Source organism: Sinohyriopsis cumingii, chromosome 15 (assembly GCF_028554795.1).
Source record: "Sinohyriopsis cumingii isolate HCF-2022 chromosome 15, ASM2855479v2, whole genome shotgun sequence".
Classification (NCBI taxonomy): domain Eukaryota; kingdom Metazoa; phylum Mollusca; class Bivalvia; order Unionida; family Unionidae; genus Sinohyriopsis; species Sinohyriopsis cumingii.
This window is the reverse complement of record NC_142975.1, coordinates 40998767-41142945: the sequence shown is the minus strand read 5'-3', so window position 1 is coordinate 41142945 and position 144179 is coordinate 40998767. Positions and strand designations below refer to the sequence as shown.

Below are 144179 nucleotides of genomic sequence, written 5' to 3'. Positions count from 1 at the left end.
TTCAAAATGTGTGTGAGACAGACGAAAAGGGTCTGAGGTTTTTATAGATATCTTTTGTGGAGTGAAATTAAGTCGAGGACGGAGACGTGTACAGGACAGGCCCTCCGTCTTGGCACCAGTGGTGAAACAAGTGGGTACGAAATCGCAAATCCTCGGGGGTCGTAGGTTTCAAATCGACGAGTAAATAGGCGTGTGGAGTTTGAGTGGCATCGTCGTACGCCTGAGTCAGCCAAGGTGTCCCTAACTGTTTGGCTAAGACTTGCACTTGCGATTTATCTCGAGGGCTTTTAAACAAGACCACGTAATGCGCATTGAGACTGATGGTGCGATGGGCTTTACTTTGTTGAAACAAATTTTGGGTGATGTAAACGACACTGGCATTACGGTGATGCCCTTTGCGCGTGAACCACAGTTTAATTTCTTCTTCGTCTTCTCCTAACATGTCGTCAAAAATGACCAAATGGGTTTGATGGGAGTCAGAGACGATGCCATCGTCTTCGTTAGGAATGCCTTCCACAAACACGATGGAATCGCCTTGACTTTCTCGCAAGAGGCTGTACGCCAATTGCCACTCTTTGTAACACCACACGATCCGCTGAGGAAGTCGATCGATCAAATGATGTTTATGTTCGATCAAACGTTTGACGAATTCGGTTTTGCCTGAACCGCTAGGTCCTGCAATGATCATGTTAAAGGGATGGCGAAGATACAAAGCCTCCCAACTGGCACGATCTAAGTGTTCGTCGATGACTTTGACAGTAGAGGAAGAGGGAGCAGAGACAGCTGAGGTAGCCATAGTGTCTGGAATGTCACTTGTGACACGAAAACAAACAAGACGAGAGTTTATATACTTTTTTCAGAACACGTTTATTGAATGTTTTAAACATGAATACGAAAGACAAAAAAATACATAAAAGCCAAAGGCTTAAGTACAAGGATAAAAGGCACATGATAACCATCAACGTGGAATAAACACAAGTGTCTGTACAACATGTTTTGGGTAATAAAATACATAAAAGCCAAATGCTTAAGTACAAGGATAAAAGGCACATGATAACCATCAACGTGGAATAAACACAAGTGTCTGTACAACATGTTTTGGGTAATGTTCTGACCAGTTCTATAGGGAGTAAGGTCACACAAGTGTCCTCCCGAAAGGGTCTTTCAGGCCTGTCCACGACAGTCCCGTCCTGGGTGACGGGTTCTTCTGGCACCGTCACTAACACAGGTTGAAAAGTCGCAAGGCTCACAATCGCATTCCACTTCAGAAGCCTCACACTTGAATTGTGCCTGTCTAAACTTGTTTTGTGTTTCTCTGAAAGTATTCATCTTGTTCGCTCGGTCTTGGTAGTCACAATGAACTATCGATCTTGCCTAGGGTTCCTTTTTATATACAGACCAATACCGACGTGTCCATACGGTAAGGTGAAATGATTGGAAAGTCGCACTCCCTTCTCCTTGTGGGTCCCGGTATTCGTAGCCGTAATTTTTGGGACCACCACTGACGAAACTTAGAATCTTGTCGTCGGGATGTTCCTCTGTCCAGGCTCCTAAACGGTCTCCTTCGATGTCAGGGTGCTGTTGACTCGGGTGATGGATGTAAATGCAACTGTCCGTGTCAAAGTACAGGACACGTTCCCCTAACAGTTCTAAAGCTTCGTACAATTTTAAGCGAGCATGAGCTGTCACGTAAGCCGCAATGATGACATTTCCAAAGGGGTCGTCTTGTACAAAGTCCAGATCTTCTTCGTAATTGACCAAGATCAAATCCTCGCGAACGACGTCCACGTGTTTCATGTATTTGGTTTTGTCGTGAATCATCTGAAAGTAGCGGGAAGGTTCTGTCAAATATTCCGTCTTGGGTAAACACGGTCGTTGTGCCATTTTACCCCACAAGCAATCTAACATCACTTTGGCAAACGACCGCCTGCCTTCGTTTTTCTCGATGTAGTCTAAAGAGATGCCTTCTTGTTCATAGTATTTCTCTTTGAATGTCTTTTCGTCTTCGGAAGTGTGACACCAGGAAGGATAGCCGCTAGCTTCTTGCTTCAGTTTCAAAAAGGCATCCACGTAGTCGGCGAAAATGCCTTTCTGACTGGGGTCACCCTTGTGGTATTGTTGTGTCTTGGGAAAGTGGCAAATTTCGTACACTTCTGACAGTTGGTATCCCATGTCCAGAGCTTTGAACAATTCTACGCTGATCTAGGTTCCCGTCAAGTCACGTTCTTCCTGGGTGTGCTGACAAGGCTGGTCTTGGTTGCACGTTTCGGCACAAGTACGGCACAAGGGAAACATCAGTTTGCCTTGACAATGGTGAGGTAAGACGGGATGGTATAGGTTCGTGGGAGGCAAAACTTTACACTTGATCAAGCCTTCGTATTGTCGAATGTTTTTCAGGTCGATGTGTTCCATGAACAATTGCGGGTGCCCTGCAGGAAAACGACACTATTTGCACACGTAAGGATAGAGCGAACACACGTCCAAGTATTTGATTTCTTCTCCTTTCTCTTCGTCGGCTTGGTACAGCAAACAGGTGGCATTGGTCCTTCCTCCGTACAAACTATCCCTCGGGTTTAGGGGGTCCATCAGCTTGTAACTTTCCACGGCACGTTTAAACTCGGGATCGGTTTTCATACGGTGATCGTACTCGTGTTCCCACATTTCCACCACTTGGTATCCTTGCTGTTCTAACTTTAGGCGTCGCTGACAAGTGTCCTGGTACAAGTCTTCCATGGTTCGTTGTAAAAACTGACTTTTAGTGCTACGATCAGGGTAACAGACGGGACATCCGTGAAATAAGCAACCGTTAAACTCGTACACGATCTTGGGATTTTCTAAGTCTCAGCCATCGACCGAATGCGTTCCGATGGTCTTTTCGCCTCCTCCGTTGCGGGCATGCTGAATCCATTTGTCTTCCTTGTCGCACAAATAATGTAACCAAAGTAGGGCTTTGACCGAGTATTGACGTTTGACATAGTGGTTCGTTTGAGGACTGATGACAGCCACGGTGTTTTCAGGCATGAATCGTTGTCGATGCACTAAGGAACACGCTTTGGCAATGGTGCAAGCTTCTTTCAAAGGATCGACCCCTCCGTGTTCCATGAACAGTTCTCGAAATTTTCCACAGCAACGCCGTAAAATGTCCACGTCGGAACGACAATACTTTAGCATTTCTTCCTGAAAGTCGAAAGGGTCGGAGGCGTGAGTCTGGTACCAAGCGTAGGAAGCTTCTCGTTGTTCGGTACGCATGTTGTCGGGGTCGTAATAGTGAGCCTCAGGCAAATGGGGTAGAACGGCATGTTGATTGGCTTCTGTATTGAAAAAGTGTGGAAAGTACCCTTTAGCCATTTCTGTCATTCCAAACGTTTTAGGCATTCGACTCAAAGGCATGGCCAAATAGCTCATCGAATCTTTAAACTGCACTTGTCCCACTTGCATGAAAATGATTTTGGCTCCGTTCAAAGTGACTTTAGGACGTTCGGTGCCTTGTTCCGTATAGTATCTGAGAAGAAACTGTCCATCGTATCCGGAGAAATTGTGAGCCATCACTGTGGCATGACGATGACAATCTCCGTAACGTTCGATGTCCTCTTGGATCCACGTCTTGTCGATGGGGTCTAAGACCCATTGGGCAAAATCGGCTAACGTGTTCGGTCCTCGAAAGATTTTTTCACGCCCTCCGGGAATCTTGCTGCAGTGAGGGCAATGACTGAAGATAGGTTCTTGAATGCACTTCTCGCACGCTCGATGAGCCACGCAGAAATTAGGAATGTGAATGCCAGTCTCTTGCATGCATTCGAAATCGAAAAAGATGAAATTGCCTTTCTTCTTGTGACCGTCCTCTTTCTCTGGTGGGGGTTGGTATTTTTGCACGTAGCATTCGTGTTGCAAGTCCACGATGTGGTGACAAATGTGATATTTTTTTTTCCTGAACATACGTGTGTCTTGGTACTGTTGGTACGTAGGCCTTGTCCACACGTAGGGCACAATCTCAGCAGTTGACAAGCACATTTCTGCTGTCAACCTTGCGTCTTCAGATGTTGTTGGTAACAGGCAGGGCTGACAAACGTGCGCAGACAAGCAGGACAATGTACTCTTTCTTGTCCTTCGCTCAGACAGGGTGGAGAGGCCAAACATCCTGGGCATTTCCATCCGCAATGTTTGTGTTGCTCTCGATTGTTATAGCCATAGTCACATTTCTCACAGTAATAACTGTATCCCAGGAATCCAGTGATAGTGGTAATGGTATCGAAATGGTCATCATGATAATAGACATGAATGTATTTTCCGTCCTTAAAGTCTTTCCCTCGAAACAACAGATGTCCGCGCATTTCTTGAGGGTGTACTTTCAAGGTGTAGAGTGGAGCTAGGACATCTTGCAATTTCTGCACCTCAGGAATGCCACAGGGAGTGTCTTTGGACAGTCCGGCTTGTTGTAACAGGAGTTCTGCTTCGTTTCGTTGTTTGGCTCGGTCGGATCGTTGAATAGTTTTCCAGGCTCTTTTCCATTCTACCGTGTCGTTCTTGTTGGCATAGGTTCGTCCCACAACGATGGCTCGGGCTAAACACATCTAGTCTTGAGAATTGTGAATTTGGACGAGACTCTTTTTGGTGTTGCGAAGGTCGTTCACCAATAACACCTTACTGCGTTGTCCGGTCCCTTGAGGAGGATAGACGTGGACCATTTTCAGTGTGGCTTTGCCATCGGTGATGTCAAACTGGTTATTAGATTGTTGTACGTGTTGAATCTTGTCCATGACTTTGGAAGGGGTTAGTTCTGCGGGTCTGCTAAACTCGATCCAAACAGGGGATTTCAAGCTGTCGTGATCTATGGATAGTGTCAAGCGATCGTCTTCTTTGGGTTGACATTGTCGCTTGAGTGCGGTGAGCAAAGAATCCCACATCTCGGTGATAAACCCTTCTGCTTTCTCCAATGGTACGTCGGACTTGAAATCTTTAAACTTCACTGTGTAGGTGTAAGCCGTGGTTCTAAATTTTCTAGAGGAGCGCTTTTCCGTCTCTCGAATGGAATAGTACTTTTCAGGGTTGACTAAGGGTGGTGAACTTCGTTTAGAGGGTTCGGATTCTGGTTCACTCATGTCCTCTTCAAAATCACTGGCATGAATTTGTACCAAGACTTCAGCTCTGGTACGAGGCGATAGATCACGTTTCTGCCTCTTACTTTCTTCTTCTTTCTTCTCGAATGAATAGGATCGTTTCATCTTGAGTGCAAAACGTCAAATGACTCAAGTTTAAACACCATAGACTAATTTATAGTCATGGCAAACCAGCGTACATAAAAGGGTGTGAGTCTTGTCCTTTCACTATTCATTTCACTCTCAAACCGAGCACAACGATGGAAGAGACTACCCAGATGGAACGTTTCATCAGAGCTTTGCGAGGGGTCATTAGAAAATTCTCTTCAGACCAGCCGACGAACTACTCTCCTTCCTTGCGAGATAAAAGTCAAGATACTTGCTATATCTGTCAGAAGAAAGGGCATTGGTCTTCAGAGTGTCCAGACCGTCAAAAAAGAACAAAAACAGGGGCTAGAAAAGACAAAAGTCAAGATACCTGTTATTATTGTCAAGAAAAAGGACATTGGTCTCCAGATTGCCCAAAAAAGAAACAAGAGGAGGCAGAAGAAAAGAGGGATTCTTCAGAAGAAGAGAAAGATTCTTCAGAGGAAGAAAGCAGCCAGGTGAAGAAAAAGAAACAGGAGAAGAAAAGAAGAAGGGAAGAAAGTGAGGAGGAAGAGGAGGAAAAGACTGTGATGGTGAAGAAATTGAAAAAAAAAAGAGAGAGTAAAAAGAAGAAACAGAAGAAGTGTATGAACTTTATAAAGTGTTCTGCTGTGAATTGTGAATTGGATTGTAACTATGGAGAAAAGAATACATTAATTATATAAGGTAAGTGTCTTTGAGTTTTGATTTTAAATAAGAAGCTACACTCACGCACTCATACACAGACACGTACTATAAGGGTAAAATGTTTTTTTTTGTTGATTTTTGAGTTATTGGCAAATTGAAAGGCTATCTCTTTTCGAGAGAAGTGGGTGGCCCTGAAAAGGGCCTTTTTTTGGTGTAGGGGTGAGTTTAAGCAATCAACTTTAACTGCCTTAAGCCTTTGCCACGGCCGAGGCCTACTTCTGATGATGATGATTGGGTTGAAATCACTAAGGGTGGTACGATAGGCTTAGTCACAGGGTTGGCGTGTTTAGCTCGGAAAGGTCGTATTCTCTTCGGTCGTGATAAAGAAGTCTGATACATTTGTTTCAGACTTCTTAACTCCGCTAAAATGTCCAACAGTACCGTGGCCGTTTGATTTTCACCCTCTTGTTACTTTGCTGCTACTTCTTCTTCTTCTTGTTTTTTTCTTACCTCTTCTTGTTGCTGTTGCTATTACTGTAGGAGAAAAGCTTGTTCCGCTTCCTTTTGTCGTTGCATAAATTTCTCCAATTCTTCTTTCTGTCTCTGTCTAAAATTCTCCACTTGCGGTAATGAAGAATGAGAAAAAGGTTCCGGAACAAATTCTTGCGAGGTAAGAAAATCCACAAAATCCCAATGTACCTCTTCTGAAAGTAAGTCCGAGTTCCCTTGGACAGTCTCCACTGCTGGTGCACCCCAGTGAATCGTTTTCTGAGTTTCCGTCATGTTGAATCACTGTCTCGCATCGATTGACTGCACACAGGCGCTAGCGAATCTATATAGACCACGTGACGTCACAGACTGCTCTCTTCGGATTGGATGCGGGCTGACTGAATTTTGTCACGACTGTTTGGATTGGTCAATGAACTCAATCCGTTTCAATCCTTCCTCTCCCTATAAATAAGCGCAGTTCAGCGCAATCACTCACCTGTTCTCGGAGCCTCAAGATGTGGACCGACGTTCAATCTTCCACCCTTGTGTCAACAATGATGTTCAGGACGGACATACCCATGTATGTCCGATCCAAGTGGACTGTTGTCGATAGGACAGATACTAGTCTATGGATGAGAAGAGTTTACATAGAAAGACAAGGATGCCTCAAGAGGGTACTTGTGTATGGACCTGCAGTTAGAAGGAGTTTAAGAAGAAGAAGATGTGACAGATGCCGTCTATGTTAATATTAACATAAAACCAAAGGCCCTTTTCAGGGCCACCCACATTTCTCGAAAAGAGACTGACTATCCATTGCCTGCCCCTTTTTAAAAATTTTTAAAAAAAAAAATCCCATGTTCAATTCCCCTTGTCCCTAAAGTAGTTTTTTTTTCTTCTTTTTTTTCTAACATGTTCAATTCCCCTTGTCCCTAGACAAACCCAAACTCTATTCCCATGTTCAATTCCCCTTGTCCCTAGACAGACCCAAACTCTATTCCCCATGTTCAATTGCCTTTGTCCCTAGAATCGATATTTTTTTTCCATTGTTCGAATGCCTTTGTCCCTAGAATGGATATTTCCTTTTTTTTCCTTTCTCCAATGTTAAATTCCATTGTCGCTAATCTTACCCAGGGTTTTTTGCCCATGTTAAATTTCCATTGTCGCTAATCTTACCCAGGGTGGTTAATGTTAAATTTCCATTGTCGCTAATCTTACCCAGGGGGTGTTTTTAATGCTAATTCCCATTGTCGCTAATCTCACCCCATTCACTACTCACGTGTCTTCTCAAATATCTTACAAGTATTAACTCCTCCATAAATCACAATCAGGTTGCTGACAAAAATATTCCTGTCAGTCTGCTTTGACGAAACTTATAGACCAGTGGCTACTAGCGATCGACTCCGACGAACTTATTAGTGCAATCGTCACTGATTTAAGAAAAACTATTTGCACTAGTGCAAGGATATTTGTGATGAGAGGTGAATGGGTCGTGTTATGCAATTGAAACAAAGCAAGATTGACCATTGGGGGGCCAGCTGAACCCAGGAATGAGGTCACATGACTCGTTTAGCCAATGGAAGATAGTTAAGGAGTATGAATATATGGGTCAGCATCCTTAGCGTCACTTGCAAAGAATTCTTGGAGATACGGGTAGTATATTTAGAGATCATAAATTTTACATTTTTCTTTCTTTTCCTTTCGATCCTTTTAATTGTTCTTGTTTTATTGCACAATTATTTCTCATAATTCTGAGGATCATTTTCTTGCTCGCACTTTGGAAAGAAGAAGGTTAGTAGAATTTTCTTTATGTACATAGCCATCGTTTAAATTTTGGAAAGACAATGACAAAAGCAATCATTATGGGCCATTCACTTTGTAAATGGTTAGATCGGTATTTGAGGTCCGGGACGGATCTTAGACTAAGTCCGTCTTTTAATGTAATGGAAGCTGGTAATGTAAACATGAAGGGTATCGGGGGGCGCACAATTGATAAGTGTTTGCGCCTTGACATGAATGAAGTCCGCTTAAGAAACCCCGATATTGTAATTCTTCTGATTGGGGACAACGATGTAAACGCAGAGACATCGCCAGAGGTAATTGCACATAAGATGGTCGCATTGGCTACGCTTTTACATAAGAAATATAAGGTTAAACAGATCGTTCTGTGTCAGCTTATGCCTAGATTCCCGGCAACGTTACACCAAGTTGGGGTCGCGGGAATACTAAACCATAACAATGAAGCAGCCGATAAAAACTATAAGGAGATGTACTGTCACTTAGCAAAGGAGGTCAATGATATTGTGCGATCTGAAGTGTCTGCTTATCCTTATTTAACATTTTGGAACCATAATAGCAAATTTGCCTTCGATAGGCCTCATGTGAGGGAGAAGTTTCGCTCAGATGGCATTCATTTGTCCCCTAAAGGACAGTGGCACCTTTATAAGTCACTTCGGGGAGCTCTTCTCAATGCATGTTATAAAATAACGCACAATCATTCAACGATAACTAGGCTAGGTTAGCTCTTGTACTAATTTTGCTTTCAATTTTATTTGTATCTGCCCACAAAGGGAGATATCAGGCCAGGTCCCGTACCTGTTCCTTTGTTTTTCGTAAACAACCTTAGTGTCTGCCATTGTGGAGGCACTGGGTCAGGTCCCGTACCTGATCCTTTTGGGACTTGTTCCTGGCAAGCCACTCAGTTCTACATAATAGGGGTTCCCCTTAATATATTTGGTGCCCCCCCCCCCCCCGTTAAATGATTATATACCAAATCCTTGTTCGTAAGTATTAATTATTTCACAAGGGGTCCTTTTTGAGTGGCTTCCTGGAACATGTTTCAATATCTTTTGTTATCTGCTCACTTTGGGAGATAACAGGCCAGGTCCCGTACCTGTCCTCTTTTTCTTTTGCACTTTTGCATCAGCCGGTTGGCCTGATAACAGGTCTGGTTGCATACCAGACCGCCACCTTCTATACATAAGCCATTTTGCTAAGGACAAAGGGTTTATATATATATATATGTATATATATGTATGTATATTTGTGTCTATCAATGAAGAAATTATATCAGGTAACCTTACATGCATTGGTTTGCCAATGATAATATGTTTGTGCAATTTTCATTAAATAATAACATGCCTTGTGCATAGGACCATACGTGGTAGTCCATTTTACTTCTTTCTTACTATTTACTATTATGTTTAATACATTCATTTTTCTAACCTAACCAGATCATGCCACCCAAGCGCAAAGCTTCAGCAGGGGTTGAACAGGCTGTAAAGAGGGTTCAGTCATCTGGTTCACGGATTAGAGCAGTTGATCGCCAAAAACAGCAGCATGGAACGGGAGCAACACATGCAGATACAGTAGACCAAGCTACCATTGACCGGATAGCACAGCAGGTAGTACAGCAGATTACACCTGTGATCACTGTGCAAGTGGACAGAAAGCTGGACCACATCTTGGAGATACTGCATGGGACCACTAGTCCACAACAACCTGCCATGTTGTCGCAGGAAACAGAGCAAGGGCCATCTGCCTCCTCAAGAGCCCAAACAGAAAGAAATGTTGAAACATCCGTTGGGGGAAGCATTGCACAGGCTACCTCAGCCTTAACTGGAGTCTGTCATACAGGTATAGGTACTCTGAGTGATTTATTAGCACCTATTAACATATTAGATACACACAGTCAGTCCAACTTTGTAAGCACATCAATTGATATAACTGCCTCTATAACTGATAAAATTAAGCAGCAGATTTGGGCTGGGACATACATAGATTTTCAAAACCTCCTTTCGACATCCATGGACAATACATATAGATTACAGTGCAATATCACTTCAAACACATCTGAATTTAACCTAGTCCCCATGGCCAGGAAGTCCCCACTCTCGATCAATCAGTGGTTGACAGCATGGAACAGATTTGCTACAGTAATATGCATGAAATCCCCTAGGTTGAGCACAGTGTTATCTCACCACATGGAAATCGTCATGAAGTTGTCTGAGCGCAGGGCTCATTGGAGATACTATGATGAGCAGTTTCGTCGCATGATAGAGAGGGGAGAGGCAAAGTGGGGTTCCACCCACCTTGAACTTTACATGCGATCTGTTCTGGACAGCATTGATGACAGGACTGCCACCAGCACTGCCACATTACCGTCTGCAGTCTCAAAATCAAATCCCCCAAAAGGGGCCTGCTTTAACTACCATAAGGGGCTGCAGTGTTTGGCAGGGCTAGCTTGTAAATACCAGCATAATTGTTTCAATTGCTTGGAAGCCCATCCGTTCAGCAAATGCAAACTGCCCATTCAACACCCATTCAAATTGTTGCCAAAATATGCCCCAAAACAAGCTAGAACTGACAGCATGCAGCCCTTTCGTGGTAGCTACAAACCTACTCAGTCCCAAGGACCTACATCAAACTCCCTTCAACACAGCCAGCAAGGAAAAGGGGAACTGCGAAAACAGTAAGCTTCCTACTCCTGTTAAAGCTGAAAGGTTACAACATTGGTTGAAAGGGTACAACACTGCCATGATACAAATTTTGATACATGGGTTTACATTTGGATTTAAAGTGGGGCACGAGGGTTCTCTGTCCCCATTTCAATCACATAATCTGAAATCAGCCATACAAAATCCACAGATCGTGCAAGACAAAATAGACAAAGAGCTTGAGGCTGGCAGGTTTGCAGGGCCTTTCAAGAGCCACCCTTTCTCGCTATTTCAGATATCACCACTTGGCTTGGTTCCAAAGAAAACACCTGGTACTTTTCGCATGATTCACCATTTATCACATCCTCCAGGGTTTTCTATAAATGATGGTATATCCCCAGAAAAAAGTGTTGTTCAATATCAAACTGTGGAACATGCTATTGCAATCATTAAAAAACTTGGTAGAGGTTGTGTTATGGCAAAAACTGACATAGCTAGTGCCTTCAGAATTGTTCCACTTTGCCCGACTCAGTATCATATGTTTGGCTTCTCTTGGAATGACCTATATTATTATGACAAGTGCCTTCCCATGGGCTGTAGCTCCAGTTGTAAAATCTTTGAATATTTAAGCACTGCATTACAGTGGGTGGTGGGACACAAATTGGGCATTGGTCACATGGTACATGTTTTAGATGACTTTCTTCTGTTGGAATCAAACTATAACACCTGTAAGGAGAAATTAGACCAATTCTTAATTCTTTGTGCAGATATTGGGGTTCCCATGTCTGAGGAAAAAACATTTCTTCCCAGTACAACATTGACCTTTTTGGGCTATGAACTGGATACAATCAAGATGGAGGTAAGACTTCCCATAGATAAACTCCAGAACTGCTACAGTCTGATAACACTCTGCCTACAAAAAACAAAAATGACGCTCCTTAATCTCCAATCCATAATTGGTACACTCAATTTTGCATGTGCAGTTGTCCTGCCAGGCAGAGCTTTCTTGAGAAGGTTGATTGATCGGACAGTGGGTGTGTCAAAACCACATCACTTCATACGCATTACGAAGGACGTTCGGGCTGATCTGCAGCTGTGGTACACATTCCTAAGAGAATTCAATGGTAAATCTTTATTCCTCCCTGATCGCTGGCTGCACTCTGATGCCATTCATTTGCACACTGATGCATCAAGCACAGTTGGCTATGGCGGTGTACTAGGCAGCAAATGGTTCTATGGCACATGGAATAAAGAATGGCAAGCGCTAGATATCACAGTCCTTGAGCTATATCCAATTGTTCTAGCCATCAAAATTTGGGCTCCTCAACTTGCAAACAATTGTATTTACTTTCACACTGACAACAAGGCATTGGTTGATATTGTAAATAAGCAAACCTCAAAGAACCCTTCCATTATGTACCTTGTTAGAGACCTGGTCCTTGCATGCCTCAGATACAACATACTATTTCAAACCTGTCACATCCCGGGAAAGAAAAATGTTCTGGCTGATGCTCTTTCTCGATTGCAGGTGCACAGATTCCGGACCTTGGCTCCACATGCAGACCCAGAACCAGTGTCAATACCGGCACTTCCCAACTTGATTCACTAACAAACACACTTGATACGCTACTGGATAGTACATTGGCACGAATGTCAAAAGCAGCCTACCGATGCAGCTGGAACTTATATCGAGCTTTCACTGCAGAATATACATTGGAAACCTCAATCCCAGTCTCTCAGGCTAATATGGCACTTTTCATCTCTTATCTGGTGAACAAGCACTATGCCTCAACAACAATATCCTCATATGTATCTGCCATTGGGTTTGTACACAAAATCAATAATTATACAGACCCTACGAACTCTTTTCTAATACAGAAACTGCTGCAAGCATGCCACAGAAATAAAGTTTCTTGTGATGTGAGATTGCCAATTGATAAGTGTATGTTAGAAAAACTTATCCACGCTACAACTTGCACTATAACTTCTTGGTACAAACAGCTCCTATTTCGAGCTATGTTTTCCTTGGCATTCCATGCCTTCCTGAGAATTGGGGAGATCACAGTGCAGTCCCTGAGCCTCCATAACCCTAATCTGTTGCACATTGATCAGTTGGCTCTTGATCACCATTCCATCACTCTGATATTTAACACCTTCAAACACAGTCAGGGTCAGAAGTTCACTTTAAAAATAAAAAAAAAAAAACAATAATACTGCAGTGTGTCCGGTCTCAAATCTCCAGCGATACATCCAAAAGCGAGGTATGGGTCCAGGCCCAATATTCATGTATCTTTCAAACACACCTATAACTCGGGCAGAATTCAATGCACAGCTAAAACTCGCTCTGCAGTTCTGCAGATTTGATCCAAAATGCTTCAAGAGTCATAGCTTTAGAATCGGAGCAGCAACAACTGCTGCTGCGCAGGGCTTGTCCGATAGTCAGATTCGTGAATTTAGGGCGATGGAAATCGGATGCTTTCAAACGATATATTAGATGTTCTGAACGTCACTCCAACCTCTAATTTCTTTTGGGGTTTCAGTTAAGTTTGCACACAAAGAGGTATGAGGTGTTCTCAGTTACATTTTGTTTAAAATCCATCTTCAAGTAAATTTTCCATCATAATCATAACCTGGGTAAATATCAGGTTCGCCACTAATCCCAACATTATATATAGATATGTTATATCACATTATTTTCATGTCACATAAATACTTGCGCAAACATTTCTTTCCATTTCAGGTCTAGTGGGTTCACAGACCTGAACACTCTGTATAATCACATTAGAATAGCAAGTGGGTTCACTGCTGATAAATATGACAGGAAAAGTACACACGATGAAACCTCGGCTGAAGTCAAGAACAATATAACTTAAACATGAATATAACAGCATTGATATTTGTTCACTAGGTGCAATCTTCACAGTTGGCACTTCTATCATTCTCATGTGGGAGTCACAAATGTTGGGGAGCAGGCTGAGAAAGGCACGGTTGATGCGGGCCACTGTCCATTTTGGGGCTGCACAGGCCCCATGCAAAGTGGGTGACTTGCATGGTTCCTGTGTTATGGCGGTCTCAGCTCCCAAATGGATTGTTTTTTGGTTTGATGGTTACAAATTTACATTCAGGTCTGAATTTAAACTATGTAGTTTATCACATACTATGTTAAAGTAATTTTGTAAATAACCTTATGCATGTTAGATCATATGAATATATTATTATTTTCAATACAATTGTCACTTATGTGGCCTGCATCAACAAATCGTTTTCAGTGTTATTCATTATGTTCAAATTCTTACTTTCCTCCTTAATTTTGTTATCCTCTCACACACACTTCATCACAAAACTATTTGCACTAGTGCAAGGATATTTGTGATGAGAGGTGAATGGGTCGTGTTATGCAATTGAAACAAAGCAAGATTGACCATTGGGGGGCCAGCTGAACCCAGGAATGAGGTCACATGACTCGTTTAGCCAATGGAAGATAGTTAAGGAGTATGAATATATGGGTCAGCATCCTTAGCGTCACTTGCAAAGAATTCTTGGAGATACGGGTAGTATATTTAGAGATCATAAATTTTACATTTTCCACCACCACCCCACCAACCGCCTTGGGTTATAGCTCCCTAGGTGGTAGTTAAATTTGATAAAATAATTGTAGACAGGTTATATCATTTGACGTAACTTGTTTTAGCGTCATATGAATTTTTCAGCAGTAGGCGGTCTCAGCTCCCAAATGGATTGTTTCTTGGTTTGATGGTTACAAATTTACATTCAGGTCTGAATTTAAACTATGTAGTTTATCACATACTATGTTAAAGTAATTTTGTAAATAACCTTATGCATGTTAGATCATATGAATATATTATTATTTTCAATACAATTGTCACTTATGTGGCCTGCATCAACAAATCGTTTTCAGTGTTATTCATTATGTTCAAATTCTTACTTTCCTCCTTAATTTTGTTATCCTCTCACACACACTTCATCACAAAAAGTACATTCGATCTGGTTGAATATTGTGTGCTCATTAAAGGAATCCTGTCTACAAAATTTACTTCAAATCCAGTTATTTTTGGTTAGCCTCGTGAACAAGTATCGTGCAAAATGGACCGTTTGTTTTCTATTACTTAAATAACTTTCAAACCATTGTATCATATTACATGAAATACTGTATTCCTTCTATTTAAATAATACGCCTTTGTGCCAGACCGGAGCGAAAAATTTCGACAGATCACAAAATACAATAATTTTTTTTTAAAGATTGTTTGAATAAACTGCAAATACTATCATACGTTTCAATAGAATGAAGAACAACGGAGTGACGAGGAAGGAATGCTGATTGATCCTTATTACAAAAAAAAAAAACCAACAAAGTTACAAATAGTAATATTAATGCATTTTAAATCTGCGTGAATACGTGCGCGAGCATACTTGAATATGTTTAAGGGACTTTTTTAAAAGTGGAACATGTTACAAAAATTGAGGACCTACTGTCAGATGGGACTCTCATGACCATATGTGTTATCCTCGTTATATATATATATATATATATATATATATATATATATATATATATATATATATATATATATGAATGATCTTTCGCAAGCCTCGGTCTGAGTGTTGCAAGCGTTGCTTAGACCTTACTAGATTCGTGTACGCCGAAGATCTCATTCAAGCACACGAGCTTTGAGCTAGACTAGACTATTATATTCATATGTTCGCATGATGGCGTGTAGCGATCACTAAGCGTTTTACAGGTAAAGGCACTCATGTCTTGCCTTACTTGTCAGTTTGAGAACACGTGACTAAACTGAATCGGATAAATAATCTCAGTTACAGTATTTCCGGTTAGTAGGTGTTGCACAGTAGAGGACGTTTGAACAGAATATTTATGACGACAGTCAGATATTTAGCAGCCTTGTCAAGGTGGGTACTGAAAACATCGCATACATGGTCTACTTAACATTGATAACATTCCGTTATAATCACCAGACAAACGGTTGACCTATTATATGTATACATTAGTATTACAGCTTGCATTGTAACGAGAAGTATAGATGTACGTGTACACTTGTGAATAGACTGGTGGAATTCCATTTAATAAGCATGTATAGCAGGAGATGCGATGGGGGTGGGGTACGAGTAGGTTTTCCACCAAACACTATCAATCGCACCCCACTCACCCACCAGAAAATGAGAGCGATAAGAACCCAAACGTTTCTTAGTGTAAGTTTCTTTAGAGGGTCAAAATTATGCCATGTAAACTGTTAAAATCCAGGAGCTTCGGGAGGCTTCGTCCCCCTGGGTCCTCCTAGTCCTACAATGTAAGACATAACACGTTATTTTTGTTTTAGTGCTATGTCTTACTACCCAAATAACGGGCTTCTACAGCGTGTTCTGATGTCGGTTGACGTCGGAACGAGTAATCAAAATTTCAGGAATATCTCACACACTTGGCAGCCCATATCAACGCACTTCCACAAATTTATATGTAATTAATATATTTACTGTGCTATTTTTATCCTGGTGGAATAAAAATGTGACATAGCAAATGGATGCATTTTCATGTGGCGGTGACATACATTTGAATTTGTAGAAGTAGGTTCAAGTGGGGGATATGTTTCTTGAACGAAACGAAACGTTGCTTACAGTTCCAATAGGCATAATTTATTTTGATTCGTTTCGTTAAAGAATAATATTTCAATACCCGATTTCGGCATTCTTGGCTTTCATCGCTTTCAAACCATCTGAAATATAGGCCAACGCCTCTTGAGAAAACAGGTCCATTTCTTTGTGAGAATTTGAATTTATTAGAGAAAAGGCATCAGAGTAAGCAAATTCTGACTAAAACATTATGACTCTGCATTGTAGAAAAGCGTCGTTATTTTAGTTGCCAGTCGGGCGAGATATTCCTAAAAATTTGACTTTTGTTACGATGTTTGTCGACGTCAAAACACACTACACAGCCACCACTGAGTGTTCGGTCTTACAAATCTCTTGCATACATGTATACGCGATCCCTAAGCAATATTTATGGGAACAACCTCTTGGATGGATCTCAAATTGCTTCAAAGGATGGATACACATATCGTCCATAATTACCACATCATAAGGATAATATTTTAATTTTATTTAGATATACGCACAATTATTTTTCAACTTACCACTTTGCTGGTGAGTGAAGATGGGGGGAGGGAGGGATCAATCCCCACCCAGACCCATGACAATTTCGCACATGCATTGGTACTGTCTTCGGGCGGCCTCTCACGTCACAGCTTTTAGTCCCGTTTCGCACCATTTTTTTTATTTTTTTATTTTTTTTATTTGCCCGTGTACTTATTCTATTTAAAGATCCCGGGCTTTGTTGGAATTAAAGGGCAGACCACACACCATCCAGCAGATTGTCTGTCACTAGTTCAAGACATGACAGTGGTACATGGACCCGACATTGTAAGACAAATGAATCATTCTCATGTGGATCCATATATATGGTAGGGAATGGATTTATGAAGGACAGGTCTCGAACCAAGAAAATTATTTAAAAGGATTGTTTCAACTGCTAGGCTCTATAATATTATAATAATATCAGGAATTATAATTGATTCCATTTTTATATTTTAATTTAGATGCATAGACTATGCAGTCTGAAATATAGAATTATTATCTTATCTTATACCAAAAACAAAACCCCATAATAAAAAAACTCTTCGTGCCATAATGTGCTGTCCGCATAATGAATAAAACGCCCAAACAAAATCCATAGTAGTCGACACAGTGGCGTTAGTATAAGGACTAGTATTTCTTATATATATATATATATATATATATATATATATATATATATATATATATATATATATATATATGCATGTATGTCACAAAGGTTTATTGGTTTATTGATTTGTGTAGAATTTGAGAAATATTGACTTTGATTTGATAGACCCGAGATTTCTACAGACAGTAATCGATAATTTAAATTTGGAACGTACTTCAGAAATAAGTAGATTTACTCTATAAAGGAATTAAAATGTGTTCCGATTAAAAGTCTTCGTTATTTTTCAATAGAAAAAGGTGTGAGACAACTAGACCCAATCACGTTATCTTTATTTATTATTAATTATTTAACGATGAAACATCTCGTATGGTTAGATGGTTAATTCGGAAAAGGGTGAACAGTTAAAAAGTATAATTAGTTCAATTTGTAGATGTTATAAATTCATGTCTAGGAAGTATTGTACCGGTACGATAATTTTTCATAGTGGGATATTATTTGACATTTGTTCCCGTCAAAAACTAAATAATGATATGACAAAAGAATGGAAGCAGTGTGGATTGGCCTTTTGAGAAACTAAAGACTATTATCTTGTGGATTTCCCTGAAAAGGTGAATGAAGATTTTAGTTTTTACATTTGTTATAATCACAATGATATGCAAACTATTTAAATATTATAATCTTGTGATATATTAGTGTGGAAAACGATGAATTCACGTTGTACAGAGAAAACATTTATGGCGAATTTATTTTCTTGCCTAATTTTACATATGTTGCACTCGGTAAATGATTCGAATCCCGGCAAGTCATACCAAAGACTTATAAAAATAGTACTAGCAGCTATTTCGCTTGGCGCTCATCATTAGGAGGTTAGTGTTAGGAATGGTCGGCCTGGTGTCAGGATAATGTGACTGGGTGCGACATGATGCTACATGTCGGCGGCATGATGCTTCAGTGCTGGACATCACTATAAACTGTCACACTGCAGACATTGTAGCGATATGACCGAAAAATTGTTAAAGCTACGTTAAAAATCCAAATCACACACACACACACACGTTGCACTCCATATCACCGGACCAGAGTGAAGTTATAATGTGGTTGGTAATTTGATTTCAAAATTTGATTGGTATGAAAAAAAGAGAAAACTTGAAATTATATTTACATATGAATAAGTTTCGCAAATGGGAGCCATAGTCTTCTTGACGTTTCTACTATTACTCAGACTGAGAGAGAGAGAGAGAGATGTTCATATAACACCCATTAATCACGAAAGAAAGTCTTTATCTGTGTGTGTGTTGGACTGGGACACTCGTAGAGGCCTCTACTTCTTTTCTACTTTACTCAGTGTTTTGCTTTAAACCTTTTTTTTTTCTCTTTTCAATTTCATATTAATCGGCGAATTTCCATGCATAGATAAATCGTTTCGAAGTTTTTAATATACATCTTAGTAACTCTCTGTTATTTGCATTGTCTCCGAAAAATAAATCGCGAAGTTTTCATGTTGAATTCCAATTGTTTTTAACCGAAATAATCGTGATTTTGATTTTTAACGTAGCTTGCGTATTGTATCTGAATGCAATCACGAAATAAATGAAGCATACTTTCTTCATTAATTGAGCCATGTATTTTACATTTCAATAAAAATGTATTGGTTGCAATTAATAGGCATAAGAAATTTAAATAGAAAAAAAGTTCTATATTTAGCATCCATGGTGCATTTGTTTGGAATTACTCGCATTTGTTCCCAATTTAATTTGTGACTTTGGAAAATATTTACCATTTTTTTTTATTGGCTATTGTTAGTTTTATTTGGTCAACTTTATAGTCATGCATGAAATTACACTATTTGTAACTTTTCATAAGTTGACATATTGAATATTTTTTTCTAAATGATTTATTCCATATTCTTAGGCCGTTGACCAAATCCTTCAGAATCCGTTGATAGTTTTGATCAAATATTTCTTTGAAATTAAAAAACAAATGTCCCCAAAAAATTATAAATATCAGCTATAAATCTAGTATCCATTTCTATCTGTGTTCAGGGTCGGATCCGGTCAAGTGTGTGTGTGTGGTGGGGGTCCAAATTTTCAAAAGGGCCCTCACTTTCCTCGAAATGGCACCAATGCAGAAGTCTTTGTCTATTTACTCAAAGTGTGCATAATACCCCAAAACGTGCGCAAGAATACAACTAGTCAGATATGTGACAATTGGCTGTACGTTTGGGTGTGTATGTTTTTGTTGGGGGGGGGGGAGAGGGAGTCGTAGCGGGTGGGGGCGGGTCCGGAAACCCTGGTCCAGCCATGATGTTAGAAATATAATACCTTCGACTTTTTATTGTAACATTTTGATTCTGGATTAATGCAATATTATCTGCAATATTATATGAGGCGTATATGATAGGTACGAGTTTGAGATTTGTGTTACTTATCGGATTCGAGCCTTCTACCAACCCACCCCCTAGTTTTACTTTTCTTCACAAGTAAGTGCATAGAGCGATTGCCCACTCCTCTTGGTTATAGTGAGTGATTACTCGATATTTACTTCATGCAAATCGATCGTCTGTCTGTGTTATTCCTCGAACGCGTTTGCCCGCCGTTTCCATAACTGTGAGCGTAGTCGTAGGAAGTTTTCCACTTCCGCCAGTACGGTCTGGAACTCCGCCGTGGTTGATGGTTGTATATTTGATTACTACCATGCATAGTTTAGTGCTTTCGGCGGCCGCGAGAATTGTTAAATTAAAACATATTCGTTTAGGCATTCGTGATGAAATTATTTTGCTGGCTGCACTCGCAACACCAGTTACTATTGATATAGCCTTGACAGCCAACCCGATCGGCGTGCCTGTGAGAGTACACAAAGACCAACGGTTGTTGCCACAAGTCAACAATTTCCATCTGAAACAACAACACACACACGTTTACATTTCGCAAATATAGTGGTTTTCTCTGCTTTTTGATATAGTAGTTGTTCTGATTCAATTATTTTTTCGCGTTACTAGTCTTAAGGCCCATCACATCTCTTCAGTAAGCTTTATTGCTCGACATTGAGACCTCATCCGGACGCATTGCACTTGTACACGCACTTCCAACCAATTTTTAATTTACTGGAACAGTGGTCACGCAGTTGTCATGAGGAAAACCCATGGACAGTAATTTTCGTTTCGTATAAGCTAATTTTCGTTTCGTTAAAAAGCGGGCTTTGTAGCACCATCTAGCCTCTTAGTTTGGGTCACATGATTCCTACTGAGTATATATATATATATATACGTGCCAACTGTGGTTGCAGTGGTGGTGTTATGAAGCGGTATTGTGTGAAGACATCCCCTTGCAAGTGTAGCAGTATAACCACCCGCCCGAGCAAGCACATTCGGTCGTAGTTCGTCGAACAAGAGAGGGCAGGGTGGGGATATTTTAAAAAGTGTTAGAACAAGGTCTTTCGCTGACCAGGATAAAGGCACTACAAGGCTTGTCCAAAAACCGTGGAGATCTTGCGATAATACACATTTCTTCTGACGATATCTCTTCTCTCATCATTTCGCACTGTTATTCTCTCTCTCTCTCTCTCTCTCTCTCTCTCTCTCAATCTTGATCGAGTAATGACGCGCGACCATGAACCTGTCGCCGACACAAGTCAGCGACGCAGTCAACTACTCAGTGATCCACTCGCCGACTCTGCGATATAATCAGTGACTCGGCGACCAAGTGAGCGACACTGTCGACGAATCTTCGACCAAGTCGGTGACTGCGACCAAGTCAGCGACACAGTCGACAACTAGGTGACCCAGTCAGCGACACAGTGGGCGACCCAGACGACGAACCATCAGCTCTGTAGTTGACACAATGGGCAAACACAGAAGCCCAGTCGACGACTCAGCGATCAGTCGGCGACAAGAAACCAGGAGTAAGACGGTATCCCGCTGCGGTAGAAATCTGGAGCGCCAGCCCTCAGGCAGATTCAGCGGGTTATCACTCCAGATACAAAACCTTATCCGAGGAAGTTTCCGCTTCACAATCATAGAAAATATTTTCCAGCTGAATACATACGCCTTCGACAATTGGTTGAGCGTTCCAGGTTTAACTAGAACTACGCCGACTACACATCTGCTTTGCAGTCAACGATTGTGGTCTTGTTGATAACTTCTAGCGCGTTGATGCCCATGCAAATTGACCCATCAAGTGTTTCCTACCTGTTCAGGAGTTCATAAGCCTGCTACTGGCTGGTCTAAATGCATTTTGGACCTGCTTCCTTGAAATTTCCTTTTCTGATTACGGCTCCAATGCCTATCCTATACATGGGAGAACTTGGCCGGATATACTTTTCCCAGGGATATCGTTGGAGGTGTTTATCAGCAAAATCTTTGCACATGTTAGCAGTACAATCAGTCTTTCAGGTGTTAAAGTCTTTGACGGCAACTTTGAAAATTTCCACTTCTTGCCTAGGGCTTTTAACTCCTCCGTGAATTCTCTAGATATCAGTTTGGGCCATATAGTATGGACGTTCGTTTCGTTTGCAATCGCGTACATTTTCCACGACACGTATCTCCAGGTGGAAGGTATTATGTATGAGATCATTCAAAATGGCCTCTTGAAATTCGTCAGTTAAGAACTGAGGAGGTAGTCCCCTGTACTCTGAATCGGGATCAGGAAGGGGATCTTCCGGTCCTGTTTCAAGATTTATTCCGTTATGGTTCATATGCGGCCATGCTAGTTGATTGTATGCACTGTCTGGTTCAGGCGCATTGCTGGATGCTTGAAAGGTGTGTTAATTTATCTCAGATCTTTTTCTCTTGGGTCTGAGTTTCACTATCTGGATATGTTCGGATGATCTATTTCGCATTGTTTAAATTTCGGCAGAGAAGATGTCGGCCATAACAGTCATTCTGGCAACTGCCGCCTCCTTTGTGGTTGCGCTGTTGCGGCTGAAGTCTCTTCTGTTTGTTTGATCAGTGGCGCAAACATTTGTTCGAAGCCCGCTGTAAGGTCTTCCCATGCCGATTGTTGCGACTGAAGCAGATCTCTGACGCGTTAGCGAACATCCCTGAGTACATCATAGCGTGGCTGATAGACCATCTCTGAGTACATCATACCACGGCTGATAGTCCGCGGACGGTGCAATCACATACAGCCGATCCAACGTTAACACATGAACCCCTGGAGTTTTTTGTCATTTTCGCCTGAAAATCGAGTAGGAGACACATTTTGAAAGTTATTTCTGAATAGACTCGAAAACACCAAACCTCCGGTCATCTTTCAATAACATATTGCCTAGTTGTGTTAGAAACATCGTTTTTCATTGGCTATTTGACTCACGCATGAGCAGAAGGGTAAAAGTGGGATTTCCAAATACCCATCTTATCCTACTTTTTGTAAAGGCTCATCTGTCTGTTTGCAGTTCTTACCGGTTTGCCTTAGATCTGAGACCAAAAAGTCTAAAATCCGGACACAAAATCGGATTCCTACCACGGGCGAATTTTGGGTAGAAAAAAGTCGGGTCCAAAAATGAGTTTTTTAATCTGTATTTTGTAGTGCAGCTAGATATTCCAGCTTATCTGCTATCATTGTAGAGCTACATCTGTTTACCTTTCTATAATACCACCCACTTTAGTGTATCATGCATGACCATGACGCTACAGAGCTCGGCAGTAGGCTTTTACCTCCTGCCCCGTTAAGTGGTCGCTAGGGGTTAATGTGTTAACAATCAAATGATCATGTTCAACAACAGTTGATTTTACCCGAATCCGGCTAGGCCAATTAATAGTGCGCAAACTGAGTTCAGAAAACTGGCGCTGTGCATGTACGGTCGGGACTACGCCACCACAGCAAAACCAATGATGTTTAAACTTTTTGTTTTTCCACGCCGAATCGCCGATGATATAGTAAATGTCAGTCGTATACTTATCATCATGCCTACATAATATGTGTTGTTCTTGTTGTTATGGATTATTGCCATTTTTCAGCACATTGTCGACTATACATGGCACCCAGGAAAACTCAAGGAAAAAGATCAACGGGAAGCTACTGCACATATAACGCACAAAGCATGTAATGCAAAAACAAAAATACTGAAAATACAATTCGACTTTTAACACAGAATAACGTAACTGCAATTGTGGGAGCTTGCATCCAGTGTGGAGCAAAATGTTTGTATAAAAAGTCACAGCAAACCAATGTGATGCAGCTTACCCAGCTTGCATGTACTGTTAATATACTTTCTACATAGGCTTTCCAAAAGATACTGACGTAACTAGGTGACAGGATAAAGCGTACATAGTCAATGCAGCATGATTGAAAGTCAAAACTGTCACTTGTAAGATAAGGTTTCTGGTGGGATTCAGTATCATAACATCATTCTTTTCAGATCTAATTGAAGAATGGCCTATGTGATCAAAGAAAAGAAACCACTGATCCATCTACCGTACCTCCCGAAGGATGGAACCCTAAAAGATGGCACTACCGTGGTCCTGGACCGATACTGTAATGAATATGAGGCAGACCTCCATGCCATTCTTAAATTCATTGTCAATGAAGAAGGCGACAGCTATCCACAAGAAGATATGACTGATGTAGAAGATTTTCGTGCCTATTATCTATCCCATGATGTCTTCATATGTACTAACAAGGCAACTAGAGAACTTCTGGGCGCTTTCTACGTCAAACCAAACTTTCCTGGACGGTGTTCGCATATCTGTAATAGTGGTTTTATTGTTAAGAAATCCGCAAGGGGAATAGGTGTTGGAACATTTTTAGCAGAGAATTTTCTTTACATAGCCAGAGATCTGGGTTATAAGGCTTCATTCTTCAACCTCGTATTTGTATCCAATAAAGCCTCTGTGGGACTCTGGAGAAAGCTTGGATTTAAGGAAATAGGAAGGGTTCCAAAGGCGGGAAACTTGCAAGGGTTAGGCTACACAGATGCACTCCAGTTCTATTACGATTTTGAGACCCTACCAAAGACACCATCATAAAAAGCAAATCTTGCTATTAACGTATTATAATGCAAATGATTTAACGATTAATCATTTTTCTAATATGAATGTCTTGTTTGGTAGATTCACATTTCATATGCCCACATAAAAAATACGGTATCATAACATTTTGTAAGACCAAGGTTTCATGCTCCAGACCTCAGAATGTATTTGTCAATAAATTTCCTTATATTAATGTCAAGTTATATTTAATGTGCTTTTTGTCTTGTGACTAAATATAAAATATGTTTATAGTTCAAATGAAATTTACAACACATATTGAATAATGTTAATGTTGCAAGAGACCAAACTTATGAAGCCTATTTCACAGCCTTATTGTATTCATGAACATAAATGCAAAATCCTCTACATGTGTACGTTTTCTCTAATCTTGCATTATAAATAAACATATAGGGTAATTTAAAGTTGTTCCTATTGATACATTTGGTTGGGTATTGATAATTTGTGGTAAAATGAAAACCTTACCAATCTCAACTAATACCATGGATCAGTTTTAGTTCATAATTTGTTCTGCACCATTGCCCTCCTTTTGGACTTGTATCATTTTAAATCATAAGGAAAATTCTATTAGATTACCAATTAATCCATTTGTTTTTTATCTGATCATTGCTCAAGAAGCAGAAAATGGTGGTCATGAAATTACATTAAATTCCCAACATTGATTTATACACATATTAGAATCAAACTCGGGATGACCACGCTGGGGAAAGCAGTTTCCAAAAGCATACACTAACAACACTGAGGAGACCTTTTCAGTTTAACTTTGATCGCAAAAGAAATTCTTATACACATTAAGAGTATCTACAACAAATGAGGTATCAAATCTGATTATGCCAACAAAACAAGCAACATATCAAGAATGAACACAGCATTTTATTGTACCTAAAAGCAGCACAGTGCTTGGAAAATTTAATGTGCATATTGTTTGAGACATCTGTACAATCACCACTCCTGTCAAATGTTAGAGATTAAAAGCCATAGTCAAATTATGTATAATAATCTAGAAAAAGCCATATTCAAATTATGCAAATAAATCTATTGTTATCAGGAAAGCCCTTAAGGTGTAGGGGAAGCTAGTCACTAAGCTGTCCACCTGGTATTCCTCAAGTTGCCTAGTTTCAGTTGTGCAATGTCCTGCCATTGACAGGTATTTGAAATAAGTCTTCCACTAAATTAAGGGTGAGGGTGGAGTTGCAGGTGATGAGAACTCTGTAGATGGATCCCATCACCAACATTAATGATTCCGGGTGGAACAGGATGTGTAGAGAAAGCAAATAATCTATGATCGCTCCAGTGGCCTAAGTGGTTAGAGTATCTACCTCAAATGTGGGAGGTCATAGGTTTCGAACCCTGGCAGAGTCATACCAAAAAAATGGTACTAGCACCTGTCTCGCTTGGCGCTCAGCATTAAGAGATTAATGTTAGGACTGTCAAGATAATGTGACTGGGTGAATCATGATGCTACATGTCTGCGGCATGATGCCCCAGTGCTATACATCACTATAAACTGCCACAATGCAGACATTGTAGTGATATGACTAAAATTGTTAAAGCTAAATTAAAAATCCAAATAATCTAAATAATCTATATCATAACAAGTATCACATGACCTTTGTAGTACCGGTGTGGTCCTGATATAGATGAATATAAATGATCTAGTTGATACTTATAACAAGAACAGTGCTTCAAAACTAAACTGAAACTTTAAAGTTAACAAAAGTCTGTGAAGCTTAAAATATGGGCCACACTGAACTATTTTTGTGATGTGTAGAAATCGTCAAGATGCATCTACTTACAAAGTTTCTCTATTCTAGGTATAATCGTTATGTATACAGGTATAATCATTATGTATACAGGTATAATCGTTATGTATACAGGTATAATCATTATGTATACAGGTATAATCATTATGTATACAGATATAATCATTATGTATACAGGTATAATCATTATGTATACAGGTATAATCATTATGTGTACATGATATAAAAACACCTAGGTGGTCATGACTTAAATGTAAAGCTTAACCAAAACCCCAAAAATGTTATAAGTAGGCCACAGTGACATTATTTTAGTGTTAAGAGCAGTGCTAGTATAAAGTTCCTCCTACCTATGCAGTCAAAAATGTACAGATAACATATGTGTATACACAAAGCCATACCCCACTTAGTCCCCCTCCCCAGCAGACAGGCACTACGAATGTGCTTCACACTATTTCCTGGGTCAAAGGAACAAGGAAGGAAGGAATATATAGAGGGAGGGAGGATATGTAGTGCCAACAAAAGGTTATGTTCCAAAGATGCAAGGATGAATTCCATAAAAATTAGGAACGTAAAGCCTTCCAAATAAATGTACAACCAAAGCATAACAATATAAAAGTAAAGATGTAAATATTTTGTAAAATGTATATAAAATAAGAGGGAAAGGTAACACATTTAAAATACTTATAATGTGATTAAAATTTCTTGAATAAACTGCATTCCCCGACTATCAGCAATGATGGAGTATTGCAATAGTTGTCCTTTACAAGGCTGAATGAAAGAAAGCACCAAATGGGCTGGGATGTCCACTGATACCAATAGAGAACATTTCCCCCAACAACTCAAATGCAAGTGATACATATAATACCCCCTCCTCCTACCCCCCACCATTCCTTCACATCTTACTTGTATACAACAATTTCATACTGCTGACAGTGAGCCATCCATGCCTGAAAATTACTACATACCAACATCTCAAACTTTGGCATAAAATTTTAATTTAATATCGTTGACCATAAAGCATTAAGCAAGAGAGAGACAGAGACAAGACAGAATTAGCATATCAATGTATAGCTGTTAGAAGAACAGTAATATTATTCTCAATTTTTAGTTGAATCCAGCTAACATCTATAATGAAGCATCAATGAGTTGGACTTGAATACAATTAATGATGCAGATATGTGACTTTAGAAAAACTTAGATGCAGAAATAATGTTTCTATTGCCATGGTTACTGCCAGCAGAGAAGTGACTACTGTATCTCACAATACTTGCACAGGATTGGTAAGTCTGCAAACTTTTACTTTTTGTGCAGTTAATAAATATGGGACTTAATGCAAATAGTGCTATGTATATCTATTGTGTGCATAATTTTTGTCCATGATCGAGGGTTGTGGAATTAATTGCTCACTCGATTTTTGTCATGATTCTAAGAAGTAACATTTGAGTTCAAGGCCTTACCTTATTTACAAACTCAGAATTTTGTGGCTGTGAACTTGTTTACAATTTGATGGAATTTTCCATTATAAGTGACTCACATCTTGGGCATTCCAGAGCATTTTCATGTCTTAGGTCGATTAAATTAATATAGATAGGACATGATAAACAATTATTCATTCCTGTTTCATATCTGTCTTTGGGAATTTATGATCCAAGTTTTTTTATTGTTGTGTTCTGATATGATTCGATAAGAATTACTTTAATTAGTCATTGGAATTACAAAGTGCTCATCAACATTTGGAATAAAATACTACTGTAGAATTACTGATGACATGTCCAGACATTCTAGCTACAACATACATGACAACCTCAAGAGAGGAATAAGCATAATATCTGCTAATGCAAGTGGCAAAAATCTGACAATAAAAAGTGTAATCTATGTATTAAGAGTATTAATATTATTACCCCTATTTTTCTGAGGCTGCCGCATCATAGGTAATATATCACATGTCATAATTACAGTACACTGTATGAAAAATTAACATTTATTTTTACTAATAACCTGGATCTGCAGGTCAAAATACTTGGCAATAATGAGCAAAATCCATTTGGATACAAACATAAAACAGACTGAAAAATTATTTATGTTCAACACTCCCTTTAACTAGTCTACATATTGTTTTCACCCATGCGACAGAGAAATCTAGCTGTTTTGCTAACCTTACTTTTCTCATCTCAGTCTAGTCATCTCAGACCAGTTGTCTCAGTCAATGTGTCCACATGCTCAGAACTACTTTTAAAAAAAAGAAACCCTTGTTGTCTTCTGCTGTGCCTGACATAGTTCTTCTAACATCAAACAACAGCAACAAATATATAACAAAAACATAGTAACTTACGGTAATTCCATCTCTGAGAACACACCATACAAAAACATTTCGAGAGAGACAAAGACGGACATGCATAAGATGTCAAGCTTTTTGGTATTTTGCTAGTTCGTTCCACACAGCATGGTTAATTTTATCCTATATGCAGGCCTAGCTCAGTACATTGTCAAGTCAGCGTCATTAAATGTAACTAAAGCTACCTTACCAGTTTTAAATACTTTGTGTGAAACAAATTATATACTGTTAGCTATATTTAATGACACTGACCTGAAAAATGACTGGTACAGATAGGATAAAATTCTCAATGCTGTGTGAAATGAACTATGACAGAAAACACTGATCCATGCACACACACTATGCACCTATACACTTCATAGCCTCCCAACTCTCTTAACAACTACAGAAAACTTAGTAACAGCCAGAAATGTTCTATGTCAAACAAGCTTTATTCCAATTTTGCACTTTCCAGCCAGAAGGAACCGTTTATCCACCAACACATTAATCCATAACCAAATTTCACGGTAGCACTTGCCATATTACCAAGACAGAAAAATAAATTTTCAAGGAATCTGTGAACTTGAAAGTTTAGCACATGGTTATCCACTAGGGTCCGTATTTGGTGGGTCTTTTTCACACACGGGTAATTTTACAATCAATACTAAGGACAACACATGTCACAAACAGTTTCACCTCCTCCAAAGAAAAGGAGAATTATATATGATAGTAACACAGATCTCTAAAAATTACCCATGAATAATCTAAAGCAAGATGTTACTCTTCATTACAGCTTGGACTAAGTATAACTACAGTAGAGCTGAGTAGTCAGTCTCATTTCATTATTTACAATGTAACTTTTCAAAATTGGAACTGACGAATTTGAAAGTTTTTTGTAATAAATATTAATTATTTATTGTTAATTTCGTATAACATCCATATATTAAATGTGATAATACCTTATTACTATGCGATGTTTTATGTTATTTTTCTTTGCTCATGCATATAAACTGTGTACTTAGGATGCAATAGTCACAGAGCCCTCATTAACATATCTGTATTAATGAGCTACATGGAAACATTTGCACATGAACTATATTACACTAGTGACGAGTACTTTTTACTTCAAAGGAAAATATTGGGTGAGAAAAATAATCTACTTTGGGTTTGGACCAAGACAAGGAAATTCCAGTCGCAGGGTTACATTATATGTCTCCCCACGAGGCAAGCCTCGTGGGGAGACATATAATGTAACCCCACGACTGGGATTTCCTTGTCTCAGTCCAAACCTCAACATAGATTCTATATAACATTTGCTAAAGATCACAAAGTCCACAAATTCTTCATGACGTAAAGAGTTCAATCAGAGTGCTGTATTGCATCATTCTCATATTTCTTCACAAATTTATAAAGAAGTGTTGATTTGTCCTTTTTATAACCTGACATGTTTTGAAGTTTAGAAAGACCTATCTACTAAGAATTTTCATCTGCAATTCAAACTGCAAAATCCCATTTCACTTAATATCTGGTGCCATTTTCTATAAAAGTATAGACTGGTCTGCTAACTAAATTGATTATCAAATATAATGAATCTGCAAAACAAAGTTTCAAATTAAAGAAACTTATCTGTTATCTTGGAAATGTGTCATATACAGTTGCAATAAAACAGAAACTTGGGGAAGTACACATATATCTATGATGGACAAATTAGCTATTAAACTATTCTTATACTGCAGTCTTTTTGAGAATACTGTCACATTTTTATGATGAGTAGAATTTAAGAGATGATATATAAATGACAAACAACATTTTATTGCTTTATTTTATTTTTCATTGTGCTGGAAAAGTGTAATCCATATATAGGGAATCGTAAGATGCATATTTGGTGACAAAATGCATATTGATTACGGCAAAAGAGTAATGATTGTCATGTATGTTACAGGTATTCCCAAAAACTTTAAAAATAGTTATTCCAAATGGAGGACTATTTTAGTTTGCATTTTTTTTTTTAGTATGAGCTGGTATGTTATTATACTGCAGAGATAACATAAACTTTCTTCAAAGGGACCAATACAAGTTCTGAAAAATTTGGGGAACAATTCATATGATGTTAAGACCATCATCTAGGCCTGCTGTTATGCCAATATAGTCATTATGGCAATTCAAAATGTAATTAACTTTCACCAAGATAATGAAGTGGTACTATCTACTACAACCTTGACATTTGATCTCTGGCTCACTAATCGATGGGAATTGGCTTTGTGTGGATCATAATTACATAACTCAGAGGATGGCATGGTGCACTATTTAGGCTACATACATACATATACTTTATTCTGTACAAGCCCCATAAATGTAATTACTTTTACATTGAGTCCTTTTTTATGTACAAGCCGAAATATTACTAAATAATTTACACCAATATTGGGTCCACGTAGCCAGTCCTATTTGATGTCAGACTGGATATGAATACATAATTATTTAACAGAGTGGATACTTCAAAATGAAGGCTTACCAGACTATGCTCTTAAGTAATAGAAAATAGTGAAAAGCAACAAGCTTTGTTAAATTCAACAAATAATTTATTCTCTATAATACAAAGTAAAAATGAAAAGAAAATTTATGGTGTTGTGAATTAAATCCTAAAACAATCCTAGGATTACATACAAGTCCTAATAATTTAAAGTTCTGAATAAAGTCTAGTAGAAATCCAAATTAAGTTCAATGCTTAAGTGTTGATGTATCTGTGATGACCTGTATAATACTGATGTGCCAACAGTATTTTGTTGAAACACAGTATTATAGTTGCAGGTTTGAACTGACTATAAATCCTAGTGAATGTCTCTGTCCAATAATATTATTCTTATGAGCACTCTGTATTTCCAGAGAAAATAATCACTGATTTAAATAATTTGAAGAAATAAATTCCAGCCCAAGTGAACACTGAACACAACAATAATATAAATTGATTCTGCTAGATCTTAAACACAAATGACAAATCTTTTCAGTGACAAGATTATATAGTCCTCTACTTGACAGCAGGTAACAATTAACATTTTCAAAAAAAAACCATTACCTAATGGAAAATAACTTTATGAAAGTTCTTAAAATTTACAAAATAAAATGTTAGTTATTAGTACAAAGCCTGTTACTAAAATTATAATGTATAACCTGGATGTTGTCAGGTACACCAGGCTAATTGTAGGGGAATCCTAATAACCTAGACCAAGAACGAGACCCCAAAAAAACTATTTGCTTCTATTATACTCTTATTAATAATGATCCTGATAATAAACCAATATACATAGCAAATATTTTAGCTATCTATCACTGTATTTACTCGCATAATTGTTTACAGAATAAAAAATTTCAAGAAAATTAATACAGGTCAAGTAGAAAATAAACTTGATTTTGGACAAGGTTAAGTCCAACATGCAATGTTACATTACAATATCATATTATGAAATAAAAGGAAATTAAAAAAAAAAAACAATGTAAAAATATACATAATACCAACCTCAATTAGCTTTACACCAGAAAATAAAATACATCATACTGTCAGAGTAAGTTACTAAAATTGTTTATAAGTTAAATATGTCACTTACTTCAATGTTACAAATTCATGAATTTCCAAATTTTTTAAAATCTGCATTATCTGTGACTAAGTCAATGAAAATACACAAATGAAACCACACAAACAGAACACCGTTTATTGTTATGGTTTAGAAATGATATTAAAATTTTTTTAAGTATACAGAAATACTGATAATAATATTTATGAAAGTTCGCTTTTGTAGAGAGAAAACTCCTGAACAGTTAGTTACAAAAAGAAGTAAAAAAGTTTTTGTGCAATGTCTGAGGTCTGCATGGATAAAGATAATAAATAAAATGTTGCTCATTGTGTAATCAAGATAGTTTCTGGCATTAGGTTGAATGTAGCCATACATCCATCAACAATCAGCCATGGATGTGAATGGACATCACTGGCAGGTAACCCCATGCATTTACACCAGTGATGTCATTATGCAGCAGTACTATACAACTTTGCTTAATGTCACTCATGATTTATTTAGAAATAGTGTATTTTCTTGTCCTTCCTACAATTTTTTAAAGATTCCACTAAATTTTCATATTTAGTTATGGCACCTGTAATTTATTTTTTACAAGATTTCATTTTTATTTTTCTATTTGGTACAATAATTTGCAACTGTAATGATTATACCAGGCTTTCAAATGCTAATTAAAATGTTAATTACTTCTCTAAATATTCCTGCCACAGTAACATGCAAAACAATTAACTAAAATTAAATATTCTACAATGTATTTCTTGCCCAAACTTGCAGACAAAATAAAATGCATCTGAATGCATATTTTACCTTTCATATCAAAACTGGATTGCAGCTGGATGATAATATGATTGTATCTTGTTACTTTTTAGTTGTTTAAAAAAGAAAGATATAAATGCATGTTAACTAGTGAGTGTTAAGCAATAACTGCAAAAACATGAGAAATGTAAAAACAGCTCTCCCCCATTATAACATGTCTGATTATAATGCAATTCTGCATGTAATGTGGTAGTGCTGTAGAGCCCATGAGTAAAATTCAACCATTATACTTGAATTGGCCTATCAAATGTATGACCATACAAGTTGAAAACAACACAAAGTTAATATTAAGGCTTTTTTTGTCTCCTCTCTCCATATTCCAACTTCCATGCATTAAATTTTCAATCATACTTGCTATTCTGTGGTTCTCAATATACTAAAAATCAGTACATACCAGTTCTTATAAAAGTGAAGTTCTGTACAGACAACAGTTCTTGTTGCAATGATGTTCTATACATACCACATTTCTTTATAGTGAGGTTCTGTACATACATTTCTTTATATAGTGAGGTTCTGTATATACCACATTTCTTTATATAGTGAGGTTCTGTATATACCACATTTCTTTATATAGTGAGGTTCTGTACATACCACAGTTCATGCCACTGTGAGAATCTGTACATACCAGTTCTTGGTGAGATTCTGTACATACCACAGCTTTTTCAAGTACCTACCACAGTTCTTGTTATAGCAATGTTCCATACAATCACAGTTCTTGATATAGTGAGGTTCAGTGCATATCACGGTTCTTGATACAGTGAGGTTCAGTACATACCACAGTTCTTGATATAGTGAGGTTCAGTACATACCACAGTTCTTGATAAGCAAGGTTCAGTACATATCACAGTTCTTGATAGAGTGAGGTTCAGTACATACCACAGTTCTTCATACAGTGAGGTTCAGTACTTACTACAGTTATTGATACAGCGAGGTTCGGTACATACCAGTTTTTCTTAAAGCAAAGTTAAGTATATACCACAGTTCTTGTTAAAGCAAGGTTCTGTACATACCAGTTTTTTATTTACTGTGAATTTGTAAATACTAACTCTTGCTATATTAAGGTTCACTACATACCACAGTTCTTGATGTGGTGAGGTTCAGTACCTACCAAAGTTCTTGTCATTGCGAGGTTTAGTTTATACAAAAGTTCTTGTTATACTGAGGTTCCGTACATACCACAGTTCTTGCTATAAGTGATTTCACGGTTGCAATGGAGTCACTGATCATAGCGCTTAAAATTACCTCCCTTAGCTCCATTACGCATGCCCACAAACATTTTCCAGTTCTTGATAGTTCAGAATTTCGCACCATTTTACACTTGGTTAGTGAAACATAAAGTCAATGAAATAGTATCAACATGGGAAAAATATACTGTTTTGTGAAAAGCTGTTCCATCTGCTCCAGAAAGACTGTTGATGAGGACCGTTTCAATGTATAGGTTTCCTGCTGATGGTAAAATTTTGCGTATACGGGGCCAAAGAGTTGGATGTTTTAGAAAGGACTTTCACCTGAAGTCGACATTATGACTATGCAGTGATCATTTTGTGGGATTAGCAGGACCATCAAAGACAGCACCAGTTGCCAACATATTTCCTCAGAAAACTTTCAAGACTTAGACGGTAATTACATATGTTGCATTCAAACAAAATTTTTAACATTTGACACTGGCACTGACAATTTAATCTTGAGAGTGGTGTGGGGTACATGTAGGTTAAAAAAAGGTCAGGCCCTTATGTTCATTTGCTGGAGAAATTCAAAATAGTTTGCTCTGATCAGTTCTCCTGTTGTACACACCTGTCCTACATTAGTTAACAGAAGAAAAAATTGTCTGTCCTCTACCCAGAGCAAGACCCCCTCAAAAATATATCAGCCCACCTCCCCTTTGGAAAATTAAATGATCAGTGCCTCATTACTATAAAATGTGGTAAAACTTTTGTCAGGTGACATACCATTACAAAACAATTGCTATCTTTATTGCTTAAATTATATAGCAGTATTTATTTTTATTAAACACAATCAGTCAAATATGTGCACATCACTTCTTACAAATGATCTGTTTATATTCCAGGTTGACAATATGAACAGATGTTGCTGTAATTATAATTTTATGAATTTCGAATGTTAAATAATTTTAATCATTATCTACCTCTCAAGTGAAGAGCTCAAGTTCAAACTTTAAAGATGTATGAAACTTACCTTGCTGGACAGGTACAATCTGCAGAGTGAACTTGTCCAGTTACTTTTGATTGGTGTATCCACACTGGGTAATCAGGTATTTTTAACTAATATTGGGAGGGATAGAATAATTTGGCATCTCACATATGTATGTGAACACTGATTACTGACACTGTGATAGTGGACTGAGTGTACATGACTGACCTCATAATTGTTTAGCTGTCAGCTGCCTCACAGCACCACAGAGAGCTCAGTCAAATGTTCTGGTCATATTTAAAACAATACAATTATACAGTTCTCTTTTGGAAAATCTTGGTCATGTCACCACTCCATTCATCCAAAGTGTCTGGCTTTGTTAATGTTTTGCCAAGAGGTGTTGTATATTTTCTTATCTCATGCATCTCTTGTTCTTGTTGATCATCATTCTTTAAAGTAGTTTCTGATGGGATTTCAAGACGCAGCACTCCAATGGCATGTTCTCTCAACTCACGTGCATGGCCTGACACATTTTGTCCGTGTTCTTTAAGAAATCTCTTCAGCCTTTTCACAGTATACCTGTTTATATCCTCCACTGTCACATTTTCTTGATCTACATCTGCTATCTTTATTGACTGAACTATCTGGGAGCCATTTGCACCGAGATGCTCTCTGGTGTTTTGAAGGGGAATTATTAACCCTGACATGTTCTATAGCAAAGTTCAGTACATACCAAATTCTTGCTATAGCAAGGTTCAGTACATACCAAATTCTTGCTATAGCAAGGTTCAGTACTTACCAGGTTCTTGTTATAGCAAAGTTCAGTACATAGCACAGTTCTTGCTATAGTGAAGTTCTGTACATAGCACAGTTCTTGCCATAGTGAAGTTCTATACAAACCAAGGTCTTGCTATATCAAGGTTTAGTACATACCAGGTTCTTGTTATAGCAAAGTTCAGAAAATAGCTCAGTTCTTGCCATAGTGAGGTTCAGTACATACCAGGTTCTTGCTATAGTGAAGTTCTGTACAAACCAAGGTCTTGCTATAGCAAGGTTTAGTACATACCAGGTTCTTGTTATAGCAAAGTTCAGAACATAGCACAGTTCTTGCCATAGTGAGGTTCAGTACATACCAGGTTCTTGCTATAGTTAAGTTCTGTACAAACCAAGGTCTTGCTATAGCAAGGTTTAGAATATAATGTGGTAATCAGTTACAGATCAAAACTGCAATATTATAATGTCAGGGAGCTGTAATGATGTATGCTTATAAAAATAAAGGCCATTTCTGTAACAGTCTTCTTTATATGGAACCTAGAGCACATTTTTAAATTACATGCGAAAATTCTGTGTACTTTTTTATCTAAATTTTGATGCATTTACGTAAGTCTTACAAGACTTTTATAGATATTAAGACATCAAACAATATCAGTCAATTCAAACTATTATGTCTGAAACATTGAAAAATCACACATTTATTACAAAGAATATTCAAAAACAAATTGGACACTGCTCAAGAATCTCACAGAAATTTTCTGTCTTTGTTTTGTTATTCCTGTTTTCAGGTTGTAGTAAAAGCAACTACAAGCCCAATCACCAGAGACGCAAATAGTAGAAATGGTAGCCATGTTTTCACAAATCCCCAGACACTGAAAACAAAATAGAAGAACGCTTAATTTGTTGCCTGCAACAATCCACAGTCAGATGTTCAATCATTTGATCTTTTAGTTTGGGCCTCGAATCACAAAAGTTTTTCAATTGGGAAAGATGACAAATAGCATGAATTATTCTTGAGGAAATCACTATTTTTGTTTATGCCAAATGTTGCATTTTGGGGTGAAAAAGTAAAACATGCATGGTCCTAATTTCACCAAAATAAGACTTCAAGTTAAGTCTAGTCTTAAGAAATTTGATCAATTTTCATTCAGATTTAACTTTCAGCGAATCAGATTGCTGGATTCCAAACTTATGTTTAAATCAAGACTCAGAAATTGAAAGTATAACATTCATTAGGTCTTCACTCAAATGTATCAGTGTATAAGCTTTAGACATTACACAATGACAAGAAACTCCTACCTTATCAGTGTATTTAGACATGACAAGAAAGAAACTCCTACCTTATTAGAATATTTATGCATGACAAGAAAGAAACACTTATCTTGTCAGTGTATTTACACATGACAAGAAAGAAACTCCTACCTTATTAGAGTATTTATGCATGACAAGAAAGAAAAACTTATCTTGTCAGTGTATTTACACATGACAAGAAAGAAACTCCTACCTTTTCAGTGTATTTGCACATGACAAGAAAGAAACTCTTACTGTATCAGTGTATTTAGACATGACAAGAAAGAAACTCCTACCACATCAGTGTATTTACACATGACAAGAAACTCTACCATATCAGTGTATTCAGACATGACAAGAAATAAACTCTTAACTGTATCAGTGTATTTAGACATAACAAGAAAGAAACATTTACCTTGTCAGTGTATTTACACATGACAAAAAACTCTTACCTTATCAGTGTATTTAGACACGACAAGAAAGAAACTGACAAGAAACTCCTACATTATCAGTGTATAAGCTTTAGACATTACACATAACAAGCAAGAAACTCCAATCTCATCAGTGCATTTACACATGACAAGAAAGAAACTCCAACCATATCAGTGTATTTAGGCATGACAAGAAAGAACCTCTAACCATATAAGTGTATTTAGGCATGACAAGAAAGAAACTCTAACCATATAAGTGTATTTAGGCATGACAAGAAAGAAACACCTACCTTATCTGTGTATTTAGACAAGAAAGAAACTCCAATCTTATCAGTGTATTTAGGCATGACAAGAAAGAATCTCCTACCTTATCAGTGTATAAGCTTTAACATTATCTAATATTATCTCAAAGTTCAGACAAATACAGCAGTAACTGGATACAATCATGACTGTAACTAGATGCAGCAGTGACTAAATACAACAGTGGCTGAATGGATACAGAAGATACCCTGGAATAAAACTTTCAGACACTTGAATACTGCACCTTATATTTGTTCATTGTCACAATACCACTGCCAGTATAGCTGGACAAATTATACCTATGCTTTTCACTCCCAGGCAAGACAATAATGAGTTTGTCTCACAATCTATTAATACAATTAAGACATCAAGTTGTATATACCTGACATATTTCCCATGGACCAACATCAGGAAACAAAGTTTCACCATGTTGTATCTGCTGCTGCTGTCATAGTGCATTTTGTTCAGAGCCATGGCAACATGGGAATGGCAGTTATCACAAAACAGATTGTGCTGAAAGAAAGTTAGTTAAAAAAGGTTTAAGCTGGCATATGTTATCAAAACTGGCTAATTTAAAATGAACATTATTGAGCTCTAAACATCTTCATCATCATCAACACCACCACCACCACCTTCAATATTACCATCACTAAAACTCTGTCAAGCATTCACCATAATGTCAATCATGGCTTATAATTTCCTTCACAATCCTGTCTTGTATTTGGTTATTTTGCTTTGTCTTTGATGTATATTCCACCCCAAAGTAATAATTCATGGACATTTCAAAAAAGCAAATGTTTTGATAAGGCCTGTTTTACCAAGAATACTCATCCTATCATATTAACATTAGGACAAAAAGCTCACTACCTCATGAATCCAGCCTTTGCCTTTCTGTCTAAATACCGTTGTAGACAAAGGGAAGGAACTCTTACCCATTACCTCCCATAAACTGAGAATACATCAAATGATGCTTGCATTTGAGGGGAGGCTGGGAGGGGTTTATTTCAATGCAATTGGGTATATATTCTTAGAGAATCGTAATTTATCAACAAATGATTTCTCTTTTGTAAACATTCTTCAATCACATTCATGTTAGGGTAATAGGCTGTTGTTGTGGGGTTTAATGCCATTTTTCAGCACACGATAGGCTACACATGGCGGCCAGTATTAATGGTGGAGGAAGAACCCGGGAAAACCCTGGAAAGAACCACCGACCCACATGAAGCTACTGGCAAGCTTTTTCACATACCCACATTGGCCAAATCATAGACTTGAACCCACGCAGACAGAGGTGAGATGGCAGTGATCCGTAATGGAGAGCGCTTTAGACCACTTGGGGCCCCAGGGTAATAGGTAATAGGAGGGAATGCTAAGGATCCTACCTCTGCCACCCATCGAAGTTAGTAAAGTTAGACCCTTATATGAAGGCATGCCTGCACTCCTAACTTGACAGCAGCATGACTAATGGTCACATGATCCATGACAACATGGCAATTAAGACAAATGAACTCTTCATACCAATCAATTTTATTGCCAAATCCTGAGAACGTGCTCCACTACAGCTCTTGAAGAGGTTGTATATCTGATGATTATCTGGGCAGCAGGCATTGGTCCACTTGACTGAAATCTTGTCTCTGCAAATCTAAATCTCAGAGATAAAAAACTGTTTGCCAGCCAACAAGCTCTATTATGTCTCAGAATGAAATGTTACATTCAAAAGTGAAGCTGAAATCTACTTGAGATAACTGATATTTTGAGACATCAGAGTATACCAAGCATTAAACCCACTTCAGCCACAATGACAGGGCTCGAAGGGTGATATCATCTTTCCAAAACCTTCAATGGACAAAAGAGTTGCCTTCTTATTCCATATGTTTTCTCTTTTCAAGTAATGCCTGAGTGCACAGGCCAAGGTCTTTTATGTCTGCTTCTTTTGATGTATCTATCAGAGAGAGATAGTTAGTATACAACAACTACAGCATGCAACCACTGATAGCAGCATATTCTTCACTAAAAAGCCTGATTGTGTCATTAGGACCATGGAACCATCCAATCTTGAATATAGTTAGTTTCGTTCCATTGGAATAGCCTGAAACTCACACTGCATGCCAGAGCTAAGGCTATCATAAAGCATGTCTTCAGTGAGGTTCTGACTAAAGGTTCTAACTGAGCTGAATTAAGGCATATCAAAACCCATGAGATATTCTATTTTGGAAATAGGGTGAGTGATTCTGGTCTACTGAAGTCAAAACTGATAGATCTTTATGGCGACCATTATCCCCTCTGAAATGATGGCAGAAAGTGCTGGGATTCATGGAGCAGTAGCCTTTGATAACAGCCTGAGAAAGAAATCTGTTGTGGGAATGAGACATAGAATCTATGTTGGGGATTGGACCAAGACAAGGAAATCCCAGTCAAGGGGTTACATTATCTGTCTCCCCACAAGGCTGGCCTCGTGGGTAGACATAATTTAACCCTGCAACTGGGATTTCAGACCTGCCAACCCTGACGAGTCCGTCTCTGTAAGGCAGCTGATTTGTTTCCTTAAGACTAACCAGTTTTCAGTAAGGTGTAAAAAATATCAATAACTGCTATTGTAAAGCTGAAAAACGTAATTCAATCATATCTACCACCACGAGATATACTTAAATTGGCATGTCCAATATACGCAATTGTGTCCTTTCCAGGTTTTATTCACAAGAACCTGAACACTCCTTTGTTAATTATTAACACTTTTCTTGAAGATTATTTTCCCTTTTAATCTTAAACATGCATCACTTTCTGGATGCCATTTAAAAAAATTCTATAATCAACAGTTTGATCATGCAGATGCTTCTCATGAACAAATATGTGGTTTTAAGCATCTGGGGTGCTGCTGTAGTGTTAGTCTGGTTCCCTGAATAATTTCACTAATTCTAAGATAAAACCTAGATCCAAATAAAACAATGATGAATCAATTATCTGGATTTTTCAGCAACCATAATTTTTCCGTAGTTTTTGCTAGTATGCAGTAAGTCTTTATTTTAAGGGTAATTTTTTTAAGACTTATGGCAAAAATGTAAGAGTTGGCAGGTCTGGGATTTCCTTGTCTCGGTCCAAGCCCCAATGTAGATTATTTTTCTCACCCAATATTTTCCTTTAAAGTAAAAAGAACTCTTCACTAGTGTAAAATATTTCTCGTCCAAATGTTTACATGTGGCTTATTAATACAAATATGTTCATAAGGCTGTGATTGTGACAGTTACCTCTGAAGTACACAGTTTATATGTGTGAGCAAAGAAAAATAACTTAAAAGTCGCAAAGTAATGAGGTATTATCACATTTAATATATGGATGCTATATGAAATTATCAATAAATAATTAATATTTCTTGCAAGAACATGTTTCATTTTCATCAGTTCCAATTCTAAAATGTTATATTTTAAATAATGAAATGATGCTGGGTACACATCTCTACTGTAGGTATACTTAGTACAAGCTGTAATGAAGAGTAGCATGTTGCATTAGATTATTCATGGGTAGTTAGAGATCTGTGTCACTATCATATATAACTCTGCTTTTACTTTGGAGGAGGTGAAACTGTTTGTGACATACTTGTGTTCTAATTAATATTGATTGTAAAATCATGCTTGTGTATGAAAGACCCTCTAAATACGGACACTAGTGGATAACCAGGTGCTGAACTTTCAAGTTCACGGATTCTTTGAAAATTTATTTTTCTGTCTTGGAAATATGACATGTGCTATAGTGAAATTTGCTTATGGATTAACGTGTTGATGGATAAATGATTCATTCTGACTGGTAAGTGCATTATTTGACATTAAATATTGTAAGTATATTTTTGATTCAACTGGGGCACAATGGAAATGCTTAAAAAAATTAGAATAAAACAAGTTTGACATAACACTTATCAGGCTGTTACTAAGTTTTCTGTAGTTGTTAAGACAGTTGGGAGGCTATAAAGTGTATAGGTCTATAGTCTATGTGCATGGATCAGTGTTTTCTGTCATAGTTCATTTCACACAGCGTTGAGAATTTTATCCTGTCTGTAACACAGTCAATTTTCAGGTCAGCGTCATTAAATGAAGCTAACAGAAAAACATTTGTTTCACACAAAATATTGAAAACTAGTTAGGTAGCTTTAGCTACATTCAATGACACTGACCTGAATATGTACTGAGCTAGGCCTGCATATATGACAAAACTGACCACGATGTGTGGAACGAACTAGCATAATACCAAAAAGCTTGACATTGTGTGCATGTGTGTCTTTGTCTCTCTTGAAATGTTTTGTATCGTGTGTTCTCAAAGATGGATTGACTTTAAGTTACTATGTTTTTGTTATATATTTGCTGTTGTTGTTGTTATTGTTTGATTCTAGAGCAACTACGTCGAGCACAGGAGAAGACAACATGGTTTCTTTTTTTTAAAAAGTAGTTCTGAACGCGTGGACACCTTGACAACTGGTCTAAGATGACTAGACTGAGATAAGAAAAGTAAGTTTAGCAAAACAGCTCGATTTCTCTGTCAAATGGGTTAGAAAATCAAACAGATGATACCGTTGGCTTTGCACCAATCCCTGCACATGTCGCTTCCCATATATGCCTTCAATGTATAGGGGCTTCTAGCTTTTAAGATTCATTCCACAACTCAAGGCTGAAATTCGTACAGTTACTGAGCTCTCCAAACCAAAGCTAGGCATCAAAGAGGAGCCAGTCCAGAAAGGGCTGAAATACCCATGACTGTGACTGTTTGAGCTGGTTCAGCTTTGCTGGATTTTCCTGAGCACATCTGTTGTTAGAACATGTAGATTGTTGATGCAGGACTGATAAATAAACAGGAGGAGAGACAAATTCTAAGTGTCATAGTCGATAATTAAACCTGGCTCAACTGTCTCACAGTTAGGCCGGCACACCACTAGAATAAAAGGTCCAGACCATCAAGACTGGTTAATAAGTGGCCTCCTATACCTTACCTAGACTGCTACACTCTCCACCCCCTTACCATGACAATGATCCTTAAATGTTGCCCAGATTCACCTCTATTAGCAGCCAAATCCCATTCCAAAACTGTCTAGCTACTTAGAATCGAAAAACCCCCAAATAAATGTGCAGTTCTGACACATCAATTTCTGCACTATTCTGGTACTAGGACAAAGCATGGCAACCACTGACCATGTCAAAGTATGGCAACTACTAACCATGTCGAAGCATGGCAACAAGTGGGCTTCCCAACTTTATGAACTGGCATCCATACAAACTATAATTTCAAATTGGTAGCTGTTCCAGAAGGATCCCTGCTATAAGCAAATCTTTGTAATGTTAATGACACAGGAATGCTACCAGTAGATATACAGGGTGATGACGCTATACATAACTGTTCATTAAAGTCCAAGGACTATCATTTTTCCATGGTAGGCAGACCAAAAGTATCTACACATAGCCAGTGTGAATACAGACATGGGAATATGTGTTGATCGAGTCTAGAGTGATTGCGAATGTGTCCCTTTTGATGCAAAGTCTGATCGATTGAGTTTTTTTCTATCCTGAACTCTGGCGTTACGCTGAGGCCAATGATTGGCCTCAGATACTAGAAATAGCCTGGAATAAAACCCTGGAGTGATGGGTTTCTGAACAATCTCCACCACCCACTTATCAATTAACAACCTGATCTACTGCAAATGTTTGGCTTTTCCGAAATCTGATGGAAAGGACAAAAAAGGAAGAGGGATGAATAAATAAAATCCAAAGTCCATCCAAAACAAATCTGACTGACTGTTTGCTTTGCTGAAGGAAAAGAAGGATCTGGTGCCAACTGGAGAGAGGCAGTGTGGTGATTAAATGACAGTTGTAAAAAGGCTTGTAGATAGAGAAACTTCAAAGAACACTGGGGGTTGTCGTGTTCTTATCTAGTGTCAGAAGTGGTAAAAGTATCTGAATGTGTACTATACCAGCATGAGGAAAAAGTCATTGGTAGCTGACTTTCCAAGAAAAAATGCATTAGAATTTCCGGCGTTGCAGATTTATTCTGAAGTTGAAATTTTCTTTATTTTCACCCAAAGCAGCAGTAGACAGCAGCAAGAAATGTTCTTCCTCGTCTAATGATGCTTTGACTTGATGGGCCTGACTCACAGCTGCAGTCAGTCAGAAACTTGAATATATACTTCTTTGATAGTCCCTTTGAAACAAAGCTGTCTGTTTCATAGTTGGATCTGAGTTTATTAAGATAGCAAGGGTATCACCACACTCACTAGGTGAGCCATCCTCATCAGCGCCAACATCTATGTCTGTGTAAAACATACCAAACAGTATAGGCAAGGCACTCTGTGTCCCTAAATGTACCACACTATTGCTCCAAATGATAAGATGCAGATAAATGACTCACTAGTTAAAATGGCTGAACAAGTTTTAGCAGCATAGACAGTTGTAGAAATCATGGCTGGCTGGCTGGCTCAGTGGCTGGCTGATTGCTATGCTTGGCTGTCAGTGTCAGAACCACCCATGCAGTAGGCTTGTTGCATTATTGATGGGTGATCATATGGAATAATTAGTGTAACGGCTGGTTCCATTACTTTATTTTCCTTGCAAGGAGTTCATCACAACTCCAAAATTATATGCTTCACATTTGATGGTTTCATTGATAATCACAAAGATGCCCGTGATACTTTATTACAGTGAAATTTAGCACCCAAGTCATAGATCTAAAGAGATTAATCAACGAACAGAACTCTGGTATGCTGCATTATGACTACAAAATAAACATAGCCCATGCAGAATGAACACTTTCAACCATATACTATATTTCTGCGAACATTTCCATGGTGAAATCACAGAAGTAACCACAACAAAGGTATAGCATAAAAAACGTTTCCATGAAACAGTGCATCTTACCTGTAAAAAGTACTAATGAATAACGATATATGCATACTGACTGGAAAACAAAAGTCTGATTTTAAAAACACATGATACAGTTGATGACAATATCCACAAGTTCTGCAATCATACAATAACATTTATGTTGCTATATCTGCCAACAAAAGCAAGACAAAATGGAACCATATTTTACATACCATCCTGTTCTTGTATTCCTCAGACGCCTCATACACACAGGTGTCCCAAACCTGGGACAGGTTCTTCCCATTTCCTGCCATTACTTTGTCTAACCTCAGCTGCCAGTATCTGAAATATGTAAATTTATCTTAGTAACTAATAAATACTTAGCACCTGTACAAAGCCTTTCTTTTACTATGGCTGTGTACAGCCTGTACAAAACCTGTGTTACTCTTGCTGCATACAGCCTTTAATGCCATGATACAAATGTATCATGATACTGATGTAACAAATTAGTACAAATTAGAATGTATCCTAATTTGTGACCTATTTATGGTCAGCCAGACTCTGTCAGTATGACTCATTACTCCTGTGATACAATATTTAACATGATACTGATGACACCATACAAAATATATGATGATACTGATGTTGCAATTCAATATGTAACATGATTCTTAAGTCGCCATACAATATATATGATGATCCTGATGTCACAATACAATATGTAACATGATACTCATTTCACAATTCAACATGTAACATGATAAGTTGCCATACAATATATATGATGATACTGATGTCACAATACAATATGTAACATGATACTCATGTCACAATTCAGTATGTTGTTGTTGTAGGGTTTAGCACCATTTTTCAGCATACGATAAGCTATAAATGGCGGCCAGTATTAATGGTGGAGGAAGAACCCGGGAAAAACTCCGGAAAGAACCAATGACCCAAGAGAAGCTAATGGCAAGCTTTCTCACATACCCATGTTGGCTGAATCCGAGAATCGAACCCACACAGACAGAGGTGAGATGGCAGTGATCCGTAATGGAGAGCGCTTTAGACCACTCTGCCACTCAGGGCCCCCAATTCAATATGTAACATGATACTGATATCAGAATACAGTATATTTATAGACTATTTCATTTGTATAGGAAAATATAAACAATTTACCTGAGTAATACTGCACAACATTAGGAGTGCAGTATAGTATAAAAAATGAATTCATATTTTCCAATACAAATATCATAACCTTTTTTTATATACTCATTTTGCTATCCTACCTGAAAGGTAATAATTCATGAGGTATCATTTTCCACCCTTGTTTGGTTCATACTAAAAACTTCTTCAAAACCCCTCAACCTGTCTTATAGACAGCCATGTGGTGAAGGGACCACAAAAGAATGAATGCACTTGAGCTCAGTGCCATCTTGAGTACAATCAAATCATCTTAACAGTCATAGATAGTTCAGGCTGACCTTCAAAGTATGTATTTTGCTGATCATATCTGCTGTCGCTAAGACAACTTGGAACCAGGTCTTATACAAACGAGATGAACCAATGACACTTCACATAGTGTATCAAATCATGCCTTATTCAACCATGTCAAAACCCATGGCAGATCACCTTTCATGACACATCACAGTTAAACAGAAGGTTGAAAAGGTCTTTGTTTAATCCTATACCCCTTCCTTCCATAGTGAGCAACATGTTTGAGTTTGTAGAATGGTAATCTTTCACCATGATGGGTGCTAACTTCTTCACCTGAAAAAGTCTTAGCAGGAAGTTAGCTATCTGTGGCAATGAATCAAAGGAATGTCTTCACTTGGAACACTGTTTGAAATTCTCCTTTCCCTTCCTTCTCAGATTAATGATTCTCTCCACCAATTGTTATAACAACTGTTTGCCCACAAGGTAAGTAACTGAGAAATGACCATGATTCCCTTGAAATTCCTATGGCCCAACATAAGGAAAGCAATCAGCACACACCAGCACTCTGATTCTCTCACTTTTTGCAAGACTGCTGGGATCAGAGGTGTTGGAAGAAAACCATAGACATCAAGACCAGTCCAATTTATAGAAAGAAAATTGACTGTTCAGGCCTTTTGGATTCATGACTGGAGAGTAAAGAGAATTTTGCTTACACCCTGTTGTAAAGAGATCCATCAGTGATCATCCCAGATGGTACCATTTGAATATTGAGGGATGAAGAAACCAGTTAGTTGGGTTGACAAGTCCGCTAATACATTTAGCCTGAACAGAATGTAACAGACTCGAGCATGAATATGTCATTCATGATACCATCTTAGAAATTTCCAAATCTGGAGGTACAGGTCTGGGAATTGTGATACCCATTTGCCTTCTGCAATAATTCTCTACAATGAAGTTCTCAGACAAAATGAGTGTCCTTTCAATATAAGATTTATAAAAATGGTACTAATAGCTGCCTCATTAGGCACTCAGCATTAAGAAATTAGTGTTAGGACTGGTTGGCCTGTTGTCGGGATAATGTAAGTGGGTGGAACATGATACCACGAGTCTGCGGCATGATGCCTCAGGGTTAGACGTCACTATAAACTGCCACCCTGCAGACATCATCATAGCAATATGACTGAAATGTTTTTAAAGCTACACTAAAAAGCCAAATCACACACACTCAATATAGTGTGCTTCAACAGAGAATGAACCTGCAAAGGAAAACCTGCAATATATCAGGTAGAGTTATTCTATTTACCGCAAGGAAATATTACTGTTTGTTTCCATGGGCAATGTTTTCATTGCCAATGGGACAATATAATCATTTGCAATGGTCTCATAAACCAGCAAGCCAGGATGATGAGATACCCCAACACCTTGAGGAGAACCAATAAGTGAAGGAATTGATGGACTTAGATGTGGTTCTTGACAAGACTTAGGATGTCATCAAGGCATATTCTTTCATTAAAAAGACTCTGTTCACAAGCATTTTGAATTATATACTCCTTAGAGGTAAAACTTTGAGATGTAATTATAATGGATGTGTCTTTGCTGGGAAGGAATCCAAGGAAGAGCATATGTGAAACGAGAGTACAACTTAATTTAGAATATAGTGCTGCTGCTATAATTGTAGAACACTAACCAGGTAGGTGAAATCAATGACATAAAGGTGGCTTTGAAGAACAGTAAAATTCTGTCAATAATAAAAATTAAAACCCCAGGTTTTATGTTCAAACCATGGGTACGTTCCCTGTGCTGGTATACCAAGTCCTTGAATATAATCAGTCTCCCACGTGACTGATGTTAACAACCCATATGAGCATTTTCCACTCTAAACAATGCAACATGAATGAACATGTTGAGAGCTGGATCTAAGATCAGCCAAAGAGTGCAATTGGCACTTGGCTGCAAGAGCCACAAGGAGTAACCTCCTAGTGTGGAATGCTCCTGACATCCACTAAATGTCAGTCTCCTGGGATGCCCATAATTAAGGTTAACATATAAAAGATAGGGGCACAGAATGTGGTCTTTATGCCTTATGACATCTTGTATCACCTAAGGAACAGCAGTGTATTTGACTTTACATTATATAGGTAAAGCTTAATTCCTCAGAACAGGATGATTGAATAGTGTAAACATGGCCTTATCTTTGACTAAATTCAAAGAAAGCAAAGAAATGTCCCCCATATGCCTGCCTTGAGAAAGTCATTCCTGTTTATTATCTGCTTCAAGATAACAAAAGAAAAAGGCATGGCCCTGGTTTATGGGCTCATGTCTGTCAACTCACAGGTGGCCTATTGGGATCCAAGAAAGCTTATATAATTATTGCTCAGGTAATGGATGTAAATAGAAATGCATCTAAAAATAACAGATGCAGTTACAGCATAGGTAAGTAATGAGCTGCTCTGTTATTGCATGAGCCACACGAGACACTGACTCTACAGCATGAGCCACACAAGACACTGACTCTACAGCATGAGGAATATGAGACTGGCTCCAGAGCATGAGCTAATGAGACAGACTCACAGCACAAACAATGAGAGACTGACTCTAAGTATGAGCCATATGAGACTGACTCAAATCATCAGCCATATGAGAGACTGACTCAAAGCATCAGCCATATGAGACTAACTAAAAGCATCAGCCATATGAGAGACTGACTCAAAGCATCAGCCATATGAGACTGACTCAAATCATCAGCCATATGAGAGGCTGACTCAAAGCATCAGCCATATGAGACTGACTCAAAGCATCAGCCATATGAGACTGACTAAAAGCATCAGCCATATGAGAGACTGACTCAAAGCATCAGCCATATGAGACTGACTCAAATCATCAGCCATATGAGAGACTGACTCAAATCATCAGCCATATGAGACTGACTAAAAGCATCAGCCATATGAGAGACTGACTCAAACCATGACTGCCCATGGGGTTCTCAGTAAAAGGGTTTAGGCTATTTGTTTAGAATGATAAGAAAAGACAGACATGATTAATTTTGTGACTTTGGCACACTGATTAGTAGATTGTGAAATGATGACAGCCTGTAAGAGTTACTCATCATACATTATTATGGTATCAGGCATCCTTGACTGTAATGTTGCCTGGCTGGTACTATACTAGTAAGTAATGATGGACCATGAAGCCATACGACATTGATCTATGATGGTAAGAACTCAGACAGAGCCATAAAAGCCATGGACTGTAAACAGGCTATGTTCTTCATTAGTTTTGTAATGGTACATGGGTGCTGTGGCACTATACATGTCATGGACTGACCTGGGTCTGTCTTGGCACCTGGGCTTGCCATGACACTTGGATACTGTGTCACTATAACGACCAGGGTCTGTCTTGGCACATGGGCCTGTTGTGACACCTGGATACTGTAGAAATATACTGGCCATGGGTCTGTCATGGTATTAAGGCATAGACTGAGGTACTATAATGGCAATAGTCTGACATGGATCTTGCACCATATGACCTGCTATGCTTAAGCCAGTGTTATGTTGCCAGGGTGGGATACTTAATCCAGGATCAGTGTAAGCAGTCTCCTTTGGCTTATCTGTTGCCTAAATGGGATTGTTGTATTGACCATGAGCAATCTATATCTAATGGTAGTGCCTGGTCTAGACAGAACAGGGCAATTCTTGCAAGTTTCATGATGTTGAAATGGGTTAGGGCAGACTGGTTCCTCACAACTAGTTCATACCTTCACTGGGTAAAGACAGGTGTGAATTGGTGTTGTACATTGTTGATCTGCCTCAAATGTCATAGGAAGTATCAATGGGCTGTCGTAACTATCCAGAATTAGTCCTAATGGTAATGTTGAAAAATCTATTCTGGCTGATGTTTATGATGCTGGGACTTGTTAAGGGGTACTGGATACCAGTAATTGGTCCCTACCAGCATCAGATGAAGCCATGTCTTGACACCTGGATATTGTAGAATTATAAACACATTCCAGACATATACTATGATTATCTTCTGCCTGTTAACCCTTTAGCTACTACAGCTGTTTTGCAGTTTCACTACTGCTGAGTGCTATCATATCAGTTACTGAGACTACTGAGGCTGTTTGCTAGGATGAATACTAGAGCATCATCAAGGCTGAAAACAGAAACTGACAATGAAAACATGGTTACATTTATATTCATTATTTCATTAGTTTTTGCTGGATTTCAGTGAAATGAAAAACAACTTACTTTATATAGTGTGTTATTCATATATTTCCACTTTATATTACAAAGTTGAGAGTGGTACCTCTCAAAACAGTCATTATCCACACATAAATGATGATGTATATTCCAAAATAGGCCCACATCTCCATGATGCTGATTGCATACCATTTCAGCCTCAGGTCTTGCTTTTGGTCCCCAATTTTCTTGACATAATTGTTTGTTTCTTTCACAAGCTTTTCCACCAGACAGTCAGGAAAAAACTTGAGAATTTTTTTTTCATTTCATTGCTTAATCCAAGCTTGGTTGTAGAACCACCATGAGAATCAAAATCATTGATCTCGAACACAGCGAGGTTATAACTCCATTGTGCAGGTAGGACTATGTCCGCCTCGTCATCCAGTTAAAAATCACTTGCATCTGGTGTTGAAATGGGTCTAATATTATTATCTGATCCATTTTCTAAGAATGATCCATTAAACTCTTCGATATTGCTTGCACTGCACTCTTTAACGTTGCTCGTATCTGAATTGGAATCTATCTCTGTTTATCTCAACTACACATGTTTCGTAAAGTGCAGAAAACACAGTGTGTCTAAACGAAACCTCTCAGCTTTCATACTTGTATCAAACTGTTGAGTAAACAGTCCACTCATTGGTTATTATAATCAAAAATATGTAAACTTTGGTACGTTCAACCAATCAATGTTTAGTTAACACAGCAGTCACTTGTGCATAGATGTGACACTGGGGTTTCAAGAACTGCTGAACTATGCGCACATTAGTGACACTGGGGTAGTAAACTAGGCTTATTGACACTGCATATATGTGCCAGTAGGGTTCACGAGCTATTTATTGGTGACGGTTAGATGCAGTAGTCGTAGCTAAAGAGTTAAAGCATGCGCACTAATAGCCCATTATGCTGACACCTGTGAATACCGAGCAAAACAACAGGTAAAATCAATAAAGCCTCACATAACTGATAACATGAAGTAGATTATATTACACATGACCTTTCTGGTCTGTAATACTAGATAGTGAGAGACAGAAAGCATACAGTAGATCAAGTACACATTATCTGAGTGAAGGCACTACAAACACACTCACAACCACAACATATGCAGTCATTTAAGTGTAGAAATTTACCATAAAGTAATGAATATAAATGCCATTAGAAATTAACTGCAAGGATTTCCTGGTCAGTAATAATATGCAGTCAAAATGCATTCTATAAACTTACTATGAAGCAGATGCTGAAGGACAATAAAAGACTACAGAATCTTCTGCATCATAATAGTATCAAAAGGTCACATGCATAAAACAGCTCAAGTACACCATTTTTTAATGAATGTCCAAGTGACCTGAGCAGGTGATGTTGTTGTTGTTGTAGAGTTTAATGCCATTTTTCAGCAAAAGATACACTATATGTGGCGGCCAGTATAATTGGTGGAGGAAGAACCCTGGAAAATCCCGGGAAGAACAACCAACCCACGAGAAGCTACTGGCAGGCTTGAGCAGGTGAAATCATTGATGCATCACATAAACTTACTGTGAAATGGACACTACTGAACAATATAAATTTCATTCGAAGTTACCTACCTGACCTTCCTGATCTGTTAATATTACACAGTTACCAAAAATGTTGCATAAACTTACTGTGAAATGAACACTAATGAACAATATAAATGTCATCGGAAGTTACATACCTGACCTTCCTGATCTGTTATTATTATAAAGTGACCAAAAATGTTGCATAAACTTACTGTGAAGTGGATACTAGTGAACAACATTAATGTCATTAGAAATTACCTGCATGACCTTCATGATCTGTAATATTGTACAGTAAGTGACCAAAAAGTGTTGCATCAACTTACCATGAAGTGGGCATTAGTAAACAAATAATGTCCATATAAATGATCTGCATAATAATACTATCCAGTCCATAACTGCAAGCCTACATTACACATTAATGGATACATGTACCAGTGACCGTAGAATGTCATAACAAAATGAGACAGACATTTATATAATACAGCAAAGTCACAGATCTAGTAAAACTTCATCTCAGACAGAAAAGAACAAGAAATAGTTAGAAATAAAGACGGAGCATTCTTTCCTTATGTGAAAACTCCATTTCACTCAGGACTGTGGAAATCACCATTTGCACTATCTCTAATTGAGCATGTATCCTAGGGGTTATCACTCTAGTCTGACTCAAACCAATGCTGGTAGACAACTTTAAGCATTTTTATAACCAAATTTTACAAGGAAGGGCTGGATTTTTGAATTACTGGCCATACTCTTACGGTAATATGATCGGATAATGTATTTGAAGAAGAACTGTATATCCTGCAGGCACGTATGGAATCTGTTCTAGCATCAATGGAGCTGAAGAACTTTTGGCATGCTGAGATTATTAAAAAAAATGTGAGTCCATCAAAACCCATACCAGAGATGCAACACCTTAACAAGACAGAATGAATGTAGTGAAGTGGAGTATAGTGATAATATTTGAACTGGCCAAAAATTACATCAGGTGAAGTCAATGTTGTTTTTTTATGTAGTGCCAAACCGTTTTCTGTGTGTCAGTATATGTTCATTCTGATATTCTGCAGGCATATCACAATAAATCAAGTCAATGTTGTTTTTTTATGTAGTGCCAAACCGTTTTCTGTGTGTCAGTATACGTTCATTCTGCTATTCTGCAGGCATATCACAATAAATCAAGCTGACACAATTTTTATTACAAAGAGATGAGGAACATTACAAGAAACATTTCAATATCTGTAGTTACTCACTTTGTTGGAACTCCAAATGCCATATCATCTTCCTGCAATCAATCAAAATCTACTTATGAATACAAATAAAGGCAGTCCAATACTGAAAAAAGAACACGTCTGTATTCTGTCAAACTAATATATATATATATATATATATATATATATATATATATATATGCTAATGAACAATCCTCTAAAACATGCAAAATGTAAAATTTAAATTAAAATAAAAGAAAATCTTCTTATTGTGTATTTATTTGTTTATTTATAAATGTATCATTTCAGTCTAGATCATGCCTGATTGAATGAATTTCTCATTTGCTCTTCATACAAAAAAAATCAGAATATTTATGGAAAACTTACTTTAATATTTTCAGTTATGATGTGTCTTTCAGCATTACCCTATCCATATCTAGTCACTAAATTCTTTTGCTTCAAGTTATTTTACAATTATGTAATCAACTATACGAAGCTTTTAGTACTTTCCTGTAATTATTAGAAACATTAACAATCCTGCAGAAAATAAATTCCGACTGAAGTAATGTTGACAACAAAATGTTGTCACCTTTTCCAACTTAAGTTTTCATTTTTTACCTTTAAGAACTTAAGTTCTAATCTGCACTGTATAGTTGGTATTGTATTGAATTACTGTCAAACCACACACTTACCTACCTACATACATATGCATAATTTTCCTTGGCAAGAAGGACATAACTTTGAAAAACTTTTATATCAAAGCAGAAGTACTATAATAAACTGAAATTTTTTAATTACAAAAATCATTCCTCTGAAATTCTGCTCCAGAAGCTATCTTATTTGTCCATTACTCCGAGGCATATTTTACTGGATTTAAATTCCCAATGTGATCATCAGCTAAATGCAAAAACTAAACCCAACAAACTGTGAAATGCAGATCACAGTGACATTTTGTTGTAATGTGGTGTTGTTTCACACTGATGCAAGATGCATAGTCATCAAGATTGGAGCCTAAACCTAAATCAGTGATGGATAAATATAGGTCACAGATGCCTGCTTTTGTGTTGATCAAGATGCATCTACTCACAGAATTTCATGATTCAAGGTTTAACAGTATGTAAGCATGGTGCAAGAAATATTTTTTGCCATGAGCTAAATGCTATGGAAGTATACATATGTGATGATGCTGATGCTGGAGGCTGTAAAACAGCTCTCCACCACTAGGTAGAGGTGGGCTAAAATTGTAAAATGAATCAGCCAGGATTATGGCTGTGGCCAGATAAAATGTCTTACTGAGACATAATAGGGTCCAGCAAAATCCCTAATGATTCCAGTAGTGGTGGCGATACCCATGTGACCAATGAAAGGAAACAGCCATCTGAAACAGAAGGATTTAATAATTACATTAATTTCTTATAAAATAAAGAATCATCATTCTGAAGCTGGTTAATGTTTTTAATTCATATCATGTTTTTATCCTAAAGTTCAAAACAGCTTTTCAATTTAAATCAATGATATCCTTTGTTTCTTCTATACCTTAGCTCTCTTCACGGTCACCATAATGAATCTCCAAATGTCAAAGTCCATAAGGGAAAGTACTACAGCTAATACTACTTCTAATGCTACACATATAAAACCAAACAAACAGTATGAAGAAGTATTTTGTAATGTGATAGGAATTTGAATTAGGTGACAACATATATTTAGCAGAATAATTTGTAAAGGATGGCAGGAAACAAGAAAGTATAGCAGCAATGGTCATGCAAGTGATTCTACCAGCAGTAGGCAACAAACAAAAGTACATCAACCAAACTAATGATGTGTGGCAGAGCAAACAGTTGACATGCATACACAATAGGATGTTAACTGATTACCATATTGTTGAAACTTGGGGAGTTTAAGGCCAAATGAGGGATATTTTTGGAAGTGTTACAAGCAATAAAGGAATAAAAGTGGTCACAATGTCTATGATGATAATTGGCAGACCTTTGGCAGGTGGAGTTAAGATCAAGACCAACAATAATAAATGATTCTGGCAGACATACTAGAGTAAGTATTTTTTGTCATGTTTAATTGTTACTGTATCATTCAATAGATTTTAAGAGGAATAGTTAAGGACAGCTTTTACACAGTTTGTTCAATTCACAGCGAAATGCAGAAACATGTCCTTTGTCTCAGTGCCAAGAAATCACTGGCTAAGAAACATTTCTATCAAAATTTGTAAACCTACCTATTTGAAAATTCAGGTTCTGTCACATGGATGTCTGGTGCATAGCACATCAGAAGGTAAAGTATTACTGGTTGAAATGACTGCATGTTTGGAAAACGATGGTAAAAAGAATGAGTAATTTTTATGGTCTATATCTTTGTTTCAATTCACAACTATCAAAGACAGAATTTTCCACAAATGGTTCTGTCCATATGCTTCACTGTTGACAAGTGTAAACAAATGTTGTAGTCACGATGTTAATGAACAATACATTTTCTTGAGATCAGGAAGTTTATACCACTGTCTCAAAACTAAGGTGAGTCACAACTGTCCAAAGATGTAAAATGGAAAAGGTAAAAAAAGACTCTGACTAATGTATTTGCTTACATTAACAACAATTTGTATCCCCCTAGACCAACAAATTGTTCTCCACCTTATTTATTTTTTTGGACTGGCAGCAGGTGGAGAACAACTTGTTGGTCTAAGTATCTCCCTGATTTTAACATGAAATAAAGGCAAGTAAATAAAAAATGCACTACACTTTAATTTCATTCTTCAATTTATGATTCTAACCTGATTGTTGCCAAGTGGCTACTAACAATGTTATCCTGTTCTTGTTTTAATAAAAAGAAGTAAATGTAAAAAAAACAACAACAGGCAGACTGCATACTGTCCTTTTCGTATTCCTCGAACAGTACATTTTCAGGAAAAACTATTTTCTGTATCTAATGTTTGCAATGTTTTGTTTCATATTTTTTTAAAGCTGAAACTCTGCATACATGTGTTCAAAGTATGCAATATCCAAAGTCACTTAAATTTACGAGAGTATTCAGCACTTTCTGAATATATCGAACAAATTTGCTACACTGACTCGCCCACGACAATATATCGACCCTGTCAGCAAAAAAACCGCGTTAAGATGTGAAAAGTGAACAAGTTGACAGTATTAGCGATCCCTGACGATGATTAGGTATGCTTTTATTGTTTAAAATGGGGGGGGGGGGGTATAAACTATAAATAGTGATGCAAACTGCTTGGAGAGTGTAGGTGAATACCGTGACTGAAAAGACGCTTTAAAACAAGCAGGAACAATTCTCTTGGACTCTTTACCAATATCTATGTAAATTTAATTCACTGCAAATCTTATTTTAGCAACGAAGTATCATTCGATTAAATACTGTACTCGAAACACTATCACTTCCTCTATTTTAATTTGCTGTAAACAAACAGAAACCAGATGGATAGTCAAGATTCGAATTTACGTTAGGCAAGGAATTGGTGTCCAGACGATACAGGTTGGGTATCTTTGCTTATTATGGTCTATTCGACCTGGTTCTTCGACCATTTTCTCAGATAAATGTCCGTCAATATCACCCTCTAGTGTTTCTATGGTCGGAGCAGCAGGTGCCATAATAAGGCGCTGGTAGTCGGACATTATTTTTCAAGGAAAACGGCCGAGAAGTTTCAACTATGATACTGCTAAAAGAACCAAACAATATCCAACTCGTACCCTTAAAGTATAGTCTGACTATACATCCCCGTTTGTTTTTACCCCGCTACCGATTTCAGTAACGGTACTATTTAATGTGATAAAAAGTGCAGAGAACACTTTCTAAATTTTTTTTTATAAAATATTTTTTTTTTGGAGGGGGACCAATGAGATGTCCCTCCACACCCCCCCCCCCCCACAAGTCTTTTTATGAGTTGTGTTTCCCCCTTAGGTTCGTGTGTTTGTATTCTTTGATGAAAGAATTTATACCAAAAATTTATTTATCTGCAAATTTTTGATGTGGTATGGTTTTTCCCCCGTAGTGATCTCTAAAGGGTTGTTCGTCTGATCTAAGTTTTATCCTAATCGGAGTCTCTTCCCTTGTTTGATAGTAGTGACCTTTGCCAAGGGTCCCTTACGTCCTGTGTATACTATGTGAGTATTTGCTCTGTGTGTGTGTGTGTTAGGACAGCATATGCGTCAAATCTGCCCTCACGTTTTCTTCTATATTCAGTTGTTTCTTTTCTAAAAGAAAAACAGTTTTTAATGAGTTATGTGTTTATTTTTTAAAACTGAAATCTTAAGTTTTGGAGTCAATAAGTTCTAAGAGAATCAGTGCCTTATATAGAAGTAAATAAAACCTACTGATTTTATGTATACACTTATAATGTGACGATTCTCTTTTTCCTCTTGAATGAAATTTTGAAGTTACCCGGATATGTTCTATAAGAAGCATACATGGTCTTTAATTCTTTATACATGCTTCTCTTGTCGTTGGGCATATCCTTGTATTTACTACCACACTCGGCATTTTTTATCTTCCAAATTTAAAGAGATATAAGATTTTAAAACATAAATAGTACATCTAGTCTATTACTTTATTTTGCCTATATATATCAGGGCTATATTTGCCTTTTTAACTATTCTCCATTTGTTTGTTATGTTTGTCCATTTCTTGCATTCTGGACTTTATGAGGCTCTTTCGCAGGCCTGGCCACTTCGCATGGCGCCTTGTGGTATAGTACTGCAACGCCTGTGTCTTTTACTTCTCCAGCATGCAGGTCCCTGTATCCCATTACTCGTCCTAACAAATTGTGGAAGGTGGAGTCTCGGGGTAAAAAAAAATAAAGGGAATTATTTTATATAGAAAAACTTGTTCTAAAATGTATTTCTTATTCAAATTTAAATGTCTGTTTTCTTAAATCTAGTTAGGGGACGAGATTACGTCCTACTTTCTTTCTTTTTGTTTGTCCGTTTGTTTTCTTTGAGACTCCCCATGAGATGAGAGATGAGGCTGAGGCAACAGCCCGTTTGCGGTACACACTCCTACGCATAACTGTGGTAATAATAGTCAATTATTTTTAAAACTACCTTATTTTCGAAATTTATATCTATATATAAAATATTGTTTCTGTGATATTTATACTTCTTACAAATTTCCATTATCAACATAAGTCTATTATTTTTGGTTTTTGTCACATTGGGCAATCGTTATGAGTTTTGTAAAATTTGCTGCTTTACACAAAGGGCATTTCGGTACTATTCTAATCATACGACGTCTCACATCTTCACCTGTAAGCTAGGAGTTGTGTATTTATTTAAAATTTATAACTTGAATTTTGACAGATCTTATTTTTTTCCAAGTTCTTTCCCAGTTGTTCTGTTCTACTCTACATCTCATTCTTTTTGTTACCTCTTCTCTTAACCACTCATAGGTTTTTCCTGTTACTGATAGTGAAAACTGGCTCAACAGTCTAATTGCCATAGCTCTTTTATTATCTCTATATTTAAACATTATTTCTTTTATATTTCTAAATTTCCCTGGCACTTCAAGTTTATTTATTAATTTATTATTTTTTCATAGATATCTCTGGTCGGTTCTTTATAGTGAAGCCGAACCAGTACCTCCTATGCTGTCCCCATAGAGAATTGCACTTTTTTTCATTCTATTTATTATGTTTGAAAGTTTTAGTAGTAAGGGACTTGGTAGTCCCAGGCTCCCTCTACTTTTTGCTCTATAGAGTCTCTTTTATCATATAATGGGTCTCGTAACTCTATATGTAGTCAATTATTTCATTATCAAGCTTATTTAAAGTTTTGTTTTCTATATAAATGGATCTAATTATGTAATTTATATTATAATACAAGCATGTTTTAGCCACTTGGGCCCACTCCATTATGCATAATGGAATTAGGGCCCAGGTTTGTGCATTTTCTCTGATTTTGTAGATTATGTGTTTGTAGTATTCTATGATGTCTTTTTTCCCCAGTGTATATCCATAGCGCTTTCACTGTATCTCTTAGTAGGTGGAGAGGGAGTCCAGGGAGGTGTCCTCCCCAGTTTCCTTTTTTTAGAATTTCAGTCTTGTCATGATTTATTTTTGAACCCGACGCTTTCCCGAAATGTTCAAATTCTTTCTCTAAATGTATAAAATAGTTTGTATCTCATAAAGTTCGTACAACCATCAGCATGCTGGACCATTTTAAATTCTTTTAGGTTTGGAATATGTATACCTTGTATTGCTGTGTTTATTCTTATTTTGTGGCTTAGAATTTCAATCGCTATTACGTAAAAAGGCATTGGTAGTGGGCAACATTGCCTCACCGATCGTTTTATGTCGAATTATTTCGTACATTTCCCAGTTACCTGTACATTATGAGGTTATTTTACGTAATAGCGTAAAAGTTATCAATCCTGTTGGCTTCTCCCTGTTTGTATTCAAAGGTGTAATCCCGTCTTATTAACTTTAGTTTCCTAAATATTTCGGAACCCCTATCAGAGTGCTAGGCACCAGGTGGAGCAGTCGCTAGCACAGCTCTCCTAGTCGCTGACGTTGATGTTGGCCGTTTCCATGTCCTTCTTGCAGACATCTTTGTAACGCAGATGTTGCCGTCCAGTCGGTTGTGCGCCTTCTGCTAGCACCACGTATATCAGGTCATTGGGAATGCGGTCTGGGTCCAGTCTCTTTACATGTCCATGTCAGCGAAGGCGCCTCTTGCTGAGTATGGAGAACATTGGATGTGCAGAATGCGCCGCAGGCATCTCAAGTAGTAGCTGTTGAGTTTCCTCTCGTGTCTCGCAAAGGTGATCCATGTCACGCTGCTTTACGAGTGTGCTGAGCATGCCGGCCTTGTGGACGCGCAGTTTGGTCTTCTCAGCGAGGTAGGGATTCTTTATGACCCTCTGGTTCAGTCTGTCCATCACTGCTGCTGCCTTGGTAATCCTGCCATTCACCTCAGAATCAATAGAAAGCGAGCTGGAGATGGTGGACCCGAGGTCTGTGAAGTTCTCAACAACTTCAAAGTTGTACCCATCGATGGTGACAGAGGGAGGGGAGTCTGCGTCCTGCGCCATAACGTTCGTTTTCTTCATACTGATGGTCAATCCAAACTCCGTCCAGGTGTGGGAGAGGCGACATACCAGCTGATGAAGTCCATCTTCCGTTTGTGATGTCAAGGCCGCATCGTCGGCGACGAGCGATTCACGGATAAGAACCTCTGTGACTTTAGTCTTAGCACGGAGACGGGCGATGTTGAACAGCTTGCCGTCTGCCCGGGTTTGGATGTACACTGCCTCGCTTTTAAGTCCTTGAAGGAGTAATGGAGAAGCATGGAGAGGAAGATAGCAAAGATCGTCGGCGCAAGGACGCAGCCTTCCTTCACTCGGCTAATAATTGGGAACGCCTACGATGTTGCGCCATTGAAGCACACTGTGCTGTGCATAGTCTCGTGGAACGACGTGACGACAGCGAGCAGCCGTCGGGGTGAAACGGATCTTCTGCAAGAGCCCATTTCGACTGTCCAGGTCAAACGACTTTGTCAGGCGATGTAGAGGGCCATCTGGTGATCGCGACACTTCAGCAACTGGCATCCTGAGAATATAATGTTTACAGTTCCCCGGCCGGCTCGTAAGCCACACCAGCACTCTTGGTAGACGCGAGAGGCAAGGGTCTGCAAGCGCGCCATAGGCGACAAAGGGTGACAGTCTTTTCGACGTTGCTAGGGAGGGAGATGTCCCGGTAGTTGTTGCAGTCGCTACGGTCTCCTTTGTTCTTGTACAAAGTGACGATGTTGGCGTCACTCACGTTCAGGGGGATGTGTCCCTATTGCCACTAGAGGCAGAGGAGTACGTGCATGGGCTGGATCAGTGCCGATTACCTGCTATTGACTTCAGCCGGAATGTCGTCGCTTTCAGAGCCTTCCCACAGGCGAGTCAATCGATGGCTTTTCCGAGTTCTTTCAGCGTGGGCGGTGTGTCTAGTTTCTCCATGACTGGCATGTCTGGGAAGCTGTCAGTGACGACGTTTTGGGATGCATATAGCTCGAGATAATGCTCAACCCATCGTTTAAGGTGGCGCTCACCAGATAATATGTACTTTTGAGAGAGTGACGTATGTAAGGTGAAGTAGTTCGCATTTAAAACATGCACAGTGGAGAGAATGTTTGCATACCTCTATGCTACATTAATGTAATGTGGATGATATTTCTTTTGGATATTGTACTTTTGGAAATTTTACATGATTTAAGCACACAGCTAACTAAAATGACTGCTCCCTTGTGTTAAAAAATCAGTCTGAATTAGTCTAAAGTACACTATACATAGCAGCTATTAAAATAGGTAAAATGAATTTTGCCAGACTAGACAATACCAGCTTCTGAAAGTGCAATGAATGAATTACCAAATATATAAAATGTAAAAAACGTTATCGGCTCTTTTTTATACAATTTACCTCTGAAGTTCAGGATGTGAAAATGACCAAGTAGAGCTAGCACTATTTTGAAAGGTGCACATTTGAAGTAAGGCCAAGCTGTATACTCTATAACCCATAGTACACCCATCAATCATACACCAAAATAAAGGGAATTAAAGGTTCTTTGCATTATACCTAAGATATACAAGGTCTTTTTTAAATAACCAGTATAACCAGTGAGGAAAGCCGGGGACATTCTTTTTCTTTAAAATCCTAACCCTATGCAAAATGCGAAACTGTATAGCGCCACCTAAGCTGTTTTCCCCTGTCTTTTACGACATCGTCCGTTGGCGGTCTTGGAGGTGGGGGTTTGTCGCGTTTTTTATACCGTCGTACATGCCTTTTGCATCCCCGGTCGCAGCAGCTGTCTGTATACTGGTGCAAAGGTGCAGCCAGTAGGTATTGGTGCAGCGGCGGACGGTCTGCTTGGCGTTGTTTCTGGCAGTCCTGAGGGCTTGTAGTATACTAAGGCTAGATGCAGCCTTGTATGCCAGGAGGGCTTTCTTCTTCTCCTCAGTCACGGGCTCCATCTCCTCCCAATTGGGCTCATAACAGTTGGCATTTTTACGCTCCTTCTTCTCGTATGCAGTGATGGCTGTATTGTACACAGCGTCATGGAGGTGGAACCAATTGGAGTCGATGGTATCATCAGGTGTCGCTTTGGTGAGAGGTTCCTGCAGTTTGCTGATTAACTGCTGTATTTTCTCTTGGATGCTTGCACAGCAAGTGTTGATGCGTGGGCTACCCTTCTTCTTGGCGTGGTGCAGCTTCTTGGGTATTATTCGCAACTTGCAGGCCACGAGGTAATGGTCCGTGCCACAGTTGGCACTGTGGTAGCTACGAGTGAGGAGAACACTGGCCAGTTCCGCACGCCTGGTGATGACGAGGGCTATCTGGCACGAACGTGGGTGTCTCCATGACACTTGGTGGTTTTCCTTGCGTTTGAAGAAGGTGTTGGTCACACATAGACTGTGGGAACAGCACATTTTCAGCAGTTGCTGCACATTCTCGTTGATCATGCCTATTCCGTGAGATTCGAGACAGGTAGACTAGGCCTTGTGGTCAGCTCTCTCTCTAGCATTGAAGTCTCCTAGTAGGTAAAGGCCTTTAGTGTTGGGGATAATGGATATTGCATGATCCAGAGCCTCATAGAACTTGTCTTTCTCTTCATGGGTGGAGCAGAGAGCTGGGGTGTACACGCTGAAGATGTTGGATGGGCCTGAGGATGTTGACAGCCAGATGGCAAGGATTCTCTCAGTAACCGATGATGCAGGTTCAATGAAGGCGACTAGCGTGTTCTTTATAGCGAAGCTAACACCGTACTGCCTAGTTTATCCGAGGGCTTCCCTTGTCATAAGAAGGTGAAGTTGACTTCCCTGACGGTGCATATGTCGACCAGTTGGGTCTCTTGTAGGCAGGCATTGTTGACATTCAGTTGGGAGAGTTCTCTGTCAACAACAGCTGTCTTCCGTGCGTCGTCAATCTGCTGAAGTAGTCTTCTTAGTTCTTCCCTGCTGAGGAGTTTGTAACCAACTTGTCGAGATGGTTCTCTAAGCTACACACAACCAGTGAAGCAGACAGGCCATGATGGGCAGCACTTTACTGACTGGGGGCTGCCCAACTTGAAGCGGACAGTAGCTGTCCAGTTAGACATGGTGATCTCTCCCACTGTCGGAAGCAACCCCTAGCGCCCAGCTTTACGCGAATCGAGCTTTGACTTCGAACCGGTAAACTGCTACTTCCCATGTTGTGCAGACGACTTGCAACGATGCTGGAGTGTCCTCTCTAGTGGAGCTGCAAACCTGGGCAGTGAGGTATGTAAAATTAGCGTTGACCATAGAGCAGATGCCCCCTCTCCACGCAGCTTGTAGTCCCAAGGGAACGATGGATGCCGATACATCTTTGCACCACAAGATTTGCTGGAATGACGTTGAAGTCAACACAAGCAGGTGGATATGTTTTTCAGTGTCGATGACATATATTTCACTTGGCTGAAATGCGATGTTAGCGGAGGATTGAATTTCTTTAATGAAATGAAGCTATCTATTGCTTTTGTCAGCACTATTATGCTTTTCTTTGCTTATGATCAAAATTAGTAAAAGAAACCTTGATATATCACTTGTTTTACTATAAAAAATGGTGGCTAGTGCCCTGAAACTTAAAGAAGGAAAATCTAAGTATCGACCATATTTTGATTTCTGACCTTCAGAAGTGTTGGTTGCATTGTTGCAATCAATTAAATCTTGACCTGTATTGTATTATCACATTAAGTAATGTTTCTATCAACTAAACTAATGGGGCAATTCAATGGCAAGCCAGTCCTACCTGCATTAGAGATAGTGGTCAGAGTCCTATTTTAACTCAATTCAACTGACTCTTTGAACATCAAGTCCATGTAACATCAAAATATCTAACATGAATCAGTGGTTTATCCCACTTCTTAGCAGATGTGATTGACAATAGCAAAGAGACATGACAACAGAAATATATCTGCTTTTGAACACCATTTTTTTAAATACCAAACTTGGTCTCTTCTTCCATGTATAAAGCAAGACCATATCCAAATACAAAATTTAGCAACAGCATCAATATGGCCAGCTTATCATAATCCATGGGATGAAGAGGCATAGATTCATGTCATTTGTATCATAAATATAAATTTTTTTCTTCAAATCACGGAAAATTATCAAGTCCATCAAAGGGACTGATGCTATACTGGGTGAAATGTTTTCTCCAGGCATTCAAAATAAGACTATTTCTATCTTTTAAATGCAGATTCTTAAAGACATCTCTGATGTTCTTCAGCTATAACAAGCTTTCCAAATCAGCTGTTGTGGTGGACATATTGAGAGTCAGATTTGCATCATTTTTAACTCTTTATGGTATGGTATAGAGCTCCTGACCCCAGCTTTCCACTATGACTGTATTGGCAATAAATGTCTTATTGTTATTGCCTACCTGACCACACTGGCCTATCTGACCCATTGGGACCCAGTAGCTAGTTGGGTGAAAGCCCATTTGTCAAATGACCATCCATTCAGTGTGAATAGTGACAGCAAGATTTTCAAAACAGACAAGATGGCAACCATATTGGATGTACAATTGTACAATTTTATTTATGACCAAACAGGTATCATAAGAAGTGTATTGAAGAAAACCCCATTCTGATAAAGGCATCCATTTTGGAGGAGTAGAGATAACACTTTCAAGATGGCCAGGGATTATTTTGTATTATTTTCATTCAGGACCAACTATACACCAAAAGCACTCTTCCGATGAAAACTGCATGTCACCATGATTTTGTATTGAAGGGGAATAGCAATAACAAGGTTTTCAAGGATGCTACCATGGTGGCAATAATGAACATCAAATAAGCACCATTTTCAATTTAGCACTAACAAAACAGTATAAGAACTCTTCTGGTGAAAATCCTATGCTAATATGAATTCCAATTTTGCTGGAGTAATAAGATTTTCAAGGTGAATGCTGTTGGTGGCTATCAGGTTATCACCATTTCCATTTAGGATTAACTGGCCATCACAAGAAGTCTTTTAGTGAAAACACAATGTTGACATGACCAGCTGTCTGGAAGATGTAGCAATAACAAGAGTTTCCAGACAGCCATTTTTGTGGCCAAACTGGAGGTCAGATTGGCACCATTTTCGCTTACAACCAATGAGATGGCCAAACTGGAGGTCAGATTGGCACATTTTCGCTTACAACCAATGAGATGGCCAAACTGGAGGTCAGATTGGCACCATTTTCACTTACAACCAATGAGATGGCCAAACTGGAGGTCAGATTGGCACATTTTCACTTACAACCAATGAGATGGCCAAACTGGAGGTCAGATTGGCACCATTTTCACTTACAACCAATGAGATGGCCAAACTGGAGGTCAGATTGGCACCATTTTCGCTTACAACCAATGAGATGGCCAAACTGGAGGTCAGATTGGCACATTTTCACTTACAACCAATGAGATGGCCAAACTGGAGGTCAGATTGGCACCATTTTCGCTTACAACCAATGAGATGGCCAAACTGGAGGTCAGATTGGCACATTTTCACTTACAACCAATGAGATGGCCAAACTGGAGGTCAGATTGGCACCATTTTCGCTTACAACCAATGAGATGGCCAAACTGGAGGTCAGATTGGCACCATTTTCACTTACAACCAATGAGATGGCCAAACTGGAGGTCAGATTGGCACCATTTTCGCTTACAACTAATCAGATGGCCAAACTGGAGGTCAGATTGGCACCATTTTCGCTTACAACTAACCAGATGGCCAAACTGGAGGTCAGATTGGCACATTTTCACTTACAACCAATGAGATGGCCATAAGTATTCTTATAAAAAACCCATGCTGATATGTCCAGTCATTCTGAAGAAGTAGCAATAAAATTTTCAAGATGGCACTGTGGTGGTCATTTTGGATGTCATAGCTGCACCACTTTTATTTAAGACCAAACAGATATCATAAGAAGTCTTTAACTGAAACCCCCATGTTGATATGACTGTCCATTCTAGATGTGTAATAATAACAAGATTTTCAAAATGGTTTCTTCAGTGGCCATACTAGATGTCAGAGCAGCACCATTTTCATTTAGAATGAACTTTACCTTGGGATGTTTGTGTGTGTAAAATTTCATGGCAATTATCCAGGTAGGATTAGTGATAACCAACTTGTGCTAATGGATGGATGAACGATGGATGATGGACAACTTGTGATGGACTATCCCATAAGCCCATCTGCTCTATGAACAGTAGCACTCAAGAAATAAACATTAATAATTTCATCTTGATATTTATTTACTATTAAAATATCATGTGATACAAAGACCTTCCATATACTTTATTAACGATCATTCAGCTCTTCATGCACAAATTGTGAGGATAAACTAAATAACCTGTACTGACAGATGAACATGGTATTATTAGCTTATTTTCATTTGAGTTACTAAATGTAACTAATACCTTAATATTAATCATACCAGGTCAACTGGACTATCTTAACTTAAAAGCTAATGTAATGGAATTTACTCACTTTTGATTATAAATATAGATGACAAGTTAATGCATGTCAATTCTTTTAAATTGCGTTTTTCATGATTTTATATCTATGATACTGGACTGAATGCACAACACTTCAAGAAAATCTTGTACAAAGAAAATACTTTCCATTATTTCCCAAAGCAGAAGTACTAGTTTGTACAGAGTCTGCACTCACATGCTACCAGCTTAGACCCAGCTTTGCCATTACATTTCAATAATGCCTCAATATAAATTATCCCATTATAAGGGAGTTCTTTTAAAATGGGGTATGGTCATGAATATCTTTAATTGTAATATTATATATAATATACCTCAGAAACCTCTCTGATAACGCACGCACATTGGGGTCTAAAAACATAGCACTATAAGCGAGGGTACGAGCCAAGGGACCTCCATAAAATCTGCTAGACCTCCAGAGAACTGCAGGATTGGGGGGGGGGAGGGAAACTGGGCTGTTTAATGACTGAATCCTAGCTTTACAATCACATCGAGAATAATTGTCAATAAAGCGCTTTTTCCGATGAAGTTGTTCATTATACTGTATAAATTACATTTATTTTTTAAAATGTCCAACACTTGAAAGATTGGTAACTGATTTAAACAACCAGCATGGTGCGCAAAAACATTATTGTATTACATCACAGCTTTTTCTTTTGTTGATTAGTTTGGTTCCAAGAGTCTTATGAATAGTTTTTTCTGTAAATAAGATCTTCCAAGCAGGAAACCGGACTAACTGTTGATACACTACCAAACAAAATTCCTTTTTATTAAAAGAAACACAACATTTCATGAGACCACTGTCAACTTGGAAACTCAAATTTTTGTTAAATTAGTAAGATATTGATGCTGTGATTTCATTGCAAGTAACAGTGACACTTCTTATCATCCCCGAGGAAATCTCTATGTCGTGAATTAAGGAATTCTCTGAAACTTGGTTTACCCACAATTGTCCATATCTGTGAAACAATGCTCTTTATTTTACAAAGTACTCATTTCAAAATTTCCTTGAATGTCATTAATGACGGTGTACTAAGAATGTCGTTTGGAAAGAAAATGTAACAAATTTTATGCCTTAAAGTTGATATTTCATAATGTTGATTAAAATTTCCAGGTTCTATCTACAGTTTTTGACGATAAAACCTGCGATATATCAAAGTTTCCGTTACCAATTTTGATAGAGATTTTCTTCAAGTTCAACAAATAAGGATCAATTTATGATTTAATAATGGGATCCATGCCTGACCCCACATTATAAGCAGGGGCGCGAGTTATCGAGGGAATGGTGTACAAGCCGACTTACTTACAAGGTCCAATTTTAGTAACCATGTTACAGTGAATGTGTGCTGTACAGTTTTAAGCTGTTTGTGGCTGGGTGCATGTTGTATGAGGTTAGATATAAATTATCAAGAAGATGAAGCAGTCGTGTCATCAATTTCTGCAATCCTCTTTTTTTTTAAATTTCATTTACATGAACAAATTTATGAGCTAGCGAGTTTTAAAAATGGCGAGAATAAAAAAACTACCAAGTTATATGAAATGGTGCTTTTACTTCATGAGGATTCTGGAATGAAAAGTTCCTCCAGCATGGGCAAAGTGAAATTCAGTGTCCGTAAGTAATAGCTCAATTTCAACGTAAACATTTCTCCAGTACACTATTCAGCACAATTTATAAAATCACATCCTCGAACGGTTCTTTATTTACACCTTTTGTCATCACTTCTTGCCTTTCTTGACCAGATTTTCTGAAGCAATGTCAAAGTCTGGATCCGAAAAATTAAGCATCAATGTGTTGGCATTTAGGAAAGCACGGTTCTGAGAAGTGGCAATCTGAAAAGGAAAAAACCAAATACAATTATTAAACGAGAATAATCTACATCAATGGCTTGTTGTCACACTTAAATATGATGCCAAATGAAAGAAAATGATCTTTAATATAAAATGTCAAACTGTAATATTCGTTTTATAACAACAAAATTTGTTTAAATCCAATTTTTTTATTTAAATACAAAGATGTCAACTATTTAAATACAAGATGTCAACCCAGCTGCATGCTCATCAGGAATGAAAGCATACAATGTCAAACCATCTGCATGATTATCAGGAATCCTAACAATGTCAAACTATACGCATGATTATCAGGAATCCTAACATACAATGTTAAACCATCTGCATGATTATCAGGAATCCTAACATACAATGTCAAACCATCTGCATGATTATCAGGAATCCTAACACACAATGTCAAACCATCTGCATGATCATCAGGAATCCTAACACACAATGTCAAACCATCTGCATGATTATCAGGAATCCTAACATACAATGTCAACAAATTAGTGCTCTAGATGCAATGCTGGTTATTCATCTGCAACATCAGTGACTACAGTGGTTTGCAAAGATGACCACTGTAATTTGTACAGATGACCACCATGGTTTGTATTGATAACCATTGTGGTTTGTATTGATGATCACTGTGGTTTGTATAGATGACCACTGTAGTTTGTATACATAACTGCTGTGATCTGTGTAGATGACCACTATCTGTGAAGACACCTGTGCATGAATTTAGTGCACATTTTACTAGAGATGTTTCATTCAAGTTTGGAAATGTTTCTGACCTTCACAAGCTAGCAAAAAAAATCACACTGCACATTTAAATGGCAACTGGTTAAGTACTTTTGCCCACTTGTCATCACAATAATATAATCTAGACATACCGATCATTTAAAATTAATTACCATGTATAATTTCTGTTTGCTCATCTGAAACCATATGGCCAAAATAGGTGTAATTACCAAAATTGGCACAAAAACATTAAGTGCGGCGTGAAACTTCCTGTGTCAACAGTTCATTATTAACACTACGTTTCTACTTAGAAGAGAATTTAAAACTCCGATACAAAGCTTAGATATCTGAAAAGAACTTCAAAATTTTATGTGATTGATGATTTAATTGGAGTGGGTGGGGGATAATGTCGGTGTTTTGAGGGGAAGAAAATTTGTCCTCTCAAATACCTTGAAAAAATGTCATTCTTTGATTAAAAGTAGAGAAAAAATATTACATGAAACAAATAAAATCAAAATATGAGGTAAAAGGAAGAAAAACATGCCTTCCAGAAAATCCTAGCCACCCCATGAAAATGAAATTCCAGGACCCTAATTTGTCTATATGACAACGGGCAAAATATCACCGAGTTTGAATTTACTGATGCCTTTCAAAAGTGGAAAGAAGAGAAAGTGAGAAGGATGTATAAAATGTAAAGTTATGTCGTGATAGCTTGCATGCATTCTTGCACATTTCAGATCTGAGTGAACTATAAACCTTCAAAATTTCCAAAAATTCTATGAATTACTAATTTCTGAAACTTTGACATGATATGATAAGTGTGTGTGTAATCAGCATGTTAAGACACATCACCACAAAAGTGATTATGTAGTGCAACCAAAAGGTTCAGTTAAAAAACTAAAACTAAAACTGAATTGCATAAAAATATGGGAAGTTAAAGGCATGATGATGCTGACTGTATTAATAGTTTATGTTCCACCATCTTGCATCCAGACATCAATGCAAATACACTTTCCAGTATGAATACACTGCCTATAAATATGACACATTATTACACTTATAAAATGTGTTTATTATCTATACACAAAATAACAAACTTTCTACTCAAAGACAAGTGATTGCTAAAAATAATGCTAAGACACTGTTAAAGAAAGATAACCCCAAAATCACACAGTTCAGCGCTTACTTCTCTCTAAAAATCAGGTCAAATTTGATCCCAGAGTATTAAATTCAATAAAATATATTAAATTAAGAAAAAGTATTGTTATAAATAATGAAAATTCTTGATTCAGAATAGCCATGGAAAATACTGAATATCAACAGAATAGCCATGGAAAATACTGAATATCAACAGAATAGCTATGGAAAATACTGAATATCAACAGAATAGCTATGGAAAATACTGAATATCAACAGAACAGCCATGGAAAATACTGAATATCAACAGAATAGCCATGGAAAATACTGAATATCAACAGAATAGCTAAAAAAGATGAATAAAAATACGGAAAGGATGGAATTTTATGGAATTTAAACATTTTTTTTGTCGAGTAGTGCAACACTGTAGTATGAAGTTGATCTTCAACATCATGCAATGATTTTCTTTATATATTTAACATTGATCCTATATAATAAACATTGACCATGCATATTTAAGAAGGATCTTACTTGCATATCTGACACCGGTCTTGCTTAAATATTGACAACTGATCTATATATATATCTATCTATCTATTTATCTATCTAATGTTGTAAACATAAATATAAAATTTGTATATTAAACACACTGATCATATGTATTTAACATTGATTTATAACGAACATGGATCTTATACATTTAACATTGATCCTACCAACGTATTTAACATGGATCCTACCTACATAACATTGATCCTACCTATATATTAAACATTGATCCTACCAACATATTTAACAATGATCCTACCTACATATTTAACATTGATCCTACCAACATATTTAACATTGATCCTACCTACATATTTAACATGGACCCTACTTATATTTAACATGGAGCCTACCTACATATTTAACATGGATATTACCTACATATTTAACATTGATCCTACCAACATATTTAACATTGATCCTACCAACATATTTAACATTGATCCTACCAACATATTTAACATTGATCCTACCTACATATTTAACATGGACCCTACTTATATTTAACATGGAGCCTACCTACATATTTAACATGGATATTACCTACATATTTAACATTGATCCTACCAACATATTTAACATTGATATTACCTACATATTTAACATTGATCCTACCAACATATTTAACATTGATCCTACCAACATATTTAACATTGAGCCTACCTACATGTTTAACATTGATCCTACCTACATATTTAACATGGACCCTACTTAGATATTTAACATGGAGCCTACCTACATATTTAACATCGATATTACCTACATATTTAACGTGTATCTTACCTACATATTTAACATGGATCCTAATGTACTTAACATGGCTCCTACATGTGCATTTAACATTTATCTTGCTTATTTAACACTGATCCTCCTTACATGTTTATCATTGATCCTACCTACATATTTAACAGGGATCTTATATATTTGATCTTATTTACCATTCACCCTGCTCATCTATTTAACATTGAAGATTGATGTGCACATAGAACAAAAACTATATTAATGATGAACTGCAAAAACATTTGTACAACACTAGTGGCAAATTTTCAACATAAAAATGCAGCATGTAATTATATCACCTGATACTCTTGAGTTGCAGATTATTTTTCCATTTCTCCTAAAACAAAACCAGGGATCGGTGGCCTGGAGCTTTAAGGAGCATGGATGGGCTTAGCATTGGATAAGAACACTTGTCCCCTTTCATAAATTTTCCACAAAGTTTTATTTAGCTGTACTGTAGTACAAATAAATGTCTTCTTAAAACAACTCATCCAACTTCCAAATGACTTGAACTGTACACCTGTCAAGAGCTGAAAATTACTTGTACTCATCACAACTGAAAATTAGTCATACCAGATAAGTAAACCAGTTTCTTTGCTGAGACCAATTGAGTAAACATTTGGTACAGAAATTATTTAGCAACGATTACTGTTCGATAAAAATAATATCTGATCACAATACATTAAGATAAGATCCACTATCTTGCAAATCCAGCCCCTCCAAGTGAAAAGAAATGCCAACCATGTCTTCTGGCTGGTTTTTGCAATAAAAGTACAAAATATTCCCCATCTGCCATTACAGAAGTCAGTCAAGAGTGAATTTCCATGGATGAAGGGATTAGTACCAAATCATATCATTTTTGAGTTTCAACTGGAGTGGAAGACGGCTCTGCCTGCTGCAATGCTAAAATAAGCCTCACTAGGTCAATTAAGCCATTTCGGATGAAAGGTCTATTAGTGAGAAGCTTGAGAATGCTACCTTAGCTGGGGTCCATTCCACGGCTGAAAAATATCATTCATGGAACAGTATGCCTTGAATGCTAAGCTGGTGGCAACTCTCATAACATAGTAAACTCATGTGGTTTGGGGTTAATTCCTTGTAAGGTGAGTACAAACTATCATAACATCATAATAAACTTGTGTTGTTTTGGGTTAATTCCTTGAAAGGGGAGTGCAAACTGTCACAACACCATAATAAATTCAAGTGGTTTGCGGTTAATTCCTTGTACGGCGAGTGCAAACTGTCATAACAAATTAATAAACTCATGTGGTTTGGGGTTAATTCCTTGTAAGGAGAGTACAAACTGTCACAACATCATGAGAAATTTATGTTGTATTAGGTTCATTCCTTGTAGGGTTGATTGGATAGTCTAATGACTACAAGACAAAAGAGACTATAAACTATGTGGAAATATATATTGTACCTTCATTCTTTGGGTGGAAAGAACAAGTACCCCATAAAAGTTCTATCAAGGTCCTAATGATGCCCTTGGAGAAAAAATGGTCCAAATCAGACAGAATTTTAAAATGGACTCATTCTTCATCAGAGGGAACCTTGGCATTAGAAATTAAACCATAGACTGTCATGAGAAAACATTAACCATGGCAAAGAAATGCAGAATCTGATTTGTCCGATAAAGCAAAAATTTCCCTGATTCTGTTTGCTCAGGTGAGGAAGCACGTTTTATAAAAAAGACATTTCATGTAAGCTTTAGATGGCGCTTCCAATGGTACCTTTCTCAACCACATCAAGGCCCATGGTCATGTATGAAAGACATGAAAGACTGCTTTGTTGTGCTAGGGTTTAACGCCATATTTCAGCACAGGATAGGTTATACATGGCGGCCAGTATAACTGGTGGAGGAAGAACCTTGGAAAACCCAGGGAAGAACCACCAACCCACGAGAAGCTACTGACAGCCTTTCCCACGTACCCATGCTAGCCGAGCCTTGGACTCGAACCCACGCAGACACAGGTGAGATGGCAGTCATCCGGAACGGTGAGAGCTTTAGACCACTCGGACACTCGGGGCCCCTAAAGGCATGAAAGATAAACTTTACATGGTGCTTTCAATGTTACCTTTCTCAACCACATCAAGGTCCATGGTCATGTATGAAAGATAAACTTTAGATGGAGCTTCCAATGGTACCTTTCTCGACCACATCAAGGCCAATGGTCATGTATGAAAGACATGAAAGATAAACTTTACATGGTGCTTCCGATGGTAACTTGTTCAACCATGTTAAAATCCATGGTTTTATAGAAAGATGCATCAGATAAGCTTTAGGTGGTGCTTCCAATGGTACCTTGTTCCTTGTCAAGACCCATGTCATGTATGAAAGACATGTCAGACAAGCTTGAGATGGTGCTTCCAACTGTACCTTGATCAGCCAGGTCAAAAACCATTGCTGGTTCCATTTCCACCAAAAGGTCAAGGTCTTTGGTTGAGACAAATCAAAATCGCTACATTTTTGTAGATGGCTTTTTATGCCGGTTTACAACTTCCTGTGTGATGGTGAAACATGTACAAAACTCTGAAACAGCAGCCCTTGGTTGTGAACAGGACTGCCTTTTCTTCTCAAAAGGCCAGCAGAAGTTTAGCAATGTATGGAACTGATGCCTGCAAAGATGCTTCTCTGCTTGCACCACTGGAAGACTCTACATTTTCCCTCACAGGCATTCAAAGTGGTGGGCCATCTAAGCCAAGCAATTCTGTCCATCATGTTTGTTAGCAGAAATTTATATTTCAGGAGTCTCCGACAGTGAACCTCAATTTCTTGGGGGATCTAAGAAAACCTCTTTGAGGTTAAGACTGCAAAATCTGCTTCCTAAATGGTGCTGCTGGTTCCATTCAGAACATGGTTATCTGAAAAAGTGTTGGTTGAGAAAACTGGATAGGCTTTGAGAAACATCTAGAAGAATCATGTTGAGTTTGTGTTGGGAATATTAGCTACTGTTTGTTTTGTCACGTTTTTTTTCCTGCTGCACAACATCTACCTTGTATTGAGTCTCCCGGGACCAATACCTCGAAAATTTGCTCACTATCCCAGTGGGCTAGTCAGAGATGCTGAAAGGATTTCAATAAAAAGGAGGTGTGTGTGATTATCCCTTGCCACAAGAAACAAAGGGGAAGGGGAAGAGAGAAATGACCAGTTTGTTATTTACCCAACACTTACATATGTTGTTTTCTTTCTATTCCAAACTGATGTGTGGTCTCTTCCGAAATCAAAATTCTCAAGATTCCCCTCTAGCTGTATAAGCATTAATCTGCTGAATATTTCTAAGCCTAATCTGTTAATTATCTGAATATGAAGTGTTCTGTGCCGAAAAGTGTTCTGTTCATCATCCTGTGAAAAGGCACATGCATTGCTATCTTAGCCAGCTACAGCAAGTTCGGAGACTGTTCTTTATGGTTGCTTTGTAACATTTTCCAGTTGACTGACATTGTCTCATGGATATTTCTGTTCCAAAACGAACGAGATCTGGGAACTCAGTACGGTACTGTCAGGTAAGAGTTGATATCCTAAAATTAAAATGCTGATTTCTGATGTAAATTGGTTATTTTCCCCAAAATGTTGGCAAATATTGTGCAACATTCCTTCCATCTTGGTGTTGTGTTGTAACTGTATGTACTGTAACAGCCAAGACTTCTGAAATATGCCATCTAATTTTGGTATCTTTTTTGCCAGTTCACCTAATCCAGCATCTGACATAAAAAATACTGTCCTCTGTCTGACACGAAACTCCATTTCATCTTTCACTTTTTTCATTCTGCAATTCATTCTGCACATTCAAACCAGCATCAACTTGAAGTTGAAAAGAATTAATAACTTTCTGGCAACCCACGGACTATAATCTCACCTTCTGGAAATGGACCAAAGTTTGCACCTGTTCAAATGTGAAGTGAGGGCATGTTTTTCCATTATAAATAATTAGCAGGATTTGCAAACATCCTGTTGTACTAACCTACGAATGCATACTTTGGAATGGACATTGAATAAGTATCCCTGCTTTTTAATTTGCTTATGTTCTAATTTGTCCAATTTATTGTAACAGTTAAATAAAAAATGTATACTGCACAGAATGCATTTTTGTTTGCAAGAGTTAAACTAATCTCAAGTTCTCATGCATCACTGCTTCTCATCTGGTATTTTGGTTGCTTGGATTTTGACATTTTAGCATCGGGAAATAATGTACACAAAAACATTTTGACAATCTATAAACATCAAAGCCAAAAGGAATGGGTCTTTTTATGCTGACTAACCACCTTAGTAATCCAACCAAAATCACATATCCTTCATTTTTTCGAAAGTACCTCTGATCACTCAGAATATTCCATGCCATAACTTAAACCAGTTCACAGTCATGTGATCACAAGCAGTAATACAGAAAAGAATCTACTTTGGAAATACGATATGAAAAAAGTCAAAATGTATTTAAATAGATTGTGGTACAGAGATTTCAATAACAGGAGGATAAGAGACACCCATCATCTGGAGAGGACCCCCCTCCCCCATCTGGGAGTTCACATGTATGTGGGTATATCCTAGATGGCTCATTCTAACTTCTCTGGTCCCTGTTGTGAAATTAATACTGGGCTCTTGGTTGCTGAACCTGGATAATGTATGCCTATTTGATGTGCCAACAGTTAAAGAGATGGATGGTCTTTCTTGGTTACAATGATGATTGATGGAATTATACCACTGATGAGAGGGTGACAACAGTCTGGAGACAAAGATGTAAAATGTCTTCAATGGATGCATTGAAGGCCAAGTCTTCCATGGACACAGGCCAGATCATGCAGATATGATCAAGCTTAATAAGTTGTGTCTTTAAGTCTGTGGTGTGGAGGGGTGGCAAAGAAGCCTCCTTCAATGGTAAAGTAAATTGTCAGGGAAGATACATTTCAAAAAGACTGATCACCATATCCAGAACTAGGCATTAGCTTAGATGGTGCTGGGACTGGAGTGGAAGAGATACAAACCCAGTGAACATCTGATCCCAAGGTCCAGTACTATTAAAGAGGAACTGATTACCATAAACATGGTTTACATTCTTGATGGGCTGTCCAAGAATGGTTTATGTACATCACCATAACTTGTTAGTACTGGCTCAGCTTTTGTTTGGTGTTTCACAGCACAGTGACACTCTGAAGGTTATACTGTGACAAAGCTAGTAAAATGCCTTGCCCAGAGACACATTGGTGTAGCCAATCTGGTATGATCACCCCTGTAGTCAATCTGGTATGATCACTGCTGTAGCCAACCTGGTATGATCTCCGCTGTAGCCAATCTATTATGATCACCCATGTAGCCAATCTGGTCTAATCACCGCTGTAGCCAATCTGGTATAATCACCGCTGTAGTCAATCTGGTATGATCTCCGCTGTAGCCAATCTAGTATGATTACCCATATAGCCAATCTAGTATGATCACCCAAGTAGCCTATCTGGCATAATCACCGCTGTAGTCTATCTGGTATGATCACCACTGTAGCCTATCTGGTATAATCACCGCTGTAGCCAACCTGGCATGATCACCGCTGTATCCAACCTGGCATGATCACCGCTGCAGCCCTATCTGGTATAATCACCGCTGTAGCCAACCTGGCACGATCAACACTGTAGCCTATCTGGTATGATCACCGCTGATAAGATGGTGGGAACTCACCCCCATATGGTCACAGCTCCAATGCATTAACCACTGAGCCACCTAGAACAGAAGATATTGGTGGCAGACTGAATGGAGATGTGCTGTCATTGTGTGTGGGCTCCAGCTACAGAAAGAGTAAATTGCTAGGATGTCCTTTCTATTAGCAACTTATCCGACTCAAGTGGTGGTGGCATTCAGAAATTAGAGATGACATTGGCATCTAAAGGCCACCTGCTGGCACTCTTGTTAGCCAGGGATAGCTATTTGGCAGCAACTATTATCCATCTGAGTGCAGATTTCATATGTATGGTCTGACTGTCAAAGGTAGTGCAAGCTGGTTGAGTCTGAACTACAAAACAGCTCAGTTGAATGGTCTGATTGACACTGTACAGAGAATACAGGAACGGTGATTTAGAGACCACAAGACAGCTCTATCAAATGGTCTGACTGACAGTCTATGATGGCTGGGTGATTTAGAGACACTGACTGATCACATAGACATTCTGGTCAGGCAATGCAAGCTGGATGATACAGCTTGATAATATACTGTCATGTTGTCGGACTCGTGTTAGAAGCACAGCCCAGAAGAAATTAGTGTGTGTGTGTGTGTGTGCAAAATTTGGATATTTAACGTAGATGTAACAATTTTTCAGTCATATCGCTATGATGTGTTCATTGTGGCAGTTTACAGTGATGTCTACAGACACGATTTTGATCTTCCATAAAAAAGCTGAAATTATTTTAAGGTGGGTTTGGAGGTCAATGTGCATTCGTTTCTTTTCCTTCTCAGTGAGAGCCTTTCTCCTTTAAAGCTGGTGCTTGTATTGGCGACATACAGTGCGCATATTCTGACAGAGGGCTACATATGTTCTATTACGTAAGAAATCTTTCTTATTGTAGTTAAATGCACTTTTCCAGACGATTTCTGACCTTCTATGTTTCCATTTGCAGCTTCTTTTGTGGGTGCTGTTCTAAGCTCTTTCAACCGTGATTACCGTTAATTCAGATCTTTAATGCAGAGGTCACTAAATGCCAGTCCTCAAGCATTCATTTTTCTTATAAACAGACCAACAAAATTTCTGTCAACTTCATGTGCAGCCATTCCCATATGTTATTTAAACCTTTATCTAAACTTTTCATGTCATGGTCTTTCTCAACAACTCAGGGCACCATGTTTTGCAAGCATTCTTCTTCTTTCCACTGCCATCAGTTTCCGTTACACAAAGATTCATTGGATAAATTAAAACCTTTGACCAATCAATATACTGGTTACAAGAGTAGTGTGCTAACTAATATATGGAACAAATAATTTACAAGGATCGTTACGGAGTGGGAGCGGATAGGATGTTTTTAAAAAACCAGATCAGAGATGATACAAAAAAACAGACTACCTCTTAATGCTGAGTGCCCATCAAGGTAGCTGTAAGTACCATTTTAATAAGTCTTTGGTACGACTCAGCTGGGCTTCAAAGCTATGACCTCCTGCATCCGAGGCAGGTTCTCTAACCACTAGACCACCAAACGGTCAAGAAATAAGTAACATGATGCAATAAAATTTTAAAGATATGAAATAGCATGCTTGAAATAGGCCAAAGTTTCTGCTAATCACCTCGGTCTGTTTTATTTCTAGATACAGCGTCCATAAACATTTGGATCAGATCTAATACTTCCCTGTGATGAGAAAATTCCTACGGATTATTCAAAATCAAGATTTGTTTTCTAGTTTTTTTAAAAATGTTTCCGAAGACAGCATACTGACCAGGAATGACTGGAAACAGTGACTAATGAATGACAGGATTTGGCACCAAACTCCTCCATCCTGTTGTTGACAGACAACATTTTAGCATTTTTATTTCAATATAAACCAAAGATGTGATCATGTGTAATGGAAACTGGTAGCAATGGAAAGAAGCATGCTTGCAAAACATGGTGCCCTGTGTAGTTGAGAAAGAAAATTGAAAAAAGATGTCATCTTGTTTTCACACTTGGGAGGACTGTGAGTCCGTGCATGTTCTCCAAACAAATTAGCAATATGTAATGGATCTGAAGAAGATATGCTTACTGTTCTAGCGATGTTCTGGGCAGCCCTGATCTTCCTCAACTTCAGGTAACCTGGATTCATGCCAACAGCCTGACCAATGTAAACAGAGTTAAGGATTTTCATGTTTCAACAGAAATTGCCCCCTATGTTCTTAAAGAATTAGTGGTAACTCCAAAGAGGGTTTGGAATGAATGATTACGTGTATGTGTTGAACCTCTCTTTTCCAATTAGGAATATATACATTTCAGTGACAACATGAAAAAGATCACCACTAATTATAAATGAACCCACTGATAATTAGTACCAATAAATTATTTTGGACAGTGATCAATAAATGATTCCATATACACCTCTCCCTCGTTAACTGCGAACAACGGGGTCCACAAACATAAACCGCATCTTAAACAAGGAGGCTAGTTACAGAGGGACCTCCAAAAATTGAAAAAAAATATGCTTAGAGAAAACCATGTGTGTGTGTGTATGTGTGTGTAGGAAACTGGGCTGTGGAATATCTGAATCCTTGCTTTACAATCACATTGAAAATAAGAGCTAATAACGCGCTTTTCCTAATTAACTCGTTTGTTATTCTGTATATACTAACATTTTCAAAAATGTCCAACATGTGTAAGATATTTTAAACTGGTTTCAACAACCATTATGCGTATGCAAAAACATCTGTGTATTATGTCATTGCTTTTTGTTTTGTTGATTAGTCTGGTTCCTGGAGTGATATTTAATAGTAAACTACCAACCTAGGAGTCAATGGAGCAAGGAACTATACCAAATAATGATACACCACCAAACAAGATTCCTTTTTCTTATATATATAAATCCAGAGACATTGATTGTGTAAGATGATCGTCTACATTGAAACTCAATTTTTATATTGTTCACTTAGTACATTACTGATGTGATTTCATTGGAAGTAATAGTGAAACTTGTCATCCTTGAGGATATCTCCAAGTAACAGTTCAGGAGGTCTCTGAAGCTCACTTGCCCACAATGGTCTGTATCAAGCTCTTCATTTTATGAAGTATTCATTTTGCTTGGATGTTCTGCTATCTTTGATCAGTTATGAATGAGTCTGTTAATTTATGGTAGTTTATGTTACATACTCAATAACATTTATAAGTGTTCGATTGATCTAATGAAGTGAGTTCACCCAACATATGACTTGGGCTGCTAGATTTTAAGTATATAGGATCTGCATGCCTTTTACCTTTTCTTTTATTCCACCTCCATTATTTGATTCAAAAGACATAATGTGATAATAGAAAGGAGGCCAGCTTTTAATTCAGTGCAACAATACAAATAATTCTGCAAATCAGTTATCAAAACACAGTCAACACTTAGGTTCTCAAACGCTTGCGTTCACGGCTGTTATGGTAGATTGCCACATTTTACTGTTAAATACACATTGCATTTATGATGATTACACTTAAGAGGAATGAAAAGATAGAATTAAAACACAAATTGATAAAAAATTATTTAGTTGGCATTGAAATATTAATCTACTGCCTACAACTTGATATGACTTTCAGGTTTTTGGGAAGAGTAACAGTAAGATTTTCACATTTTCATCATGGCTGAAATGGGGCCATACTAGATATCAGATCTGGGCCATGCTGGATATCAGATATGCACCATTTCTAATCAAGACTAGCTATATATCATAAGAAGTCTTCCGGTGAAAGCAAAGTGTTGATCTTATCAACCATCTATGAGAAACAGCAATAAGAATTTTTTTTCAGATGGCCATTGTAGTGGCCATATTGGAGGTCAGATCAGCCTTTTTAATTTATGACCAACATCATGAAAAATCTTTCAATGAAACCCCATATTAATATTATCATTCATTAAGGTGAAGTAGTGATAACAAGATTTTCAAGATGGCTACTTTTGTTACCATATATGTGTGACACCATCATGTAGAACCAAATAGACATAAGTCTTTCAATAAAAATCCCCATGTTGATACAACCAAGAGGAGTGGCAGAGATGCCTACCCTAACAAGACATGCACAGCAAGACAGCAGATTTCTTTCCATAGGTTAGACCAATTTTCAGTAGGGTATAACAAAATCAAGTACTACTATTGCTTAATTGGAAAACATCTATTAAAACAAGTTCAGAAATGTGATTTAAGATTGATGCAGAGATTGTTGTTGTTGTTACTGTGGGGTTTAACACTATTTTTCAGCACACGATAGGCTATGCATGGCGGCCAGAATTAATGGAGGAGGAAGAACCCGGGAAAACCCTGGGAAGAACTACCAAAGCACGAAAAGCTACTGGCAAGCTTTCTCAAATATCCACATTGGCCGAATCCTAGACTCAAACCCACGCAGAGGTGAGATGGCAGTGATCCGTAATGGAGAGCGCTTTAGACCACTCGGCCACCCGATGCAGAGATGGTAAACATTAAGTTGAACTAAAAATCTGTCAAGTACACATGGACCTTAATTTCACAAGCTGCAGTTGTTCCAAACCTTATGGAGTTCAATGACTTCTTGTTATTTCCCAGCTTGACATAATCATTAACTTTTTTCCCTTCATTTTGTGTCACAACAGCAATCAACTCTCCCACTATCTGGCATACTCAAACCAACACATGTCAAATAAACATTACCACTTCCTGCTTTTCTCCCCCAAGAATCTCAATATTCCTTTTCATTCTTATGTACTATTAAACCTTTTAAAGTGGGTTATTGTCAATTACATCTCGAATAATAGCCATCTAAGAAAATTCTTTAAGCAAAAAACTTGATCATGCATATGTTTTGCATGATAAAATGTGCAGTTTAAAGCATCTGAAGTACTACTGTAAAGTTTGTCTGGTCCCCAGGAAAACTCCACAAAATCAAATATGAAACTGATCCATATCAAAACATGGACAAGCTAGTACCTTTTTGTTCTCCCCTAAGTTCATACCTTCGGAGACAATTCCACAAGACTTGTGTCCAAATCAAAAAGGGGTGGCAGATCTGGTGTGCTGATAACAAGATGGCAGCAGCCATAAGCACCATTTTCATTCAGGAGAAGCAGCATCATGCTATGAGCATGTTTGGCAATCCTCCAAGTAGTTTAGGAGGAGTAGCAACAATAAATCTGTGTTAAAGTAAGGATAATGGAAACCACCCAGCCCTACAAGTTCTTCTGCTTGATGACCAGAAGAGCAAACACTAAAAACAGACTGAGGATATTGTTACCATTTCTTTAGACAGCCTTTTACATGCCAATCACTGCAAACCATTCTATTTCCAACAAGCACTCTCCTTATTATGTAATCTTCTAAAAACAGCTTAATGCAGCCATAATTACGACCAGATAAAGTAAGAAATATGTTTTGTCGAAAAAGGCGTTATTAACAATGCAGATTGTTTCTTATGATAGATTAATTACAATTTACCACAAGTTACAGCCATTCGCTTTCAGCAAGGAGTAAACACATTCTGTAGAGATGATGTAAAAGTACAATCATATAAAAGCTATAATGAAGTAGCTAGATGAGAAATTATAGTTCTAAAAATAACCAAGTCAATAAAAGATTTCAAAAAAATAAAATGGTGTTAAAATAACTTCTTTTTAAAATTTAATGATTTTGTGTCAATTGTGTAACAGGTATAAAGTTTTCAATTTATACAACTTGCACAATGCAACCCTGACAGCTTAATAGTAGTTGCAAGTGGTTTTTCAGGTAGAAAAGAATCTGAAACCATGGAGAAAACCATCCAACCTTTTTTTATATAAAAAAAATAAATTAAAATTGAGAAAAATAAACCAAATTAAATATGTCAAACATCTCTGTCATCAGATTACTAAAGAGTGCATCACTGGCCAGTGTGAGATATGCCCCCCCCCCCCAATTTATGACAAGTGTATATGCCTATCCCTCAGACTCTAGGGAAGCCCGACTAGTACATTGTCTAAAGTCTATGTCTGCCCTTACAGCCCACATACAAGCTCTATATGTGAACCAAGATTACAGACAATATAGTCACTCTGGTTTACTCTCACACACTGGTTGTCATGTAGGTAGGTTATCATCATTTGACAAGAGACTACTTTAATGACCATATAATATATGTGGGTGACAACATCATGTAGAATCAAATAGACATCAAAAGAGGTCTTTCAATAAAAATCCCCCATGTTGATACAACCAAGAGCAGACCTGCCAACCCCAATGAGCCTGTCTCAGTCACGCACTTGTTTTTATCCATACGACTAACCAGTTTTCAGCAAGGTGTAACAAAATATCAATAACTGCTATTGTAAAGCTGGAAAACACAATTAAAAGTTCAACGCATCAACAATAAACATTATGTTCAACTGAAAAGTTTGTAAAGATTGCGTAGATTTTATTTACCACTAGTACAGTTGCACAAACTCGAGTTCCAAACCATATGCAACTCAATGGCTTGTTGCTATTTCTCAACCTGACATAATTCTTGGGAAATTGTTTTCCATTTCACATGACAACAGCAATCATATCGCCCGCCATGAGACATACTCAAATTGGCATGTGATGTCCAATAAACGTAATGATGTCCTTTCCAGATTTTAACCTCAACAATCTGAATACTCCTTTTTATTCTTCTGTGTTGATTATTAACACTTTTCTAGAAGCTTATTTTCCCTTTTGTCTTAAACAGGCATCACTTTCTGGACGCCATTTTTAAAAATTCTATAATCAACAGTTTGAACATGCCGATGATTTGCATGAACAAATAGGTGCAGTTTAAAGTGTCTGGCTGCTGCTGTAAAGTTAGTCTGGTTATCTAATTTCATTAATTCTAAATGAAACCCGGATCCAAATAAGACACAGATGAACAAATTATCCGGATTTTTCAGCAACGATCATTTTTCCGTAGTTTTTCTAGTATGCTGTTAAGTCCGTATTTTAAGGGTAATTTTCACAAGACTAACGGCAAAATCGTAAGAGTTCGCATGTCTGCAAGAGGAGTGGCAGGACTGCCTACCCTAACAAGACATGCACAGTAAGACAGCAGATTTCTTTCCATAGGTTAGACCAGTTCAGAAACATGATTTATTGTTCTTGTTCGAGGGTTTAACACCATTTTTCTGCACAAGATAGGCTATACATGGTGGCCAGTATAACTGGTGGAGGAAAAACCCTGGAAAAACCCAGGGAAGAACCATCGACCCAAGAGAAGCTACTGTCAGGCTTTCCCACGTACCCACACTAGCCGAGCCTTGGACTCGATCCCATGCAGACAGAGGTGAGATGGCAGTGATCCGGAATGGTGAGCACTTTAGACCACTCAGGGCCACGAAACATGACTTAAGATTGATGCAGAGAAGGTAAACATTAAGTTGAGCTAAAAATCCGTCAAGTACACATGGACCTTAATTTCACAAGCTGCAGTTGTTCCAAACCTTATGGAGCTCAATGGCTTCTTGCCATTTCTCAGCTTGACATAATCATTAACTTTTTTTTCTCCATTTTGTGTCACAACAGCAATCAATCAACTCTCCCACTATCTGGCATACTCAAATTAACACGTGTCTAATAAACATAACCACTACCCTTCCTGCTCCCACCCAGAGAATCTGAATATTCCTTTTCAATCTTATGTACTAGTAAAACTTTTTAAGAGATTAATTGTCAATTACATCTCGAATAATAGCCATCTTAAGAAAATTCTATAAGCAACAGCTTGATCATGCAAATGTTTTTCATTACAAAATATGTGCAGTTTAAAGCATCTGAGGTACTACTGTAAAGTTTGTCTGGTCCCCAGGAAAACTCCACAAAATCAAATATGAAACTGATCCATATCAAAACATGGACAAGCTAGTACCTTTTTGTTCTCCCCTAAGTTCATACCTTCAGAGTCAATTCCATAAGATTTGTGTCCAAATCAAAAAGGGGTGGCAGATCTGGTGTGGTGATAACAAGATGGCAGCAGCCATAAACACCATTTTCATTCAGGAGAAGCAGCATCATGTGATGAGCATGTTTGGCAATCCTCCAAGTAGTTTAGGAGGAGTAGCAACAATAAATCTGTGTGTAGCAACAATAAATCTGTGTTAAAGTAAGGACGATGGAAACCACCCAGCCCTACAAGTTCTTCTGCTTGATGACCAGAAGAGCAAAAACTAAAAACAGACTGAGGATATTGTTACCATTTCTTCAGACAGCCTTTTACATGCCAATCATTGCAAACCATTCTATTTCCAACAAGCACTCTCCTTACTATGTAATCTTCTAAACACAGCTTAATGCAGCCATAATTACGACAAAAAAGAAATATGTTCTGTCAAAAAAGGCGTTATTAACAATGCAGATTCTTTCTTGTGGTAGATATTAATTACAATTTACAGCCATTCGCTTTCAGCTAGGGGTAAACACATTCTGTAGAGAAGATAAAAAAGTAGAGGTCACATAAATACTATAATGAAGTAGCTAGATGAGAAATTATAGTTCAAAACATAACCAAGTCCATGAAAGATTTCAAAAAATAAAATGGTGTTAAAATAACTTCTTTTTAAAATTTAATGATTTTGTGTCAATTGTGTACCATGTAATAAAGTTTTAAATTTTTTACAACTTGCACAATACACCACTGACAGCTCAACAGTAGTTGCAAGTGGTTTTTCTGGCAGAAAAGAATCTGAAACCATTGGGAAAATCATCCTACCTTTTAAAACATTTTTAAAAATTTAGAAAAATGAACCAAATTAAATAGTTCAAACCTCTCTGTCATCAGATTACTAAAGACTGCATCACTGACCAATGTGAGATATGTACCCCCCCCCATTTATGACAAGTGTCTATGCCTATCCCTCAGACTCTTGGGAAGGCTGACTAGTACACTGTCTATAGTCTATGTCTGCCCTTACAGCCCACATACAAGCTCTATATGTGAACCAAGATTACAGACAATATAGTCACTCTGGTTTACTCTCACACACTGGTTGTCATGTATTTAGGTTATCATCATTTGACAAGAGATTTTTTTTATGAAAGCAGGCAATGTACACTTTCTTAATGTAGTAAGCTTAACATTTCCTGTAACTATATTTTATTTAGCATCTTACCAACAGGTGGAATTTTTATATCCATGATCTTATTTATTTTGTATTACAAGTCTACATGCATGACTGGACAATCCGGACGTCTAACAAAAAAGTCAAGTCTTCCCGGACTGTACTCTTGATAGCTGCCCAATGATTCCCAACAGAATGCAACCAAACAATGTATGTGGTTCACACAAGTGATGACCACTGTGAAAATGTTCTATAATGTTTGTGATGGTAACTACAAGTTAGATGAAAACTCTAGTAGGTTACCTACCAACAAAGACAATACAAAAAAGGCAAGGGAGACAGACTACTGACTTCAAAATGATCACTAATGCAAATTCTATAAAAGATAAGACCTTTCTGCAAATTTGGTAAAAATATTCCAAGTCACATGTGATACAGCCCCATTTATACACGATATTAGACTCTGGATTTTTTAAAATAATTTTAAGAAAAAAGGATATAAGTTTGGCAGACTCCGCTTCTCCTTCTGCCTGAACCACTTTCTGTTGTCTCTCTTGTTTTGCCTTCTCCACTATGAACTGAGCTCTCTGTGCCTCTTGCTGAGCTACCTGGAGGACAGAAATATGTGATTTCAATTTTATGTCAGGCTAAATTATGTTTAATTAAAGTCTATTTTTGAAAGGAATTTAAAATTATACTGATTAGATAAAATAATAAAACCATAGTTCACACACCTAGTTGAAATATTTTTGTCATAAATCATACCGTACAATAGCACCTAGTAATACAACAAAGCAACATCAATTAGTTAACTAGATGTCTCTGTTGCTACAAGAATCTCATACTGACGAAGTGAATATGTACTTATGAAGCCTTAAAATAATACCTACCTAAGCTTTAATATCTGGTAATCAACTGATTTCATAAACTTTGAAAGGAATGACTATACCAACAATGACAAACTAGTCAAGCAATTTTGACAAAAATCATAAAAAACTGGTACAGTGTTCCATTTGAAAATAAAATGAAGTTTATCACATGAAAGTTTATTTGTCAAACAGTGACTCGTCTTAGTTAGCCTGTCATTGGAATGGTCATACAAATGTTTTCTATGCAAGACATTCATGTTCAGATTTTCTACTTCCCAAATCACCCACACACTTTCAAATCAAAGTACTGAGAAAAATGATAGCCTGAGGTTTAAAGTGATATTAATTTACGCAAGATTAGCTGGAAGGACATACGTCAAGAGAAATTGCTCTTCACGGTCCATCTAACACACTGATGGTCCATTCTGCATGTACTTGTGGTCCATTTTACACACATGGTCCATTGTATACATGTTCATGGTCCATTTTTATTCATGGTCGATTAAAAAAGAATGTTCTAAATAGTGTTCCTTTCATTTTCAATTTTCTTTTCTCAGAGAATTTAAATTAACATCTGAAACATTTTTGAGAAATTATTGTTCTAAACATTTTCTAGCATCGTTTCAAGTTATACGATAGGTGAAACAACATTCACTTGAGATAAGTGTTATGTTGTTAAATCATTCACCTTAAACTCCGAGTGGCCTCTCCTGACAAATAACACTGACCTGAAAGGCCAGTGGAAATATATTTTATTACCAATTTTAGCAAGTCCATTCACTTTGTTGCAATTACTAGTAACATGCATTAAATGTGGTACAAGAGAATGAATATTTAGCTAAAAATATAATGAGATTGAAATCACTCTCAGTCGCACAAAAATAAGTCTAAGCAAAAATTAAATGTAAATGCTAATTTAAACCTACCTGCTTGGACTCCACAGCTGCTGAATATTCTTTACCAAACGTAAGATCTGTGATGGAAACATCATCAAGGATAATATAAAAGTCTTTTGCTCTCTCTACAAGATCTCGTCGGATTAACAAGCTGACTTGCTGACGCTGTGTGATAAGCTGGGAAGCATTAAATTTAGCTACCACGCTCTTCAGGACCTAGAAACAAAAGTAAAAATTATGTGTAACATCGTTGTACCTTGGATCTCAAAAGGGAGGCCTGGGAATAATGTATTCCCTCCTAGGATAGCACATCCACCCACCCCAAGGAAGGCCCCCAGATAAGTAGTGAATAGTTATTAGGTCAGATTTCAATAATGCAACAATGCAGACAACTAAATCTACAAGAAATCAGCGTATACTTCAGACTCTTCCCAGTATTTCTCATGGATTGAGTTATTGGCCAAAGGGTAATTTCAGTGATATCTACAGATTTTATCTGAAAAATGGTGTTAAACTCTACAACATTCTGCAGATATGCTGACAGGATTTTATCTGAATGTGCGAGCTCCCCACCTGTCACCAAAATAAGGGAGGAGCAGAAAAGAAAGAAAAAAATGGTTGTGGGTGGGGTGGGATATAAAGAAATGGCCATGGTTAAATATTTACTTAGCATTTGAATAATATGTCTTGCTTTCTTACTCAACTTTGTTAGAGTTATACTGAAATCAAAATCCTTAAAAGATGTCCCATTTAGCTGTACAAGCATCAATCTGTTTATTGTTTCCAAGCTTAATCTCTTCGTTGCTTGTGTATGAATACTGTTCTCTGAACAGAAGCCCCTTTCACAGTCTGCTGTCTGAAGGGACATATACATAGCTAGATTGCCCAGCTTTAACATGTTGCGGAACTGTTCTCTATGGTTGTTAGGTACAATTTTCCAAAGTTCATTAATATTGTCTCTCCACTATATCTACTCCAAAATAAGACCTTTTTTTTTAAGATGAGCTCTGCCAAAGTTTCATCAGCCAGAACGAAATCATCGGGAGATGAGCCATGCATGGAGCCAGCCATTTTAAGTTTTCTTGGCAGCCCAAATTTTAAACAAACTTGTAAAACATCTTAGATGAATACAGGGTTCAAACTATGATAGAAGTCTTGTTCCAGGGCCCAATATGCCAATAAAATCTAGTTTAACAACCATTAATGTCAAGCCAAAGTAACCATATGCATAAAGTTTCCTACCTAAAAGGAAAGAGTGCTATGAAGCCTTTCCTGGCAGCACAACTGTGTGCATGATGCATGTCTTTATGTGTGCATGAAGCATTAGCCTTTACATGTGTACAATGCATATGCCTTTACATGTGTACAATGCATATGCCTTTACACATGTACAATGCATATGCCTTTACACATGTACAATGCATATGCCTTTACATGCATACAATGCATATGCCTTTACATGCGTACAATGCATATGCCTTTACATGCGTACAATGCATGTCTTTATGTGTGAATGATGCATATGCCTTTACATGTACATGATTTATATACCTGTATGTGTGCATGATGCATATGCCTTTACATGTACATGATGCATATGCCTTTATGTATGCATGATGCATATGCCTTTACATGTACATGATGCATATGCCTTTATGTGTGCAAGAATTCAATCCAACTAATCTATTTCTTGGTGGTGAAGATATGACTCTCATTATTTTCTTTCTGCCTATGTCTAAATTTTCATTTAGCTTAGAAATTTATTTTCTTTTCCCTAGCATAGAACCTTAATAAAAATTGTCTATTCCTCCCTTTCTTTTTCACTCCAACTGATTAGCTTCAATTTACATTATTAGTTTCATGGAATATTTTGGCCTTTTAGTAATCCATATAATCTGAAACCCCTAAACCAGTTTCCAGTGTCACGGTTATGTTACATAAATAAAACGTTTATAATCTGTATTAAAAAAATGAGTACCTCATTACAGATAGAGGGCAAAACTCTTTCATCATAGTCCATTCCAAGTTGTCTGTAAATCTGGGGAAGATTCTTTGCATCTGGTCGGGATAGTACTCTTAAGGAAATGTTTACCATCTGCAAGTCTGAAAGATAATGTACAATGCCATCTTTAAGTCTGAAAGATAATGTACAATGCCATCTGCAAGTCTGAAAGATAATGCATGGTACCATCTTCAAGTCTGAAAGATAATGTACAATGCCATCATCAAGTCTGAAAAATAATGTACAATGCCATCTTCAAGTCTGAAATATAATGCATGGTACCATCTTCAAGTCTGAAAGATAATGTACAATGCCATCTGCAAGTCTGAAAGATAATGCATGGTGCCATCTTTAAGTCTGAAATATAATGTACAATGCCATCTTCGAGTCTGAAAGATAATGAACAGTGCAAGCTATATGTTTACCATCTCTGGGTACATACAAATCAGTAGAACTGAAATTCAATAATGTTTCAATTTCCAGTACTACTCACAGCATCAACTACTCTACTTCAGTTACTAATTTAAATACAAGAAACAAATATAAGAACATTAAATAAATGTAATGAAATATGAAAGGGAAATGACAGTTATAATGAAATCAGCATAACTGGACCCAGAAGTTAACCACTGCTCTTCAGCTTCTGCACTCTCTTCCATATATAACTCAGTGCTTTCACCTGCTTGTCTTTCTTGCTCGTTTCTTCGGACTACAATGGACTGAAATATTAGCATGAGTGTCCCTTTCTATATTGCTGCATTGGCCAGTTTGTCAGCTGCCACAAAAAGGATGCTGACATATCCCTCCAGTAATAGTTTCTTACACTTTAAATTAATTTCTTCCGTGATTGTTTCTTTTCCTCTTTTGAATCCTCTTTTGGCTGCAGCTACTTCCTTTTCATCAATATATATTCGCTATTTTTGCCAAGCCCCAACTGTTGATAAAAGCAGCTCATTGATGATTAGAACGTTTTCCACTCCTGCTTTTCCACGTTGCATATAGATGATCTGACAATACTGTCCAAATCAAATTCTGTGAACGCTTTGATTACTTTATATTCACATCTGTGACAACTGAAACTAAACACCATTACAAAAGGATAAAGCATTGTCTATATGCTGAATAATCACTGGTGCTTACATGCACACTCAACAAGGAAAACACTGGCTTTTTTGAAGTCATATCAGAGCAGCCTTTAGAGGGCAGTCCTTTTCACACAAAAATTATGTTATTTGCTAGTATGCCTAAAATTCGTGTTTTAAGGGTAATTTTCATAACACTTATGGCAAAATTGAGTTGGCAGGTCTGCCAGGTATATATAAAAGCTGTAACTAAATTTTGTCTGTGATTCTTTTTAAACTGCCAAATTCCACAAGACTGACCATAAAAATCCTCCATGGATTGAACATAAAACACGCTATTTATAAGACTATAATTTGTCTGCTATTATTTTATAAAAGGTTGTATGTCAGATCTGTACACATAATTACTTAAAACTGTTTAAATGTTCATTGTGTTCTATTAGGTATTAATTTTCTGTTGGTAATAGTTTTAAAAGCAATTCTGTTTTACACAAAGACAAACACCACACTGCCTGCACATTATGGAAACCTCAAACTGCATCTATTTGTTTTAAAAACTTTGTTGTCATGCTTCTCATTCATCCATTTTGCTCCATAGCTTTTAGTTTCAGCCACAATTTTTTTTCCTCATCCAAAACAAATGTAAGACTAACGCTTGTAATGAAATCTGCAACCTGCAAAGCACTTGGCTCTTATCCGCACTTCAATGTCTTAATCATCTGATTCTGTCTCAATTTCTGACAGACTTGGAAAAAGATGATAACATTTCTTAATCAATATCATCAGTCTTGTCCTGAGAAAAACTTTAAAATGTATGACTCTGAATAGCTAACAAAAAGCTATTGTTTCCAATGTCAGCAACTGCATGTATTAACTATCACTTGTTACAAAATTCCAGAAAATTTAGAAAGATTTCGTAGCAACATTTAGTACATTACGTCTTTCACATGAAGAACTATCATTTTGTAAACTCTATTCGGATTGGATGAAAGTTATTTTACAACCCATTTTGGATGAAGTAATTCATTTGTAATGAGTGGATCTATCCATTGCCAAAGCATGTAACAGGCAAGTGGATACATCTGCTATGGTGGAAAGCAGTGCTTGTTTACAAGCGAGTTTATCAGTCACTGCAGAGGCAAGGCACATATATGCCTCTGTAGTAGGGAAAGAGTTCATCAAACGGAAGTCTGAATTAATACCATACACTCCATAAAAATAGCACAATTCATCTTAAATAATTTTAAATGCTTACATATTGAGTTTATTTATTCTGACATAACGAGTGGAATAAAAACAAATAGCCTGCACTTTGTTGAAGAATCAAGAAAGGCTTTATAAATGCAAGTACATGTTTACCTTTGCTTCCAGTGAGAGAAGATATTTTTCTGGGTCTGGATCTGATGTCATAGACATAAGGGTAATGGAACCAAGGTATTCTGAAGAAGAAAAAAAGACGAATACAAGGCTCACATTAAGACAATACAAAAACTGTTTAAATTTGTTGTAAATACGACGTGTAAAAAATGATAAATTGTAATGGCAAAAGGTTTGTGACACAGTCTTGACAAAAACTTGATAAGATGCCAATAAGAGCAACCACGGTGACACCACATAGGAAGCACCTTACAAGATTCTATTATAAACAATGAACACTGCCACCTGGATGTTTTCTTTAGGGTTATTCCAAGGATAGAACTTCAAGGATTGGATGATGAAGTGACAAAAAATATTGGTATGGGGTGAGGTGGGAAAATCAATTTATGTGACCGTATCACTCCACCAACTTATTTGTCCCATCTATGAACTAACTGATCATTAACACATCAGCAGAGTTTGCTTATAAGATCTAACTAGACACTTAGACAATTGTCTGCAGTTTAATTACTGAATTATACAGCAAATTTGAATATCGTCTAAAACAACTATTTAATGAGAGTTCTAAAACATAAAGGTTCAACACACCCTCATATGTTCAGATGTGAAAATTTCATCAACACAGTTTAACAAATATAAAAAGTCTTCCAACACTTTACAGGACAAAAATAATTTCCAGAAATACAAGAAAATTGGAATGTGGATGTTCTTCAGTGATAACCAGGTTATCAAATCTGCTGCTGTGGTGGAGATACTGTATGTCAGATTTACACCACTGATACCATTTTATTAAGATTAAAGTAGACATCAGAAGTCTTTTGGTCAAAACCAAATGTTATAAAAATCATCCATTTACGGGAAGTAGTGAAAGGAGGCTTTCATGACAGCGGTCATAGCAACCTAATTCAGAGATGCTCCAAGGATTGTGTCATAAAGGGGCATTTTCCCCTTGTCAAAAAAATATATTGGAATAAAACGGAAGGGGAAGAAGAAACGATCACAGTTAAATATTTACTTAAAAATTCAGTATCCATCTCTTTTTCTATATGCGCAATGTAGGAGGAATTGTGACCGATTTTCAAAATGACTGCCATGGCAGCACTATTGGACATTGCAGTTTTCATTTAGGACCAACTCGATATTGCACAATGGTCCCTCACCATAATATACCTCATTATAACACTGTCCTTGACATAGAATGGGTTTGGTCATGGATTTCATTTTACTGCTTACAGAGTTCTCAACAGATTCCAAAACTGAATAGTCATTTGACCCTTGGCTGCAAAATGCATCTCAAAACTGAAATCGCAAACACCTTCGTTTTTCGCCATCATAAGCTAAAAGTTGAGATTGATTGTTGTTTGTGAAGAAAACTGATATTTAAGATGTTTAGTCTCATGTTGAACAAAGAGAAACACACAAACAGAATTTCTTAAAAAATTGACAAGCCAACTGTGAGAATAAAATGGTCCTTAATGACTTTGCACTTACGCATGACTGTGTATATTAAAACAGAGGATAATCTGTAATATATTTTTAACATATCCTATTGTTAAACACATCAAATCAGTTTAAATACCCACACAATTATACAAGTTATATATTAATCAAATATCAAAGATGAACATCACAACCGGTGACTTTGCATACTATGTCATCTGTCAACAGAACATACTGGCTCTTGACAAACTTGGCAATAACCTTTCTGCATTAAAATTGAGGGCACTTTCTGACGATTGGAACTACCTTCAGTGGCAAATGCATCTGATTGTTCAGCGTCTTTGCAATATTCACACATCACTTCAATTCCATCTTTTAAAACAAAATTCACCAACAGAAATTCACTTTTTTGCCAAACCAAAAATTTTCTAACCATTTTAAGACATTTACTTTTGTGTCTTTGGAGTATGACGGTCAGGTTATTTCTGAGACATTGACAGAAAAGAAAATATACTTCTCTGCACCATTGTGATTTATAAGTTCAGATGTGTTCTCATTGACTGTAATGTCAAATAAATGTTTACTGGTTTTACAAACAGTCATTTTTCAGTTTGCCTTATTCTGTGCAATTCGAGGTGCAACAAAAAGAAATGCCTGCAGCTGATCACAAGGTAATGTAGTTAAGTCATAACTAATTCTAAAATGTTAACACTTCACCAAATTAAGAAAATTAATTGCCAATATGACATACAAGGCTCACAAATGTAAAAAAAATTCCTAACTTTTCTAGCCCTCCCCCCCCCAAAATGTACAGAGCTCCTAATCAATATAATAAAACTTCTCTAAAATGCAAAAAGTGGTCATATTACCAGTTTCTGACTAAGAACCAAATAATAAATAAAAGTTACATTTTCAATACTTTTTAGTCATTTTCAATTTTTAGACTTCTTCCATAATTGCAGACCCATGTGGGAACACTGAGCTCCCTCGTGTTCCAGTTTTGGCTAAAAAATGTCAAATTTAATGGGCTATCAAACAAATGTAGTTACTGATCACAAGTTAACCCATTCAAGTTACAATTGTTGCAATTTTCCGCACTGATAATCATCGAAGATAATCACAGCAATTTCATCTTCATTCAGTTAGGCATATTTAAGCATGGCATCAGTGACCTGTTGGCTCCACCCAGTTCATATTGATTTTACATAAGACTGATACTATTGGCTGACACGGTGCAAACACTAATTGAGCAAATGACAATCATGGTCACATAAACTAAATTTGTTATGGACAGCACACAAACACACAAGCAAACTAAGCTGTTGGCAAACCAAGGGTAATTGAGAATAATACTCCAGCACAAATCTACGTGTCAAAAAACATCAGCTGGAATTTCTACACATCAGAAAATAGTCAGATCTAAATTCTATTGGCCACAACCAGATCCTACGCAAATACTGAGAACCCTGGCTTTGACTTATAATGTCTCCCAGTATAATACAACCTTGCCTACATCAAATACATTAACTTTTAGACTCACACAAACAGAAATAAAATCTGAGGCCACTGTAAACTTTATACAAAATTAATCATGGAATCTTATGGTTATGCTGCTTCCATATATATCACATGTTACCACAGGAAAAGTCTGTCTTGCAGTCTGCCAACTTGACAAATACTATTAACATCATTTGTAATCCTTCTGGACAGATCTCTAACAAATACTACTAACTTCATTTGTAATCCTTCTGGGCAAATCTCTGACAAAATCTACTCACCTCATGTGCAATCCTTCTGGATAAATCTCTGGCTTTATCCCTCCAATCCTACTGAAGATGATAGCTCTATGACCACCATCCACTGAAATAGAAATGTGCACAATGTTGCAATTACTTTGGCACAGTACTTCCTCATTAGCACAGTTAGTAAAAGCCATAAAAGTGTCCCATTTTATAAGTGACCCACCTTTTACATTCTAACCATAATATGTGACCTCTGACAATTACTGATGTTTGCAAGTTCCGCAATCCTCAGATATGACATATGTCATAAAGGATGTGACTTCAATGTGGATGTTGTAAATATCTGAGGAGAAGGAATAAATCTCCTTAACTGTTCATAGCTCTCCTGCATTTTACTAAACACAAGCCCTGGAGCTATTAGTGATAGGTGCATTGCTCCGCTACAATTTGTTCCATAGGGCCTTAAGGAGAAGAATTTGTGTTGGCAAGTGCAAGTTTTTGGAGACTGGTATTCTAGGCCATGATTCCTCAAAACCAGGATGTGGAATGTATGAAATCCAATTCCTTCAATAGGACCAACATTCTATGTCAATATAAAAATGTGATGCTGATCAACAAGTGACAAATCTCTATATAAAATGGAGTAGATTAAGTGATAATTTCTGATTGCATGGCATCAAAATTTGTTAAATTGTTCTTGAGCTATGCTCATTACAAGTAAACTTTTCACTAGGTAAAGAGACAAGGGATTTAACTCTGCCAAAATGGTGCAGACAAAATCCATAATATGTGTATCTAGGTGTAAATCAACAATATTTTTACTAAAGTCAGAGTATGTTAAATAGTTCTTGAGATCTGCTAATGGCACGCAACATTCCAAGTTTTCATAAGAAAAGACTAAGCACATATAAATCCAAACTAAATCAGAGTATGTTGAATGGTTTAACAGTTATGCAAGTTACATCTCATGAGATGATGTGAAGTTACATGTCAAGGGCCATAGCTCAGTCAACAAGTGTAATCAACAATTACTTAATTCACCTAAACATTTGCCAGTAGACTCTGTAAACATATATCCTGCAGAAATTAATTCAGACTAATGTGATCGTGGCTGCTTTTCAAGCTAAAGATTATTTTGTGATGTTTTTACTTCTCAATGAACCTTTAATCATTTTAAAATTTAAATTTTCAACTTTTATTTGGCACTATGTAGTCAGCAATCTGCTGACATACACTGAAATCACCTACCTATCAAATCACCAATCTAGCCACCTATTGTGATGAAACATAAAAGAAATAAAAAGAAAAAGAAAACATTCATAAAGTATGCATACTATAATGAGTTGATATTGTTATTTTTTGTACTATTTGTCTCAAATCACCATTTCTAAAGTCTACCTGACAAGTTTTCATCAGTGTACACTCCCAATTCAGACTTTAATGGAAGAGAATCACAGCTCTTACTACCACTGGAGTGACAGCCAGCAGTAAACAGTATAATACAAGTATCCACTGACTTGCATGATTTTGTTAAGCATTTTTTGTGTGAAGACTAACAAATAATGAATTAACCTAAAACATAAAAATTACAAGCCATAAATGGCTAAAATTAAATGGTATTAAAGTAAACTGAATTACATGATTTTCAATGAAAATTCGAGTGAGTGAAACCAAAATTATCAAGTTACGTGATTTCGAGTTCTGCTATCACTCTCAGAAATTAAAATATTTTTTAAGTCAGGGGTTGATTGTAATTACAAATGAAGCCTTGCATGAAAAGCATGCAGCTCATTGATCTAACTAATATGTTCATTCACAGTACATTTAACACATGAACCCCTGGAGGTTTTGTCGTTTTTGCCTGAAATTCGAGTAGGAAACACATTTCTGAATAAATCCTAAATCACCAACTTCCAGGTGATCTTCCAATAACATAATGCCCAGTTGTGTTAGAAACATTGCTTTTCATTGGCTATTTGGCTTCAGCATGAGCAGAAGGGTAAAAGTTGGATTTTTTATTTATTGTTTTGCTTAATGGACCCATTATTTTTGTATCAAGACCACTCTTTATTCCAAATGCCCATTTTATCCTACTTTTTGCAAAGGTTCATCTGTCTGTAGTTCATACAAGTCTGCCTTACATCTGAGACCAAAAAGTCTAAAATCCAGACACAAAACTGGATTCCGACCACATGCAAATTTTAGGTGGAAAAAAATCAATTCAAAAATGAGGTTTCTCCCTCTGTATATTGTAATGCAACTACAACTTCCAGATTATTTGGTATCATTGTTGAGCTACATCTGTCTACCTTTCTATAATACCACCCACTTAAGGGTATCATACATGACCTTGACGCTACAGAGCTCAGCAGTAGGCTACTACCTCTTGCCACATAAACGCGTCACCAGGGGTTAATGTATTAACATGCTGGCTGCCTTGCTTGGCACTCAGCATTATAAGTTTTGTTTTAGGACTGGCATCAGTACAATATAATTGGGGTGGACATGATGCTACATGTCTGCTGGCATGATGCCCCAGTATTAGACATCACTATAAACTGCCACACTGCGATACGACTGAAAAATTGTTAAAGCTATGATAAAAATATAAATCACCCATACATTTTAACCCAGTGTATCCCACAGGGTGTAAAATTGATGGTTAAAAAAACCCATTGGTGTCAGAACTGGGGGTCAAATAAAAAATGTGGGGGTCAAAAATGTACTGACAAATTTTCATCTGACCCCTACTTTTCAGCTTGAAATAGGTTACTGCAACTTGAACAACACTCTCTAAAAATAAAAATAAGCCAACATACACAATTAACAAACAATGCATTGTCCATAGAAAGAATAATTTTATTTGTTCATTTTTCTTTTTGTTTAAAGTGGTACTTTTAAGTCTCTTTATAATCTTATTGTGGCAATATTATAGACCAACAAATTACAAATAAGCCAGTACAAAAAGCCAAATAAATATTTTTAACCTAATGGCAGTTAATTTACTGCCTGTCATAAAATGTATACTATCATTGGTTTCATTATACTTCATCCTAAAACACATTTATCCAAAAATCAAAGAGGCCAATGATTCATCTTCTCAATATGAAGTTACACTTGAATTTTAAGATCTTTCTTTTATTGCAGCAAAGTTAAAAACCAGCAAAATCTGCAATGACCCACTGACTTTGTAATCCAAATAACACATTTGTCTCTGCAAGTTTACTAATTTCTTTGTTGTGAAAGAATGTATTGGGTGATAATGTGTTCTCCATGTATCTTGTGGTGAACTAGGGCAGATTTTTAAAAATTCTTAAACCCTGTCATGAAAGGATTATTCATTTCTGCAGTCTTCACAATCATGTGATCAGAAGTCACACCAGTAATCCCAATAGATGTGCTGTATTCCAGTCAAGGGAATTAGTTTCATCATTTTTCATTAATGTTAGATCCACAGTTACTCTTTTGTCTTCTGCTTCTTTCACTTTCTTGGCAAACGAATCTTAGTTCATGATGTTTTAATCTGGAGATTACATTTTAGTACAACAAGCATTGAGGTTAAACATCTGGACGACATCTTGCGGAGTTAGATGGAAACTATGTGCGGGCTTGTGAGACATGGGGAACCTTCTTTGTTATAATATTACTTATGCTAGTTTGGTTCCCTGTTTCGTATAGTCATTATTATGGAAAATTTAACAGAATAAACATACCTACCTATGACTAAATCTTGGGACACTACAAGTCTATGGACATTCTCATTTTTAAAAGTAATATCTTACGACTCAAAAATGTTGGGACACGAAAGCATAGAATTTTTTTTTTTCACATAATGCAAATCTTGGGACACATAAGAATTTTTCGACCAATCAACCTTAGTTCTACAATGTAAGATGCCTCAATTGATATTTATGTTGTTAGTGCTACGTCTTCTTAACTAAATAACAGCCTTTTGTTGCATGTTCTGACGTCAACTGACATCGGAATAAAAGGCCAAATCTTTTTGAGGAAAATATCACACGCTTAGCAACATATATAAATGCTTTACCACAAATTAAAGTCATCTTGGTTTAGTCCGACTACTTAGTGTGATGTCTTTCTTCTAATAAATTCAAAATCTTACGCAAGCAAACTGAAGTGCTTTCAAGTTTCAGTGGGTTGGAATTTTGGAATGCTGAAATTGGTTAAAAGACTCACAAGTATATTAAAAGCTATTTAAACAACGTTAGTAAATCTCTACTTTTGTGTGTAAAAAGCCAACATTATTACATCCAAACGTTTTCTTGGTTTACTGGTCAATCAACTGTCTATATTTAGCATATATGACAGGACCTTTTGCACAACATATTCGGTGGAAATAAACAACATATTTTTCAAAAATGTAGCAAAACTAAATTTAAAAAGTATACAAGTTTACCTAAAATTACCGTTTAAATACTACTGACATAATTTTACAAAAAATTGCTATAAATGTGAGAATATTTGTCACCCCCCCATTACATCTTTTAATAGGTCACCCATGCTAGCAAAATCAGTAACTCTTTATGGCAAGTGGATAGGTAAACATGTAAACAATGGCAGCAATATGGCATAAACTTGAGTTTAAAAACATACAAATGCTTCAGCTAATGACAAAACAGACATTTATAGAAAGAAATCAGATTAAACAAACATGTTTTCATTCATTATGCTATATGTATTATAAAATTCGGGTACAAATTTTGGGTGTACAATTTATTGTCGAGGTAAGACTTGGATTGATATTAAAAATGATGGGTGGTAACTACATGCATTGATAATTAAAAATTTCCGTATTTAGTAAATGCAAAAAGGAGGTAAAATTTAAACGTTTTGATGAAAACAAGTTCATTGCATCGATTATGAAAATCAATCTATTCTGAATATTGACATTATAAAGAACAAACAAACGATCTGTACCATATCACATAAAAAATTAAAATCAGGGGTCTCGCTAGGATTTTAAAACTAGGAGTCCAGGACTCCCATTTTGGTAAAAATAGGAGTCCCACCATCAAAAGTTGCAGTTCCTTCTTTCCTACAGAATCAACAGAGACACGAGTTCATCTATTTTTAGATGGAGAAGTTTTCGCAATGTAATCACTCACTTTAATATAGCTTCATTACAACAGTCCATTGACAGTATTGCAAATTTATGGTTTATTTATTTGTCTACGTCCTTGTAATTGTAGGCAATGGTTAAATAGCATCTGATTTGCTGTTTTTTCCCTGTATTTTCGCAAATATGTGTCAAGTCGGAAAATAACTTAGACCTTAAAGCGCATCTTGTTTTTCTGACTTTAATAATGATTATGTTTGCTCCATTACATGATATGGGATCAGTTCGTAACCTTACCCGCAACAAATCAAGTTGAGGCTACGACATCGTAGCTGAAGTTTTACCTAAATCAACGTGAATTTCATTTGTAGAAAAGCTTCCGTTGTGGGATATTATTTAAAAAAAAACTTGGACGCCCGTGCTGATATTAGTAAACATCGGAAATGCTACACAAAGTCTTTATTACAGCAGTAAAACTTAGCACCAAAACACAAGTAACATGTCATACCTCTTACATTGTAGAACTAATTATTAGACTAACGCGACATCTGACCTTCAAAAATGTGGACTGTTATTCAATAAAACTGTGCATTCATTTTCATGAAAGACAAGATAAGACCAACAAAAAGCAATATTTATCATTAATTCTAGTTACATATTTATAACAAACAGTTTATGACAAATATGAATGTAACCAGCATTGCTTAATAAAAAGGCACTCTAAAAATCATTCAAAGTTAGCAATGGCCGCTGCATACCGGTATAAAGGCAGTGCGAAAACCCATATAATGCCCCTCCTGCTGCCGCTAAAAGTCCAAGACCGACTCCCAAACCCTTTCCTGGTCCCTTTCCTAATCTTCCTGCTAAATCTCCGATCTTCTTGTCCATTTTGTACAAACTTGATAAAATTATTTAGCTACACGTGTTTGTACCTCTCGTTTTGTCTCGTGCAATACTTTCACCCATGTGCTACAAACGCTTATTATCAGTTACCTGTGTTAAATAAGCATCTTGGGGTGCAAGCCACATTTAGTGACCTTCGCCTTGATTCGCAAGTCTCTGGGACAAAATATCGAAGGGATGAATGTTTTAAAGCTTGTTTTCTGCCGTTTGCACAATTTTAATGGAGTTATTTCCATTAATAATGGAATAAGAAGGATTAACCAGTAAGATTTTTCTTTCCGAAGGCATTGTATTACCAAGACATGGGCTTCACATTGTAACTTGTGTCCCTGGGTCTAAAACAGAAGTGTATGTCGATGTGTAAAAATAAAAACAGACTAATTTTTCGAATTTCATCTCATTCTTATAAATATAGTATTTTTATGAATATCATAGCATCAGAATTACAAACTGACAAATAAAATAAAATTCTTTTTATGGTTTTAGAGGTAAGTTAGTTAAATGCTATGTTGTGGGTTAATTCATCAGGTGGTCACTACAGTCCTACAATGTAAGACATAGCAAATGCTATTTTTGTTTTAGTGCTATGTCTTACTATCCAAATAACGGACTTGTATAGCATGTTCCAATGTTGGTTGACCTTGGTACGAGTAATCAGAGTTTCAGGAATATCTCGCACACTTGGCAGCCCACGTTAATGCTCTTCCACAAATTGATATTAGGGTTTCTGGTAACTGTTTAACAGTAACAGTAAAACAGCTGTTTTTCGTCCAAAATCAAAAAACAGTAAACAGCTGTTTATTTTTAACTGTTTTACTGTTTCTAACGGACACTGAGACATTGGATTTTGACGCTCTCAAAACTCTTCTGAAGGCAATGGAACGTGAAACTTGCTGTTGAGAATCTAAGTCGAGAAGACGCGACGTTGATGAGTGCTAACACAATTTTAGAATTCATGTTCAACAAGCTCTCTAACCTGAATAATGACATTAGTACCAAGCTCATGGAAAATTTTAACTGTCGCGTTGAAGAGCGATTGAACAATGATGTCATGAACCTCCTGCGCAGTCTCAAAGATCCATCTGTCGCCCCATCAAAAACTACGCTAAATTTTGCAGGAAATCTAGCGTCTCGTCTTTTTGAAGTCAACGATGTTGAAGATGTCGTCGAACAGTCAAATGATGCTGAAAGTGTGAACTTGTCTCTTCAAGATGAATTGAATTTGTTGCTTCAAAAAGATGGATCATCAATTGCAGTCGGAGGGCAAGACAGTTTCAAATGGCTCAAGTCCGAATTCACTCTCTTCAGGAATTCTGGCCAGCGCACTGAAAATCTCCAGAAATTGTGCAACGCAATTCTTTCCATTAAACCGACATCAACGGACGTTGAAAGAGTTTTTTCAGTCAGTACGAATTTCTGTACAAAATTAAGATCGCGTCTCTCAGACAAGTCGCTTAATGCACTTGTATTCTTGAAATATTATTATAAGAAGTAAAAATATATTGATTTAGAACTTATCACGAAAGATATATAATAAACAGTGTTCATCACAAAAATAAGCTATTGACTGTAAAATTAGTGAAAATATGAAAAAAAACAGTAAAAACAGCTGTTAACAGCTGTTTTTTTGAAAATTGAAAACAGTAAACAGCTGTTTTTAAAAAATGACTGTTTTTCAGAAACCCTAATTGATATGTAGTTAATATACTTACTGTGCTGTTTTTATCCTGGTGGAATCAAAATCTGACTAGCAAATGGATGCATTTTCATGTACCATTGACATACATTTGAATTTGTTGAAATGCGATGGTGGTCGAGGTATACTGAAATATGTTCAAGTAGGTTCATGTGGGGGAAATGTTTGTTGAACGAAATGAAATGTTGTTTACAGTTCCAATAGGCATAATATATTTTTATTTGTTTCATTAAAGAATAATATTTCAGTTTAACCTGATTTTGCATTCCTGGCTTTCATCGCTTTCCAGCCAACTGAAATGTAGACCAACAAAACTGGAAAACGTCCATTTCTTGTGAGAATTTGAATTTATTAGAGAAAAGACATCAGAGTAAGTAAAGTCTGACTAAAACTTTATAACTTTACTTTGTAGAAAATCATCATTATTTTAGTTGCCAGTTGTGTGAGATATTCGTGAAAATTTGACTTTTGTTACAGTGTTAGTTGAAATCAAAACACGCTATACAGCACCATTAGACCCTGATGCCCAGAACATAAATATCAGCATCAAGGTCTTACATGTAAAATTAGTGGTCACTACTGAAGCTAACCACACTATTCTTGTAGTCCTAGTGTAAGACATCTCTCCTGATATTTTTGTTTTTGGGGTTGCTGTCATATTGCTTAAATAGCTTGCACAGTGTAGCGTATTCAGAGGTTGACTAACATGGAAAAAAGAAGTCAAATTTCCAGGAATATCTCACACACTTAGCAGCCAGTATGAACATGTTTCTACAAATTAAAGTCATATTGCTTTAAGCAGAATTTACTTGCACAATTCAAATTCTCAATGAAGCAAATAGACTTGTTTTCAATTTCTGTTTACCTGCATTTCAGTTGGCTGAAATTCAGTAGAGATAGAGAATGCTGAAATAGGATTAAGTTTATTAAATGAAATGAATACAAATATTCTAATATTGAAGAATGTGTTTAGATAGCTTTGTTTTGTTCAAGATACTCATAATTCTTTGAATTGATTTTGTCATTCCTGGCTTCCATTGCATTCCAGCCAACTGAATCTAGGTATTTGTTCCTTATAAATGCTTACCTGTAAGAGAAATGTATTTTAGACTAATCCATATTAAAATACTGTTTTATGATTACAGATTTGCATACATTTTATATTTTTGTCTAATGTTTGCTGTCAAAAGTTCATAATGTATATGACTATGCTCTTCATCCAGTCCTGTGGGACAAATATCCCAAATTTTAAGTGCTTCAATTACACATCAGATTTGTTAAGGATCAGTAGTTTAGTATCCCATCTTCTATATAATTACAGTTGGAAGATAACTCTCAGTTTTCCTTTTCAAAAGTTGCTTGTCAGAGCATTGCTGTTGTTAACTTGTAACTCACATCAAAGCACAGACAAATTAGATATTTAACTGATGATTTCTTCTATTATCTGGATAATAAGTAGCATAAATCTATTACAGCTACATAATGAATAAAAGGCTCATCAGCAATAACATCTGTATTTTTAAGAGGTATATCAAATATGTCCATTCATCATGTACTCATGATCCATCAAGTAACAGCTTCAAACTTTACATTAGGAATTTACAAATATTCTCATGTGAACTATTTTCTTAGTAATTTTAAGATGTTAGTGACCATTTACAATTAGCACAAAACAACAAAAGTTACATGTTTCAGGGTTCCATTAAAGTGGTACTAAAACTTTATTAGGGAAGAAAATGTGACTGATGTAACAAGGACGGACAAACAAAATTTTATTTCTCTGTTTAAAATTCATGATATATTTGGGACCCAGCAGTTGACAGGTTTGGTGTTGGAAGTAGCTACACCACATCTGTTGATAATATTTTCTATTCATCTTCTTCATTGCACTAATTTTCTTGAAAAATTTGGCCACTGGTGGTAATTCGTAGTGATGGGAATTGGTCAGAATTTTATGCTCGATAATCAGTTCCACCTAGACAACTGATAATTGATTATAATCAGTTCCTCACAGCAGATTTTAAGTTTTGTTTGTTATACAGTTATATCTTTGTTCAAAATGTTAATAAATGTACAGGAGTAATCTTTCTTAATGACATGTATACTTTAACCTGATAAAAATATTACATTCTTCTCAGTTGTATAGTGTTATTGTTTGTTCTGCAACTTTGTTAAATGAAAGCAATTTTTTTTATAGCTGATCATTTTTATGTAAATGAAATACTGTTGCAATCCCTCAAAACTCTTTTATTCAAAGTACAAAAAGACAAGTTTTTTTTTGTTTGTCATTAACAAATACTACAAAGGATTTTATATTTAAACTAAAACAAATCATCAAAATTTGTTTAAATTTATTAACCCAACAATTTAATAGCTTAATCATGTAATAATAATAATAATAATGCTCTGTTTATAGAGGTTGACTCATTAGTCAAGGACTATTCTCCCTTGAGGCCCTCTTAAGGAGAGTATAACAATGAACATTACATGAAGATAACAATAATTACTGTTTATTTTAACATTTAAGTTGTGAATGGGAATAAATAATTCAGATAAACTTTAATGGATTGGAAGCCCTATTTAGCTTACCATTTACACAGCATTTTAATAACATTTGTGTTTTGCATGCAGATAAAAAGAAGTTGTCTCCCTTTATGCACAATCGATTATGGAGTTTCACAGTCGATTATCTTATTGGTTTGCTCAACCAGTGATGATCGATTATAATAGATATTTGGAGCAACACTTGTAATTCTGATGTAATCTAAAAACAAATATTTATGTACAGTACAATGTATTAACAATTTAGTATGTTGGATCTTAATGTATTAATACATTTACATGTATGTACTTTACAATATTGATATAGTCCTAGATTTACATTTTTTTCCATTATTTGTTGCATTATTTTCATCTGCAATATATAATATTGATTCTTTACTCACCTCTTGGCTTTTGTGTATGCTCAGTGGAATGCCAACTTACTTAGGGTGACTTCCGAACTAAGCATTTGCTGAGAAAGGAAACATTTTGGTCCTTATTGTTGATTTGATGCTGCTGTTACTATAAAGTCTCTTTATGGTGCTCAATCAATGTAAATTCTTTCAAAATCTGATTTTAAGCAAGGAAATGTGATATTGTGTAAGTTTCCAAGACAAAAGACAAGAATCATGTTAGTATAACCTCCAATTCTGTTTGACAGATGTTATGTGAGATGCACATATGTTAATTAGAACTAATTAAATTATACACAATCCTTAATTGTAAGTGCAGTATTTATTTCAGTTTAATTAGGTGCATATGAGTGCTAATCGCTTAGAGTAACGATACACAAGAATCACTAAACATAAATCAAGTTTTATGACTACCGTCAGAGATCTTGGAAACACTTAATTATGCATATTTAGATGACAATTTTTTTATCTGGGACACAGAAAATCACTGAAGCGGGAGTCCTCCGTACGTATGTAATAGGTATGCGGCAAAATTCAAAGACTTGTCAGTCCTTCATTTTGGGGAAAATATGTTAATCAATCAGCTGTGCTGATATTTACAATGACAGAATTGAATGACTAATAGACCCCTTGATGTACATACATGTTGCCATTTTATAAGAGTGCATAACAAAGAACATGATGCAATAGCTGGACGGCAAGTTCAAAGGCTTTGACTGGCAGCCCGGTGGAAAAATGTCCTGATATTTTCAGTGATTGAATTCAGAGACAGAAAGACTCTGAGATATACATGTGGTCATTTAAAAACAACTATTGCTTTTGTTAATGTGTTCATTTCTGAATGTAGTGGAATAAGCAGTGCACGTGATCTCAGAATCGGAGACATGTTGAGACTTAGACAAAATGTCATTCATAAGTGGGTGACAAGTCGCCTAAAACTGTAAGTTTTGCCTTCTTCTATTAGGAAAGCGAAAACGACTTCACCCTGTGATTATTTAAGAGGTACATTGACCATATCATTTTTTTTTTTAATGCACCTCGCCTTAGCCTGGTTTGTTCTAGTGTTGTAGCAAAATGTATTCATCAATGTATCAGTAGCTAGGCCTAGTTTTTATATCAGTTACGTTGACAAACTCTTGCCCATTCACCTGCATTAAGTTTTGATAGCTGATTGACCATTAACCCTTTTCAGGGTAAGGTAACAACTATCAGTTTCCTGCATGCTATCCTTTGATGATAAAACAAACAAACTTGTGTTTTGAGATCAGAATCGGTGATCTGGATATATATTAACTGCCCCTTGTACACTATTTCGTCATAAAATTAGTTTGAAACTGTAAATGAACCAGTAGGCCTAACGGGAAATAATGGTGGACTTTGCTAAATCTGGGATGTACCAGTTTATTAGATTGTCTCTTTTCTTAAATCATCGTGCAGATATATTCAGAAAAAAAATATACAAATCATTGAAAGCAAAGCCTAGGTATTATTTTATTAAAGATTTAACTTTAAAATGAAAATTATGTGGGTTAGAAATGTATGGGACAATGCTATGCTGTGGAATTCGTGAGATGCGCTTTAAGGTCCAAGCTGTTCTCTGACTTGATAGGTAATGAAGCTATATTATAATGAGTGATTACATTGCGAAAACCTCTCCATCTGCAAATAGATGCACTCATGTCGGTGTTAGTTTTGTAGGAAAGTGGGACTGCAACTTTCGATGGTGGGACTCCTATTTTTACCAAAATGGGAGTCCTGGACTCCTAGTTTTAAAATCCTAGTGAGACCTTTGTGCTGTTCAATCACTGTCGACAATGTCAAACTGTTTATATGTATGGTTATTAAATTAAAATAATTCATTTGAATTTTTAATTGTATCTTGTGTACATAATGGTTGTTTTCCGCTGTGACCTCCACCCCATCTGTAATTTTTTTGCCTGTTGAGGCTGTTACAAGATCCATCTACTTACATAAACGTTCTCATTTGTCTGTGCTATTATTTTTTTAGCCACATTTAGAAGAAGAAAAAAACTGATATTGTAATAAATAAAAACCCAGCATAGCATAACAAAGCAGCTATGGAATACAATAAAGATGCTAAAACTGAAAATATATGTTTGTACAGTCTACTGTCAGATGGTAAAACTAAAAATGTATGTTTGTACAATCTGCTGTCAGATGCTAAAATTAAAAATGTATGTTTGTACAATCTACTGTCAGATGCTAAAACTAAAAATGTATGTGTACAGTCAACTGTCAGATGCTAACACTGAAAAAGTATGTGTGTACAGTCTACTGTCAAATGCTAGTGTTGAAAAGAAGCTTTGAAAAGCATTTCAAAATTTAACTGCTAATAAATGTTAAATGTTATATTTGTTCATGTGCTAATATGATAATAAAGTTTTGACATAAAATATGTGTTTCTTAAATATTAATTTCCTCTTTCATTTCCGAAAACAAAACAATCGAAACAAATCCAAATAGGACATTACTTGTCTACATCAAAAAAGAATTAAAATAAATTTGTTATCATTGTAAATACATAGAACAATGGATGTTTGGTACAAATTTGTTGATTCCAATTTCTAACCTTTAAAATCTGACTTGCTGTTTGGATAAATATATTAAAAAATTGAATTTTATCACCCCACTGCTACATGTAATGACGCATATGTCAGATCACTTACATGATGTTCAATGACTTACCCTGTCAGAATAGTGTCAGTAAATTAAACAGTAAGATGTTCATTGTGGAGTCAATTTATATTGTGTTTGAATAAAGAAAACTTAAATACTTTATTATATTCAACATTTGACAAATTATGAATTTATAGACAAACCGTCTGTATCCTTCTGCTTGCACCATAATGCAAGTCAAATTTTGGGTTCTATTTTTAGTAAAAACTCAAACAGCTACACATCACATTCAGTTTGCACACTGCACGCTTCATATCCTGTTGTCAAAACCATCATGGAACCAATCAAAGGTTGTTCACAATCGATCAGGATGCTTACTAAAGATATCTGTAAGAATGTTACGTGACTTACATGTACCCGTAAGTTACGTGATATATGACAAATAAGAGAACTCTTTAAATGGGCAGCAAAGAGACTTAATGTAAATTGTTTATCTCTAATTACAAATATGTTATAACCATTAAAATGAAAGAATTCAGAGAGGATACACCAGTATTTTCTCTGCATTCTCGAGATGGATGTTTATGAATGGCATCAGAACCAACCTCACATTACTGTAACATTTATGGACACGTAGCATCATGTCCCACCCAGTCACATTATCCTGACACCAGGCTGACCAGTCCTAACACTAACCTCTTAATGCTGAGCGCCAAGCGAGGGAGCTGTTAGTACCATTTTTGTAAGTCTTTGGTATGACTCAGCCAGGATTCGAACCCACAACCTCCCGCTTCCGAGGTGGACGCTCTAACCACAAGGCTACGGGAGTGGTCCACTGTAGTGCATTAACATCTGTAATTATAATAATAAACATAACTGAAATTCCATATCAATTTATCCTATTGCCATGCCAGAAAGCAGCCTTAATAGACATCTGGTCTTTCTGAAATACAATTGCAATTTTATTTCTGACCAACTTGTGTGCAAATTATTATATTGTAGCAATAATGATTTACAAAAAACAGTATAGTGTTGCTACAGTTACCAGCTGTTCAAGGGAGAGAACTGATACGCATTTCCTGTTGCAAATGAGCAGGGATGTATAGTAAAATACAGTTGTATTACCATAAAAGGAAGAGAAATCATAGAACATTCTCAAAGCATACTATATTTTGACACATAAAAAAATCTCCTGCATGAAACCATCCCCAATCCACACTGTTTTAGGATTTTTCAAGAAACATTTCTCAGTTGTGTCAGATTCTTACCAAATACTGTATGGTTTTAAAAGAAGCGATATAGCTTTCCTTTTAGGGAGGAAAGTTAAGTGGTTTCTTCTGTGCAGATGATGATGTAAAATATTCCCACAATCACTGAGATGATCCAATCACCATTAAAATAAAGGAGTCCTATAAATAAGGGTACCCTCGCTGTATAAAAATAGGAAGATGGTCATGTAGGCACATCTACTTAAATATTAATTATTGTTAAAATATTTGATGCTAAAATAGTTTACCAGATTCTATTCAGTATTGATTATTGATCAAACCTCAAATCTTTGTTGGTGCTGATGGATGATTTTTGGGTAGAATAGCACTTGCTCATAAAATAGAGGAACCCTTTGCAGACAAGTTTGTCCTCAACATATCAATGTATATTTTAGACACTTGCCAGTATTTCTTGCATCTCTTGAATTACCATTGGATAAAGTGTTCATTTGCCAATATGAACATCATATTTCTGGATCAGAACCTATGTTTGATGGCTTGTAAATCGAAGTAGAATAGTAGCACAATCCTATATCCTGTGACCATTTTGAATTCCGTGCTACATGTAGTTATGGCTGTTACCAAGTACTGTTAAGTGTCTAAACTGTAATAATAATAATAATAATGATAATGCTTTATTTATAGACGGTGACTTATTGGTCAAGCACTATTCTCCATTGAGGCCTTCTTAAGGAGAGTATAACAATGCACATTATGTGAAGATAGCAACAGGTGTGTTCAGGGAAACAGATGTGTTCAGAGAAAGATATGCATGCATGATCAGAATTGCATATTTTAATGAACAGGAGACGTCACACTAAAAAATTCTCCATCAGTATGAACACATATTTGGCAGTCTGATTTATCACACTAAATTTTATTGTAAGCAGATTTGGGTCCAAAAGTTAACATGCTTTTGCATTGTAACATATTTTCAAGTCTATAAAAATTACGCTAACTACTTTTGCCATGTTGGCAATGCATCTGGTTTGGATGAAAAGCCTGACTCACTCTATTCAAAGTTCAATTTCTTGCTTAAGAAAATATCTTAAGAATGGTGTCAAATGTTGCTCTTTCAAAAAAATGTTTGTGTTGAGCAGGTGTAACAGATAAAGAGGATCAAATGCAATTTGGACATTAAGTCATTTATTTACTCACTTTGAAACAAGTGCCAAAATTATAATAACGCATACGATTCCATGCATGAAGTGATCATGTGAGTACAGAAATAGACCAGTTTTAGATTCCTGGTCCAGTATTATTTTTTAAAAGCTGTTTAATTATCCTCCCATGCTTGATCATAGCTAGAAAAATCCTCCCAACACCCATTCCACTGAAACTTGTAACTTTTACAGCAATTAACAATATTATTTTGCAGACTCTCACATACATTTTCTGCCTTGAACCTCATTTAGAACCTGAACCAAAAGCAAGAAACAATTTTGGAGATTCCAATTTCATGGTCAGTACTCTGGGGGGGGGGGGTTTCAAGTGGAAGCGCTCTCCGTTACCGATCACTGCCATCTCACCTCTGTTTGCGTGGGTTCAAGTCTCAGATTCAGCCAATGTGCGTATGTGAGGAAGCTTGCCAGTAGCCTCTCGTGGGTTGGTGGTTCTTTCTGGAGGTTTCCTGGGTTCTTCTTCCACTATTAACACTGGCCACCAAGTAAAGCCTATCGTGTGCTGAAAAATGGCATTAAACCCTACAACAACAACAACAGTTATCAGTACTCTATAATTCTGCTCAGCAGTCACCACTAACAGGTGAAAGAGCAGTATACAAATGTTCCTGGATGCAGTTAAGAGCTAATCATACATGTATCATAGTTGAATGGAATAAACCTAATTGGATGTGTGGCAGCAGTAATAAAAGTACCAGGGGCCCCGAGTGGCCGAGTGGTCTAAAGCGCTCTCCGTTACGGATCACTGCCATCTCACCTCTGTCTGCGTGGGTTCGAGTCTCGGATTCAGCCAATGTGGGTATGTCAGAAAGCTTGCCAGTAGCTTCTCGTGGGTCGGTGGTTCTTAACGGGGTTTTCCCGAATTCTTCCTCCACCATTAATACTGGCCGCCACGTATAGCCTATCATGTGCTGAAAAATGGCGTTAAACCCTACAACAACAACAATAAAAGTACCCCTACTTTCTTTCTCAATGCAGTACTAAATGGATTCTATATCTTTCAGTGGGGTACTAACTAAATATAAATCTGTCAGTCAGCTACTAAATGGATCCTATATCTTTCAGTGGGGTACTGAATGGATCCTATATCTGTTTGTGAAGTACTAAATGGATGCTATATCTGTCTGTGAGGTACTAAATGGATTCTATATCTGTCTGAGGTACTAAATAGATCCTATATCTGTCTGTGAGGTACTAAATGGATCCTATATCGGTCTAAGGTACTAAATGGATTGATTTCTATATTTGCCTGTGAGGTACTAAATGGATTATATATCTGCCTGTGAGGTACTAAATGGATCCTATAACTGTCTGAGGTACTAAACGGATCCTATATCTATGAGGTACTAAATGAGTCCGCTCTCTCTCAGTGGGGTACTAAATGGATTGTATGTCAGTGGGGGGTACTAAATGGATCCTATCTGTCAGTGGGGTACTAACTAAATATATCCTATATTTTTCTTTTATCTTTCAATGGGGTACTAAATGGATCCTGTATCTGTCTGTGAGGTACTAAATGGATCCTATATCTGTCTGTGAGGTACTAAATGGATCCTATATCTGTCTGAGGTACTAAATGGATCCTATATCTGTATGTGAGGTATTAAATGGATCCTATATATGTCTGTACGGTACTGAATGAATCCTATATCTGTATGTGAGGTACTAAATGAATCATATATCTGTCTGGGAGGTACTAAATGGATCCTATATCTCTGAGGTACTAAATGGATCCTATATCTGTCTGAGGTACTAAATGGTTCCTATATCTATCTATGAGGCACTAAATGAATCTTCTCTCTGTCAGTGGGGTACTAAATGGATTTTATGTCTGTCAGTGGGGTACTAAATGGATCCTATATCTGTCTGTGAGGTACTAAATGGATCCTATATATGTGAGGTACTAAATGGATCCTATATATGTGAGGTACTAAATGGATCCTATACCTGTCTGTGAGGTAATAAATGAATCCTCTGTCAGTGGGGTACAAAATGGATTTTATGTCTGTCATTGGGGTACTAAATGGATCCTATATCTTTCAGGTACTAAATGGATTCTGTATCTGTTAGTAGGGTACTATATTGATCCCATGTCTGCCAGTGCAGTATTAAATGGATCCTACATCTATCAGTGTGGTATTAAATGGATTCTGTATCATTGGGGTACTAAATTGATTCTCTGTCATTAGTGGCCTAAATTGATCCTATATCTGTCATTTGGGTACTAAATGGACCCTACATCTGTCAGTGAGGTACTAAATGTATCCTGTATCTGTCAGTTAGGTACTAAATGGATCCTATATCTGTCAGTGTGGTACTAAATGGATCCTATATGTGTTATTGTTGTGCTAAATGGACCCTATATTTGTCATTGGAGCAGCTGGGTGTGATTAGAGCTGTTGATATGAAGTATGAGAATAGATGGATTGCACCATTTGGAACATGAAACAAGCTGGCATTAGAACTGTTGATTTGAACTATGGGAGTTGGAGGACTGCACTAGTTGGCACTTGAAGCAAATTGGTATTAGAACTGTTGAAATGAACTATGGGAGTAGAGGGCACATGAAACAGGCTGGCAATAGAGTTGTTCATATGAACTATGGGAATAGAGGGAGTGCACCAGTTGGCAAATTAAACGAGCTGTTTTTAAAGTGCTTGTTTGTGGGCTAATGAAGATTAATGCAAAAAGTGATCAAGAGCTTGAAACATACAGGAGCATGTCCAACAATAACTAAAAGAATAAATGGGAACCATAATATTCAGCTTGGTCATCATGTGGAAAAGTTTGGATTTTTCGTCAGTATTGTGACAGTAAATAGACTATATTTAGTATACTTTGTGTGTATTGTATGCATATGAAACCCTAACATGAAAATTTCATTTTAATATTTACATCTTTTTCTTGGAGTGATTTCATATGTTTATGGCACAGTGTCCATTCTCTGTTCAAAAATATATTTTGTATTAGTAACAAACTTTTATGGTTATTCTAAAATTAATGAGAAATATATATACACTGGCCTTTGTGTTAGCTTTATATCAGCTGACAGTTAGGGGAATGCATTAGACCTGAAAATATAGTTATCTCCATTGAATATTGTTCTATTGATGGTAATTGTTGACACAGTAGTTTGGCTTGGTATGGTGCTTTATGGCACAGCAACACGAGTAGGTAATATAGTGCTTCTGCAGTTGTATTAAAGTGCATTGACCAGAGACACAGCATGGTAGCTGACTCAGGCTTGATGGATAGTAGGATTAAAACCTACACCGTTTCAGTCCCGAGTTCGGCACCCTAACCATTGAGCCATTATGGCTGTCTTGACACAATAGTAGGAAATTACAATATAACACTGTATTATTATAATTGTACAATGGTATTGTCTTTTTAGGGTCTTCTTTTCCACATCTCAGTCAAGAAATGGCTTGATGGAATTCTTTGATGAGAAAATAAACTGGGCAATGGATAAAATTGCAGTTGGTAAGTTTTTTTGTTTTATGGTAAAACAATGATTATTTGAGCTGTTTATTCTTTTATGATACATCAATGATTATTTCAGCTGTTTATTGTTGTATGATACAACAATGAGTATTTGAGCTGTTTATTCTTTTATGATACATCAATGGTTATTTCAGCTGTTTATTGTTTCATGGAGTTTACCTTGAAGTAAACAACTTTTGGATATTAGAACACTGTTTCTTCAATTGTGCCTGCTTATCACATAAGTTCATTGGAACTTTCATTTGTAATACCTAAGGATCATTTCCAGAATACTACAATAGAGCCTGTCTTGAAAGACCACCCCTTCTGCCAACAAATAATGGTCTAGACAGGTGGTCTCTCATAACAGGTCATAACACTACATAATCAATAAATCTGTGCATGGAGAATCTGATCTCTCAAAACAAGTGGTCTCTCATAGCAGTGGTCTCTCAAGACAGGTTTCAATTTAGTACATTAGGATAATATTCTAGGAATTCATACATACTGTTTGTTATTTTTAATTTTTTCACTTTGTTTGATTTTATATTTTAGAGAATTAAATTTACATTTTAGACAATTAAATAGTCATTGGGTTTCACCGTGTCTTGTTACATATTTTAAGCCCTTAGACATAAAAGCTCAATTATCATAACACAATACTCATTACTTTGATTCTCTCCACAAGGCATGGCATGGTCTGCTTCAGTGCTTAAAGCTGCTGAGTTGGATTAGGATTAGAGTCGGTACATGTATGATCAATAATAATTTGGACAGAATTATCTCCCTTTACCAAAACACCAACATCCAAACAAACAAAATATTACATGAACTTTAATGATGAATGTGAACAGGAATTTCAGTGGTTGCAACTGAGTTCCAAGGGACATTAATATATACTCTGCTACTCCTGTAAAACTGATTTTAAATTTTCTTATAGTGGGAAGAATGACATCCCACATCATGTAGAGACCTCATGTCATAAAAGCATATTACTGCAATAACAATTATGCTATCACCATGTCTGCGACATCTTCATCACATGTGGATAAAATTACACATGTCAAGACACAATTTGCCAACTTTATAGCTGAGCATAATCACCCATTTCTGGACGCAGATCTTTTTTCAGATCTAGTCAAAATAATGATTCCAAAGTGAGAAATCACAGAAAGGTCGCCATGCAAATAGTCAAACACTGCTCACATGGTAACTATATTTTTGTTCATAAGAAATAAGAATTTGAACATAATAATAATAGCAGCACTACTGTGAACGACTTCTTCACAAAATCTGATATAAACACAACTGACCTTGATTGAATCCTTTATAGCAGACTAAAGTACATGTCACTTACTACCAATGAAATCTACAATGTCTGGGATGCATGAAGTCTTTGTCTTTGTCTATGATACTATTAAGTGGTAATCGTTTTCCTAATTTAATTGTCATTTTTAATGAATGGTAATAGTAATGATAATGATGACAACGTGTTGGCAAATTTGGCTATAAGTTCCCTAGTTTGTGGTGGTATACTGTATGAGTTCATGCTTCTTGTGAAGAATCTTACTGATATTGAAAGAACATTAGATCCAAACAGTTCTAATCTTTAGCAGTTTTGGCAGGCAGTCAGCAGTCTGAATGTAGCCACAGGCAGGAAACAATTAAATGAGACCCAGTAGAGTTGTCCTAACATTGCCATATCTAAATGCAGACACTGAATGTACATTTTCCATTTTGAGTGACATTCATTATGACTCCAGTGGAAACCTGGATCTAATAACAGTTTGACATTTCCCAAGTCTTAAGACCAAGAATGATGAGGACTGCTATCAGTATAATCATTGTTCACCAGAGAAATGCTGTAAATGTTATGGGAGATTATGAATGGAGCAGGGTACCATGAAAGGACTGATTTGATGAAATCATATGCATATTTTAATAAGATTTATTTTAAAAAATTTGCTCAGTAGTTGCATTTTTTTCCATTTACCTGCTAAAAGTCTGGTAGATGAAAATCCTTCTGACCATATTTTGGAAATCTCTTGATCTGGCCTGATATGAGCTCTTGTTTCTGTCACATATTTGCAATACACCTATCTAGGAAGAGCAGGGAAATCAATGGAACTCCACTTGGAACTTGGCAAATTGGATGCTTTGTGTCAGAATCTCAGCAATGTGATAATCATTGTGGGATGAGACACTGGGGGCTGGGGGAGTGGATATCATTGACAGTGTGATCTAAAAATGTAAAAGGTCTGGTGAAGATGTTATGCCACTGACCTGCTTTATGAGCCATATATGTAGAACACACACCACTACATTTTGATGTCCAGCATAGACAGAACAGTGAAGATGTGACATTCAGACCTACAAAATCCTGCAGCCCTACACACTTGGCATTAAGGGAGTGGGCACCTGGTCTTCAGATGGTTAAGACTGGAAACATGTTGGAACTATATTGAGACTGCATTGACATCACAACAACTGCAACCTACATGATGCTTAAAATTAACACTTATTTACCAATTATCTCCACTTTCAGCTCTTACTAAAACCAGACATTACGTTGTTGTTTACAGGTTTATGTTAGTAATGTTTTACTTTACTATGGATTGAATATATTGTAAGTTTACATTATATGAACGAACAGTAACTGGAAACTAATATATGGTCATGCTACCAGTCCATTTCCATCATCCATCCTTGTAATTCCTGATAATATGCATGAAAGGGAAGATAATTGTTCTATTCTTTTTTCAGGAAGACCTTGGAGAATGGATGAACTGAGAATCAAAAGCAATGAAGATCTACATAAACTCTGGTATGAGTCATTGTTTTGGCTGCAATTACGTTTTAGCACTCATTGGAGGAAACTTAATATTGAGGGTGGTTTTGTATTTGTGTAATTTTGTACACATTTCATATAAGTTATTGTGTTGGATCTAATTATGGTTGAGAAGTGGAAGCAATATAGAGGTCACTTTGGAGTTTTTGTTCACATTCTTTTGTATGTAGCTACTGTTGAGTACTCATTTTGAAAAAAACTTAACATAGAGGGCTCTTTGGTATTTGTGTACACATCCATATGTGTGTCCACCTGCACCCTAGATGGGAATAAATGGTATTCTTTTTTTTTAAATTAATTTCAGTGTTAGAGTTTTTTTAATATATTTTCTACCTGAATTAAAGGTGGACTCAACAACAAGGGATTTTGTATTAGTTAGTGGCAACCTTTCATTTTCTTGCCCAGACTGTAATAGCAGATGGGGCTTATTCTTTCGCAATCCCCTCTCACGCACACACACACACACGCACACGCACGCACACACACGCACACACACAGTGACACACTGTACAAATTTGTGTGATTCACTGTATTGTATTAAAGGCATTATCCAATATCAGGTACAAAGTCCAAGAATTCATTCTTTTTGTCTAATAAGTTCTGAAATCCTCTGTTGTCCTCTATTCATTGTAAATCTTTGTCTGGTCATCATAAATATCGTCCAGCTGGTTCCTTGGCTTCACTGTCATATGTGGTTGCTTTTGGACTGACTTTGATCATGCAGTCTGTGAAATCTATTAAAGGATACAACTGAATATATCATTTGTGTGGCATAATTATATGCACTGGCAGAAAAACTTGGGCAGTATCAGTTTTTGAAATAAGATCTAACTTATAGAGAAGGAATATACCAGTTAAATCAAAACTTCTATTCCTAACTTATAGAAAAGGAATATGCCAATTAAATCAAAACTTCTATTTCGTCAAACCAGGTGTAAGCAGCAAACCACATATATTAATACCAGTGGTCAGGTTGTTCAGAATTGAATGAAAAATGGACGCAAAAAACATCTAGTTTTTACATCTAGGGGCTTAAACTATGTAAAATGACATGGTACAAGGTTTATCTAATACTGTAGCCCAGCCCCACTTTAATTTTGTTAGCCCATTGGCCTAAAGAGTTGGGCCATCTTTGGGTTTTGGTACAAGGTTTATTGAAACCTTGACAGAATAAATGCCCCATTGGGTTCATTGTTCACATGAATAACTACTAGATTTGGTCAGATTATATACAATTAAAATTTATTTTTAACAATAGGTACATCCTTCTGAAGGAAAGAAATATGTTGATGACAATGGAAGAAGAGTACAAGCGAGAACTTCGAGCTTTTCCAAGTCCAGAGAGAATATTTAAGGTTAGACTTCGATCCTAAAAAATAATTTGTATTTTTTTCTTCTTTCAAACTTGGTAGTAAAATTGTTGGCCAGGATCCCATCTAGAAAAATTTTAACTTCAATTTTAGAGGTAAAACTTTAGAATCAGTATAGTCCTTGAAGTGTACTTTTGATAATTTAATTATCAAAACAGTTGAAATTATGCTAGTTATTGTTACATCAGATAATATTTCTGGAACAGATAGCTATTTTATATTGGCATAATTACTTAGTTCTCTTTGTGTAAGATTTGCACTTGTCCCCATATACACCTCTCCCTCGATAACTCGCGCACATTGGGGTCCAAAAACATCGACCACACTATAAGTGAGATTCGAGTTATCGAAGGACCAATAAAAATGCCTAAATCAATAAAGGGATCGACGTAAAGACAAAAGGTGGGTGGCTGGGTTGGCAGGTTATAGTGTTGAATACTCAATTTATAATCATGCTGAGATTAACTGTGAATAAATATCTCTTCATAATGGTGTACTTTGTTTATTTTTTCCTCATACAGCAACATTAATTTAATATTTAATTACAGAATGTTGAGGAGGTCATCAAGAACAATGTTCCACATGGTTTCTGTTCGTTTAACACGTGTACAACTTCACACATTGTGTGCTACATCACTAGTTTGTGTGTTGAATTGGATACATTCTAGTTTTATTGCTTGATCCAAATTAGATGAGTTTTATTAATACAAAAGATTGACACTCTTTTCAAGAAACATTGTCGATTGAACAAATGAAAGATAGATAGACAGATAGATTTGATTGTAGTAGAAATAAAATGATTTTTTTTTACAAGGGTTAATCATTACCAGCATGAATTTAATGGGTCTAGAAATTTAAAACAACATAAATTTGAACACAATAATACTTGTCGTTTGTGACATGCTTGACAAATATACCATGCTGTCTGGCATTTCAGCACACTTAAGGTTTCCATCTCCAATATTGAAGCAAAATGCATACCAAAATTCGACTGATTGATGAAAATAAAATATAGCAATGCTTACCATTTGAAAAGAGGTAATCGTCACCAGAATATTTTTGTTCAAAATAATATTAATTTTGGACAAAGGGGATACCACCCCCATGTTTTCCTGACTCGCAATATGTCGGCCTATTCTGCGCACAGCATTCAAAAGATGTAATGTTTATCCATTGGGCTATAGAAGTGAAATACATTGCTTTGGACTGCTTCTGTCAGCAGTTCAGTCAAGTAATTAGGTTAGGTTTATAGCTAGTTTTACAGAATTCAAGTTAAAAATGCCAATAAATGGCAAGAGATATTAAGCAAACTAAATTGATCTTGTAGAAAAGTTAATAAAATTCAACGTTTTATAAAAAATAAGCTATTGTGTGGAAGATGTTGTTGTTGTTGTTGTTGTAGGGTTTAATGCCATTTTTCAGCACACGATAGGCTATACATGGCAGCCAGTGATAATGGTGGAGGAAGAATCCTGAAAGACCCTGGAAAGAACCACCGACCCTCGAGAAGCTACTGGCAAGCTTTCTCACATACCCACATTAGCTGAATCCGAGACTCGAACCTACGCAGACAGAGGTGAGATGCCAGTGATCCGTAACGGAGAGCACTTTAGACCACTCGGCCACTCGGGGCCCCTTATGTGGAAGAGAAACAACAATGAATAGGATCTAATGTGTTTACAACAACTTATTGATGGTGAAAAAATTGCTAAAGAATTTGGTAACAGACTATACGCCGAGAATTTCTTGAGAATTTATGTTCTAGCGGCAAGTTTACACATGTTGGGTAGCAGACGATTTTGTATGTGTGGGACAACTTCTTGCAAAATTGGAAACTTGGATTAAAATGCAGTATTGTTTTAAGGTATACATTTCCCTCTTTTATATAAAGTATTTATTTATATGATTCTAAAAGATGGATAGTAAATTGGATTTTCTGGGTTGCCGGTTCAAGAAGGTCATGGAGTGGGTCTTCATGTTGACATTTAGAATCACATTTTCATATGCATTTCGAGTCAAAATGCGGAATATTTGTATACCCTTTATGAAAATCACTTTTCTTAATTAAAGAACGATCATTCTTTTTTATACAAAATGGATTTTTGAACAAAAATAACAACTGATTCATTGTTTACAGAAATGATGTGTCATTGCGCAGAATTACCCGACATGTAGAATTTACCAACATGTTGGTAATTTCACATTTTGAAAAACGTCAGTTAATTTTTAGTGTGTTACTCCTTGATTTCTCTGCCGCCGAGAACAATCACGCAAATTTCTCAACTGTATGGTCTTTACATAGTCAACATTTTGTGTCTCCAGCCACCGTATAAAAATGCGAAACCATTATTGATTGGTTAAATAAAATGAATTTTGATAAAGGTAGTGACCACAAGAACTTATGCTCAGATTTGCATGCCTTTGAATTTTTTCTTTGTACCTTGTTGCTTGATTTGATACAAAAGACATATTTAAAGTGATAAAAGAACACAGGTCTCTTTTAATTGATTTTTTAATGCAACGAATACTTCCCCAAGTTGTTGATCAAAACAAAGCCAGCATGTAATTAGGTTCTCACAAACCTACTCACGGGTTTCGATGTGACGGTCGATTGACTCTTTTCATGTTTAATTGGTGTTTATTTCATTCTATGTTGTCACCTGTTAGCATTTACCAGAAGTTTTCATTGATTGCTGTTCCACCCAGCTGTTTATTTACAGTTTACTAACAACTATTTATCATTTTAAAAAACTTACAATAATATATGATATCTTATTTAGAACTTGCAAATTTCACAATATGGATTCTATCTTTACAGGCATTAATCACCATTTTCAATGATAAAACGAGCAATGTATCAAGGTTTAATTTACCAATTCTTATCATATTTTTTTCACGTTAAGCATATTTGAAAGAGGAAATTGGGAGCCACGCCGGACACCGCATTATAAGCGGGATCTTGAGTTATCCGAGCACAAGTTATCGAGGGAGTGGTGTATATCTACATGTATTTGTACAAGATTTTACTTGCCCCTTTATATACCTACATCTGTTTTATAGTTACATCCCAGTATATTAGTAGGGGACCCCGAGTGGCCAAGTGGTCTAAAGTGCTTACCGTTCCAGATCATTGCCATCTCACCTCTGTCTGCATGGGTTCGAGTCCAAGGCTCGGCTAGTGTGGGTACATGGGAAAGCCTGCCAGTAGCTTCTCATTGGTCCGTGGTTCTTCCCTGGGTTTTCCATGGTTCTTCCTCCACCAGTTATACTGGCTGCCATGTATAGCCTATCTTGTGCTGAAAAATGGCATTAAACCCTAGAACAACAACAACCAGTGTAAAATATTAATACACTATTTATGTTAATTATTACAGTATTAAATGCAGTTTCTAAAATATAGATACACTGTTACTGTTAATTACAACAGTATTAAATGCAGTGTCTAATATATAAATGTAGTGTTTCAGACAGCTGGTGAGAATAGCTATTTTGTACATGCCACTTTTTCACATGAACCCATAAACTGTATTGCATTATTATAATGATACATTTATATTTATGGAGTTGGTTTCATGTAATAGGAAAGCAAGTTTTAAGGCAAGTTTAAAGTTCTTTATTCCATTTAAGTTTATTACTTTGACTTGTTTGGAATTACTGTTTCGACAGCGTTTTGGGATGAAATTATTATTGAAATTCATTTTAATGTATTTCATTGTGATATATTATATTATGTTAAATTTGTTCATTGTATTGAATTTATCTTTTTACAATCAATACCTCAATCATTATTTATATTCTTTTCCATGGGCATTTTCTATATTCTGTTTTATGAATAATTTATTTAGGTTGAAGAGAGTATGGAGAACTTACAGCAGGTCGTGAAGGAGAGAAATGAAGCATACAATGTTCTTGAGACAGGGACAACTGGAGAGCACCATCCACGATATGTTAAAAACTTTCTTGGACTTCCTGTATTAAAACGGCCCAGTGAGCATATAATGCCAGAATACAAGAACAAAAAATACAAACTTTTGTATCCCAACCGCATTGAAAAATGGCAAGTGAAGTATTTAAAGTTGCATCGTGAGAAGATGCTGTTCCGATACAGGTATCAGAAATATCATTTGAGAAAGAAGAGAATAATGGAGCTGAAGGATGCATTCCCATATTTGACTGATGAATTCTTAGAGGAACAAATACCAGAGCCAAAGCCAGTTGAATTTTAGTCCATCAATGAATTGGAAATTAATTAGACAAAATAAAGTTTTGGTATTAATCCCTTTCAGAATGTCTTCTTTACCCTTGAAGTCCAGTGATTCCTCGCTTTAACAACAGTCATTATTAATTGTTGGTCATATCAGTAACGAATTCAGATTTGGGATAGATACATGTTTCTTCATCCATTGCTGTCATGAAGATGACAGTATAAATGCCTTGACTTCCTTCTGATTGCCATATGTACTGCATTGCTGTCTTCTTGGCATCCATGCTTCTAATAATAGTGGTTGCCTTCAAGTCTTGTAGTGATAATATTGAGAACTCCTAATTTATGCATATTCAGCTTATCTGTGTCTTGCATTTAAGCAAATTATTAACACCCAAGGAGAAAAATACTCCCTGAGATGCATGTCATTTGTGTATATACATGAATGCATAAGATTTCCAAGCAGGAACTGACATTGTTTTCATGTATTGAAAGGGGATGAAGATTCAGCTCCCCATTAATAGATGGATTCAAGTCCTACAAATTTGACATACACAAGGTTTCTCAGAATGCAATATGTGTTAATCAGGGGCTTTATATTAGATAAAAGCTATCATTATTGACAAGTAACCAACTTTCTTAGCAAACAATTATGAATATGATAGTGTTATCTTTGACTAATGTATAATCTCCACTTGCGATCAGTGGCTACTGTATAATCTGCACTTGTGATCAGTGGATAATGTATAATCTACACTTATGATCAGTGGCTAATATATAATCTACACTTGTGATCAGTGGCTAATGTATAATCTACACTTGTGATCAGTGGCTAATATATAATCTACACTTGTGATCAGTGGCTAATATATAATCTACACTTGTGATCAGTGGCTAATGTATAATCTACACTTGTGATCAGAAGCTAATATATAATCTACACTTATGATCAGTGGCTAATATATAATCTACACTTGTGATCAGTGGCTAATGTATAATCTACACTTATGATCAGTGGCTAATATATAATCTACACTTGTGATCAATGACTAATATATAATGTACACTTATGATCAGTGGCTAATGTATAATCTACACTTGTGATCAGTAGCTAATATATAATCTACTCTTGTGATCAGTGGCTAATGTATAATCTACACTTGTGATCAGTGGCTACTGTATAATCTACACTTATGATCAGTGGCTAATGTATAATCTACACTTGTGATCAGTGGCTAATATATAATCTACACTTGTGATCAGTGGCTAATGTATAATCTACACTTGTGATCAGAGGCTAATATATAATCTACACTTATGATCAGTGGCTAATACATAATCTGCACTTGTGATCAGTGGCTAATGTATAATCTACACTTGTGAGCAGTGGCTAATATATAATCTATACTTGTGATCAATGGCTAATATATAATGTACACTTATGATCAGTGGCTAATGTTTAATCTACACTTGTGATCAGTGGCTAATATATAATCTACTCTTGTGATCAGTGGTTAATGTATAATCTACACTTGTGATCAGAGGCTAATGTATAATCTACTCCCTTGTTTCTTATACTGCAGCTTTCTTGAACAACAATTAAAATGTACCCATGCTCATCTAACCATTTATTTGCATCGCTAATATAAGATACAAACATCAGATAACTCAGATTAGTCGTTTGCATAGAATGGTTCTCCTGACCAGTCCAAAAACTACTAAAACAGCACTGGATAAAATCAAAAGGGGAGGCCATGTTAGTTAAGAGAAATAATGCCACTTTGTTGTAATATTTAAAAGAACTAGCAGTGATAGTAAAAACCAGATTATTTAGGAAAGTTACTGAGAGAGCTACAGAGTAGCGGTTTGAGATTGAAGTTACTGATACGGGTTGTGACCTTGTGGCTTTGTGCTCTTATCATCATATATGCATATGAACCTGTGGATTGTAATCAGTGAAATTGATGAATATGCATCCAAAGCAAAAGGATAATCATGGGTGGTAGATACAGTGACCTATATCAGTAACTAACAAAAACCATCATTTCACTACTACTGTGGTACACATGACAGTGCCAAGTGTCAAGTGCAATGCACAAGTATGCCATTGACAAATACAATGACTCTTAAAACTGATTGGGTACAACATAATAAATACACCGATGGTTACTCCATCAGTTCCTCCTTGGTTTCCTTAACTTAATGCTTCTAGTGTCAGCCGTTGTCTGCCTTTTTTAAAATTATTCCATAAAGTTTTTGATGATATTGCAGTAAAGCATCTTGCTACTGCTAAAACCATTGTAAGTTTTACAAGCTAATTTAATTACATCCCAATAATTTTAATGGTTTCAGCTATTTATCCCAGTTTTTCATCCATCTCTGATGTTTTATTTAGAATAGTAAGAAAACTGTGGTTCCAGATAGACAAGTCATAACCTTTGTCTGTGTTAGGGAAACTTATTGAGGTAATGTTTTGTGATAGTTCGGTGAGAAATTTGATTTCAGCAAAGTTTTAAACATCTGTATTGCATATAGGAGTGTAAGTTGTTTTTCTTTGCGCCCTGTTGATTATGAGCTGCACATATAGGACAGTGATCACTAATAGGGAAACATGGTATGATTATCTCATTGAGATTGCTAGGATAGGTAGTGTTAGATGTGGTAGATCAGAGTAGAAGTACATGCTATTACTCTTGTCGGAGCATTTATTACCTGTGTAAGGTTGTGTTGTATCATATGTAGCCATTTAGTGTTAGTATTAGAGAGAAAATCAATATTAAAGTCTCTCATGATAAATACTTAATTGTTGGAAGATAAAGCAGCCTCCAAAAGATGTACAGTTTACATTTTTCCCAGTTGTTGTAGGAGTGAAGATGGATTTATTAGCTATTTCCGAGTCTGAGGAAGAGACCTTATAACCTGGCATGTAGAATTAGAATTAGTAATTTAGACAGAGAGACAGAACACATATCTACAACAGCGCAAGTGGTTCTGCTTCTGATGTGATTGCATAAATGAATAATTTTTCATGTAAAGATTAAAAAACTAATACGCAAAAGTAGATCAATGTCCAAACTTCATTTCTAAAAGAATAAAATTGTAAACAAATGAAATCCATTATTAAATGATAATAAAGAAAACGGAAAACATCACGCACAACGGGTTCTTAATAAGGAAAGTCCAATATTCTATATCCAGCTCTTTATTGATAATGTTTCTAATATTGAACCCAAACTCCTAGAGAAATATATCCTATGAATTATTTTTTTACAAAATAAAAACATAAGTATCTTTAGTTGGGACCACAGTCAACTTGATTTTGGACAAGGTCAAGTCCAAAATACAAAATACGTAACCGATAATCATGGAAATAAACTAACAAATACAAATCAAATGTATATAACATTTCCAAGAAGCATTCTAAAGAATAGGCAGGCTAGCATCAAAGTAAAATACGTTGAGACTAATTCGATATTATTCCACAAAGTAATATTGCTATTTGTAATGAATAAAGTTCAATTAAATTCCAGTGGTGTTCGAAATAGGATCCATCCAGCGCTGCAGGTGCCTATGTGCATGTTGTCTTTAATTACTAGTGTACCAGCGGCCTGAAATATGATAATGTGCTACCAGTCTTTCAGTTAATCACTGGTATGTATATTTGATTTAATTTATATTTGATTTGATGTAATTGTTTGTTTGTTAGTTATATTTTTTATATTTTTTTTCTTTTACATGCTATTGTAATGTGATTTTATTTGCTGGAATTTGACATTTTCCAGAAATTAGTTTGACCGGACTGTTTTTTTTGTAAACACCTAATATTAGAACTTTCTTTTTAATGATGAACTATATCCTGACCTCGATTCAGAATTAGTAAGAGTTCAAGTAAACAACTTTTTATTTTTTTATTATTTGTTAGCGTGGGATTTATAGAGTGAAATCGAGGTTGTACTGGGAGTATGTGACTTTAGACATGTAAATAGCCTCTATGTTGTTATTTCGAAATTCTTGCTTTACTAGATATGCGCAGTAGCCATATTTAATAGTGATGTTTTGAGAAATAATTTCATTTGGGCTTTTAAACACTTAGATGACAAGGTATTTTTTTCTTCTGTTTTGTAAAATTATTTGGATTCTAAGATATTATTATACTGTGGAAATACTTGTGCTCGTAATTAATTCTTGGACAAAGATAATTATTGAAATTTGCAGAATTCAAACAATGGAATATTATTTTCGGTGGTTCAACAAAGAACTGTTGACACTTCAGTACCATACTAACTACAGTATATGTCATCGCCTTCCATTTTGGATTTTCTTTGGGGCTCAAAGTCAAATTCATTAGAACTTCTAATTGTAATTCTTGGATTATTTGTGGCTTAGTTTTCGATTGGTTTCTTAAAATCATAAGTTCTTTTCCTCATTTTTACCTTGTTTTTCTAGGGAAATAAATCATTTGTTAAATTTTACAGAGCTTGTTGTCTTCACCTTTTTCTTGTTACTGTTTATAAGACCCTAAACACGTACCATAAGAAATTGGGTTGCTCATCCTTGGATATATGAATTGTGGCTAAAATATTTCAGAAAACTTTGTTTCTTGAAATTTGAGTTCCCGTAGTTTTTAAAAATTTTTAAATCCCAAGTATTGTTTTTCAATTTTGAAATTTTGGTGAATTCAGCAGGCTTTTTTACAATGTCATCAAAAGTGGAAATCTTTCTTTCAAATCCTACCCAAGAACATTTAGACCTTTTGGAGAAAGATGTATTAAATCTACTCTCCAGAAAATATGATCTGACTGTGGCAAACACTTCCTTAATAAAGAAAGAAATAAAAAATATTTTGGTCCAGTATTTGGTAGAAAAGAATGTTTTGGATAAGAGTGCTTTGGTTTTGATCAGTAAGTCTGTATCAGACTCTGACATAAAAGTAAAGGAATTACAATTAATATACAAGATGAAATTGGAGTTATGGAAGCTGGAACTTCAGAAGGATAAAGAAGAAAAACAAATGCACTTGCAATTGAAGAAAGAGAAAGATCAAATGAAATTGGAGAAAGAGAAAGAGCAATTGCATATACAATCAGAGAAAGAGGAGAGAGAAAGACAAATGCAGTCACAAAAAGAACAAATACAGTTACAGAAAGAGTAAATGCATTTCCAGTCGGAGAAGGAAAAGATGGATTATCAAAATAAATTAAAAGAAATGGAGCTGGTGAGTGTAAAGCTTATTCATACTTTGCATAAATTTCAAATTTTGATGTTACTAAGAATATTAGGTTAGTGTTCCCTTTTCGGAAAAAAAGTAGACAAATATTTCCCTTGTTTTGACAAAATAGCGGAGAATTTGAAGTGGCCAAGGGAGCATTGGACTCTATTATTACAATGTGTATTTGCTGGTAAAGCTTGTGATATTTACCATTCACTGTCACTTCAGCAAATTGGTGACTATGATGTAGTTAAGGAATGCATCTTAAAGGGTTATGAGCTAGTCCCTGAGGCTTAGCGACAGAAATTCAGAAACTATAAAATCGAAGCGGGACAAATTCATGTTGAATTTGCAAGAGAAAAAGAGCAGTTATTTGATAGATGGTGCTTAGCCAAGAAAGTTGATCAAGATTATGAAATTCTCAAAAAATTTGCATTATTTGAAGAATTTAAGAACTGTATCCATTGTGTCATTAAGGCTTATCTTGATGAACATAAGATCGAAACCTTGGCAAATACTGCTCGTGCTGCTGACGAGTATTCTTTAGCTCATGAAGTTCTTTGTGTAGGCATGTCTTTCACTCAGCAGTCTTCTGGCAGAAACGTACTTCAGCCTAATGCAAGTCCTTCTAAACTCAATCTGGCACAACGTTTAAATCAAGCTTCAATAAGTTTGGTCAAAGATATTTGTCTCTTCCTAAGAGTACCTATTGCAAGACGAAAATACACATTATTTCTGATTGCAACAAATGGACAAATAAGCATCAGAATTAAGACAGACCTATTCTAAATGTTCTTATTTCTAAGAGGTCAAAGTCATGGTCATATATTGAAAAAAATACATTTGTTGGGTCTAATAAACTTCTGATTTTATTATGGCGAATTACGAACCATTCATATCGAAGGGGTCTACATCAATCTTGGGTGATTCGGCCAGTTCTATCACTAAACTTTCAAGGGACACAGGAGCTTCTCAGAGTCTTTTATTGTCAGGTACTTTGAGTTTTTCTAAGAAGTCTTCTTCTAATGAGAGTGTTCTTGTTCAGGGAGTCGAGTGCGGCTTTGTTATTGTACCACTTCGTTGTGTAAATTTGTCATCAGACCTAGTCTCAGGGCCCGTGACAGTCGGAACAGTGTTTGCTTTACCCGTTGATGGCATTCATTTATTACTAGGCAACGACCTAGCTGGAGACAAGGTTGTGGTTAATCCACTTGTAACTGACAAGTCTTGTTTGGATCAAAAAATTGATCCAATTGAAAAAGAATTCTCTGATTTATACCCAGCTTGTGCATTTACCAGAGCTATGGCGAAGAAAGCTCTCGAGAATGATGCTGATCAAAAAGTATTCCTTTAGCAGACACATGTATTGGTCAGGCTTTCGATGAGGTCGCTTTCACTCCTTGTTTGGATCAATCAAAATGTATTGATCACAGTGTACCTCTGTTAATCACTCATTTATTCTAATCAGGATGATAAACGACAATCATTTGTCGTCGAACAGGAAAAAGATAATGAGATCTCCTGTTTCATTCAAAGGGCCATTAGATTGATTTGATTGATTGGATTTACGTCGTGTGCGCCCAGAAGGGCATGTGAGAAATTGAAGCCACTGAAGTATCTGTCTGTTATTTCATGAAAAATGGAATTCTTATGAGAACATGGAGACCTCCCGATGTAGCTACTTGTGATGAGTGGTCACTGAACTATCAATTGTAGTTACAAAGTCTTACAGATAGGAAATACTTAGTCTGGCCCATGAAACTCCTTTGGCTGGTCATTTAGGGATTAACAAGACTTATCACAAGATCTTGACTCACTTTTGTTAGCCAAAAATCAAAAGTGATGTTGGTAAATCTGTAGATCTTGTCATACTTGTCACATGGTAGGAAAACCCAATCAGAAGATACATAAGGCTCATCTGAAACCTATTCCTGCATTTGACGAACCATTTAGCAGAATAACGGTAGATTGTGTTGGTCCCTTACCAAATCCAAGTCAGGTGACCAATACTTGTTGACCATTATGTGTGCGTAAACAAAGTTTCCAGAGGCAATTCCTTTTGAGTAATATTAAATCTAAAACAATAGTAAAAGCCTAAATAGTTTTTTCTCAGTTCGGCCTTGCAAAGCCTGTCCAATCTGATGAAGACTCAAATTTCATGTCTGGAATTTCCAGCAAGTTATGCACGAATTAGGCATCCAACAATTAAAATCTTCTGCCTATTACCCTGAGAGCCAAGAGGAATTAGAAAGATTGTATAAGACTTTAAGAAATATGATTTGATCATATTGTTTTGATACGGGTAAAGATTGGGATGAGTGCATTCATTTACTATTGTTTGCTGTTAGGGAATTGGTTCAAGAATCATTAGGCTTCAGTCCCATTGAACTGTTTTTGGACACACTGTGCGTGGACCATTGAAGTTTTTGAAAGAGAAACTTCTTTCTAATGAAGATACTGAAATTCATCTTCTCGATATGTTCCCAATTTTAAGTATAAGTTATCAAAGGCTTGTGAGGTTGCAAGAGCAAATCTGCACTCTACTCAGTCAAAAATGAACTTAAGATATGATAATAACTGAAAGAAAAGGACTTTTCAGTCTGGTGATAGGTCTCTGGCTCTCTTGCCCATACCACAAAATCCTCTTCAGGCCAGGTATTATGGTCCCTACACAGTTGACAGGAAACTAAATGATTTAAATTACATCAGAAATACTCATGTGAGGCGAAAATAACAACACAATTGCCACATAAACATGTAAAATGAGTATATTGAAAGAGATAGATAGGTTAAACATGCAATTATTTTAGTTGTACCTGTCCCACTCAGTGAAGATTTAAGTGAAGGAATATCATCGTATTATATTGATATTGGAGTGACAAATCTTCGGAATTCAGAAATTATGAAAGATCTGGACCAGAAATGTTCACATTTGCAACAGCAAGAAAGCAATGAACTTAAACAGGTTTTATTTGAATATGAACACTTATTTACAGATGTTCCTACAAGAACAAACACAATTTTCAACGACGATAACATCGTAAATTCCAAACCTATGAAACAACACCCGTACAGAATGAACCCTCTAAAACATCAATACTTTAAAAAAGAAATTAAGTTTTTGCAGGAGAATGATTTCATAGAGCCCAATAAAAGTGACTGGAGTTCTCCGTGTATACTTGTTCCGAAACCAGATAAAACTTTCCGTATATGTACTGATTATAGGAAGGTGAACAGTGTGACAAAAACAGATTCGTTTCCATTACGAAGAACCGATGACTGTATTGAATATATTGGAAATGAGAAGTATGTTATCACATTTGACTTTTGAAAGGATTATGACAAACTCCACTGACGGTTAGAACAAATTAAAGTTCGGCATTCGTGACTCTAGATGGACTTTATCAATATAAAGTGTTGCCGTTTGGGATGAAATGGTCGCCAAGTACTTTTCAACGTCTAATGAATATTATTACATCTGGTCTAGTTAATTTGGATGCTTACATCGATGATGTCATCATCTAAAGAGACACATGGAAAGAACATTTAGCGACCATTCGAAAATTCTTTGACCGACTCACTGATGTAAGTTTGACAATTAATTTATCTATAATAGAGTTCTGCCGTGCTTGTGTAACATTTCGATGACATATCGTGGGACATGGACAAGTTAAACCTGTAGATGCTAAGGTCAAGGCTATCTCTGAATTCCCTGTGCCTGTTCGTAAAAACGAACTGATGCGAATTTTAGGTATGGCTGGATACTATCGGAAATTTTGTTCCAATTTTTCCATAGATGATGAACCCCTGACAAATTTATTGAGCAAGAAAAACAAGTTTCCTTGGACTGAAAAATGTCAGGAGGCTTTTGATAAGATAAAAGCCATACTTAAAAGCGCGCCAGTCCTTACAGCTCCAAATTTCAGCTAATCACTTAAGCTATCCGATGATGCAAGTGATCTTGAGGTTGGAGCAGTATTGATTCAAGAAGACGAAAATAGTGTTGATCATCCATTGTGATATTTTTATAAGAAATTAAATAAGCACCAATAAAACTATTCTACAATCGACAAGGAATGTTTCGCTTTGGTATTGGCATTACAACATTTTGAAGTTTACATTAGTTCTGATCCTTCTTCGATTATTGTGTTTAGTGATCACAACCAATTTACTTTCATCGGCAAGATGAAAAATTAAAATCAAAATCTACAAAGGTAGAGTTTGTTGTTATAGGAATTTAATATTGACATCAGGCATATCAAGGGAAAAGATAATTTAATAGCAGATGCACATTCCCATGTATTGACATGTTTTATTTCATCTACACTGTGTATAATTCATAATTAATGTTTAGGTCAAGAATTTTATTGAGCACTTTGTCGATCCAGAGAATAATTGTTTGAGCAAACATTTCCACCCAAATCAAAAACTGAAAACATAAATACAGATGAGTCTGCTTCTGATCTTATCTCAATAATGAATAACTTATCAGTTGTGCAAGATTATATACAAATTTAAGACACAAAAGTTGAGCCAGGATGTACGTATAAACGTCAGTTTTATAAAATTCTAAGTTGTAAACGAATATAATCTGTTACTAAAATTATTTTAATAAAATGAAAAACACCAATCACAAGAGGTTCTTCATGGGTGAATTCCAGTATCCTAGACCCAGACCCAGATAAACATCTTTCCCTTTATTTTAAATGATCATAATATTTAACCCACACGACTTGAGAACTATTAACTATAAATTATTTTTTACAAAACAAAACAACATCAGTGTCTCTATTCAGATACAGAGTGAATTTGATTTGGGACAAATTCAAGTCCAAAATACCAGTTACCAAGAAGCTTTCTAAAGAATAGGCAGGCCTGCATCTCAGCAAAAAAGAGGTATAGACTAATGCGATATTATGTTCAAAGAATGTTCTTCATAATTATTTTGTCTCAAACGATATCGCCACTACAGGAGGAGCCAATTAGACGAAAAAACTCAGTAGACATACCCGTCCATTCAGTCAAAGACATAAGGTTCGATGGAAATAGGCTGGCAAACTGTATACGATTTCTCTCGTATAAATTACAGAGCAGCGTTGTGTCTACATAGTATACATAGTGTCTACATAGTATAACACAAACAAAGTAAAAAATAAACGTGTTTATGACCCGAGCTAAAAAAAATTTTTTTTTAATTTGTGTGTGTGTGTGTGTGTGTGTGTGGTCATTTTATTGTTTATTTTACACAAACCGATTATGTTGGTATCTATAGAGTAAATACGGTATTGTACTAAGTCATTAACGACGCTATCGAACTAGATATAGACTTCACCGAAGTATATTGACTTTGATCAAAACTGGAATTTGAGGAAAAAATTAATAAATTATTAACATCGTTTTAAGCTGACAATGTCAATAATCATTTCCGTTAACGCTATTGATGTTGTATCTACTCTATCGGCAAAGCACACCATACATTATGAATCTATCGAACCAGACGTAAATGTCACAGAAGAATGATACAGTCCGAACAAAATTGGAATTTTAGGTTAAGATTATTTAATTCTCTTTATCCTGTTGGCTGACAAGCACTGCAAATAATACATTCCTTTATTGTTTATTTAAGTGTCGTGTCATCAAATACTCTTTTTTTTGTTCCTTGACAAGAGTATGATTAATATATATGGTTTCCAAAAAAGTTTCATTGATATCTTAGCTTTCAAATATAGTTTGTCCCTACAGTACTAATACGGTTTTGATTGCACGAAACACCATGTGTATACTATCTGTAAGTGCTATATTTCTAAATTGTGATTGTGAATCATTCCAGCAGACCAAATTTCATTTTGTGATAGAAAATGTGAACAAACATTCTTATCACAACTGTACTTTTGTTCAAATCAGTCCAAACGTTTACAGAGCAATTCAAACGACTCAGTAAAGTACCATTGCTCCCCCACAAAACAGAATCCAGAATGTGAACCTAGGAATATAATAATATGTTAATGATGTATAATCTCTCTCTGTGTGGTGTTCTGTCTTGTATTCATTGTTTCAATTATAGTCTAAATAACAGGTGCTGATTTCATAGAATTTCTTGTCTAGTCTGTCATCATTGTTAGTTTGAGATTAGTAGTGATGGGGCAAAATTGGGTCTATCGAAATCCCAGTCAAAGAAAATGTGCCACGGCACTATGGGGTTTAGTGGAATTTAACATAGGGGATGGATTGGGCCTGTATAGGGTCAATATGAATGGAACAAGGGTGATGTCACCGTACTGAACACTGGCAACAATGTTGGCTGTGGCTAACCTCAATCGGGCTAAAAAGTGGGAAAAAAACCTAGAACATTTGGCGGGACATATACATATGTAACGCATGCAAACTACAACACACAGACATAGATCGATAAACATCAGTCTATCACACAAACAACAATACAACCGACTAAAATTACTTTTAGGCAAGAAAGCAAATCGTTTCGAGGCATACGAATGGCACTGAAAGGGGCCTTTAGGTTTCTTCTATTTTCTTCTATTCTTCCACCAGTTTCTTATTTTCTGTCCTACACTTTTGTCTTCTTCACATTCGTTTCCTCCACCTGTTTCTCTTTCTCTTCCTCCTATTTCTTCCTCTTCTCATTGTCTTCTTTTTCTATTATTTCGTTCCATGCTTTCATTCTTCTTCTATCCTCTTCATCCTCCTTTTCCACTGTTTCTTTTTTCATCACTTCCCTTAGTTTATTCTTAGACTTTCTCAAGTTGTTTATTTCCAATTAGATTATATGGGAGTAGTAAGGTGGGCCACCATAGCCTCAATGGGAATTAGCATTACAGAGACCCCTGGGCCACTATAGCCTCAATGGAAATTTAACATGGAGAAAAATCGTGGGCCACTATAGCCTCAAGGGAATTTAACATGGAGAAAAAGTCTTGGGCCACTCTAGCCTCAAGGGAATTTAACATGGAGAAAAAGTCTTGGGCCACTCTAGCCTCAAGGGAATTTAACATGGAGAAAAAGTCTTGGGCCACTCTAGCCTCAAGGGAATTTAACATGGAGAAAAAGTCTTGGGCCACTCTAGCCTCAAGGGGAATTGAACATGGGATTTTTTTTTTAAATTTTTTTTAAATTTAAATTTAAACTTAAATTTAAAAAAAGGGTAGGCATTTGAAAAGTCATTCTCTTTTCGAGAAATATGGCTGGCCCTGAAAAGGGCCTTTGGGTTTCTTCTAACACTTCCACTTTTTCAACCATCTTCTCACTTTTGTCACTATTCCTGTCTTCTTTTTCTCCTTTTCTGGCATCCAGTCAGGATGACCTAGAGCTCTAAACTTTTCCTGAACTTTTATCCAATTCTGATTCAACCTCTCAAACTCTGCCTCTTTCTTTTTGTTTTCCACATCTTTTCTTTCTTCCCTCCATTTCTCTTTAATCTTCTCTACTTCTTCCTCCATTACTTTTCTCATCATATCTTCCCCTTTCTTCACCTTTTCCAATCCCCATTTTACATTTCTCCACTCTGTCCAGTACAATATTTTTTCTAGGAAGCACCGGACTTTGATGACATTATCCAGTGCTTCCTTCAAACTTCCCACTCTGAAGTAAGGTGGGTTAATGAAGCCTCTTGACTTATTGACTTCTTCTTCAATCATCCCTGCTATGATATCTCTTGCTGTCTTTAGGCCTTGAACTTGACTCGTTACAAAGTCTTTCATATCTCCATGCCTCCATTCCTCTTCTATTCTTCCTAAAACATATTCTACATCCATTATCCAGAAATAGATGTCTCTCAATAGATTAAATAGAACTGATACTTGAGTCATTTTGTCTCAGTTATTCCTTAGAATGGTTCCAACATCAAACTTTGTGGGTTCTTATAGTCAAAGCGTGGACGTGATTGAAAACATCCCCCTAAAAACATAAAATTGATCTTACCTAGATCATGACTAAACAACGCGGACGTGAAGGAAAACATCCCCACTTTTCTCATTTCATATAATAAAACCCAAACTATACTCTCCACATACGCTAGGAAACCCATAATCTACTATTCACACAAACATACCAGAGCTCATACAAACACTAACACACAAACACATACCCTCACATTTTTTTTAAAAAAGAGTCAGTGTTTTTATTCACACTACTCTACCTACACACATTGGCAAATCGATGGTTATTTCTTTTCTAGAGTATTTGGTAGCCCTGAAAAGGGCTGGGGTTTTTTTTGAACTTCATGGACACCTGGTTAATGGTGGCACCTTCCAGGCCTGGCACCACATACACATCTTGTCCCCCAGTTACTTTTTACCTTTTGGGGGGAGAGAGCAGAGGCAGGATATGTGGCTTCAGAATCCCAATTTTCGCTCTATGGGATTCTGAAATTTCTTCTTCTTCTTCTCTCCTTTTCCTCCTCCTCTTCTTTGTTTCTTCTCTCCTCCTCCTCTTCTTTGTATTTTCTCTCCTCCTCTTCTTTGTTTCTTCTTTCCTCCTCCTCTCTCATCCTTCCGTCTTCCACAATGGCTTCCGCGGCCAGTTCATTCAACAGGCGCCTGGCATATTCCAGACGCACATGAAGTTCCAACAGTTTCGCCAGTCTCGTGTTCATTTTTGGTGTTGATCACTCAACAAGGGTAGCTAGACTGCCCAGCGAGTTTCAATTTATAGTGAAAGCGCGGACGTGAAGGAAAACATCCACCTAAATACATAAAATTGATCTTACCTAGATCATGACCAAAGAAACAACGCGCGGACCTAAAAGAAACACTCACTCACTTTTTATGCTACCCATCACTATTTTAAAATTTTTTTCATAAATCACTTCAATAGACTATCCACATACGCAAAGCAATCCAATCTAACCCCAAATATACACCTCAAACACCAAAAAACACATCATTTTAATCTACTATCCACACCAACTTACGTCAGCGCTTACAAACACAAACACACAAACTCACAAACACATACCCTCACATTTTTTAAGAAAGAGTTAGTGTTTATTTTCACACTACTCTACCTACACACATTGGCAAATGGATAGTTATTTCTTTTCTAGAGTATTGGGGTAGCCCTGAAAAGGGCTGTTTTTTTGTTTGCTATGGCAATCTTTTTTAGTTTCTAAGAATGCGATGTCCTCTGAGGATAGACTTTCTGGCGATAGGTCTGCTTCTTCTGAAAGAGAAGAAGAACTCTTTGGTGTCGATACGGCAATCGACAAAGCCTCTGTCAGGTTCAGGTTGCTGCTACTGCTGTTGCTGCTGTCTCTGAAGTCTGTACTTCTCTGTCCATTCTTCTTTTTCCCTGTTCATTTCTTCTCTGAAGAGCTCTTCTATCAGGTCTTCAGTGACTTTTAACATTCTCACATTCTCTATTTCTTCTGGCTTCGGTATCAGACTGTGTCTGACCCTATGCAAATTCACGTAGGCTTCGTTGAGCTTAGCTAGTTTGGAGCACATCTCCTTAGGAGGATGAGTCAACAATGGATGGTTAGACTTGAAACAACCCCCGGTTCTTAAAGTCAAAGCGCGGACGTGAAGGAAAACATCCCCCACACGGTTTTCGAGCCGCAACGTTCAGTGAGTGTCATGAGAGGGATAGTAAGAAATGAAAGAGCATCAATCCAACATTCTTAAAGCTAAACAAACCACAAAGGCATTTTTTTCAAAACACAACATTTTTTATTCAAAATTCACTTAACACTAAACAACAACTCTAACATTTTTAACAATAATCCAACAATATAACATCAAACAATTTTTTCTCAATTTACAGTCTACTTTAAACAGGGCTGACAACGTTGTGAATGAAATTGTGATTTCCACTGTTGGAAATCATTAGGCCATTGATGGACACTACGTTTCCTAGCTTGAGACAAAAGATAAGCATAATGGTCACAAAACCATCGATCTACTTTCACATCGTTTCTAGTAGAAGAACGAGGATCAAAATGAGTCACTAAATGTTCTAAGGAATAGCCTAGGCTGCGATGATGCAGAAAATACACACAGTACTGTCCACACACCAAGGAATCTGTGCCTTGTAATATCACATTATTGAATCGCGTGGTCTGAGCATTTCTTCTCATAAAGTCGATGATATCGTCTTCCAAAGGGGGCAATCCGTACGAATCGAAATATTCCACACATCCTTCTTGAGGAAAGTAGACGGCTACCCAGTGGGTTCCTGGGAGAATACTGTCGTCCGTGGTGATCACGTAAGCTAGATGGTCTTTAGGTTTGCGATGAGGGAGTTCATCTTTAGCACAGACAACAGGATTCCAAGAAGCCGTATACGAACTGTGGTTCAAAAGGTAATAAAGTTCCCAGGTATCCATTTGTGTTGCTTTTTTCTTCTTCACAGGTAATAATACGTCGTCAATTCGATCCTGACTTTTTGCTTGAAAATGTCTGACAAATAACCGTTTCTTCGTTTCGTCTTCTCACTCTGATTCAGGAGAGCTTCGATACGATGAATCTCTTGAGTGGTTAATGGTGGACAAGAATGTTCACGCAAGTCTTTATACCACTGATGCAACACGTCTTTGTTCGAGATGAGACTCCAAGCTTCGTCCAGATACTCGTCCAATTTTTCTTCTTGACTCAACATCAGGCATTTATCGTGTTGAATTTGACTGGGATGATCGTTTTGACATCCATAGCAATTTTTCTTGATCAATTCCGTCATTTTGTCGACCAAGTGTTTGGCAAAACAGGAGACTAAATGGGCTTCTTGTTCTGGCCATCTTGACTTCATCATGAACACTTCTTCTTTTTCCACGGTCTCCTCACATTTCATGTCCAAAGTTTCTCCACTAGGTAAAGAGGGATAACAGTCTTCCATGGCTTCTAGTAATCTAAAATGACTTCTCTCAAACTGTTGATTTCTATGGTATTATCGAATTCTGCATACAGGATGACGTTCACCGTTTCATCAGGGTCTCGGTCTTTAAACTGAATTTCCACACGAATCTGGCCGGATTTTATAGGGTGGAAATGTCCCTCGTCGCTGCCTTGGTCTGGAGTGAAATCAAAAGCCCACAAAGCGTAGCCTCCTGCATAATCCTCGTACGTAATACCGTGACTGGTATTGGTTCCTAACTGTCCGGTGGCTTCGTACAAGGACAAGTACGATCTCAAGTAATTCTTCTTGGTAAAGTCAGGTTCAAACGGTCGGGTACACAAGGTTTTGCCATCGCGACTGACTTCGATTTTGGACACGCCAAAGTGTTGAAAGTAGAAAGGATTTTTTTCGGCAGCTCCGTTGAAGGCTGTATTCTCGACGATACCAACGATCAAACGTTTGGGTAACTGTCCTTGGAACAGATGATCTTCGATCATGGATCGCTGTCCCTTGGGAATGGTGAAGGTTTTCACTTCCACGCGTCGTATGGGATACTTGGCGGTCGTTCTGCTCAACGTCTGACTGATGTCGTTTCCCACTTTAGGTAACACTTCCACACGGCGTACGTAGAGTCTGGCTTCTTGGATTTTGGTTTTGTAACCGTCACTATCAGCCAATAAATGGAAAGCGGTACTGCTACGATTCAGTCTCAGGCGGACATCCACCCCGTTCAGCAAATACTTTTCTTGCAACTACATGTCCAAATGCAAACGATCCATCAGTTCTAAACTTGTGTCGACTCCCGTGATTCTCTTTCTTCTTTCTACAAATCCATCATTGTTGTCTTTCTTTTAATCAGTTTCCAATATTTCAAACTTGGTAGGTTCGTCAGCTTCCCATACCACACAGGCATTGAGATGAGTGTTCTTGGCATCTATTCCGTACGTCAAGAGATTTTCCAGGTAGGCACGATAAGGGTAAGTATCCATGCTGCTGCTGACCAGTTTGTTATTCAAGTACAAGTCCACTGAGCTGAACAAGGAATGCATGAAATTGTTGACGGGAGCTATTTTCTCACTGTCTTCTACTCCATTACCATCCTTATCTAGAACTTTGACTTTCAAGTACAAGTAACTGCTATTCAGATCGATGTAATCTTCGGGCTGTCCTTTGATTTCAAACTCGATGGGAGCGGAATCGGTCAGTGAGGAGACGGGGTGAAATTCCACCCATTGGGATTCTTCCATCGTCATCATCGTGGGGGGCATGGCAAACAGGTCCAGTTCCGTCTTGGAACAAGCGCAAGATTCTCGGTGCATCATTTTTTCTCTGTGTCTCAATAATCGAAAACGTCTAAGTCTCGAACGGTTCTTCTTTTCTTGGCTTTTCTCGCTTGAAGTCTGGTGAAAGGGTATTTTCTTCGTCGTCTCTTTCTGCCTTGTCCTTGCTGAATGCCTGACTCGGTAGCGTGCAGGGCATTTATAGGTGTGTCTCGTCGGCCTAAAATGTCTTTGCCTGTTTGCAGCAAGACATGTTTGCCTGCCCTCATGAAGGCTTCTTTAGGGTTTTGTTTGTCGATGATGACATTTTGGAGAAATTCTTTGCCTTGTGTCAGTGCCGCATCTTTCAAGGCGTGCAATCCGCGTGTCACCATCGGTTTCAACACTGGGGCCACCGAACGAAAGGCCGATTTTAACATGTCTCCTAAACCGTGTCCTCGCTGTCGAGCAACCCCTCGGTACACTGGATACATGACTTACTTACGAATCGTGAGAGAACCGTTTTCGAAAATGGAGTTTCACCGTGACTTTTCCTTTGGTGAATGGAATATTTTGTCCCAAATCTCCTTTTATAGTAATGTTGACCGTGTCCAAATAAGACTTGCTGACAGGCAAATAGTGAGGATGGACAAATTCGCGGTGGACGTGGTAAGTATTTCCACCTTCCTCGTCAGCGTTCGTGGCAGAATCCACTTTGAAAGGAATGACACGTAGTAACGGTACGGAGGTTTGTCCCACCACGTTGTACTCCACCACATCGGAATACACGAACATCAAATTCAGTCCTTGATTCAGTTCTACTCGGGTACGAAATAACTTGCTAAACGACTCGTTGTCGTAAACGATGGGAAATTCGTTTTTCTTGAGCATGGCCATTCACATGTTCATGTCTCCGCCCAACATGTCAAACAATTCAGGACAAAATAAAATGGACATGATTTTACTCCGTTCAAATTTCATCGAGAAGCGACGAGCTGCTTTGTGGTACTCCATGGTGACACTTTTCTTGATATGCTCCAAAGCTTTCGGAAACACGCCATTAAACCTGGTGGCTATGGTGCTGACCAAATGTTGACGACTAAAATAATAGCCTGGGGGAATAAACAAGTGATAGGTGGTGTACTTTTGTGTACGGGTTTTCTTGTCATATTTGACATTGCTATCCATCCACTGTTGCATTTGCTCGTCATGAACTTCCACATCAAAAAAATTTTGATTGGGAAGGATATTGAGGACTTGGGTCGGGTGAATGATTTCTACTAAAGCCACTTCCCAATGGGCTTCGTGATCTAAGGGGATGCCCTGAGGTAATTTGGCGGTGAAACAGCACAACGTGTTGTGGGGAAACACCTCCATGGAACTGTCGCTGGGTAAGGTTAAGTAAAATTGGTTTTGGTGACTCATAATTCCAGAGTTCTGTGGCTGTCCGAGGGGTTAGTGGACGTCAGAGGCGTGTCTCCGTCCAAAATGGGGTTCTGGTTGTGATTGGAGTGGTGACTGACACTGGCACTGGACACAAGGTTCCCGTGGTTCCCGTTCGAGGAAAATTTCAGGGAGGGATTAGGAAGCAGGTAACCGATGCAACTGCTCAATAAAATGGTCCACAATTGTTTGTCTCCTTGTTGCAAACTCAAATTGGCAATGGCTGCCCCGATGACACAATACACCACGAAGATTTGGCAGAAAAAGACGATTTGCGTTTTAGGCACACGTTCTCCACACCACACCCACAAGGGTTGTTTTTGTAAATCTTGCACAGAAGAACTAGGTGAAGAAGGAGTGGTCGACGTAGCTGCGTCTGTGTGAAAGGGCATGATGGTCACTTCTTTTTATAGTCGATGATTTGCGAAGCGTCGATCCAAGAATCAAAACTGGGTGGATATCCTTTCCAACGTACTTTGACTTCTTTGACACGTCGTTTGTCCACTTTACGGGTTCTGCGTTCGAGAATGCTTTCGATGTCGTACACGTCGTCTTCTTTTTTGGTGACACGTTGTAACTCGGGCAAATAAAACGTTCCTTTGAGCACTTCTCCGTTCATGTCTTCCAATTTATAGACGGCAGGATGACGGCCATGCACTCGTCCAGTGACGCGAAACAATTCGGTCGTCCAGTTAGGTAAGTAACCTTTGTCGAAAGTGCGTTTGGTTTTGCCAATGTGCACCCAATCTCCTACGGTTAACTCTCCACTTTTCTTGGGGACAGCCCTCGTCGGGGACGTACCAAACAGGCGCTCAAACACCAGCACTTCGTTGTCGGGAGTCACTTCTTGCGTGGCACGTCCGATGCTTCGATGGTAAGATTGGTTGTACGCTTGCACCAGGTGCGGTAAGATGTCGATGTACTTCAGAGTGTGGTGATGCGTAAAATATTTCCACATGCCTTCTTTCAAAGTGGGTTGAAAACGTTCCACGATGCTGGCTTTGGTTTCGGGATTCTCGGTGGTAAAAAAATGAATGTCACGTTTCTTTAATTCTTTTTGGAAAGCTTGGTTCAGAAATTCGGTGCCTTTGTCCGTTTGCCATCGAAGAGGGTGACGACCACTTTGTTTCAACACCCGTTGCAGGGCTCGCACTAACTCGCTGCTCGATTTGGAAGTCAAGGGCACGACCCAGGCAAATTTGGAAAAGACGTCGATGACACAAAACAAATATTTGTAGCCACGATTGTAGCTGGCCAAATGAGAGACATCGATTAAATCGGCTTGCCATTGATGATCGATGCCTTCCACTCGGGTGCGACTTCTGGCAAACTTGCGTCGAATGGGTTTGTGCAAAGTGTAGGTAGCTTGTTCTTGTAACCATCGTTGCACTTGAGGTAAACGGAGACTTTTCAGTCGCATTTTGGCAGCACGATATAATTTTTGAACTCCTGCGTAACCTGCAGGATGGGAGGGACCGTAGTAAATGCTGGCTAAGACTTTTTCCATTTTTGTGTTGGTTGGTGTGTTAATAAGGCACCCACTCTTGGAAGATGCTACTCTTTTTCTCTTGGGGTACTTTTTTGGATTGCAATGCTTTGCGTGTGCGACCGGCAATAGGTGTTGAAGAGGAGGATGTCTGAGCGGGGGATATCGGTTCTTGTTTCACTTCTGTCTTCACTTTCTTTTTCTCTTGTGATGAAGAAGGGGTGGCCATCATCTTTTTAATCCATCCAATTCTGGAGGTAGGTGGTGTTGTTAACTTGCGTACTTTTTCTGGTGGAGTTTGAAACCCTTCTTCTTCTTCTTCTCCTTTTTCTGTCTTGGTCACGGGTACTGGTGGTACTGGTACTGGTACTGGTGATGGTGCTAGACTTTTCATCAAGGTCTTAAAATCTTTCAGAGTGGGTAGAGCTGTTTCGTCTAAAGCTTTCTGGTGAAAGAGTT

At 37.0% G+C, this 144179-nt stretch overlaps 5 protein-coding genes and 2 non-coding genes across 13 annotated transcripts; 3 read left to right on the top strand and 4 right to left on the bottom strand.

The window, feature by feature from the left end:
* The first annotated feature begins 7803 nt into the window (after window positions 1-7803).
* On the top strand, window positions 7804-14701 carry LOC149781674 (uncharacterized). 4 transcript variants are annotated; one of them, XM_089935756.1, is made up of 3 exons: window positions 8358-8452; window positions 9590-9992; window positions 13533-14701. In XM_089935756.1, exons 1-3 carry the CDS (start codon window positions 8369-8371, stop codon window positions 13553-13555), a joined length of 510 nt encoding a protein of 169 aa, XP_089791882.1. In that variant the 5' UTR covers window positions 8358-8368; the 3' UTR covers window positions 13556-14701. The 4 variants fall into 4 exon arrangements, with proteins under 4 accessions (XP_089791880.1, XP_089791882.1, XP_089791881.1 ...); XM_089935755.1 differs by having other exon boundaries at window positions 12321-14701; XM_089935754.1 differs by lacking the exons at window positions 8358-8452; window positions 13533-14701 and adding an exon at window positions 7804-8009 and having other exon boundaries at window positions 9590-10975.
* Window positions 14702-15494: 793 nt separating this feature from the next.
* Window positions 15495-24901, top strand: LOC149781673 (uncharacterized). 4 transcript variants are annotated; one of them, XM_089935748.1, is made up of 2 exons: window positions 15495-15721; window positions 23940-24901. In XM_089935748.1, exons 1-2 carry the CDS (start codon window positions 15687-15689, stop codon window positions 24532-24534), a joined length of 630 nt encoding a protein of 209 aa, XP_089791874.1. In that variant the 5' UTR covers window positions 15495-15686; the 3' UTR covers window positions 24535-24901. The 4 variants fall into 4 exon arrangements, with proteins under 4 accessions (XP_089791874.1, XP_089791875.1, XP_089791877.1 ...); XM_089935749.1 differs by having other exon boundaries at window positions 15497-15721; window positions 23928-24901; XM_089935751.1 differs by lacking the exon at window positions 15495-15721 and adding an exon at window positions 16527-16624.
* An 11549-nt stretch (window positions 24902-36450) lies between these two features.
* Window positions 36451-56863, bottom strand: LOC149781672 (transmembrane protein 222-like). The gene is made up of 6 exons (XM_089935752.1): window positions 56680-56863; window positions 54502-54586; window positions 53251-53282; window positions 45033-45141; window positions 38346-38476; window positions 36451-36814 (listed from the first exon to the last, which is right to left on the bottom strand). The coding sequence occupies exons 1-6, from the start codon at window positions 56850-56852 to the stop codon at window positions 36727-36729; spliced, it is 618 nt and encodes a 205-aa protein (XP_089791878.1). The 5' UTR covers window positions 56853-56863; the 3' UTR covers window positions 36451-36726.
* Window positions 56864-66452: 9589 nt separating this feature from the next.
* On the bottom strand, window positions 66453-101922 carry LOC149781669 (prohibitin-2-like). The gene is made up of 8 exons (XM_089935746.1): window positions 101696-101922; window positions 95897-95978; window positions 92661-92740; window positions 90196-90320; window positions 88248-88433; window positions 86953-87060; window positions 79460-79537; window positions 66453-68543 (listed from the first exon to the last, which is right to left on the bottom strand). Exons 1-8 carry the CDS (start codon window positions 101823-101825, stop codon window positions 68430-68432), a joined length of 903 nt encoding a protein of 300 aa, XP_089791872.1. The 5' UTR covers window positions 101826-101922; the 3' UTR covers window positions 66453-68429.
* On the bottom strand, window positions 83244-83493 carry LOC149781671 (small nucleolar RNA U85). Its single transcript, XR_016414845.1, has one exon. It is a non-coding gene; the product is annotated as a small nucleolar RNA U85 (small nucleolar RNA).
* LOC149781670 (small nucleolar RNA U85) lies at window positions 86164-86411 on the bottom strand. Its single transcript, XR_016414844.1, has one exon. It is a non-coding gene; the product is annotated as a small nucleolar RNA U85 (small nucleolar RNA).
* A 30-nt stretch (window positions 101923-101952) lies between the features above and the next one.
* Window positions 101953-123553, top strand: LOC149781668 (large ribosomal subunit protein uL29m-like). Its single transcript, XM_089935747.1, has 5 exons — window positions 101953-102103; window positions 114971-115059; window positions 117823-117883; window positions 119166-119262; window positions 123123-123553. The coding sequence occupies exons 1-5, from the start codon at window positions 102018-102020 to the stop codon at window positions 123501-123503; spliced, it is 714 nt and encodes a 237-aa protein (XP_089791873.1). The 5' UTR covers window positions 101953-102017; the 3' UTR covers window positions 123504-123553.
* Window positions 123554-144179: the final 20626 nt, after the last annotated feature.

Coding starts and splice junctions, on each gene's coding strand:
- LOC149781672 (XM_089935752.1), bottom strand. CDS start 56,852: ATGTCCGACTACCAGCGCCTTATTATGGCACCTGCTGCTCCGACCATA. Junction 54,587..56,679: donor ACACCAATTCCTTGCCTAAC/GTAAATTCGAAT, acceptor CTTCTGTTTCAG/ATGGCTGTTTCCTTTCATTG. Junction 38,477..45,032: donor AGGAATACAAGAACAGGATG/GTATGTAAAATA, acceptor ACTTTCTTTCAG/CACAATCTGTTTTGTGATAA.
- LOC149781668 (XM_089935747.1), top strand. CDS start 102,018: ATGAATGTTTTAAAGCTTGTTTTCTGCCGTTTGCACAATTTTAATGGA. Junction 115,060..117,822: donor AATGGATAAAATTGCAGTTG/GTAAGTTTTTTT, acceptor TTCTTTTTTCAG/GAAGACCTTGGAGAATGGAT. Junction 117,884..119,165: donor GAAGATCTACATAAACTCTG/GTATGAGTCATT, acceptor TTTTAACAATAG/GTACATCCTTCTGAAGGAAA.
- LOC149781673 (XM_089935748.1), top strand. CDS start 15,687: ATGACGACAGTCAGATATTTAGCAGCCTTGTCAAG. Junction 15,722..23,939: donor TATTTAGCAGCCTTGTCAAG/GTGGGTACTGAA, acceptor ATCTAATTGAAG/AATGGCCTATGTGATCAAAG.
- LOC149781674 (XM_089935753.1), top strand. CDS start 8,369: ATGAATGAAGTCCGCTTAAGAAACCCCGATATTGTAATTCTTCTGATT. Junction 8,453..9,589: donor ACGCAGAGACATCGCCAGAG/GTAATTGCACAT, acceptor TAACCTAACCAG/ATCATGCCACCCAAGCGCAA.
- LOC149781669 (XM_089935746.1), bottom strand. CDS start 101,825: ATGGACAAGAAGATCGGAGATTTAGCAGGAAGATTAGGAAAGGGACCA. Junction 88,434..90,195: donor TGCCCTCTATCTGTAATGAG/GTACTCATTTTT, acceptor TTTTGTTTCTAG/GTCCTGAAGAGCGTGGTAGC. Junction 87,061..88,247: donor CAGCTGTGGAGTCCAAGCAG/GTAGGTTTAAAT, acceptor TCTGTCCTCCAG/GTAGCTCAGCAAGAGGCACA.